The 137475-nt window shown below is 51.2% G+C and overlaps 6 protein-coding genes across 22 annotated transcripts; 5 read left to right on the forward strand and 1 right to left on the reverse strand.

Annotated features, from left to right (window-relative positions):
- The first annotated feature begins 7947 nt into the window (after positions 1-7947).
- On the forward strand, positions 7948-11740 carry PSMG3 (proteasome assembly chaperone 3). 8 transcript variants are annotated; one of them, XM_037386382.1, is made up of 3 exons: positions 7948-8039; positions 8908-9125; positions 11192-11740. In XM_037386382.1, the coding sequence occupies exons 1-3, from the start codon at positions 7988-7990 to the stop codon at positions 11342-11344; spliced, it is 423 nt and encodes a 140-aa protein (XP_037242279.1). In that variant the 5' UTR covers positions 7948-7987; the 3' UTR covers positions 11345-11740. The 8 variants fall into 8 exon arrangements, with proteins under 8 accessions (XP_037242279.1, XP_037242276.1, XP_037242280.1 ...); XM_037386379.1 differs by lacking the exon at positions 7948-8039 and adding an exon at positions 8234-8292; XM_037386383.1 differs by lacking the exon at positions 7948-8039 and adding an exon at positions 8399-8443.
- A 1896-nt stretch (positions 11741-13636) lies between these two features.
- TMEM184A (transmembrane protein 184A) lies at positions 13637-29286 on the forward strand. The gene is made up of 9 exons (XM_037383478.1): positions 13637-13700; positions 16686-16910; positions 17607-17772; positions 18705-18795; positions 18887-18962; positions 19583-19674; positions 20074-20243; positions 20343-20540; positions 20984-29286. The coding sequence occupies exons 2-9, from the start codon at positions 16686-16688 to the stop codon at positions 21232-21234; spliced, it is 1269 nt and encodes a 422-aa protein (XP_037239375.1). The 5' UTR covers positions 13637-13700; the 3' UTR covers positions 21235-29286.
- On the reverse strand, positions 25690-40090 carry MAFK (MAF bZIP transcription factor K). Of its 3 annotated transcripts, none has more exons than XM_037383479.1 (3): positions 39923-40090; positions 31762-31841; positions 25690-30565 (listed from the first exon to the last, which is right to left on the reverse strand). In XM_037383479.1, exons 2-3 carry the CDS (start codon positions 31795-31797, stop codon positions 30131-30133), a joined length of 471 nt encoding a protein of 156 aa, XP_037239376.1. In that variant the 5' UTR covers positions 31798-31841; positions 39923-40090; the 3' UTR covers positions 25690-30130. The 3 variants fall into 3 exon arrangements, with proteins under 3 accessions (XP_037239376.1, XP_037239377.1, XP_037239378.1); XM_037383480.1 differs by lacking the exon at positions 39923-40090 and adding an exon at positions 32738-32829; XM_037383481.1 differs by lacking the exon at positions 39923-40090 and adding an exon at positions 32619-32638.
- On the forward strand, positions 38121-52884 carry LOC119146185 (lysosomal alpha-glucosidase-like). Of its 4 annotated transcripts, none has more exons than XM_037383476.1 (20): positions 38121-38504; positions 43456-43993; positions 44191-44336; positions 45244-45409; positions 45904-46000; positions 46984-47103; positions 47347-47465; positions 47538-47669; positions 48451-48561; positions 49384-49497; positions 49661-49745; positions 50112-50229; positions 50599-50732; positions 50854-51005; positions 51226-51374; positions 51465-51606; positions 51786-51884; positions 51994-52158; positions 52239-52385; positions 52589-52884. In XM_037383476.1, the coding sequence occupies exons 2-20, from the start codon at positions 43466-43468 to the stop codon at positions 52649-52651; spliced, it is 2787 nt and encodes a 928-aa protein (XP_037239373.1). In that variant the 5' UTR covers positions 38121-38504; positions 43456-43465; the 3' UTR covers positions 52652-52884. The 4 variants fall into 4 exon arrangements, with proteins under 4 accessions (XP_037239373.1, XP_037239372.1, XP_037239371.1 ...); XM_037383475.1 differs by lacking the exon at positions 38121-38504 and adding an exon at positions 42162-42267; XM_037383474.1 differs by lacking the exon at positions 38121-38504 and adding an exon at positions 42193-42271.
- Positions 52885-53374: 490 nt separating this feature from the next.
- Positions 53375-82586, forward strand: INTS1 (integrator complex subunit 1). Of its 3 annotated transcripts, none has more exons than XM_037384725.1 (47): positions 53375-53499; positions 53643-53933; positions 54487-54683; positions 54912-55049; positions 55788-55947; positions 56302-56407; positions 56691-56877; positions 57016-57161; positions 57460-57601; positions 57955-58131; positions 58394-58502; positions 59084-59204; positions 59846-59923; positions 60452-60609; positions 61756-61852; positions 62230-62321; positions 62650-62710; positions 63096-63293; positions 63562-63691; positions 63875-64054; positions 64151-64300; positions 64877-65056; positions 65237-65341; positions 66131-66298; positions 66654-66765; positions 67218-67379; positions 68559-68705; positions 69115-69213; positions 69590-69714; positions 70424-70678; positions 71343-71502; positions 72121-72261; positions 72666-72846; positions 72930-73053; positions 73587-73705; positions 74776-74863; positions 75490-75716; positions 76699-76822; positions 77292-77425; positions 77820-78012; positions 78283-78410; positions 78900-79012; positions 79619-79732; positions 80629-80699; positions 81243-81334; positions 81448-81557; positions 81981-82586. In XM_037384725.1, exons 1-47 carry the CDS (start codon positions 53442-53444, stop codon positions 82094-82096), a joined length of 6564 nt encoding a protein of 2187 aa, XP_037240622.1. In that variant the 5' UTR covers positions 53375-53441; the 3' UTR covers positions 82097-82586. The 3 variants fall into 3 exon arrangements, with proteins under 3 accessions (XP_037240622.1, XP_037240624.1, XP_037240623.1); XM_037384727.1 differs by having other exon boundaries at positions 78900-78967; XM_037384726.1 differs by having other exon boundaries at positions 67221-67379.
- Positions 82587-92206: 9620 nt separating this feature from the next.
- MICALL2 (MICAL like 2) lies at positions 92207-120383 on the forward strand. Of its 3 annotated transcripts, XR_005103881.1 has the most exons (19): positions 92207-92425; positions 98719-98767; positions 102366-102507; positions 104924-105084; positions 105750-105871; positions 106221-106892; positions 107099-107274; positions 108129-108204; positions 108515-108630; positions 109133-109282; positions 112087-112142; positions 112646-112769; positions 113376-113466; positions 113832-113905; positions 114253-114367; positions 115347-115393; positions 115486-115993; positions 116759-116762; positions 120373-120383. XR_005103881.1 is itself a non-coding variant. In XM_037385276.1 (18 exons), the coding sequence occupies exons 1-17, from the start codon at positions 92283-92285 to the stop codon at positions 115581-115583; spliced, it is 2412 nt and encodes an 803-aa protein (XP_037241173.1). In that variant the 5' UTR covers positions 92207-92282; the 3' UTR covers positions 115584-115612; positions 115806-117012. The 3 variants fall into 3 exon arrangements, 2 of the variants coding, with proteins under 2 accessions (XP_037241173.1, XP_037241172.1); XM_037385276.1 differs by lacking the exon at positions 120373-120383 and having other exon boundaries at positions 115486-115612; positions 115806-117012; XM_037385275.1 differs by lacking the exon at positions 120373-120383 and having other exon boundaries at positions 115486-117012.
- The last annotated feature ends 17092 nt before the right edge of the window (positions 120384-137475 follow it).

A 137475-nucleotide genomic window follows, 5' to 3' on the forward strand; every position in this document is an offset into this window, starting at 1 on the left:
GACTTGGCTTCCAAGTCAACAGCAAATAAACCACTGCAAAGAATGCTGAGTTGTAATGCGGGTCCCAGCTGGTTTTGGGAATATTGTTCTGTTGGAAACCGTATTTCATGGTATGTAACTGTGACAGGGTTTTCTGAAGAAGGCAAACATGTGGGAACATTTCTCAGTCCCTGGAAGTCAATGGTTGTTCCTTAGCACAGATTTACAATTTAATTGAAAAATTGAGAGAAGGAGAAGAAATTTTGATTAACGCCGCTCTTGATCATCAAAGCTTTCACTAGGCACCACCTGGTTCTGCCAGCCCAACCCAGAACATGCATTAGAGGGCTGACAGCATAAACATTCAGAGAGGACAATAAAGCAAGAATGAGGCAAATGATGGTCTCACTTGCTCAGCAGTAACTCCATGACATGAGTAGCTATTCCACATTTATGTGGCTGCAGAAGCTCAGCTTGGCCTGGTGCCTTCTCAACACTGAACATTTTTCCTGCCTTCTGATCTTTAGGACCCTTCCCCAACAAGCATCCCTTCAGGCTCCTATTTGTAATGTTTGCGTGATATATCAGGAAACATCTCTAAAAAGAGACATCGGTCTACGGCATGGAATCCTCTCTGGGAAATTATCTGGGAAGTGCTGCAGGCTGTGAAGGGGAGATCTGTTACCACTCAAGAGCTGTCCCATTCAAAAACTGCTGAAGCAAATAGCAAAAATGCTCTGAGTCAACCCCTGAACCAAAGTCCCAGCCAATATCAGGGAGCCCTATTCTGTTAGAAGAGCCTCTTTTCAGGTAAGACTTTCATCCAAGGTTATCCGAACACTTGCAATCAAGTGGCATTTTGTGCTAACATTAATCCTAGTGTCCTGGCCACATTCCAGTTCGAGTAACAATGTTCTGCCAACCTAAATTCCTCCAGAGGTTTCAGCAGGATGCAATTTTCTTCTTCCTTTTTGTCTTCCATTTCTGGGTGGTTAATCCTGGACAGTGTGAAAGACTGACCATGTTCCACCCCAGTGCTAGCAGCATCTCACTGGTGGGGAAAGCGGACCTTGAAGTGAACAGGACCAAAATACTGTGTGAAAACACATTATTAATAATAAGTGGCTTTTAAAACATATTTCTACTTCTCTTTAAAATTCTGGTATCAATTTAAAATGTAGAGCTGGAATACTACTGACATTCCTGAGAAAGATTATTGGCAATCCCAAGCAATCAGAACGGAGAAGTGCATTTTAAATCGCAATCAATACACTTATGACACAAACGAAAGGGAGATGTTATATAAGGATTTTTTTCCACTGGAGAGAGACCTGACAGCCAGTTACGGCACTGAGGAAAGGAAGTCATCCAGATGGACTCTCCGTCACACTAATGAAGCCGTCTCATAACTGTAACAGAGACCTCATGTATCTGCTGTGACACTTAGCAAATCCGGGCATGAATAAATAACCAAAGTCCAATTGAATTAACCTCCAGCTGATCAGCACTACTAAACAAATTATCCTAAACTCTGAACAAGATTAGAAGGACTGGCACAGGCCAGAATCATGTGGCAGGAGTGTTAATTCAGTTTAACAAGTTTAAACCTAATCCCCCAGTGTTCTCTGATCTCAGGGTTTCAGGGCAAACTGGTTCCAAAATGCTCTTGGAAGAGATAGGAAAGGAGGCTGACACGAAGTTAAGAGCAAACACATGAGCTCAGCCTACAGTCACCTAGAGAAACAGCACAAGAATCGCAAGTGCAGAGCAGAGAAGGACTTAGGCAGAGCATGTCTTACAGAGACAAAAGAGATTGCGAAAACGACATTAATTTCCTTATGGAATATTCCAACCTCATTTCCAGGATGAAACCTAAAAAGCTGATAGCACATCTGCTTTTCTTGATTATCATGTTTCTTGTACAGAAACAGGAGATAAGCACCCGTGAAATAAGGGACAATACTTTATTTTCATGCATATTTTCTCCAGTATATGATTGTATTTTTCTCCTAAGAGTACATTTGTACTGTCCATCAAATGCACAACTCAATTATCACAACCTTCAGTTCATTACTTAGAATGGCACTAACAAACAATTCCAATACTTATTTCTTTTTATGTTCATTCATAAAATAATTTATGTGATCAGTTAAAATTAACTTCAAACTTCAGCTTTAACAGGCTCAACATTTTGCAGGTTCTGAAATGTCAAATCTGCTTTCAAGAGAAAATATTTATTCTGTTACTCTCTAGAGAAAGGAGCAGACGTAGTAAACTACAAGTTTTCTGAAATGGAGATAACTAGAATGTGAAGCACTTCTAAATACAAATTCCTGCTGCATATGCACATGCCTCACAAAATCTTTCAAACCACAATATTCCTCATAAATGTATTTCCAATCTTCCGTCACATCGGTAAGTCCTTCAATATGGCTTCCAGTTTCCTAAAATCTCACACCTTTTCAGAGAGAGCAAGTGAATCAGGTCAGTATACATAGATGAAGACTGAGATCTGAGAGCCTGAGAGCCCACTGAAGGGTAGGTATTTTCCTTGTCATGGTATGTCTTTATACAGGTCTGACACTGATTCTTTACAGTGATCTACAGCATAACTAATGTTTTATGTGCTAAACTTCAGCACCAAAGAGGATTTTAATTTTGACTAGATGGCAAAATAATTTAATGTACTACAAAAGAGAAAGTATTCAGACACCAGGCATTTCCACCATTTCTATCTTCAATATCTATAAAGAACTTATAAATCAGATGGGGCCAACCTTCACCTAATATTCAAAAGTAATTCATATTACCCAGAAATCATTTTATTATTGTTCCATTAGCAAGGCACAGAGTTGCCCATTTTGTTCAGAAATGTCTCACTGTTTCCACATATTTAAGTTTTGCAAAATGAATAGCTCCTGTAATTCTGAAATTTCTGCTACATGACCCTCAAAATCGAATCATGACCTGTCTACTGCATACTTTGCTGTTATTTATGCAGTATATAAACAAAAAGTAAATATTTATTCTCATTTTCCACTGTGCGCACTGACTGATATCTCCCAAAGTTAACGGCAGCATTATGAACTGCAAATGATGATACATTGTAAAAGTTGAAACCATTTGGTTAGATGCCTTTCACATTTTCAAATATTCCCAATGCAATTTCATAACTGTCTTGAACATAATGAGACAATGGATTTTTCCTCTTTCAACTGTGTAATAATGAACAACTATTAGAAACACTTTATTATTTCCAGAGTTTGAGGGATCAGTGACCACAGAGAAAATATGCCCTTTTCAACCAAGTTTTTAATTGTTTTCTCACTTGAAAGAGGAGCTAATTTATTACTGGCAGCGCACAAGGCATTTGTCTCATCAAGATATATCATTTTAACTATGGGTGAATTCTAGACAACAACACTATTTAATTTGCTGTCACAATTAAGTGATTAATACAACTGACTATACTGTTAGTATCATACTAATACTCTGTCATTCTCTTGTTGCTTCTACAAGAGCCATGTTGTTATTCTCTGTGCTTTCGCACTTCTTAGGAACAGAGTGGTATGAGTTTTGTTCTTAGAAGCTATGCCACAATTATTTTTACTATCCACTCCACATGCATGCCGTCTTTCACCTGACAGACCACCATGAGCACCTGAAAAGCTCCTACATAAACTATAGTGAGCTTTATGGCAATTACTGCTGTCTTTACTGATCCATGGAAATAATTTTTTCAGCCATTCCAGTATGCAAAGCCTCTGCTGTTCACAGGGTGGATCTGTTGATGGATGATACCATCCACAGGCGCTGTCATGGTCATGATCTATGTAGGTCTGTTATTTGACAAAAGAAAATTATGTAAACAGTACTCAAACTCAATCTTGCTTCATGATGACTCTGTCTGCTCCATACCCCCTGGCTCCTGAGTCCAGTACAGCCAGCTGTTATCTCATGATAAATATCGGGGATAAAATTATCATTAGACAGCACCAGGTTGACTGCATGATGTAATCCTGACTCTTCTAGGTAGCTGGAGCTCTTTTAGCTCTCTTAGGTAGTCTGGAGCTATTCTGGAGATGTATTTCATACATTTCAAGAAGGTCATTTTCATTTCAGTGGTTGTTGAAATAATTTCTGGATATTTTTTGCAAAGAATTGTAGGATCTGCTAGATTTAAAAGTACTGAATCTATGAAAGCTATTGCTGTTCAAGATCAAGCACCCCAGAAACTGTTTTCAACAACATCCTTCTGCAAGTGTGACTCGTCTCACTTTTGCCAGGCTCTGTGATCTCAGCAGTAGCCCCTTCTGAAACTCTCCCCCAGCACCACAGGAGCTCCATCCTTATCCCAGCCTCATGGATCTGAAGTCCTCCTTCCCCAGCCTCCACAGCAGCTCAGAAAAAACAAATGACACAGCATAACAAAGTCCTACAAGGGCTGGAGTACTCCTCTATTTATAGGTTGCTAAATGTGACTAAAACAAAAAACTTGCAAAGAGCTCCAGTCAAATTGCTACCTAGATGCTTCCAGGCCCAGCCAGGGTGTGCTGGCTTACTGCCACGTTTTTAAGTCCTACCCACCCTGCACACTGAGCTCCACAGGAAAATACACTAGTGCTTTATGTGGGCAGTTACTATTTACACAAGCATTAATGAACATTCCCATGTTGTTTCCTTACTAAGTTGCAAATGCAAGAAAACAAAACAATAGCATGACCTGACAGTCTCAGGCACGGAAATACATCCAGCATTTCCATTTCAGATGTGCAGCTGAGTGCAGCTCGCACAGAAAGGGAACAATTTGGGTTTGAGCATTATGTTTACTTTTTCTTAAAAGACTGTGGGTTTTCTGGCTAAATTCTGCGCTGGGGAAAAAAAGAAAAGGTTTAATCAGCAACTAAATAGCTTAGGGTGGTTCTGCAATGCCCGATTGACTGGCTTAGCCTTCCTCTTACTCATACAACAAATGAAATAAGAGACGTCCCATACAGCAAGAGCCATGTGGACAACTTAAGAACAAAGCAAACCTCTTAGACTTGTCTCTCAGAATAAGAAGTGATACTACTCATCATCCTAGGGAGCAAAGAAAAGGGGCCAATGCACAGAACAGCCAGAATCCCCTCACCTTCCTTCAAAATACGAGCACATAAAATGAGAGCCTCAGAGCTTTAACTCTGAGGATGCTGTTCAGCTACCACCTAATCCTGGACTCATGTGAAGTCCTCAGCTGCTCACACTTTAACCTCAGGCTTCCCTGCAAACCTGACATCCCGTTTCTGTCCATGCGCAGAAGCAGTTAGGTTTTGGTCATGCTTGGTAGGTCCATCTCTACGTCAGGCTGAGATCTAGAAGCCAGGAGATAAAACAGCCAACTTCAGCCACAGCAGGCTTAACTCCTGACTGCGGATAGCCAGGTTCAAAGCTGCGTTTCCACTTTGCACCAAGCAGTGACACTTTCCACCAACTCCAGAGAGAGCCAGCCAGGGAGACCAGACTTCTGGGGCTAAAACTCATCTTTGAGAACAGTCCCAGATGTGCCTCTTCACCCGCTTCCCCAAGAGCCTCAATTCAGGAGTTTCCTGAACACAGCCTCTGCCAGACTCTATTTAAATGCAGTGGGAACTGCTTGAAAGCACCAGGAGGTGGATTTCTGCCATCCCTCCTACTCCTTTGACACAACGGCCCCATGGAGAGAGTGCTCACATGACCCCACACCACCTCCATCCCCCCGACCTCGCTGTGGCCGTAATAAGGGGAAGAGAAGCACTCTGATATTGTCTGGCCAGAGGAATGTACTTAAAGGCAGCTCTGCTTCATGTACCTGATTTATAACAAGGGTCAGAATAATTCCCAGCAGCTCCCGCATCAGGGAACAAACTAATTCCTTTCCTCTCTCCTTGGCTGCGCAGCCCAGAGCCCAGCTGCACCTGAGGTTCCAGCTCACAGTCTATATTCTGCATCATAAAAGATACAAGAGAGAAATCTAAACTAGAGAAGTAATAACCTGTAAACTAATAAACCAACCCAGCACTTTGATAGCTAGGCGCTCCCAAGAGCAGGGATTATTAATGGATGTCCTGAAACACTGTGTGTCTAGTTTTCAAGAGAAGTGGGAAATATTTCTGATGCTCTGTGGATCTCACGCATTTGCTCTATAAAATCAGTTCAGATAAATGCAAAGATTATTATAAAAGCAGCCTCCTTCTACACACACTGAGACACTTAAGCAGTTTAAAAAGAAGAGTAGGAAGAAACTGCTCAAATAAATAATAATAAAGGTATAAGGCTGCAATATTATGGGTAGTTTTTCTTGTCAAAGTATGGGGCTGCACAGTCATTGATTTTCTCTGGTAATTGAGATAGTGACATGCATGACTTATGTTTCTTCAGCAGCAAGTGTATGGGAGTGGAAGAAGAGATACTGAAATCCTGCAGAATCTCCAGCCGAGCATCTGATGGCTCTGAACTGCTGTCTGTCTTGATTCTTTATTTCCCTCGGACCGTAAAATGGGGCATATTAATAATCTTTTATGTCGAAAGAGAGTTTATGAAGCTAAATGTAATAATGCTTGCAATGTGATTAGGGATCTTTGAAGGAAAAGTGCTATAGATAACAGGAGTGTAAGTACAGATACATGTCCTTCTCAGCCAGAAAATGCTGGGAAGCAGGTGGCAGGCAGAGAGACCCCTCAGGAAAGGTCCCATTATCAGCCATGGTGTGTACTCTCAAGTCTCCATCAGTCTGCCTCAGTCACACAGACAATAGAAGCCGCCTTCTTAGTTGTTTGTTTATTTTTTCTTACTGTATTTACTTTCAGGGATAAAAATTTAGTGCTTAGTTACCTCCTGCCATCTGCTTCTCGAGTTTGCTATATCCCACCTCAGCTCCATGCCAAAATGAGATATCCAATTGAATGAGACTGTTAAAAGTTAACTCTTCCGTCCCAAATTAATGCAAAACAGTGAAGTATGGTGCCTCCATGTATATCAGAACTAGAGTGGACTTCTCTTTGTCCTCCTGTCATGAAAAATAAAATGGAGGCTGGCAAGGACGGCAGGAAGAGTCCGGTCCTTTGCGTTTCCTTAAGTAAAATTATTCTCTGGAGAAGGCAGAGCAGGAGTAAACTTCTCTGTGTGTCAGGAGGCTTTAGTGACAAGAGCTGCTATTATCTCCATCAAACAGGCACAGCCTCGAGTGATTGTGGTAAGCAAGAAAGAGGAACGTTGTTTTTTCTCAGTGCTGGAAAGCAGGAAAAAAAATATTTGCCAGATTGCAAAGAGTTCCGAAAAGGTATCCAGCCTCTCTGGCTGAATTAACCACAAGAATAACCTGCTTTTCCGTGGACCTCTGCTGCTCTCTAACGGTGCCTTAAAGGATTCTCAGCACAAAGTTTACAGGCTCTTCCTGTAGTCGTTTTGTGAAAACTTTTAATGCAAACCAAAAAAACATTCATGAGGTCCTGAAGAGATGTTATCAGGACAGGTAACCCACAGCTCAGGTAGCTACAGCTGCAGCCACAGCCTGGATATTTTGTGTGGTGGGAATGACAGTAAAGCAGAGCCAACACACAGAAAGGTTTGGAGCGTATTTTAGACACAGTAATTGCAGAAGTCCGGAAGGTAGCAAACCTCCAAGAAACACCAATTTTCAGAGCTTTGTATAAATTGAATGTACAAAATTATTATTCGTGAGTACTACTATTTTGATGAAAAATACTAGCACTGGATTAACTGTATGCAGTTAACAGACACTGAGTTTGCACGTATTGCTCCTGGGACATAAACATTTCTTTTGGCACTCTGTGTCCCCATCTCCTGCTACAGCACCAGCAGCAGCTGCCACGGCTTGCCCAGGCCCCAGGCTTCGCTCCCGAGGCAGCTGGCCCACGCGTGGACCGTTCTGGCATGGAACTGGCCACCGCTTGTCCGCCAGCCCCGAGGCAGGAGGCTGGCCAGCCTGCCGGGCACCGGCCGGGGCAGGGCTGAGGCCAAGGCCTCTCCGATGGACCCAAACCCGCCTGACTTTGATGGGAAGGCTCGCTCGGGGGCTTCGGGTGGGAGCGGTCGCCCCCCATGTCGGAATGAGGGGGAGGAAAATAAAATATCAGAACTGGCAGGGGCTGCCCAAGCGCAGGTTGCCCCGTCCCCCCACAGGCCCTGAGGAGGGGCCCAGGCCGCAGACAGGCCTCCCGCCGGCTGCCAGCGCCGCCGCCCGCACACGGGCACAGCGCGGCCGGGCCGGGCGAAGGGCGCGGTGCGGGGCCGGCGAGGGGCGGGAGATGGCGCCTGGCCGGCCGAGCGCGGCGGGTAATGGCGGCGCGGCGCTGAGGGGAGGGCAGCGGCCGCCCTGCGCCATCTCCCCGCGCCGCGGCCCGGCGCAGGGCGGGGGGAGGCGCCGCTTCCGCCGCGGCGGGGCGGGCCTGGCCGGGGAGCGGCGGCGCGGCGGGGCCCGGCGCGGGTAGGGGCGCCGGCGGCCCGTGCTGGGCCTCGGCCCGGGGCTGGTGCCGCCCTCGGGAAGCGCCGGGGCCTGCGGGGCCGGGGGTGGGAAGCGAGGCCCGGGGGTCGCCCCTCGGTGCCGGCCACCGGGAGGGCACGGCGGCCCGGGCGGGGGGCGGCCCGCTCCGCAGGTGCCGTCGCTGTTAAACACGGTTAGCACGGAGCCCTGTAAATGGCAGCTGGTGCTGCGGGGGGTGCAGGCTGGTGCTGCGGGGCGGCTGAATTCCCCCCTCTCCAGTCGGGGGTGTGCGGTGCCGACCCTTGTTCCTGCACAGACATACACCTCCGGATGCTGTTGTGCCCTGAAATTAAGTTAACCCCGGGTATTTGGTGTGGAGAGAAGGATTTGGGCTTTTTATAGCCTGTCACCTCTGTTTGTAACTTTACTTTGTTATTACTGTTGTGTTCTTGCTACTTTATCAGCAGCGATGGAAGCGAGGCCCATCGTGACATCCAAGCAGCGAGAGGAGGTGGTCCACGGGGTCCCGACGGAGGTGGTGTGCACGGCGTTCTCCAACTCCGTCCTCGTGGTGGTCACGCAGTACGGCAAGATGGGGACAATCGTCTACGTGGACCCCAACACGGTCGGTGACAACGTGGGCAGGCCCTCACTTACCACAAAGGTGCTACTGGGCAAGGATGAGGTGAGAGTGGATCTACAGTGCACTGGCAGCAAGGATAAGGGGAAAATATAGTAGGTGGGGGTGTGCAAGTTGCCAGGGAGCTGATGAATCACAGCAGTTAAGCAGTGTTTGTACAGTGGTAAGATTAATTTTAAAATCTCTTCTGAGGAAGAGGGGTTCATCAGAAAAGTATGCGTGCTCATCTGCTCTTTGACTTAACAAAAGTTGAACTAACTGTGAGTGGCTTGGGGATCTGCTGTTTTGTGTCCTACAGGATATGGATCGCTTTGCCATGTTTATGGAAGGTTTGATAAAGTTCATGTTGGTTTAAGAGTTGCAAGATCAAACACAGAGACTTTGATAACCTTTTTTTGGGTTTCTGTTACAGTGAGTTTGTTTTTCTTTTCAAGTTTCTTTTCTCACCCCCATCCCATCTATGCCAGCCCCATAATGGACTTTAGTTGCCCTCTCCCAAGTGTGCCTGCCAGCACCTTCCCTTGATAAAGTTTAATTTGCTTTGTTTCAACAAAATAAGTTTTTTATCAACCATTTCACAGAGCTGGCAAGAAGGCAGAAGAAAAGGTGTTTCACAAAGGGTAAACTAGTCAAGCATTAAAACAAAGTTACAGAGCTACAAGATTATAAGGCTTTCCATCAGGGTTGGAGCTATCAAATATTACTTGCTAACCTTAACTAGAAAATCTCTAGCAACAGAAGTTCCTGATTCTATCTGCAGCTTCCCCTTATGGAGTTCTTGTTCTTCAGCAGTGGCCTTCCTTCTCTGGACAGGAGATGCTTTGCTTTCCCTGGTTGATACCTGCTAAGGCTGACCACATCCACCCCCAGGCTGGTTTTGTGTTTTATTTGGAAATGGGAAGTGCCTTTGTTTACTTTGTTACATAGTATTTTTAAATCATTTTACCAACTCAATCTAAACTTTAAGAAAACGCTTTTACTAGGTTGCTGCCTTCCGGTTTGTCACCGTTAACATCCCTGTTTGGGATGGTGCACATTTCCAAACCTAACTGGTAGCTAAAATCAAGCAAACTCATCCTTCTGATAAATGCATAACTGTGGATGTAAATACAACCTAGATGAGCTGAATGGTTCAAAGCTGCACCAGGGGAGGTTTAGACTGGACATTAGGAAGCATTTCTTTACCAAGAGGGTGGTTAAACACAGGAACAGGCTTCCTAAAGAGATGGTCGATGCCCCAAGCCTGTCTGTTCAAAAGGCGTTTGGACAATGCCCTTAACAACATGTTTTAACTTGTTCAGCCCTGAATTGGTTAGGCAGTTGGACTAGATGGTCATTGTAGGTCCCTTCCAACTGAAATAGCCTGTGCTATTCTATTCTAGTTTATTATTGTTAAAGAAACCTTATTAACAAGATTATATCCCTTTTCTTCACTCCTTCAGCCTCACTACTTATTTCTGGTTTTCATTATTCTATTAAAATTACAAACAACATGTCTTTTACACATGGCGTGCAAAAACTGTGTATACAATACCAGTTTAGGGTGTCTAGGAATTGCAGAAACAACAGGTTTTTTCCAGAGCTTGTCAGCGGAACATACCCTCTTCAGCAACAAGTTTTTAAAAGATTGTTGTACTTGGAGCCTTCTTCAGAAAGCTGGCTATGATTGAAATAGAGGCATTTTAATCCATGGCATTTCATATAATTTGATATTTGGTGACGTAGTTTGGGTGGGAGGATTAGTAGAAGGAAAGATTCTCCCAAGTTTTCCAAACCAGTGCAAAACTCGATACAAGTGCAGCTCCAGTTAAGTTGTTTCAGGGTGGTTTGGGTGGCTGTCACTCATGGATCCAAACTCTTTCCTTTTAAGCTAGTTAAGAAAGTGCTTTCCAAAGTTCCCTGTACCATGGCTTGGCTATGCTGACCAGCCAAACTGCCTGTCTGTTCCCAATCACATTTGAACAGCTCAGCAAGCTGCACGCTCTCTCCAAGTCCAGTACCGACAGGTTCTTGATGTTCTCTGTGTCTTTGCAGGACTCTTCCTCTCCTAACAGCTGTGGAAGGGCTCTCCCAGCTGTAAGAGTGTACATCTATATACCTTTGCTTTTCAGCCCCTCGTTCATGTTTGTGCCAAAAACCTGGTGGCGTTTGTGTCTCAGGAAGCTGGGAACAAACCTGTTCTTCTCGCCATGGCTTTAAAGGACAAGACCATGGAAGGAATACAAGCTCTACGGGAAGTGATCCGAAGTTGCCAAGTGTGGTAAAGTTGTGCCATCTGGATTCAAGGAAATGATCTTGAGTCCATGACTCATCACCACCTATTTGAAAGGACAAGAAATGAAAATGATGGAATGTCTTTGTGTTGCTTTTGGACAAAATGAGGAATTTTGTTAATTTTTCTCTACTGTGTAGAATACTTGAGGGTTTTGTTACTGTGACAGGTTTGCAGTCCATATAGTCAGTGATGAGACAAGAACAACTGTCTCTACATACAAGAGAAGTATTATTTTTATCACATTGGGTGGGATGTGGATTTGGGAAGCAGCATGGCTCTGCGTTTGTGTCCTGAGGAGCGATAGATGCCAAGCTCTGTAGCTACGCTGTACCGCAAAGGGGAACACCCAGTGCAGAGTGAATAAAAGAAACATTGGCTAATCTAATTTTACCTGTTTTCTTTTTTGCTCTCTGAAGATCACTTCAACTGAAATACAAACCCCAGTAACAAATCAACAGTTGTATAGTAGGAAAGATTTTCTTTCTGTTTTTTAAGGAAATAAGTCCTATATCACCGCTTTGTCCTTATGTCAGACCCTTTCCTGATGTAGTCTGAATCTATGGCTTCTACTTGCGCTCTGGTTTTAAAGAGAGGCAGATAATTATGCTCTGCAAATTTCATGAAAGCTGACATCAGGGTGGAAGATGAAAAACCAAAGTAGTGAAAAAAAGACAAAATAACAGCTGGTTATGGATTACATGGTACCAGCACATTGGAGAGGCAGCACATACATAGGTTGGACTACCTGCAACAAGCTGGCACGTCCCTGAAGCACCTGTTGTAGGAGACATGGGGAGAGAAGGGTTTGGGGGGTTACACAGGGGTGTTTCTCCCGAGTTGATGCAATACTTAATAGCCAAACTGTTGCCATTTGCTTGGAAAGCATACTTGGTTTTACCTCTTCTTGTAAAAATACCACCAAGTAGAAATTTTCAGAGAGCAAGCTGTTACGCACCTCTGTCACTTACACACTTGACAGAGCAGAGGCCGGGGCTTGGGCTCGGGGCAGGGAGGACCTGTGCTGCATTAGGACCTGTTGGTACAGCAGAATTGGTACAGAGCCTGTGCCTGCCCCATGTAGATCCAGCTGCTGGGTCATTTCTGGTGCTAAAAAAATCCCCTAAAAGTAGAAAAGCAGAAAATGGATTTCGAAAGGACTCTTTCCTCTGAAGTAAGGGTTATTTACAGTATTTAAGGGATTATGAGAAATGAAACTATTTTTTAAAAGTACATTCAAAACACTGCGGGCTTGCAGCTGCCCTTGACAAGAAATCTCATCTAAAAATAATTTTCCAAACCGTGCTTCCAAGAATCAAAGATTTGCATCTGTCAGAACTCCAAATTTTCCCTCTTTTACATCTTTTACATTTCTTTTTTTTAATTTTTTTATTATTATTATTTTTTGTCTAGAAGGGCCGAGAGGCATGTGGAATTTGTTAACGTCAGTCTTGGTTTGCTAGTAGGGATTCTTTCCTTACACAAAATTCAATGTATTTCCCAAATCCTGCTGCTCTTACGGTGTGCATAGCTCCAGCAACTTGTAGAAACCATACATTAATTAGCAAATTGAATGTAAATTGCATCTTCCTCTGTGGTGATACAGTGGCATACCACCGCTATGTCCTGAAGACCTGAGTTACTACCTAAATTAGGCAATTGTGAGTTAACCACCTTGATGTCCTGGCCCTGTGTGCCATTGGGTCTGTATGGGATAGTGGGTAAAGAAAGGACAGGGAGATCTCTCCGATGTGATGCTGGGAGCCAGGACAGACTTACCCTGCTGCGTTTCCACGGGCAATAAATTAGACCACGAGCAATTGGTCCTTCGACTTTGCTCCTCTCTGCTCTGCAGTAAACTAGGGGAACAGCCTGCCTCAAAGAACAGGCACAAGCCTGCCGCTGCCACCAGCTGCCTGCCTTTTTGTCGTCACTGTCCTCCAGGTAAGGATTAATTCCCATTTGCGAGAAAACCTGCCTTTGCCACCCAGGCAGAGCTCTGGCCCACGGCCGCAGGACAAGTGCCCGGCTGGGGGCAGCGGCATAGGGCTGCGCCCTGGCTTTCCATCTGTGTTTGCTTTTTGGGCGTGGGTGCCAAGCGAGGCAGACTGGAAAGGTGAGTTGGGGAGTTTTTCCGAGGGAGGCAAAGGCCGACCTGCTGCTCCAGCTGCCGGGCCGGGGAGCAGCCAGGGTGAGCGGGGCGCTGGCACGGCCCGCTGCCAGCGGGCGGGCAGGGCTGGGAGGGTGCCCGGAGGAGGAGTCCCCCGCAGGTGCAGGTGGAGGAGGGCACAGGGGATGCGGAGGCAGGTGCACGGCAGCCAGACCCGCTCCCGGAGGAGCCCCGCAGGGTGAGTGGGGCCCTGGGGGGCACACAGCAGCCGGGGGTACCCCCCCACAGAGCAGAGTGGGTCCTGAGCACCCGGGGGAGTTGCTGGAGGGGCAGAGCCTGCTGGAAGAGCCCTGTGTGTGCGTCACCTGCTCCTCCAGACGGGCTTTAAGGAGGGCTTGACGCTGCCCTGACTCAATTTATAGCTATGCGCTGTGTAGGTCCTTCCTCCTGGGTGGCCTGGGGTTGGTATGGAGAGGCTGAGCAGGTACATAATGCCGAGCCCTGGCTTTATCTGCTGAAAGCAATCAGGAGCAAAGGCATGTCTCCGGCACTGGTGGGGCTGAACCTGGATGCGCCCCTGCCCAGGGTGGGGGCCAGCGATCCCTCCCCCCTTACCTAGGCACACAGCCAGCACTGCAGCGGTACTAGTGGGGGCTGCTGGAGCTCACCTTTCCTTTCTGACTGCTCCAGCCCCACGGGGGCTGCCACCGAGGTAGGAATCTGTCCTGGGTGCTCTGGGACACTGGGAGGGATACGAGCTGGGAGTTGAGGCTCTGGCAGCCTGCAGATGGAGGGGAATCCTTGGCAAAGTGAAAAGCCCTGTTTGCAGGTGGCCTGCCTTTAACATAGGTTTCACTGCTCAGTTGATCTGCTTAGTGCTCACTTAGCAGCTCTAATACCCCAGGCAGTGAGCGTAACAGGTAGACACTGCGTGGCAGGTACCTGCAAGGTGTCTGAAAACTGCCAGACTGGATGTGGCAATGGTGCAGTCCTATTGAGGAGCTGAATTTTGCAGCTAATACTGTTCTCCGTGTCTCCTCGCTGCCTTTGTTTTGGAAGCAAATGGCCCTCTAACTGCATTGAATTGCCCGGCTACCTTGCACAGCCGGGATCTAATTACCTCTGGAGCTGGGAGCCCTGTCTCCGAGTGGCACCGAGCCTTTTGTTTTTAATGACTTGCTCCGCCGTGTTCAGAGTGTGACAATGTGGGGGAGCCTGCCAGGACCAGCTGCTGGTGCCACCGTGCTTGTACTGCAATGGCTGGGAAAGCTAATGGGAGTTGGGATGTCTTGGGCCAAGCATCTGTGGCACAGCACTGCGTTGAAAACAGAATAAATGGGTCTAGTGATGAGCACAGCTCGCTGCCATGTCCTGGGAAGCGAGCTGGATCACGTCCTTCCCTATTGTGAAGCTCTGGCAGAGGGAAAGTCTGGCCAAATGCAGCCTTATGGCCCCAACCAGCAGCAGGGCAGCCCCTAAAAAGACTGAGGAGTTATGGGGAATGGGGGACAGCCAGGCTTTCACCTCCCTCCCTGTGCCACAAGCTATCTCCGTCCTCCTGTTAATGTTTACAAGGCAGGTCTGGTGGTGGTGTGGTCTATCCAAAGACCAGATCCCTCCCCGGCTCTCCCTGGGATCCTTTCTCCTGCTGGCTGGGGCAGGGCCGTGGGATGGTCACAGGGAGGAAAAACCCAGCTCCGCTGCCTCTGTAACACTATCAGCCCATTTCTCCAGCCATCTCCAGCTCCACTTCCCCACTCACAGGTGCAGGTACGCTGGGGTGAGCTCCTGGGACCTGGCCAGCACGCTGCTGCCCTGGGCATCTCCGCTTACAGGCGGCTCCTGCCAGGCGGAGGGGGGGAGGAAAGTATTTTTAGGTCTGTTGATCTGACACCAGCTGAGTTTCCTCTCCTGTGAGGTTGGGGTTCAGCAAGAGGGCAGGAGAGGAAGCAGCAGGGCGAGCTCTTGCTTTGGTTTGTTTTCTGTGTTTAGTTGGACTGAGGTCATTCCCTACCACTCTTATCTGCGGCAGATATTTTCTTGCCTCTCACCAGTTCATTGCTTACAGTTTTACCCCCAGGCGATAGTTACCCAGCAGCTAACATCTTTGTTTATTAACAGTGCACAAAGAAGCATCTATATTGTTAGAGCTCTGCTCACAGGTTGTTGGGGTTTCTTTTAAACCGCTATTGTTATACTTGGGGGGAAAAAGCAGTTTTCCATAGATTAGCAGAAAGAGAGGCCAAACATAGCTGTTTATGCATCTGTTGGCCTTGAGATATGAAGCTGCCCCATAAATAAGAACATAATATGGTTGGTCCTTGCTGTCTGGAGCCACAGGGTACACGGTGTTCATATGCCCTGGCCACCCTCTGCGCTGGGAATGCTCAGTGCCTTGAGGCAAATAGCCTTGGGGAAGACAGACCTGCCAGGGAGATGCTGGAGCACTACAGCATCCTCAAAGGGAAGCAACTCTGCCTTCGACATGGCAGGCTGGCTCCCTTGTGGTTAATTTGGGTGCAGGAGGGACCGCTAGCTGCCCTTCAGGTCTTGGGGTTGGTATTGCTGGCTTACCAAGACCCCTCCGATCCCAAAATGGATGAGGCCGGCCAAAATGCCGAACATCTGGCTTCCCGAGCAGCCTTGGGCTTTGCCCCAGCAGGCGATGCATGACAAAAGGAGCCAAATCTGGGAGGAACCACAGGGATCCCAGTGTTTTCTGGGCTCCCAAGGAGGACCCTGCATTGTCCTGATGGCTCCTTGATAAGGGACTCATTATCATGGGTGAAGGATGTGTTTAACACTTAGGTCTGTGGGTCCTGATGGAAAAGGGTCCTGAGCCACAAGTGTGGACTCACAGGGGCACAAATGTAGGCAGGTCTTTCCCTGGCAAACAGGATAGTGATCCCTGAGAAATCAAGGAGCAAGGCTGGGAAGGAGAAGTGTTTTGGGGGACACAGGGACTGCATACAGCTCCTCGGAGAAAAGAGGGTCTGCTCTTGAAGGATGTTTGCATTTTCCTGCTGGCAAAAGCAAACCCAACCATAGTGAATAGGCTGGTTTGGGTGAGGGACACCCTGGGAAAACCCTGGGGAGGAGATAAACCTCACAGGAGGTTTGTCTACACTGTGTGGGCTGTGAAATCCGCTGGGACCTTCCCCTTTACCAGCTTACCTTGGTCCTGCCTTCCTGCACCACTCCCCTTGTCTCTCCCTGCCTGCAGATGAGTAATGTCACACGTGCCTTGCCCTCTCATGAGTCGCCCGGCACCCAAGGGTCCAGCACAGTGGATGGGCAGGCCTCAGCACCCTCATCCCCAGCCCCTGCCCTGCTCACGGCTGCGCACAACGATTCCCAGCATGACCAGCAGCTTTTTCTGACCACAACGGCGGCACAGGTCATCTCTGGCATCTTTGTGTGGTCAGCACTCATCATCACCTTCCACCAGGTATGGGCTGGAGCGCAGGCAGGGCTCAGTGCTGGGGTTCACGCAAAGACAAAATGATTGATTGGCCCCAGGTTCACCGCAAATCACTCAGCTCTGGATAAATATTTCCTCCTGTTGCTGCCCAGAGGCGATATCTTCATGTCGGGAGCCTGGTGCTGGCAGTTCGGGATGGTGGACTTTGCCCACTCGCTCCCCAGGTGGCTGCCAGAGCTGGGAGAGGCTGCAGGGCATCGGCAGTGCCCAGAGGCAACACCCAGCGGGGTTTCTCGTCTGGCACCCCCAGGGTCTGTGTCTTTGGGGTGCACACCACCAGCTGCTTTGAAACATACTGCCAGTGGGCATGGTTTTGGGTGCTGAGTGGATCCCTGCTGCTGAAGGCAGCTCTGGGGCGAGCTGGTACCTCTGAGCACTGGGACAGGGCTGCACGAGAGCTGGCATGGAGGAGGGCATGCTCCTCACACAGCCCTGGGGAAGGGTCCTAATTTCCACGTTTTTGTGGAACTGGGGACTGGGATGGAGCCTGTTTCACGTGTCTGTTCACAACCATGGGCCTCTGGTGGAAAGCTGGAAGTGCTCTCACCCCCGGGAGGAGGGCTGAGATGGGACGAGCCTCCCGCCGCCCTGTGGGCTGGGGGTACCTCCCGTTCCCCTCCTGACCAGTGATAGCTACAGCTCTGCAGACTGGGCACTTTGCAGATCTACACACACCTGAGGAATTACACTGTCCCCAAGGAGCAGCGCTACATCATCCGCATCCTCTTCATCGTGCCCGTCTATGCCTTTGACTCCTGGCTCAGCCTCCTCCTCCTCGGAAGCCACCAGTACTACGTCTACTTCGACTCGGTGCGCGACTGCTATGAAGGTGAGTGCAGCCTCTCCTTGGCAGGGAGGCTGATGGCAAAGCAGGGCTCTCATCTCACTGGCCTGCCTCTGGAGCATCCTGGATTGCGCAGAGTGGCAAATCTCCATCTCTTTCACTTCTCACTCTCCCTCTGTGCAGAGGTTTTCCCCTTCTTTCTCCATCAGCAGCAGGGAGGGGATAAACCCATGGGCAGACACGAGCTGGTGCCTTTCTGATGCCTGCCTGCAGCTTTAGAGGGACCCCAGCATCATGCTCCTGAGGAAAAAGGTTTTCTGGCTGCCTTTGGGGTGGAAATGCAGCTTCTCTAAAGCAGAAGGTAGACATACCTAAGAAATGGGAGAGCTGAAGTGTTTTGAGGTGCAGGGGAAGCTCATCAGAGTTGAGGCTGCTCTTCCACCTTGTTGCTCTCCCCCTGGGGAACGGAGGGGTGTGAGCATGTGTATTACTTCAGGTCTGGAGTATAGGAAAAATAAGTGATGGGAATGTCCAAGAAAACTGTTGAGGATCTGCTCCTTGCTGGCCATCAGCCGCTTGTGCTGCCCCTTAGCAATTCTGAGGTCCTTCCACACAGATGCTGCTGGCCATTGCACTCCTGCCTGGGCTTTTTTGGGGGTGTGGGGGCCAGCTCCACAAGTGCTGCTGGGACATCCAAGTGCTGCCACATGCATGTATGGACTCTGTGCGTATGGAGGAGCTGCTGCGTCTGCAACAAACCCTGTGCACATGGTGCGGTGCTTCTGACTCCGCTTGGAAGTCAGGTGGATTTGACCTGCTGCTCCCCTCACGGGGCTCCCAACCCACCAGTGTACCAAATCCTGATGTGGTGCTGGGGTGGATGAGAGAACATGTGAGCAGGAAGGAGTGTGAAATGTAACAACCCTCTCCTGGATCTCTATCAGCCCTGCTGATTGTGTCTGCCCTTGCCTTGCCAGCTTTTGTGATTTACAGCTTCTTGAGCCTGTGCTTTGAGTACCTTGGAGGGGAGAGCACCATCATGACAGAGATCCGAGGGAAGCCCATTGCGTAAGTCCCAGCATCCCACGAGTTCCTCAGCCCTCCACCCGCTTTCCCCATCCAGCAGCCCTCACAACATCTCCTCGGCTTCTGCTTCCAGGTCCAGCTGCTTTTATGGGACCTGCTGCCTTCAGGGTATGTCCTACTCCATCGGGTTCCTGCGCTTCTGCAAGCAGGTGGGTACCCGCCGGGGTGCACCAGCTCCGCTCCCCTCCAATACGGGCTCTCTGGGTGGCAGGTCCCTTCCCTGCTGCCCTGCCGAGAAGGCTCTGCTTCGTCGCTCTCCCAAGATGCTCTTTTTGGGTTTGTTTTTTCCTCCGAGGGAGGCAGCTCACCCAGCTCGCCGGCACCTGGCCAGCAGCAGGGCGCCAGGCTCGCTGTCCTTGCCTCTGACTCACTGCTGAGTCAGGGTCTCCTCCCACTGCAGAGCTGAGATTGCCATCTCTGTCCAGCCCCAGGTTAGCCTGGACGGCTCTCAGCTCTCCAGGGCTGCACTGTGGGCTGAATCTGGCACTGCTCTGTCCCCAGGCCACCCAGTCCCCCCCCTCCAAGGGGCTACGCTGCTTTTCAGGAGCTGCCTTGCAGGAGCCCTGCTCCCCTCCCGTCTGCAGACCCTGAGCTGGTTCCTATCTCATCCTGCAGCATTCTCCACTCCCGTCACGGAGAACTGCTCTGTCCTCTGTCTCTGTCCTAGGAGCAGAGAGGGCTCATGCAGCAGGGCTGGGGCTGGCAGGCGCTGCGGGGGTCGGTGGGTACCCCTGCTGCCCAGGGTACCCCGTGTTTCTCCCCTGTGCAGGCCACGCTGCAGTTCTGCGTCGTGAAACCCCTCATGGCAGTCATCACCATCGTCCTGCAGGCGTTTGGGAAGTACCACGACGGGGACTTCAAGTGAGGATGCTGGGTCACGTTGGGGAGGGTGAAGGGGACAGGACAGGTCCCTGCTCCATCACAAGGGACAGGGTGTCCTGCCAGCCCCCCGCCCCAGGGAGCTGCACCACGGGTAGTGAGGGCACAGAGAGCCCAAAGCACCAGGGAATGGAGACTCACTGGCCCCCAATAAGAAAGAGATGAAACTCCTGTGAGCCATAAGGTCCCACCAACAGAGAAAAGCTGAGAGTGGCCCCCTGCTCCCCCATTTCTCCCTGCCTCTCCTTCCCCTCCTGAGCTGTGCTCTCCCCCACGACAAAGCTATGCACTTCTCCCCTCCCCATTTCATCCTTCTTTACTTCCTGTTGCACTTGCTTCGCTTCCCACAGCCCAGGGCAGCAGCTCTCTCTCTTCCCACAGTGTCCGAAGCGGCTACCTCTACATCACCATAATCTACAACTTCTCCGTCAGCCTGGCACTTTATGCCCTCTTCCTCTTCTACTTCGCCACCATGGACCTGCTGCGCCCATTTAAACCAGTCCTCAAGTTCATCACCATCAAGGCAGTCATCTTCCTCTCCTTCTGGCAAGGTGGGTCCCACCACAGATGCCCAGTGCTCCTCCTCCCACAGCCCCACCTGACCCAGGGATGCAGGACCAGAGCTGATCCCTCTCCCTTCCTCTGCACAGGGACACTGCTGGCAATCCTGGAGAAATGTGGGGTGATCCCTGAAGTTCAGATCATTGATGGGAAGGAGGTGGGAGCTGGGACAGTGGCTGCTGGCTACCAGAACTTCATCATCTGCATCGAGATGCTCTTTGCATCCATTGCCCTGCGCTACGCATTCACTTGCCAGGTGTACAGAGAGAAGAAAGAAAACTCAGCAGGTAACTTTTCCTCTCCTCTTCCTTCCTTCATCGGTGACTGAGGAAAGAGGAGACTCACACACACACACACCCCCTTATAGCATTACCAATGGGATGCTAAAAACCACCAGAGGAATTTCCTTCCCCAGTGCTCTGTGAGTTCCTTCTGCCTTTTCCCTCATGATACCCACAAGCCATAGCGAGTGGATAGGAAGAGGGACTTCTGTGTGGATGGGCAGAATTAGGGCATTTTGGTATTACAGCACATGCTGCTGGAGACAATCCATCCTCTTTGAAACAGAGCTGGGGTTGCCTTCCTTCTCCTAGGAACTCGTCACTGCAAGCTGACGTGTCCCACAATGAGCCCCTGATCTTGAATTTCTAAGGAAAAGTGTCACTCCAGTCTCAGAGTGCTTGGGTTCATGTCTGTCTGATGTCCCATCACCCTCCCACTCCTTTTTCAGCAAACCTTGCCCCGATGCAGAGCATCTCAAGCGGGCTGAAGGAGACCATAAGCCCCCAGGACATCGTGCAGGATGCGATCCACAACTTCTCGCCCACATACCAGCAGTACATCCAGCAGTCAATGCAGGAGGCAGAGCACAAAGCACCAGGGGAGAATGGGCATGTAGCCTCCAAGACACATGGACCGAGCAGCAGAAAGAGCAAAAACATTGAGAAGAGAGTGCTGATCCCGTCTGATGAGGAGCTGTAGGAGACACTGGAGAGGACAGTGACACTGGAGAGGTTTAAACCCATGCAAATGGGATGTGTCTCAAGGCTGAGATAACCTGGTCTAATCAGAGTATGAAGAAGCCAGGAACTCTACCCAATAAGCCAGTTCCTTGAAGGGAAGATGCAATAACCCAGGGAAAGGTTAAAACAAACAGTGCCAGCTTCTGCTGTCCCATCTCTACTGGTGTTAAGGATGGGGCTGTCTTTGCTTCTGCAACTAAGCAGCCCTGCGTTGCTGCCCAATGCTTGTGTCTCTGTGCCAGCCCCATGCCCACGCTGGGGGATGCCAGGCAGGGAGGGGGGGGCAGGCTGCAGGACAGACCAGCCACCCTCACCCTCCTCTTACCTCCAAGCAGTGCTGAGGCCTGAGAGGAATGCTTTTCTCAGCACAGTTCTGCTCTAGTTTCTCCTGATTTGAGTAAAAATTGATCTCCAAGGGCCCCGTGGAGAAAACCGGCCCAGGAAGGTGACTTCACTTCACCTCAAAACCCGGTAACGGTTGAAAGACGTCATTCTTTATTTTTACATCTTTTCCCCCTCTCCTTCTCCCAGAAAAGCCTACTGAGTTGCGCAGAAGACCTTTACCAGGGAGGAAGAGAAGTCATCCTCTTCTCCTTCCAGATGGAGATGCAGCTGCCTGCATAACTCCCCCGGGGATCTGCGGTGGGACCTTGCTCCGGACTAATGCGGGGTCTTGCAGCTGCATTTCTGAGAGCTGCCTGTGACAGAAGTGCTTGTTTATGTCTAAACCAGCTTATCTCAGAATGGATCAGAAGTTAAAAGGGATTCCAGCTTCCTTATCAGAGTCTTTATTAGGGAACCAGACTGTGACTGCTGGTGGTAGGAATGCGCTTACTGGGAACTGTGTGTTCCTCCTAACCCTTCACTATTTACCGTCCCTGGGCTTTGCCCAACCTGTGGGAAGACAGGCAGGAGCTGTGCCCAGCTGGGTGATGGTGGTGGGGATAGGGACGCTGGGGGATGCTGTTGCTCAGAGCAGGACTGCTGGTGCGGGAAGACAGGGCATGGGAGGATTCTCCCCATATCAGCGATGGACAGTGCACATCCTTCTGTTAAACTTCCTCTCTTCCTCCTCCCCAGTTTTTAGTCCAATTTCTATTCCCTTGTTAATCAGAAGATCCCTGGGAACTTACTTTGGCACCGGCTGGGCTGTCGTTTGAGGGTGGAAGCTGGGTAGTGGAAGGACGAGGGCAAGTCTGCAACCTCAGATTTGCAGTCATTTGGCAAACCAACCAATGAATAAGGCTTAGAGCTGTTTTACACACAACTCCTAGCGTCTTGGGTTTTTTCCTCTGCTCTTAAGCTGCAAAATGTAAATCACAACGTGAAATTATTTTATTTATGAGGGTTTTTTCTAATAAACAGCAGTTTCTACCAGGGAGTGAGCAAGTGTTTTCACTTAGCTCAGCAAGCAGAGTCCACGATCTGCCTGTTCCTGCTCTAATGCTGATGCTCTTAAGCTCAACGTCCTCTCTGCCCCTCAGTGCTGGCCCAGCAGAAATACCTGCACACGCAGCATCCTGCACATTTTGGCATTCCACAGGATTTGTGCTCATCTTTTTCCCTTCACAAAGAGTGTGCGTGTCCCCCGCTTCCTCTCCTTGCGCTGCACCTCTTCCAACCCTTGCCTGGGCTGTGGATGCAGCAGTTCAGAGCTGCTGGATCTGCTGTAGCCAAACAAAACCCAGACTCCAGCACCACCAAGACAACCTCTATTTATTATTATTGGAGAAGTCTTACTGTGCTGGAAGCCCGGACTCCACACGAGCAGCCTATAGCTAAGCCAGTCTTGCAAGTCCCTCTGCTCCAAAGCACCACTGCTTATACCTGTTCAGCCGGCGAGACCGCTGCCACTTCTCCTGCGATGAGATCCATAAACAAGAGCCATATGCTCCATGCATCCAGGCATCCATCCAGGGTCTTGCGCATCCTGGGAGCAAGACTGTCCTGCCCACAAAGCGCAGCCTCAGTGCTCAGGGACGAGGCTGCTTGGCTTTGTAACGCAGCCAGCACCGAAGCGGGGACATCTCTGAGCTGAACATCTTGGTCTTCTCCAACCCTCGGGGAAAGGGCCGGCCACAGCTGCAGGAACAGAGGCTGCTCCGGCTCCCGGGGTGAGGACAGACTGCAAAGGTGGTGATGGCACATCTGCTGGCGAGCTCGCAGCCACTGAGATAAAGACTTGCACAAGAACACAGCAAGAAACATAGTTGTACTTCACTGCACAAATGATCGACTCTGGTGCATAATGGGCTGCATTCATTGCTCTTGCCAGCAGGTGCAATTCCCACTGCAGACAGTAACATTTGCCTATTTATGTCAAGCCCTGATTACTGTATTATATGTAAAACAGGTTCTTCTTGCAAGCAAAACAAGGGGGGTGGGGGGTGGGGGGAATCAGCTGTGACTCATCCAAGTCAACAGCATGATACCAGCCTGAAGGAGCCGTGCTGGGCTGGACACCAGCTGGCTGCTGCACTGTGCAACAGCAGGCAACACTCCTCTCTCCAGCAGGCGCGAGCTTGGCCTCCCGGTCGTCCTTTTTCTTGGAGAAAGGAGAGAGGCAAGAGCTTACGGCTCAGGCTGGGCGCTGTCACGGCCCTCAGGCCGTCACACTGTCAAAACACTTCCACAGGGGACAGAAACACCAACGGTGTCGTAGGCTGAATGAATTCCCCCGCAGACACGGTCCTGTGCTCCTCTGCTAACACATCTCCTCCACCTCTTCAGTAAGGACGCAGGGAATGCTGGCGATGAGCACACGGGTGACCTACACAGGAGCCCGGCTGTGCCTGGAGCCACGCCAGCAGGCAGCTTGGGAGGAACAGGCTTCTCTCGCTGCCAGCAGCAGGCTCTGGTGGTCGGCAGATTTGTTTTCCAGTTGTCGCTCGTCCTCAGGCTTTCCCCAAGGACGAGACGGGGCTGTATCGATCCTCCCGGTGCTTTTTGGGCTGGTGTCGGGCATGCATCCTGGTGGGGCATGCTCTGCCATCGCACCCACCAGAGCTAGCGCCGACCGCGCTTCCCACCAGCGGAGGGGAAGGAAGGTGGCCGCCAGTGCCGCAGCGGAGCCAGTGCTCTCACACATGGCTGCTTGCCTCACAACACCCAGTCGGAAGCAGAGAGGCTTTTTTTTGGGTGCTAGCCACCCACCAGCCAGCCCCTGGGTCCAGCTGCTGAGAGGCAGCAGGCTGCCAGACCTGCATCGGAGAGCAGGATCCATGCTTTTGGAGGCCTGTTGGCAAAGATGTTTCTCCCCCCAGTTCCAGGACCTTCTCCTCCCATAACCATGGTGAAGGTTGTTGCCTCTCACTGCTGCACCTCCACCAGGCCCATTCCCAACACTTTTTTTCCTCCTGAACTAACCCTCCTCCATCCTTCTAATAGACATGGCTGGGCTGGCCCACCTCCCTCTCTCCTGGTTGCCGACCCTCCAGGCAGGAGCTGAAGCAGCTGATGATTTTCTTGCTCAGCACAGTGACTGCAATTGCCCCCCAGGCTTCACCCACATCCCGGCTCAGCCAAGCCTGCCTGACCCCACCTCTGTGCCTAATGACCATCCATTACCTGCTGACACACAAAGCCTTCTCAGCCCTGCTTCTCTCCACTTTGCTCTACCTCTAATTCCGACCTCGGCCAATGCACCCATCTGTCTCCAACCTCTTGCCTCAACCCAGCACATGCCAAGTGTTTTCCTCCTCCTGCTGTCCCCTGAAGAAAATCCACCACTTCGAATAGGGGATTAAAGCTATCACAGCCCCTAGGAGCTCACAGGCACAAGGTACCAGGCTCTTTAAAGCCCAAACAGGTAAAAACAGAAAGATGAAATATGGATGCAAGGGGTCAAAGCAGTTGATTCACAAGCAGTCGCATAGGAAACCAGTGAAGGGACATTGCACAACCCAAAGGAGGAGAAGGGAGCATCTTCTCCAGCACTGTGACCTGTCTCACAGCACAGGGTCTCCAAGCCATGAGTGGCCTTGCACAGCCACCTCTCACCATCATGACTGCAACAGCCTTGCGCTACCATAAATACCCACCGACTATATGCAAAGGCACAGCCTGTGTTAGAACAGATAGAGGTGGTCCAAGCGTGGGATCTACCAGACAAGCAGCTTGGACAAGAGCTACCCCTTAAGCATGTTCCAAACACGCCAAGGAAGCTCCACAGCAAGGCTGGGAGATGGGCGAGCTGGCTGTGCCGGGCTGGGTCAGATGCTTGCAAAAGCCCGACAGCAGTCACACTCACCCTAGTCCAGCCTGCCTCCCAAAAAACACATGGCCTGGCCCCAGTGCCACAGCTGGCTGCACGCTGCACCAGGGACAGGCGGGCAAAAAGCCCCCCCCCAAGGAACACACTCCACCGAAAAATCAATTCAAGCTCCAAAACGCTGACCATAGACCAGGGCAAGTCTGAAACCAGAAAATGCTTTATTGGAAAGGTACAAAAAAACCAGTCACTGCAGCTAAATTTACAGCAATAAATTACGTTGTGGCTGTCAAGAGAAAGTAATGGACACATACACAGGGCTATTCGCCTTACAAACAGGAATCCACATTGCTTGGTATATCAATAATTTATTTTATAATAAAAAAGCAGCACAAAAATAAATATTGAAATGAAATTACTGAGTAACCACAGAGGATAGAATGAGCTGGTGATAAAAAACAACTTAAAACAGAAGACTCCTATCATTAAAAAAAATGAAAGCAAGTATCCACCATCTACGGAAACACCCCAGCAGACTGAAATACAGACGAAGGAAAACAAATCCACATTACAAAAGTTTTTTTTGTTTTTGTTTTGTTTCTTTTTTTTTTTAAATAAAAACAATCATGACAATGAAGTTTAAATGATTCGAGAGAGAAAAAAAAATGCCACCTTCTCCTCCTCCCCGGGGTCCGAGCCGTCCAGTGGCCTGACCGCCATGGCGCCTGGCCCTGCCACAGCTCGCCTCCGCATCAGCTCGCCCGTCCCATCCCTCCCCAGCCGTGTCACCCAGGTCTCTAAGAGTGCGCTTTGCGGTCTCCTCCAGACGGTAGAGTTGGGCAAGAGCAGAGACGCTGACTTGCTTCAAAGGGATCTGGAGCTGCCCTGGAGGGAAAGGTTCCCCACTCCCCATAGAGAGCACAGCAAACACGTCTACACCAACACAGATGTCCCTCCCGGTCCCTGCCCAACGCTTTCGTCTTCTCCTGTCTCCCGCCCAGCCCTCGGTTCTGTCACACTGCAGATGGGGAGCAACCAAAGAAAGGCCAGGCCCAGAGGAGAGGACCCCAGCACCCAAATCCAGAGCCCCCGCTCCTCAGCGGGGCAGGGGAGGGGGGGGGGACACACAAATTAAGAGGGGCAGAGAAGGGAGCCCCGGCATCCAAACTACTGCAGCAAAGAGACAAGCGAGAGGTACGGCTGCAGGGGAGCGCTGCCCGAGCCGCTCAGGGGACACCCAGCCCCCCATGCGGTGCTCGCCCTGGGTGTCAGGCTTGCAAGTGCAGGACGGAGAGAAAAAACAGAAGAAAAAAAAAAAAGAAAAACAAAACAAAACAAAAAAACCCAACAGAAACAAACTGAACCCCAGAGGAATGCAATGTGACAACCCCAAGCTGGAGGGCCCTCCAGGGTGGAGAAGCTGGGTCTCCAACGCGGTCAACAGCTTTCAGGTCATTCCTCCCTCCACGTTACCTTGCAATTCTGATCCCTCTGTGGAAGTTTAGCCAGGACATTTCATTCCCCTCCAGGTCACCACCCAGGGAGCCCTGGACTGGCAATTTCTTTTAATAAAGATTTACAGTATCAAACTTGGAAAAAAAATTATTTTTTTTTACGAAAAATCTGTACGATAAAATGTATATAATTATATATTTATATATATATTTCTCTCTCTTTAAATATTTCCACGTGGTCCTTATGGATATCCAATATGGATTACCTACCATGGCTATGGTATCAACAGCTTTAACAACACCCAGGCCTCTTGTTCATTATCGAGTGACCAGAGATTTAAGTGCCTACCAGCACTAAACTAGCAATCACTTGGACAAGCCTTTGGCACCCTTCCAAGAACTGGAAAAAAAGAAATACTTGGCTGCAAGGGAAGTGCCACGTAAAGATATGTTTCTCAACTCATTCCAACAGCAAGAAGACCCCACGGAACAAAGTTCGACCTCCGTTCCCCTCGGTGAGACTGGTCTGATTTCCCCGGCAGGGGGTCAAGGGCAGCCAGAGGGTGTTCCTATCTAGCCAGGAATGTTATGGAGCTCTGGAGCTGTTTTAAAGACTGGAAGCATTTGGGCATTTTCAAGTCAACTGGCCTTTTTCATTAAAGTTTTCATTTAAAGCCCCAACAGTGCCAGGAGTCTCCATTTTGCCTGTTTTCAGAGGCACCTGTAAGGTCTGGGAAAGTTTCCAATGTCTGTGAGCTGGAGAACATGAGAGGACCAGGAAATGACAGTAACATCTTTCTCTTCCTCAGCTTCTGCTGTGGGAGTCAATAACTGGTACTGATACACAGGACATTGATCTGCCTGTTCGGAGATAGGGAGGGAGTGGAGGAGAAATGAGGTAACGCTAAGTGTCATCCAAACTCTACGTGTTGGAAAATCACTCGAAGGAAACTCCCTGTTCCCCTCCATAACACGTGGATCTGGCAGGGGTAACGAGCCTTCAGGAAGCGTTTCACTTACACCCTTTCTGGCTCAGTAAGGTCAAGGATGTCGATGTTGAGGACTGAACGAGAACCAAGTCTGAGGTTTCTCTTTTCATTAACCTATTTCACAACGGACCCTCCTGGGAAATCCAGAGACTCCGATGACAAGGTGAAAAAAAAAAGAAAACGCAAGCTAACAACTTCTTCCAAAGACAAGTAGGGCTTCACTAAATTTCAACAAACTTACTGCCATTCAAGGCAAGACCATGCCTCAAACAACAAATTATACTGGGTGTCAGATGCCAGTTCACTGTCCCCTTTGCAACAACAGCGGCACTTGATTATTCTCTTTCAGCCCAAAACACTCGTGAATTCTCTGTGATCCTTCTTTTCTGTTCTGGAGCCCAAATCCTCTAAGCTCTTCTCCTCATCTTAAACTTCAGCAATCTCATTCTCTTCTCACCTGTGTGACAACAGGCATCGTCCATTCCACAAGTCTCTGATCTGCCCTGCAAAACTCACAGTCCCTTTTCTTTCCTACTTCAAAGAAAAAAAAAAAAACAAAAACAACAACAAAACACACAAACACCAACATAGCTAGTTTGTTGTTTTTTTTTTTACAGTGACCTGGAAACATTCGTCTTTTCAGCGCTGCTGCGCAACAGCAGAATCTCTCCCTTCGGCTTCCCACCTCCTGCCCATTGTCAAGCCAGAAATCCCTCTCCCAAACCATTGCTCAGAGCCACACGAACAACTTCTTGACCCCAATTCTTCCATCCCCTACACGCACCCCCCGATTTTCCATCCTGCCCTCCGTGCACCTCTTGGGATAATTCACCCATTCGCCAGAGAAAGCGTCAAGTTTCAGGGTTACATTCACACAGGTTGTCTGAACACTGAGGGTTGTTCACTGTACTCTTTGGATCCCAACTCCAGCACCTGACACGCTACGGAGAGGAAAAGACTCTTCCAGCTCCCATCCAACCTCCCCACAGCCCTTCTGGTCATCAAAGACTGGTGAGCCCAGCTCTCCAGCTAGGATGCTCATTGCTAACCTACCAACACTTTTAGCAAAGAGGAAGCTCTGCAACTTCTCTCCTCCTGTCTGAACGCTATTGCCCTCTAGTTACACTTCAGTGCTTTAAAAACATCTTTCTGAAATACTCTGCACAAACCCCTTCCCGTAGTGCTGATGCCAGCAGAACTGTCCCACCTTCTCACAGCCAGTTCTGCCTCCACCTGGTAATACTTGCAGCATTTTTCCTCCTAGTCTCCCCTTCTCCTCCCCGTCACACAGCTCTTCACAGCATTTACTGTGCCTCCTTCCCTTAAGCTTCAGGGAATCCAGAAAAAAAAAAAAAAAAGCAGCTGCTACTTCAAGACTGCGGATCATTTGGAAGAAATAAAACTGCATAAATATACCCAATTCACAGGCACACCTTAGGGAAGGAGCTATTGGGAAACTTGGGCTTGGAGTAAAGGAGGCTGCAATGTAGTTTTTACAGGCCACACAGGTAATGGGGCATATTAAAATATGTAAAATATATATTTTTCCATATTTTAACAGCATGGATTGAAAACAAAAGGCTATTCCTAATGGGTGTGGTCAGACCCAACCATTAGTCTCCATTGTCCTCCCGCTCCCATCCACTCATAGCAGGATGAAATCTAATCCAAAAAGCCTATATCCCTGCCCTCGTAATATCAGACGGAAGTGGGGAAGGTAGGGGAGACCTTTCTTACAGGGAGTAGGATGCCTCTAAAGGAAACTCTTTTTTTCCATACATTCATCTCACGTGATGATTTCTACGGTCCATCTGCTTCCTGGCTCTTGAGCATCATTCACAAAGACTCCGGAGGCTCCTCAGGTATCTTCTCCCAGGTGGAAAGCTGCCCACGGCTGAGAGGGGTTTGGGGAGGCAGGGGAAAGGTGGAAGCAGATCTTGCAATTTGTACTGCAGATAGAGCTCAAATCCTGGACACGAGAGGTTGATGGAGCCACCGAGTCCAGACAGAAGCAGCCAGTGAAGTTCCCTTTGTAGGTTTGGGGTCGGGGTTTTTTTCTTTTCTTTTTTTTCCTATTTTTTGCACTTTTGGAAGAGAATTGTTAAAATGCCAATTCTTGACATGACCAAGGACTCCGGAACAATGCATAAGAGCCTCTTCCCCTCCCCTCTGAAAGGCTGCTAGTTCCCCCCACCGAGGGCACTAGGACGCTGCTGAAAACGGCACAGAACTGGATGAGATTTCGGCTGATTTCACAATGGTGATGACACTGGTGGTGGCAACTTTGGTGGGGGTAATAGGCCCTCGCGCCACAGTACGAGCAAAGGTCTGGAGTGCTTCGTACTTGGAGCGCAAGGCATCCAGCTCTAGCTTCATGCTGCTGTTTTCTCTGGCCAGCTTCTCCACCTCTTGTTGCAGCTCAACCCGCTGCCTCTCCAGCTCCTCTTTCTGAGTCACGCGCTTGATGCGGCAGCTGGCAGCGTAGCCCCGGTTCTTCAGCGTGCGCCTCCGCTGCTTCAGACGGATGACCTCCTCTTTGGTGAGACCCCTCAGGTGCTGGTTCAGCTCCCGTACGGACATTGACACGAGTTCATCATCACTCAGCACTGGGGCATTCTCTCCTGACTCCTCCTTTACCTGCAAATACCAACAGCACAGGGGTAGCAGCAACCCTACGTGAACAGATGTTCTGGACAGTGAAAAAAGACAGGCCACCCCTCGGCAATGCGACACCCCTACCTGGGAAACAACCCCAAAGCACTGTAGAGACCACACACTCCGCTAAAACATCTGGGTAAAACATGGCAGAGATCTGAGCACTGCTGTCGTCCAGGTTTGGGTAAGCCTCTTAAGTCAGAGAAAGCAGTGAACCTTACACATGTGAACTGAACAGTATGATTTTTCAGGAGATAAATGTAAAGCAGACTGAAGCCCTTTGTGTTTTCCTTTGTCAGGACCTGGAATTCATACTGAACGCTAAAGACGACACCTTTTCCCAGCACTACACCAGGACACCAGTGCAGCATCTCAAAAGCTGAACAGCCACTTGTTTAATTCAGCATTTTGTGGCTTTTCATTGAAGGCTGCTCATCCAAGTAGCCAGCAAAACCGACCCTGCTTGGCTTCAAGGACCACAGCTTGATTTGGTTTCGCTGGTGCACAGGCCAGACTCTGAAGTTACGTGAGAGACACCGAGGCTTTGTGCCTTTTTTCTCAAGCAGATTTGCTGCCACAATTATTTCCAGAACTATAGAACCATTTAGGTTGTAAAAGACCTTTAAGATCATTGAGTCCAGAACCTTTAAGGTATCATCCTTTATGTCTCTTCAAAGACTGCAGGACATCTGGAACAAGGAGCTAAGAGACTGGAAAGAAACCGTGACAACGCACACACAACAGCCCGTGTGTAGACCACCACCAAGCTGGCAGGTCCCAGACATTTACCATCTCATGGATGTGAGGGACACCAGCTGAACGCATCCTTTCGCCAGTGCCCCCCAGTCCCTGAGAGCAGAAGTACTTCACTGACAGGCCTGGGAGCACTGGTTTCAGGATGCTGCCGATACCTACTGTAGCCAAAAGTCTCTTGGATAGCAACTGGGATACGCCAGCCTCCAAGCCATCCCAGAGACTTCAGACTTCTTTCTGGGTACTGCCAGTATTCTACTATCCTAACCTTTCCTGTAGGCAGTGCGACATTGCATCGGCACCCACATGTTAAGAGTCTCTCAGAGTGAGAAAGAAAAGTCACGTATGACCAATGTCGCACGGAGCATGGTTCTGCCAGAGCCTCCCCTGCCACCCAGCACCGCCCGCTCAGCCTCCTTCCCTACCTTTAATGCCTTGTTCGGTTTGGGATTAGTCGTCATAACCTGAGCACAGTCTTCCGGACAAAACTGCTCAGAAATTGCAACTGAAAAACAAAACAAGATTTTCAGGTTACAGTAATCTCAGAGATGAAGGTAGGAAGAAGATACCCAACACAGTCCGAACCCCCCAACTCAACCACTGTTAAAGCAAACCACCACACCGCTGTTCAAAGCAGCAGGATGGATTCACAGATCAGTCCACCCCATTCAGACGGAAGAAAGAGAATCAGTCTTGACAAGCGCCTTGCTTTTCCAGGCTGAAGACCTATTTTGCTATGAACTACACTAAGCCCCAGCAGGGAAGGCAGGGCAGGGAGGGGGAAAAGGACACCAGCAGCAGTTGCACAGCCACCACGCGGCACCCCGCGACGTGCCACCAGCGCCCGCTCACCTCCCTCCAAAGGAATCCCAGACGCTCCAAATGGCCTATTAGGGACGGAATTAAGACTTACCTCCGCTCATAAAAGGCACTGAAAAGCCACAAGACAACAACTCCCTTCATTCTTATTTTGATTATTATTAACCCGGCTCGCAACTGAATCAGCAGCCCAGAAGGAAGCTGCCTGGTTCGTAACCTGCTTTCAGCGCTGTCCCCACCCAAAGGAGACGCTACTGGAAAACCCAAACGGCAGAAACAAAAGCCCCCTGATAACAACGCGAGGCAAGGAGTTTGCCTCTCCCAGCACACCCAGACTGTTGCTTCCCCATCCTCTCGGCCCCCCGGCTGCGAGAGCCGACCCGCCTGGTATTTCTAGTGACGTGGAGGCATGTCCACCGACAGAGAGACCATCCCCTGCCGAGGCACTGCCCTTCACTCTTACCTTAGCTGGCGACTACACCCCCTCGATCAGCGCCTTGCAGAAAATCCACCTGCCCGCACCTCCACCCAAAACCTTCACCCGGCGGTGACGGCAGCACGGGCGGTCTGTCAGGTACCTACCACTAGAGAGGCGACCGCAGCCGTGCCACCATCACAGCCTCTCCCTATCGCTCCCCCAGCGGGGAGGGCGCGAGGCGCCGGTCCCCCCCCGACGCGCGGCGGCGGGCGGCTTCGAGGGCTGCACGCCCAGTGGCACCGCAGAGCGCGCAGCCTGTCTGGCGGGAGTCCTCTCCCTCTCCGCCCCCCTCCCCTTCCCCAGCCCAGCCCATACCCTCCCCATTTCCACGTCTGCATCGTGTCACACATCCTAATCATTCATGAAAAATCCAGCCAAAGCATCCCAAGCATGATTCCCTTCTGATAGTTGCCATGGTGACCTTGGGAAAGTAGCCAACCCAGAGACAGTCGCCATGGAAACAGAGAAGCCCAAAAGCAATAATGACTTCAGGTCATGTCTGTGCAAAGACATCACGAGGTCGTCGGAGAGTAAACAAACTCATTCATATCTGCAAACAGGGGGTGGCGGGATGCGGGGCAGGGAGTGGGGGGCACAAAGGTGGGTGGGGGGACCCCTGGGAGCCGTGTGGGTGAAGGTGCTGGCTCAGCCCATGCTGCTGTCACTTGAATTTTATCAGTCGAGACACCTCATCATCACACGACTTACGTAAAAAAAAAAAAAAATCATCAAGACGAAGAGTGGAGGGGGGCAGAAAAAAAATAATCCCCTAAGTGCAAAGCTGCAAGATACTATCCTAGATATTAGGGAGTGTATATAGGCGCCTCCTCTATTTTTAAGCCTGAGACAGCACAGCTCTCCATGTCTGGAGGAGGAACAAGGACAGCCGCACAGCACACAAGCCAAGATGCTCTGTGATGAATGGACCACTTACAGCAACTGGTGTGCGCTGCGTTTTCCAGAGCATCACTGAGTCCTTCCCTCCTCTCCTCCAGCACCACACCCCACCCTGGGCACACCTCCAGCAGCCCCCACTGCAGCGGGGCAGCAGGAGCCAGCTGGGCACAGGGCAGGGCAGCGGGTCCCAGCCCCTGACAGCCACCTCCGAGCAACTGGATGTGCCTGACCCGTGGCTGCTGCCGTGCCACGCGTGTTGCACGAGGGCTGACCGCAGGCAGGCTCTCCCTTGAGCGCAGCCACCGCCGTGCCACACGTGTTGCACGAGGGCTGACTGCAGGCAGGCTCTCCCTCAAGCACAGCCACCGCCGTGCCACACGTGTTGCACAAGGGCTGACCCCAGGCAGACGTGTTGCACGAGGGCTGACCGCAGGCAGGCTCTCCCTTGAGCGCAGGTGCTGCCGTGCCACATGTGTTGCACGAGGGCTGACTGCAGGCAGGCTCTCCCTTGAGCGCAGCCACCGCCGTGCCACACGTGTTGCACGAGGGCTGACCCCAGGCAGGCTCTCCCTCCAATGAGGGCCTCTCCAGACCCCAGCGCTGCCCTTGGGCCGTCCATCGCTTCCCCTCCGCCACCCACCCCTACCTCCAGGCCGGAGGCTCAGACGTAGGCGCTAGCACGGAGGAGGAAGGAAAAAGCTCCCGGTCTCGGCCAAGCGGTCCCGGAGTTCAGGAGAGCAGAGGCGCTGCCAGTGCGTAAAGGAAAGGGCCGGCAGCCCCCTCCCTGCCGCGGCACCGCGCCGCGGGCGCGCAGGCAGTTGGTGCCATAGTTATGCAGTGAGTCACCAGCTGTTTACAGAGTTTGAGCGCTCGCATTCCCACAGCATCAGAAACTCTTCCTTCCCTCGGCATCCCCCCTCCCGCCGCCCCCGGCCCTACAAGGCGAGGGGCACGCTGCGCCGAGCCGCGCCAGCGAGAGAACCGGAAAAGGAAAGTCAAAAAGACGGGGGAGGCAGACGGCAGGCCCGGCACACCCACCCCTGACACAAAAAGCCTTTTGATCCTCACTCAGCCCGGCTTCAAAGTGCTTTCTACGCCAGCCGATGGAAAAACTGAAGCAGGCCACTTGGCCGCGCCGAGTTGGAAAGAAACGTAAAATATCGTGGCCAACACGAGGCGAGGGGTGAGGGTGCCTCTGCCAGGGGGGCAGTGCCCGAGCGATGCTGCGGCCCCACGTGAGGAAACCCCTTCTGATCACCTGTCGCTCCATGTTGCCGAGAAACATCGCCTTACCCTCTGCATCCCTCGCCAGACGGCGCAGCCGCTCTCCTGCCCAGCACGGGGCCCCGTGCCGCACACCTGCCTCCCCCCGCACACCCGAACACCCTGGATGATGGGCCGGCACCCCCCCGAGACGATGGGCTGGCATCCCTTGGATTGCACTAGGAGCCACATGCCAGAGCCACTGCTGGCACAGATGAGCAAGGAGATTCAGGGCTCTGTCAGGAATCGTGATGCCAGGCCCTCTCCACACAAGGGTGGGAGATCAGGATCTGCCCCGACCCCATGGGCAGGATTTGGCAGCACAACTAGAAACGCTCAAATGGGCTCAAGCCACGCGCTAGACACTAGTGCCAGGGCAAGCCTTATCTCTGCACTAGGTGAACCCACAGGTGTGGTTCAGGCTTTGCTCGAAACCAATACAACAACACCAGCAACCCTCACCAGCAGTCCTCCAGGGCCTCAGGTTCCATCTCCTCACCTACAAAATCCTTCCCATCAGGACCATTTGGGACTATTCAGCTACCAACAAAAAGCAACTAAAATCAGCACGGCATCTCCCACAGTTAGAAGGCAAAATCCCACAAGAAAACGCTAAACCATCCTGCAAACACATCACATCCAGCAGCATTCCCTAAACATGCTGCCCACGGGTCTTCTGGGACCCTGTCTGCGATTTGATTATTAGAACCCTTTTAGTCTTTACCCTATTCCTGCCCTTCTTTTCTTAATTGAGTTTGCTGCATCACAACTAAAATTAGGAACTCAGCTTCTTGGAACAAGGACCGCATTACATCTCTATTCTGTAAGCAGTACAACACACTTTGAACGCTACGTAAATAAAGCGGAGAGTAGTAATACACCAACTGTAAGGGGCAAAGGCTTTTCCAGTGCAGCTCTGCGCTTGTATTTAAAGCAAGTGTTTTGACTGTGGGTTACATAAAGAGCCCTTGTAATTCTGCAATAAAGTTACCCATTGACAGCCTTGCCAACGCCCTCTTGCCTTGCTCAGACGACTTCCATGCCTCTTGCAGCATCCTCCCAAAAACCTAGACATCTCCAGCTGACATCCCAAGACTGACGGTCTCAGCTTAGACCATCTAGAGATCCCCAACTCCTTTGCTTGGAAAGGGGAAGACAGCAGAAAGCCCAACTCATGCAGAGATAGGACAGAGCTTTCCACACAAGGCTTGCAATTAGGAGAGAAAACATGCCAGAATTAGGTTTCAGACTTTCCACGCTACAGGGCTTTCAAAGCGCGTTACGCATTAAGGAATTACTATAAAGTCACTGCCGACACCCAACAACTGCGGATGAACTCAAATTTTATAACTCTTTCTACACTGAAAGACAACCCCAGCCAGAACACGAGTGCCTGGCAGACAGCCCCGCTGGTGTTTAGCTTCCATCCTCAGACACGTACAGCAAACTGAAAACATGCAACCCTCACCTTCAGCCAGGCCAGCGACGACTTCCAGTGGGCAGAAAAACAGCGTAAGGTTCAAGCAGCGATAGGGATCTCTGCCATCGCGCCTCAATTCAGCACCAGCAGTTACGCAGAGAATACTCTACTCATTCCCAAATGCAGCGATTTAATTCCCAGGCAGCTGTTTTAGTTACATTTCTCATTTATCCTTAAGTTATTCCCAGCTCCAGAGCGCTAGCCAAACGGATATGCCTACCCAGGATAACATCTGAGCTGACAGGTGAAGGGAACTTACAGACGCTTAAACCTTTGTCGCTGTGCCTCTGCCACTCAGAGGCACGACACGGGTTTCCAGCACATCGCAGCATGGTAGGCAGAGCACCATCCCTCTCCCCATCCTTCAAAAAGCCATTCTCCTGCGCTGACAATCTTCACACATCCTGTAAGGCAGACTGACGCTTGTCACTCATTTGTAATGAGAGCGGGGAGGGACGGGCTGATGGTGTGAATCAGAGAGTAGAAGCATATGCGAGGCAATATACTTGACATGAAGAGAGAGAAGACACAAGGAGGGGGTGAGTCACTGTTTACTGTTCTAGAGGAGCTCCACACAGCCCTCGCCCAGCTGGCCAGCTTTCCATTTCCCTTATGGATCGGAACCAGCATCCAGCAGCAAAGAGGAGAGATTCAGGAACCTTCAGAGCACATCTGAGAGCTGCCAGGACACGGCTCTCTGAGGCGCTCTCTGGGGAAGCCTGGACAGGGATCAGACAGTCTTCAGTGGTTTGGTAAACAACCTAGTCAGATGCTGCAGGGAGCCTGTGGTTAGGGAGCAGAGGATACGGAGTACCAGGAGGGTACGCTTGTGTGTCACCTCAGAAGTTCACAGAGGAGGTGGCTGAAGGGGAAAGATACGTGGCAGCCGGCCCCGCTACCAACAAAGAGACAGCACTTCCTCCATCATGCGCTGATAAAACATAGTGACAGAGCATCACCAGAATTACACCTCAGCATCCCTAGCCTGGAGACGCATCTCCACGAGACAGCCAAGCTGAGCCACCGAGCAACAAATAAATTGCTCGGACGCACAGCCGGATTCTGGGGCAGAGCTGGGATTGGGATTCCTTGCTGCTCCTGACCCCACATGCCAGCCATCGAGTTGGACGTCTTCACCGACTGCTAATAACAGAACATCACAGCATCGCTATTCAGGGCCCTGCAATATTGCAGAGCAGCAGGATTTGCTACGCAAGCTGGCCCTCCGCTCAGGAGCTTAGTGGCAGGGTAATCGCTCTCGTTACTGGCTCTTCCCGCTCACTTCTTGTGTTGATGGTCACACAGCACTGCATCGCTTGTGCTTCGTTCGTGCTTGGAAGACTCTCTGCCCGAGTTTGAAGATAGCCTGAAACAATAGCTCAGACAGAAGTGGAAACCGCCTGTTCATCTCTACAGGGTGCTGAGCCTGAAACTTCCTGATAATTGAAAGTGCTAGCACTGCTCAAGTACTTCACAGCTGGATGTTTACAAAAATGATCAGCGAGCAAGCTTATCCCACAAACCCCGACCGCCGTGGGGGCCAGCGCTCCCAGCTGTCCTTTCTTTGCTTCCCAAACATCTCACACAGAGATTTTTAATACCAAGGTCTGCAGCGCATTCCACACCGTTAATCATCTTCCAATGTCGATGGAAATAAAGAGCGTACCAGGCTGATCTGTATTTTTCCCTTCCAGGAGGCACACAGCGGTACCGAACTCCTTGCCACAACAGATTGCCCAGACAGGCGACGGTGCAGGAATGACATAAAACATGACAAAGCACGCTATGCTTGACAGGCGAGCAAAAAAAAAAATTAAATAAATAAATAAAAACTAACAAAATTTCTGCCTCTGGTTCAGAAACACTTGGTGAAGCAGAGCATGAGCCTGGCGTAATACAACCAGGCATATTTCCCGCGACGCAGGTACCAAGCCCTGACAAGCTCAGGGCCTGCAGGAGCGGGCAGGGTGTCCGGCCGGCCGAAGTCACCGCGTGCCCCGATGGTGTGGCAATCACCCCGCCACCAGCAGGCCACCGGCCGGCACCTCCGGCGGGCAGGAGCAGTGTTCCCGCTGCCATTGGGCAAGCGTGGCGTCCATCACCTCTAGGAAGTGACTGCACGAGGAAGGCTTCTCCACAAGCAGCACCGCGTCCGCACAGAAGGCACGGGGGGGAACCGCGAGGCACGCGTGCCCCGTTCAGCAGCGAGGGGAAAAACCGAAAGTCACAAGGTAAATTAGGTAAATTCATTTGCTGCTAAACCCCTGACAGCAGCGCGGCAGGAGGTGCCAGGCGAGGGGCTGCGCTCCTCCACAGACACGGCTTCGTGGAGACCGGGAACGCAAGGAAAAGGCGCCCGGGGGACGCCTGCCTCATGGGGGCTCCCCCCGCAGTCCCCGGGCTCCGCGGTGAGGGAGGGGGCAGCCGGGCGAAAGTGAAAACGGAGGCCTTTCCCTTTTCTGTAACAACTTTGCCCAAAGGGGGCTCGTTCCTAATTGGAGCCCTCGTGGCCTGCTTTCCGCAGAAGCTGTGAAACAAACCCCCGCGGCGCGGCCACGAGGGAGGCAGCGGGCCGGCAGCCCGAGGGGGAGAGGGAGCCCTTCCTCCCGCCGACAGACCCGACACCGGGAGAGCCCCGACGCTCGGGCACCCCGCTCCCACCCCGGATATCCCCCCAGCGCCACAGTCCCCGGGAGCCAGGCAGCACCCCCTCCCCCGGGGGAAACCGCGCAGCGCCCCGCTCGAAGCGCTGCCCCCCCCCCCCCGGCTCCGGGACCGGCCCGAACACACCACGCCCCGCTCCTATTCCGCCCCGCCGTGCCCGGGACAGATAACCACCGCTGCAGCCGCAGCCCCGGCCCGACCGACGGGCAGCGCGGAGCCCGGCCGGCGCTTCCCCCGGCGGCTGCGCCCGCCCGATAACCCAGGGCGGGGAGCGGCTCCCCCGGGCCGCTGCTGCCACGCCGCCCGGCACCGGCTGCGCCCCGGCTCCCTCCGTTACTACAAAAGCGGCTATTTTTAGACCGCGGAGCGCGCGGCGTCACAACAGGTTTCCTCGCATGTATTTTCAGAGCCATTCAAAGGCGGCGGCAGGCTGCGCGCTCGTCCGCGGGGGGGACAATCACAATAACCACGGGAGACGGGGCAGCACCGCCCAGGCGCGGCCCCGCCGGCCTCCCCGAGGGGACCCCACGGCCCCCGCCAGCCCCATCCCGCGGGCGACTGAGCCGCGTTGGCCCCGCGCTGGGGCTTGAGGCGGCGGGAAGGGGTGACCGCAGGGCCCGCCGAGCCCCCGCCCCGCCGCGGCTCCCCGGCGCTTTGGGGGCGGCTGGGCCGAGGGGCCGCGCTGCCCCGACACCTCCCCCGCCGCCGCCCCGCCGGGGCCCACGTGCGAGCAGCCCGGCCCGGCCCGGTGCGAGGGGCGGCGGCACCACGTGCCCGGCGCGGTGGTGACTCAGCACTTTTACCTCCGCCGCCCCGCCCGACCGGACCCGACCGGACCGAGCCGAGCCCAGCCGGGCCGCACCAGGCCACCGCCCCCCCTCCCGCCATTCGGCGGGAACGCGCGGCTACTTCCCCACCCCCACCCCCCCCAGCCCAACCAACCCCCCCCCCGCCCCCGCCCCACCGCGCCCGGGCGGCTCCTCACCTGCGTGCCGGCGGGAGCGCGCGCGCGCGCCCGGGGCGGGGGCGGCGGCGGGGGGGGGGGGCGGCGGCGGCGGGGGGCGGCGGGGGCGGCGGCGGGGGCGCTGCGCGGCTCCCTCCCTCCCTGCCAGCGAGTCCCGCGGACAACAACAAGCGCGGGGCGGCCCCCTCCCCCCCGCCGCGCCGCCGACCAACCAGCGCCCCCGCCGCTTCCGGCATGGCGCGTCACGCCGCGCGTCACCGCCCGGCCCCGCCCCCGCCGCGCCGCGTCACCCCCCAGCCACGCCCGCGCGGTTCATTCATGGGGAAGGGCGCGGGGACGGGGCGGGGCCGGCACGTAGCGCCCCCCCCGGCGGGGTGTGCAGCGCGGACCAGGGCCCGGGCCCCCCGGAGCGCTCCCGGGGAGCGGGTCGCGGCGCGGCCGTGGGGCTTTGCACGCTGGCGCGCCGTTGGGTTTGCAGCGGGACGGGGCGCCGGGAGGCTGTCGGGGGTCAGTTTGGTCCCAGGGCTCCGTGAGGGGCCTCAGGCAGGGCTTGCCCTCCGCCGCCGGCGGCCACCGGGACCAGCCATCGCCCGGCACCCCTGGGGGCTGCCCCAGGGCCGGATCCTGAACCCTGACCTCGCGCTTTCCTCCTGCAACTGTGAGAGCTGCTAACGCTGCGCCCTGACCTCGTGGTGCACGTAGCGTTTCAGACCTGGGAGCACCCAACAATGATGCAGATGCATGAAAAAACCATCATGACACTTGTGGCTGCCCAAACCCAGCTGCCTCCATCAAAGCTGGGCTCCCTCTGATCTTTTTTGTGTTCGTAACTATACTAGAAAGTCTGTGTTGGCCCCCTGCAACTCGGACTTTCCAGCCTCGGGCCCAAAGACCCTCGCTGATGCATATCTAAGGGCCGTAGCTGAGGCTTTGAGTCAGGTCCTGGCTATTGCTGCTCCCTTTGGGCAACACAAGGTGCAAAGCATGGGGACCCCCATGACTGGTGCAGCCCTGCGGGCCCTGGCTGAAGCGGGCGTTGGGCAGATGCACCTCCCTGCTGGTAGGAACCCCTGTTTTTTATTGGAATTGGGCTAATGAGGTTGGGCAAAGCTCCCAGATGGTGGCATGAAGCTGCGGCCCAGTGTGACTGCAGCAGCGCCAGCCTTCGCCTCTCGGGAGCTGTGGGCTCTGGCTGCAAACCTGCTGCAGGCACTGGGACAGGCTGAGCTCAGGGCTGGAGGGCAGATTTCAGCCATCCCTGTGGTCCCCGTTGATGTCTCTGAGGTTTGTCTCCAGGTCTCCTTTACATCCTGGGTGGCTCAGAGAGCCAAGACAAGCAAGGAGAGGGGTGCTGGTGGTGGGAGCCTTGGGGCCACCGGTGTCTCCAGCATGGCCACCGGCCCCCGTGCCCTTTCCAGGTGGTAATAACCAGAACTGTCCTGCATCATCCAGGGTTTTCCCTGAGACATCCACGAGACAGTGAGGTATTTTCCCCTGTCTTTGCAACAACACGCGTTTGCCAGATTGCATACAGCATGGTGGGGTGGGTGGGTCAGTCATGTCACCTGAAATTCTGCTTCTGGCTGTATCGTGCTGTTCACAACAGCTCTTACTTTTTGTTTTCATTCCCCGGGGAAAGCAACTCCGCTCCAAAGGTCTGTTGTCCTTTGCTGCTGACCTTTAGACTGCAGTGGCCTTCGACAGTAAACAATGAGCAGCTCTCCCAAGTCCCTCAAGATTGGGGAAGCCTGGCCAGGGAGTGTGCAATTATATGCACTCGTTAACCAGATGAACAGGAGTGCATTGGATAAAGGACCTCTGGTGAAAACCTGGATGGAAAAAAGGGGCTTCATTTTGGGAAGTGTGGGGTTTTGTGGGTCTAGCCCACCCACCATGTGCTCAGAACACATCTGGCATCACCATTCCCCAAAGCCACGGTGCAGGATTCAGCACAGGCAGCTTTGTCACGCTGCTTTAGGTACAGTGCTCTCACCCTAAAAGCAGAGTAGAAGCATTAATACTCCAGGCTTTGAGACCCTGTGTGCATCCAGGCTGGGGAACATCTGAAAGATAATCTCCCGTATTCTCCACCTTTGAACAGCATTGAGCATAGATACATATATTTAAAAAAAAAATACATAAAGACAAAGCACACAAACCAGAGGAGCGAGTGGCTGGGAAGTTGCCGGAGAGGCGTGTGTGCAGGCGCTGCTACTAGAGAGGAGCGGTAGGAGCCGGGCGCCTTGTAGGGTGTTTACGGTGGAGCAGGCAGAGCTGCAGCAGCTGGGAGCCCTGCCTGCCTGCTGCCTGCTGCCCGCCTGCCTGCTGCCCGCTGCCCGCAGCCACAATGTCAAGAGGAGACACGTGTATGTAAGCACCTGGCATGGCCGGAGCGGGGCCCAGGCAGGCCGGGCAGGGGGGTCCTGGGGCACTGTGCCTCCCCATGCTGGGCTGGGGACCCCCCGGCTGCAGGCACTGGCTGTCCCCCCAGTGAATGCTACTGCATCACAGGGCGGCCTGGCATGAGCATGAGTGTATGGGCTGGTGGCATGCCGAGGTCCCTGGGGTTTGCATGCTGGGTGCGACGGTGCTCACCGGCAATGGTGGGTGGGTGCTGGCACCCCGAAGGCACCCACGCGTGGGTGAGTGAGCGGCGATTGCATAAGGCTGAGGTGCTGTGTGGGGCAGGCGCTGCGCCCAGGGTGGCTTCGGAGCCAGGCCCTGGCAGTTTGAGCCGTTTTGGTGCCGGAGCTGGGGAGGGGCTGCCGGGGAATAAAATCTGCTTTTGGAGGAGAGACGTTTTGCTGAGCTTTTGCAGATTGCAGGGCGGAGATGGGTGGGGTCCAGGTGCCTATGGTTTGGGCAGGAGATGGAAAGAAGAAAGTTGTGTCTCTTATTTAAGGTGTTGAGATCGCTCCCTGGGCTCAGCAGGAATGTGGGGGTCTTCTTTCCTTCCAGTTCAGGAGGTGTTTGCCTGAGAGTTTGTGAAAATCAGATTTTATCAGTGGGAAGCAAAGACTGATGGTGCATTCCCTGCCATCCCTCATCCAGCTCTCCCCAGGGCTAAAACCTCTGACTCAGGGCTTTGGGCGACAGCAGAGGATGCTCAGTACCTGGGAGCCGCAACTCCCAGCACTACGGCTCTGTTCCCGTGGGCAGAGGGAGCTCGGTTTTGCCTGCAGCTTCCAGAAATGCTGCAGCCTGTAAATTCAGACCAGGGAAAAACTCACCGAGGGGCCACTTTGGCACCCCCCAAGAGCAGGTGGGGTTCAGGCAGGTGGCACTTTGTCCCTTGGGGCTGGCGGAGAGTCCTGTGGCAGCACCTCCCCGCACTCCAGCAGGGTTAGGACCACCCGCCCCTGGCAAAGCCACCCTTTGCTGAGTTTGCCACATGCACCTTAGCTGAGGGCACCGACATCGAGGTGCTGGGTGCCAAGGGGGGCAGGCTCTGTCTGCACTGTGGGCGTCGGGAATGGGGAAGCCGTCCTTGAGGCTTGGGTGAGCTCCTCCTCTCTGGCTCCTTCACACTTGCCTCCATCTCTCCCTCACTCCAGTGCCAGGACAATGAAGTCGTACCAGAAGCTGACGACAACAGTGCCGCAGCCAGCAGCATGTCGGGTGGAGGAGGAAGGGGCTGCCTCAACACCCACCGGCCGTGGGAAGCTGGCCCCGTGGTGGGTGGGCAGCGGGCTGCTGGTGGCTGCTGTGCTGCTGAGCACCATCACGGTCTGGGTGCTACGGCAAGTATCAGGGGGCTGGCCCAGACCCACACTGCCCCCCAAATGTCTCCTGGTGCCTGAAAACCACCGCTTTGACTGCTACCCGGAGCGGCATGTCGTGGTGACCCAGGAGCTCTGCGAAAGCCGGGGGTGCTGCTTCATGGAGACCCCGCCGCCGGCAGGGGGCAAGCGGGGAGTGCCCTGGTGCTTCTACCCCCCTGACTTCCCCAGCTACACCCTGGAGAGCCTCAACCAGACAGCGCTGGGCATGGTGGGGTTGCTGGTGCGGAGGGAGAAGGCTTATTACCCCCAGGACATCAGGATGCTGAGGCTGGACGTGGAGTTTCAGACAGACACGCGGCTGCACATCAAGGTGAGCTTCACGCTGGCTGCCCTTCAGAGCTTGGGACTGCGCTTCTGCACCCTCCATCCCATAGGTGACCGTCCCCTGCTCAGACCAAGTCTGGAAGCTGCTGTGCTCCAGGCATGGTTGTATGTGGTCAAGAGCATCTCCAACCCTTTGCCCTCTTTCTTTGCTGGTCTTTAAAGTGCATTTTCTCCCTTTTGCAGATAACTGATGCGACCAATCCACGGTATGAGGTTCCCCTAGAGGTTCCCCAGACGATGAAGAGGGCAGAAAACCCCATCTACAGTCTGGATTTCTCCTGGGACCCCTTTGGGGTGCTGCTGCGGCGCAAGGCGACAGGGACAGTGCTGTAAGAACCCACCTCCTCTGCATCCCACAGCAGGTGGGGGGAAGTTCATCCCACCCTAGGCAGGCTCCAGCACGCTTCCTGGAGGTTTTTCCTAGGAAAAACCACACTGCAGGATCTCCAGCCAATAATTACTCTTCATCTTTCCAGTGCTTGCTGTGGTCATGTCAGGGCTGGGTGGGATCTGGGGAGCATCTCTCCAAAAACCTCCCAGTACCCTAATTCCTCTCCGGTCCAAAAACAGACAAGCATTGTGCAGGTCCCCAGCACATCACCAATAAGCCACCTGGTGGCTTGGGGAAAGGGCCACTGAAGGGTTGTGGCTTTGCGTGTCTCGCCTGCTTTTGGATTTCCCTGGCTGTCCAAGCTATAGGGACACCCACATCTCCAGGCTTTTTGTGGAAAAGGACTGCGGGTGGCTTTGCTGTGCTGCTCTCAGTTGCCTCCATGGCTTTGCCCACACTAAGCTGTTGGTGAGCACCAACAGCTCGCTGAGGCATGGCCAGGGTGTTCTGGGATCCTGTCCTTTCCTCCCCCTTCCCTTTTGCTGGTGCCCGTTTTCTGTCCTTTACTTGGGAGCTGCTTATCAGCGACAACAGGCTGAGAAACCCCACCACCATATTGCCTTGGTGGTTAATAATAACCTGGATGGAAACTTCTGGTGTCAAAAGAAAGGCTGTGCCGTGCTGGGTCAGGCTTGTTTGGGCTCAGGCTGTGCCTCACATCCAGCCAGACTCAAATTTGCTGTCTGGGCCACGACGTTGGGGCTGGATGTGGGGTGGGGCATACGCTGCTGTGCTGGCCCTGGGGATGTTTTAAGAGGGAAGGGGTCAATTGTTGATTGGCAAATGGATCCCAATAGATCCCAACATCCCCTCTTGACCTCTCTCCCTTGGTATCACCCTGACAGGCTCAACACCACCGTGGCCCCCTTGATCTTTGCTAACCAGTTTCTCCAGATATCCACATCGCTCCCGTCCAAGTTCCTCTATGGGCTGGGGGAGCACCGTGGCACCTTCCTGCACAGCCTGGACTGGAACACCCTCACACTGTGGGCCCGTGACGTCGCTCCCACGGTACCATCTCCCCCCTCCCCGTGGGGGTGCAGGGGGCGAGGACCGGGGTGCATGGGACAAGCCCTGGGAAAACATGGCAAGGGGGTGGGCGGCAGCACTGGGAGAGGCAGGGGGTGGTCAAGGCTAATGGGCAGGTATGTGCTGGGAGGATTTCAGAGCAATTGCAAAAGGCTTTTGGCACTCTGAGGGCCCTGAGTGTTTTCTGCTCCACCCTGTCACTAGTGCAACAGGTTGTGGCAAGGCAGGAGGTTTCCCCCTTGCCCAGCCCAGCTCTGGAGCAGCCCCTGAGCTGTGAGGAAGAAGCAGCCTCCCATGGCATTCAGCACCAGCTCCAAAACCATCCTCATCCCTCACCTTGTCCTCCACAAGGGGTGACAGATGCATGGTTGGGTGGTGGCAGCAGATGCACAGAGTTGTTTTTTTGCCCCCAGTGATGTGGGGCTCTCCCACTTTGCCTGGGGGCTGCTCTGTCACCCGGCACATCCTCTTTGCAGGAATCGTTCAACCTGTACGGTGCTCATCCCTTCTACCTGCTGATGGAGGAGGGCGGAGATGCTCACGGGGTTTTCCTCCTCAACAGCAATGCAATAGGTAGGTGTCCCAGGGGACCCCAGGCCAGTTTGTCCTGGAGGAGGACCCGGCAGGAGGGGATGGATGGGAGCTGCGGGAGCGGCCAGATCAGGAACTTGGGGTGAGAGGAAGCCGTAAAAGGGAAAGATGTGGTTTGATGGCTCCGTTATTGAGCATAGCCATCTGTTTCCTGGCTACGGCAAGGCTCTTTAGCAACTGCTGAGCAGTTTAACCACACGCCCAGCTGCTGAGTTGCCTTCATAAAAGCAAGTCCCTTGCGTGCGGGTCTCTGCCCATTCCCCCTCGACCCGAAACGCCCTTGCCCCCAGGGCCAGTGGCGTGGCACGGCTGGGGCACAGCTGGGGATGCCGTCTGCCACCCATGCTCTTCCCAGCTGTGTTGCGCCAGCTGCAGCTGTGGGATCTGGCCGTGTGTGCCAGCTGAACACGCAGCAGCTCCCATGGGCTCCTGCCGTGTTGGGGACGGCACCGGCGACCACCCGTCCCTCCCAGCAGCCACCGCTTGCAGCCAGCTGGGACAATGCTGCACGTGGCAGGACTCCCGGAGCTCCAGCTGCGCTCGGCTTTATTGCAGCCATGCTCCAAGGAGGAGCTCGTGGGAGATGCAACCACCTGAGCTGAAGCTTGAGGGCTCAATCGTCTGAAAAGCCCTTCCCAGGAAAGCCCACATGCTCACTTGTACAAGTAGCTCTTGATTCACTCAGGAGGGGATTTTGGGGAAGGACGTGAAGGGGAGTCCTGCATGTGCTTGGTCTTTACATGGAAGCTGGGAGAATGGCGCAGCTTTGGGCTTAAAGAGCAAATTTTTAAGATAGAGAGCTCTCTCCCCACACAAGCCAGTGATGTCCCAGTCATATGATTTCTTAGTTCCCCTGCCAGAAGCTGAGCATTGCCTGTGGTGCTGCCTGGTCCCCCACGTGGGGGTCCAGGTCTGGGGGGTGCTCCCCGATGGTCACTGTCTTTTTCTATCCCCCCACCTGCAAGAGGTGGCCCTGCAGCCTGCTCCGGGCCTGACCTGGAGGACCATTGGGGGGGTCCTGGATTTTTACATCTTCCTGGGGCCTGATCCCAACATGGTCATCCAGCAGTACCAGCAGGTGATAGGTAAGTGCCCGCACCCCAGCATGGCCATCCATCTTCTCCATGCCCTTATCCCTGTCTCACCCCAGCTTCACCACTGTCCCCAGCCCTCCCAGCTGGAGAGGGGTCAGCAGTCCCTAGCCATCCCCTCCCCAGCCCACCCAGCACATCAGGTGTCAGCCTTTCGCCACCCTCCCCTTCCCATCCTTTTGAGATGCTGCTGTCATCTCGGGTCACCCTATCTGTGCTCCCACTCTCCCGCTGCAGGTTTCCCAGCCATGCCACCCCTCTGGGCACTCAGCTTCCACCTCTGCCGCTGGGGCTATGGATCCAGCAATGAGACCTGGGAGATTGTAAGAGCCATGAGGAACTACCGGATCCCCCAGGTAACCACTCGGACCTGTGGAGTGGGGGGGTGTCCAAGATCTGTTACCCACCCCTGAGCCTCTGTCCCACAGGATGTGCAGTGGAATGACATCGATTACATGGATGGGTACCGGGACTTTACCTTCGATCCCCAGAAATTTGCCTCCCTCCCCTCGCTGGTAGAAGACCTCCACAAACATGGGCAGCGCTACGTTATGATCTTGGTACTCCCCCTCCTTTCCCCCTGTGCTGTCTTTGCTGCAGAGCTGGGATGTAAGACGGAAACATAAGGGATGCTCCTGGACCTAGCCAATCATCCCTGGTCCTGGGGATTTGTATCCAGGGCTGTGCCTCAGTGCTGGGCGGGCAGCTGTAAACTGCCACTGGAAATCCCCCTAATGCAGGGACCACAGAGACATGGGCTAGGTTCTGGTGCTGTGTTCCTGTCTGCTGTGGGAGTACAAGGATGCGCCTGTCCCCTGTGGGTGAAAGAACTGGAGGAACTGTGGGTCAGGCTGTTTAACTCGTGGGTCCTCAGCTTGGGTGCCCTCAAAACCCCACGAGTGCTGGATTCTCGTGACCCAGCTGTGATCTCCCTTCTTCCCTCCACAAGGAAAGGGGGTGTGGGTTCTGCTTGCTGTGGGTGGTGGGGATGAGGGGGTGCTGGAGAGGGAAAGATCGAGCTCCCTCCCCATTGAACTCCCTGCTGTAGCCCAAGCCCGTCTGTGACCTGATGTTTCTTGCATAAGTGCAAGATTGCTTTTATTTGTCCCCCACCTCCCCAAAACACCCTAACGGGTCCTGGGTACTTGCAGAAGTGGCATTTCAGAAAACATGCCTGGAAGTGTTGAAGCAAGTTTCTGTTCCCCATGGGGAAAACAGCCACCGTGTGTGGGCTCTGGCTGACCCTGTCTGGGTTGTCCTCTTCTCTGAATCACACTGGCTGGCCAGGGGGAAGGGGCCACGGTCTGCCAGGAACAGTGCTAACCTCTGCTCCGTCCCCAGGATCCCGGCATCAGCAGCACCAACCCTCACGGCTCCTACTGGCCTTTTGACGAAGGCTTGAGACGGGGCTTGTTCCTCAACACCACCCAAGGGCAGCCACTCATCGGGCAGGTGAGGAGCTCCAGGGGAAATCCCAGCCCCGCGGGTCGTGCCATCGCAGGGTTGGGATTTCATCCCTCGCGCTGGAGGGAAAGCCAAGTGGCCGAAGGACCTCTCCGGGATGATTGCTAGAGCCTGGCTCAGCCCTCGGCCTCGCGTGTCACCTCCTGGTGTCTCCACCGGCCCCGGGAGCCAGCCCCTGCCCCAGCAGAGGAGCCCGTGGAAGTCATATGAGCTTTACAGAGTTGGCAGCGCTGCCCAAGCCTGGTCATCTGATTTCTCTCCCTTCCCGTTCCTGGGGCGAGGCGAGGCTGTCTGCAACGGACACGCGCCTCTGGATCTGCTCCGCAGTGCTCCCCTTCCAGCGTGTCCCCCCCCACCACCATTTGCTCCCACCAGCTCTCCTTCGCTGTCTGTGAGGAGGAGGCTTTTAATGTAGCCTGAAAACATGGAGAAAAATGAATCAGCTAAAATTCCTGAAGTGAGGCAAAGCGTGGAGAAATCACAGCTCTTTCCTGACGTGCCCTGGGCTAGGTGGTATCAGGGCTTGTGCAAGCAGAGGCAGAGCAGCCACTCCATCAGCTGCCACTGCCCACCCAGCCAGGTGGGAGTCCCCAGCATCCCGATGCTCCCGGACACCATGGAGGCAGGAGGGATGCTGTACATGCAGCATCCAGGACTGGAAGCGGTCGGCCTGGGTTTACTTTCTGGTTTATTGCTTGTTGCACCCCTGGCCCTCCAGCATGCTCACACCCCTGTGGCACCCTGTTCCCCATGGGGGTCCCCCACAGATCACCCGCTTGCTGAACCCCTGGTTTTGTGGTGTCCCCGCAGGTCTGGCCCGGCTTCACTGCCTTTGCAGACTTCTCCAACCCAGACACGCACCAGTGGTGGCTGGAGAACCTGCAGCACTTCCATGCCCACGTGCCCTTTGATGGGCTCTGGATCGTAAGTCCCTCCTTGCCCCCGGCTCACTCCCTGCCAGCAGCTCGGCTTATGCTGGTGTGTGTCCTGGCAGGACCATCTCTCCCTCAAATACTGCTTTTCCAGGTCTATCCACTGATCCCCCAAACCTCCCCCTTGAAGTTGCTTTACAATTTTCTCTGCTTAGGACATGAATGAGCCGTCCAACTTCATGGATGGGTCTGAAGACGGCTGCCCCCCAGGAGAGCTGGACAGCCCACCCTACACACCGGGTAAGGAGGGAGATGAAATACAAGGCTGTGCTGGTAGGTACCATGTGCTTTGAGATCGCTGGCAACCAAGTGTGATGGGGGAAACCCATTTTTAAGAGACAGCGTGTCTCCATTTTACACCCTGAATGCCTCCATCCCTACTTAGGTGTGCTGCTGTCCATGCCCAAGCCTTGTACGCTTGTCGGGGCTATGTCAGAGTGCAGGATGGGACCTTCTGCATGAGCTTTTGCTGCTGTGTTGGCAGCAATGGCTGGCTCCTGTGTGTGGGAGGGCTGACCCAGAGCCAGCAAGCATCTGGGTGGGGGTCTACATCCCCTGCACACACACACCCCCCCATGTGCCAACGGGGGCTCTCCTTCCTGGCAGCCGTGCTGGGTGATTCCCTCTCTGCAAAGACGGTGTGTGCCTCAGCGAAGCAGAAAGCCTCAGTGCACTACAACCTCCACAACCTCTACGGGCTGATGGAAGCCAAAGCCACAGCAAGGTACCCAAGCATCCTGCTTCCTGCTGGCCTGGGGATGGGATGGGACAAAATCCTGCTGCTGCTCAGGGCTGTGTAGAGAAAGGACGGGAATTTGAGTGCCCGACCTGAAGGAGAGATGCCCTGGCTGCTCACAACCTCTGGGATGGGAATAACGTGGAAGAGGAGGGGGGAGCTGACACCGCTGTGGGAGGGATGGGGGGGTGAGGCCGGTCCCAGTGCTGAGCCTTTGCTGTACCGCTTGGGCTGACCCTCCGGCCCCACAGGGCTGCCATGGGGCTGGACCTCTCCCTCCATCCTTGTGAGATAAGGTGTGAACTCCTGGGGGGCTGCTCTCACCTCCTGCCCCCAGCTCTCCCCATTGTTTTCCAGTGCTCTGATCCAGATCCGGGGGAAGCGCCCCTTTGTCATCTCCCGCTCCACCTTCCCCAGCCAGGGCCAGTACTCGGGGCACTGGCTGGGTGACAACCGGAGCCAGTGGAAGGACATGTATTACTCCATCCCAGGTGGGTGGCACAGGCTGCCCGCAGACACCCCTGCCACCAGCACCCCCAGTTCCATCGAGCTTTCTGCTTGTTTGGAGACACGTCCAAACTCCTGTGCCCTGCTGACCGTCCCTGCCCTCAGGGATGCTGAGCTTCAGCCTCTTCGGCATCCCGCTGGTTGGGGCGGACATCTGCGGCTTCTCCGGCAGCACCTCGGAGGAGCTGTGCACCCGCTGGATGCAGCTCGGTGCCTTCTACCCCTTCGCTCGCAACCACAACACCCAGAACGAGCAGGTCGAGGGCAGCGTGCCCAGTGGGAAGCATCCCAGCGGTGGGATGCGGGATATAGGCTGTGGGATGTGGGATATCGGATGGGGGAAGCAGGATGGGGGATGGCGGGATTGAGGATGTGGAATGTGGGATGAGGGAAGCGGGATGCAGGAGGTCAGGGGCAGTGGGGATGCCTGGTGGGGTTGGGGATGGGGTGCCTGCTGACTCCCCACATTGCCCCCAGGCCCAGGACCCAACAGCATTCAGCCCCGCAGCAAGGACGGCCATGAAGGATGTGCTGCTGACCCGCTACTCCCTCCTGCCCTTCCTCTACACTCTTTTCCACCGTGCCCACCTGCAAGGGGACACTGTCGCCCGGCCCTTGTTCTTTGAGTAAGAGCATCCCCGCTGGGAGCTGGGGAGATGCTTAGGCTGGATGACAGAGAAGTGGCTGATCCGAGCGGCGTCTCCATCCCACCACAGGTTCCCCCAGGATGTGGCCACCTTGGGACTGGACAGGCAGTTCCTGTGGGGCCAGAGCCTGCTGGTGACGCCAGTGCTGGAGCCCGGGGTGGACTCGGTCACAGGCTACTTCCCCCGAGGCGTATGGTACGACTTCTACACGGTGAGGAGCACTGTGGCGCTCAGCCGGGTTCTGACGGTCCCTGCTTGGGTGGGAAGCCACGGCTGAGCCCAGCAAGCCCCGGTGGAGGAAGGGGTGGGGGTGGCTGCTCCCCAGACCCATGCCCGGGCTACCTGCCATGCCCCCACCCCCCTCACGCCCATGTCTCGCCACCTGCCCAGGGCTCCTCGGTGAACAGCAGCGGGGAGACACTGAAGATGTCAGCCCCCCTGGAACACCTCAACCTGCATGTCCGGGAGGGTGCCATCCTGCCCACCCAGGTGAGCACCCTCCCGTCACCTCCCCAGGGGCCATCCCCCAGCACCTCAGCCTCTGGACCCCCATCCTGGCTGCTTGCAACCCTACAGCACCAGTGTCTTTGAACCCCAGAAACCAGGGACCACCAGTGAGGTGACCCGAGGGAACCCCATGCGCCTCATCGTGGCTTTGTCCTCGAGTGCCACCGCCTGGGGGGACCTCTTCTGGGATGATGGCGAGAGCCTGGACACCTTCGAGCAGGGCAGCTACTCCTACCTGGTGTTTAATGTCACGCAGGTGGGACATGGTGGGGAGGGCAGGGCTGGAGTGTCCTGTGGCACCTGGCCACCTTGTGCTCATGGCGTCACCTCCTGCAGAACATCTTCACCTCCACCGTCCTCCATGCCAGCACTGAGGCTACTGAGGTCACCATTGGCACACTGAGCATCTTTGGGGTGCGGCAGCCACCCAGCAAGGTCCTCCTGAATGGCCAGGAGAGGCCCTTCTCCTACCTGGACAACGAGGTACAGCCCCGTCTTGGGGTGCCTGGACCTGGCGGTCCCCATCCTGGGGGTCTCCACCCCTCTTTCCCCAGCCCTAAGGATCACAGGGCTGGTGGCCAATGCGGTGGGTAAGGGACACTGGGGTTGAGGGGGGCAGGGGAAGGGATGCTTCACACGCCCCCCACTGAGGCCATACTCCCAACATGTCTCCTCTCTTCCCCCAGGTTCTCACCGTGACCGACCTCGGCCTCAGCCTCAGCCGGGGCTTCTCCCTGCGGTGGCTGTGATGGGCTGCGGGCCCCCCCGCCACGCTGAGACCAGCTGCCCGGGAGAGGCTCGGGGCTCCCCCCACAGAGGGGAGGGCATCGGCGCTGTCACCTGGGGCTGTCACCTGCCACTGCGCAGCCCCCCTCCAGCACGGCTGGGGACCGGGAGGGGGCTGGCCCCACGGGTGCCCCCCGGGTGGGCGGTACGGGCGGAGGTGTGGGGGCCGCTGCAATAAAGGCACATGGAGAGCTTGTCCTGGGAGCATGCCATGGGGCTGGGGGGGCGGGGGCAGCCAGCTGCGGCGGGGCCCCCCTGGTTTTCGTCCCTGAGCTCAGTCCTCCCGATTCCATCCCCCCAGTCCCAGCTGCTCACCCCACCCCAGCCCCCCTCAGCTCCAGCCCCCCACCCCTCCCCTTCCCGCTCGGATCCCCGATCCCCCACCAGCAGTGCCAACCAGTCCCAGCCTCCGTCCCCCGCCCCGGTCGCGGTCCCTTTCCGCCCCCAGCCTCCCCCGGGAGCCCCGCAGCCCCCGCCCTACCCGCACCCTTATCTCCCCCTTCCCCCGACCCGGAGGTGCAGTCACACCGCCAGCCCGCTGGGGGGCGCCACTGCCCGCAACCGCCCTGCTGCCACTAGGCGGCGCTGTCCGGCGGGGTGGGAGGGGCCGCCCGGCGGCGGGAGGGCGCGCGCCCTTTGCCGTCACTTCGGGGGCGGGGCGCGGCGAGGGACTTCCGCTTCCGGGTGGCGGCGGCACGTCGTCGTAGGCGGCGGCGGCGGCGGCGGCCGTGGCGGTCTGTGCTCGGCGGCACCATGAACCGGCCGAAGGCGGCCGCCGTGCGGCGGCCCAGCGCCGTGCCCAAGCCCTCCGGTGAGTCCTGGCGGGCTGCGGCCGCCTTGCCCGTGGAGGGGGACCGGGGCTGGGGCTGGGCGGGAGGGGACCTCCGCTGGCCGCGGACGGGCCGGTGCTGTCACGTCTGCCCCCGGTCACGTCTGCCCCGTGTCTCCTTGCAGCGCACCCGCCGCCCGGAGACTTCATCGCGCTGGGCTCCAAGGGGCAGAGCGGCGAGGGCAAAGCCGCCGTCACCCTGCTGAAGCCCGCGCCCCCCGGGCTGCCCTCCGAGCGCAAGCGGGACGCGGCCGCCGCCCTGGCGGGTCCGGCGGGGCTCACCGGCTTGACCAAGCGCCCCAAGCTCTCCTCCACGCCCCCCCTCAGCGCCCTGGGCCGCCTGGCAGAGGCGGCCGTGGCTGAGAAACGAGCCATTTCGCCCTCCATCAAGGAGCCGTCTGTCATCCCTATCGAAGGTGAGGCCTCCCGGTGCTTCTGCCCTGACCGGCGGGCGAGGACACAAACTTCAGTTTACCTTTTCTAGAGCTTCGGCCCAGGAGCCGGTCCTGAGGCACGCACCCACGTGCTGTCCTTAAGGTTTCCTGTGCTGGGCGTAGGGCTGAAGTCAGTTGTCTCCTCTGCAGTTGGTGTTGGGTTGTGTTTGTCCTGTTTGATAGCTGTTTAATAGCAGCATCTGAAAGACCCCCTGCGGAAGTCTTTTGAGTCTGAATTGTGGTATTTTATTCGTATATTTCTTGAACAGATCTGAACGCTGCTTGCTTTTTGAATTGTCGTTCTGTTTTCTGGTGTTTGATACGTTTGCAGAGAAGCAAGCTGAATAACAATCAAGGGGCATTGTCAGGTGTGAAACAGAGCTTTTGATAGCAGCTGGGTAGGGAAAAGCCATTGCAGGGGTTAAGGGTGAGCTGGTCCATGCCTTGCTTTCCTGGTGACTGGCCCTGCCAGCATCCTGGGGCAGGTTGTTTTGCATGAGGGTAAATACTGATGCCTGTGTGTTGATGATTGCAGTTGTCCCCACGGTGCTGCTGGATGAAATTGAGGCAGCAGAGGCAGAAGGCAATGATGACCGTATTGAGGGGGTGCTGTGTGGCGCTGTGAAGCAGCTGAAAATGAACAGAGCCAAACCTGATACCACACTCTACCTGAGCCTCATGTACCTGGCAAAAATCAAACCAAACATATTTGCCACTGAAGGGGTTATCGAGGTGAGTGCTGTGCTGCGTTGGGACTACTGGGCTTACTGATGTATCATTGCTGCCAGCTTGCGAGCATAGCTGCAGTTTCTCTTAGGGCAGAGCATAAGTCACATATCTTTGTAAATACTGTACCTCTGTGGCAAGCTACTGCAGTTCGTGTTTCTTTTTCTAAAGCTTTTCTGTATGCTTTCTTGCTAGATGGCTTGCTTATTTTATTTTTTGTGGATGATATTGCAGGCATTGTGCAGCCTACTCCGAAGAGACGCCTCCATCAATTTCAAAGCCAAAGGGAATAGCCTCGTGTCTGTCTTGGCCTGCAACCTTCTCATGGCGGCTTACGAAGAGGATGAAAATTGGCCAGAGATATTTGTCAAGGTTGTTGAACTAAGGGTGCTCGTGCTGGACTGAGGCAGTGGTGGGCAGACTGGGTAAAACCAGCCAGGGGTGGGAAAAATGCATTTTGGGGTAGGATAGCAGCACAGGATTTATTCCCGCTTTCGGTGAAGGGGGGTATCCAGCAGCCTGTTGCCAAGCGTGGGGAATGCAGCTGGGGGAGGCAGAAGCTGGAGATAGGGCGCATGCTGTATTCACCAGGGAGAAAATCAGAAATTTTTTTAAGGAAAATCTCCACTGGTTGTTGAAAAGTTGCGGCCTCCTTTGCCTTTTGTTGCCTTATCTCTGCTCTTTTCCAAGATGCCTTTGACAATCTGTATTGATACAACTGTTCCAGAAAGTTCTTACTTTCCAGTTTGCCCGTAGGGATTAAAAGAGCCCATTAATTAAAAAAGGCTGATCTTTTAAAAGACCAGCTTCCATATTTTGGTGGTAGACGTTGTAAAATGTTTGCTAAAGCTAAATCAGCTTTGTTGCTTGAAAGGGTCGGTGCCCAGTAGAGCCTAGGATGCAATGGTGTGTTTGGTTGTTTTTCTTCTCTTACGTGACTTGCCTGCAGTCATCTGATGTGTTTTTCATCTGTGCAATGGTTATGCTAGTTTCCTACTTTGCAGCTATATATTGAAAACAAATAAAACCTGGGGAAGCTCACAAATACTGCTTTGATTAATCAGTTAAAAAAAAAAAAGGCTTGAGCGTGGTTTGTGTTCTCTTGTGCAGGTTTACATTGAGGATTCCCTTGGGGAGCGCATCTGGGTGGACAGCCCTCACTGCAAGACATTTGTGGATAACATCCAAACAGCTTTTAACACAAAGATGCCTCCTAAGAGCATGCTCTTGCATGGAGAAGTTGGACGTAGCGGAGGTGACCTTAGTGCTGGTAAGGAGATGTTTGGGAAGCAGGAACAAAGGGGTAGGGAGAGGATGGAGCCTGCTGAGCTTATTCACTGGTGAGAATAGTTACTGGGTGGAGTCACGTAGTCGAGACTTTGAGTTCAGGTATTGCTTTTCATCTGGGGATCTTTAATTTCTAGGGGACGTTTGAGGGCAGGCAGTGAAAGAGGCTTGGAGAATGTGCCTGTATGTGATACAGTGTGAGGAAGCAACTAGTTGTGACTTCCTGCAGTGTTGCTGAGGGGGATCATTGAAAGAAGCTGAATGTGTAAGTGTGTGAGTGGGAGAACTCTAGAAAGGAGCTGTCTGATGAAGCATGCTGTGTGCTGCTTTCTCTTAGGGAGTAGCCCACACCCTTCCATGACAGAGGAGGAAGACAGCCAGAGCGAGCTGCTGATTGCAGAGGAGAAGATGAGCCCGGAGCAGGCGGGCCAGCTCATGCCCAGGTACAGTGCCTCTTCCTCTCCTGATGTAGCCATGTGGCAAATCTGCGTGCTCACCTGCTCCTGTAGTGCTGTGGCAGGGAGCTCCCTCTCTGCACTAGCTGTCCAGTGGCACTTGCTAGAGAATGTTGAGCACCAGATCAAACTGGTTCCAGGAGAAAAGAGTAGATTTTGTGTGTTTGTAATGTGTACCACAAATAAGAAATGTTGCTGATCTCTGGACACAGCGAAGTGTGACCATGCTGGCTTGTGTGAAAGTGAGTAAAATGCAGTTTGTGTGGCCCAGGTATGAAGACCTTGCAGAGAGTGTGGAGGAATATGTCCTAGACATGCTGCGGGACCAGCTCAACCGGCGCCAGCCAATGGACAATGTCTCCAGGAACCTCCTTCGACTGCTGACGGCAACCTGTGGCTACAAGGAGGTGCGGCAGATGGCTGTGCAGAGGCTAGAGATGTGGTTGCAGAATCCAAAGGTAAGGATAGAAGCTACTGGAGCACAACCCTTCTGGACCTGATCTGGAATCCAGCTGGGAGGGCTGTGTGCTGTACACCAGTTAAGTTTCTGATCTGTGATGGCAAGTGGCTGTAGCCTTTGTGCTCTTCCACTGCAGCTCACCAAGCCAGCTCAGGACTTGCTGATGTCAGTCTGCATGAACTGCAACACCCACAGCTCAGAGGACATGGAAGTTATCTCCAACCTGATCAAAATTCGTCTCAAGCCAAAAGTCCTTCTCAACCACTACATGCTGTGTGTCAGGTGAGTGAATGACCAGGGCCGTGAGGGGAAGAGAAGGAAGATGTGCCTAGGGCTTTGGTGCTCTCAGTATCTCTGCATAGTGGTTTTAAATACCAGCTTGGACCATGGAGCGTTCTGTGTGACACTTAAATGAATTAACTGGCCTGGAAGTCTTTCAGTAATCCTTTGATCTCACTGGACATACGTGGTGCTCCATCCTCTTCGCTTTTGTGTGCTAAATACTTTAAAGAGAAATCAAAACAGTGAGTCCAGCTGCCATGAAAAGTCAACTCTTGACACCTCTGGTCTTCCCTTGCAGGGAGCTACTGAATGCGCACAGGGATAACTTGGGCACCACAATTAAGTTTGTGATTTTCAATGAATTATCAAATGCAAGAAATCCCAACAACATGCAGATCCTGTATACTGTGCTTCAGCATAGCTCCGAGCAAGCTCCGAAGGTAGGTGTTAGTGTCTTGTATGACTGACAGTGATCCCAGAACCCGACCTGAGAGAGTAGTTCAATTAAGGCTCAAATGAAATCTTTTCAGACAACTGTGTGATCTGTATCACACTCTTTTGAAATTACATGATTGCACTTCTTAGAAAATGCCCATGCACATTTATTCTTAACTTCCACATTCTGGGTGACCAACCTTGTGGGAATGAAGTTTCATGAGACAATTGTTACTATAGCCCCCTGGAGGCCTGAAAGACGGGTATACCACCGGCACTGTTTCCCTGTGTCTTTTCATTTTGTGGGTGCAGATACACTACAATGCACTGAAAGTTTTCTCTTTCTGTCTGGCCTCAGTACCTAGCAATGGTGTTCCAGGATCTTTTGACTACTAAGGACGATTACCTGCGGGCTTCACGGGCTCTGCTGCGAGAGATCATCAAACAGACAAAACATGAGATCAACTTCCAGGCCTTCTGTCTGGGTCTCATGCAGGAGCGGAAGGAGGCCCAGTATGCAGAAATGGAGTTTAAGGTACTACTTGCTTTGACTTTTGTGCTGCTGGATGTACCAGTGGTGTACTGGGTTCTTCTATGTCTGTTTTTTCATTCTTTCTTTTGCTCTTTATCTGAGTGCATGAGTATTGGTGTGTCTCATCTCATAGCAGTGCTCCCATATCCGATTTCCAAACATCCATGATCATCATTTTTGATGATGAAATACTTTTAATACTTTTCCAGAAGGCAGCTTTGGGTATTGCTGATTCAACTAACTTTTTTTAGTTTTTTGTTTTAAGGAGCGGTTTGTCATCCACATAACTGATTTGCTAGCTGTCTCCATGATGCTTGGCATTACAGCCCAGGTGAAGGAGGCTGGAATTGCTTGGGACAAAGGAGAGAAGAAGAGTAAGTGGAACAACCTAGGTTCCCTCTGAAGATGGGCAGATCGGTAGATATCTCCCCTTGGGGCTGGGGCAAACATTGCAGCTAGGGTTGGGAAGGTCTATAAGCCTCCAGTCTGAATAGAGACATGGGGGTGCTTGCTATCATCCTGAGACTGACAGAGCTGGGAGACATGGCATTTGCATGGCTGGGTGCCTCTTGTATCTATGGAAGCAGTGGATGAGAGGCTGGGGAAAGGAACTGTGTGTGTGTGGGGGGTGGGGCTGAAGCATGGAGGGGCAGCTGTAAGAATTTCCAAGTACCTAATGCTGAGAAGACAGGCCTTTGGGGTGGCACTGAAGTGACTGCCCAGGTGTTTTCTTCTCACAGTGCTAATTTGTCCATGCTGCACCATGGGGTTTTTGCATCAAAGCAAAGTATGTGTGCTGTCAGTGCCGGGATGCTCAGGGCTGTCCAGTATACCTCTCCCCAGTTCACTGTTGATGTTTCACAGTCCTGTCTGCTCTTGAAACAGCCCCCTCCCCTGCTTGGCTCCTGATGGGCCTCTTGATACATGTGTAGTTTGTAACCTGACTGTTTTTCAGACCTGGAAGTGCTGCGCTCTTTCCAGAACCAAATTGCTGCTATCCAACGTGATGCTGTCTGGTGGCTTCATACAGTTGTTCCATCTATCAGCAAGCTGGCTCCAAAGGACTATGTGCACTGGTAAGAGAGTCAGCCTGGTAACCTGCTGAGCACAGCCAGTCCCTTTCCCAACAGCGTATGATGTATTGATGAACATGTATGCCAGCATTTGGTTAGATTTCTCTCCCCTTATCAGACAAGGAGCATTTAGCAAGGTTCAGGCTGGGACAGCCTCCTTCTCAGGAATTGCTGCAGGTGCATCCTCTTACCAGAAATATATGATAATGGAAAATACTTCTGTCTGTAGTATTTGGGCCCACCCAACAGGGAATTTCCAGTTACCTGGTCAAGCATGATCCCTGTGGACCCCTTGTTCTTTTGCCTGATGTCCTTTTTCAGGCTGTATGGTTGAGGGCTCCATGGATAGCGCTGTCTTCTCTCAGGTGGTATCCTAATATCTGGTACAAGGTGTTACTAAGGCAGGTCAAGCCAGAATTAATAGCAAGCGAGATATGTTACTGAAAGAATAGAAGCCCAATGCCCATACTGCATAGTCCTCTCTGTTATGGTTCATGTTGTTACTTTTGCCGGACTAGCTTAGCTGAGGAGGCTCCTTCATGTGTAGGATGGGAGGCATTAGCAGGAGTTTGGGGAGACTGGATTGTTGAATGCGTTCTTAAGCTTCACACAGATGGTGTTTACTGTCCTCTGCACCTCTACAGCCTCCACAAGGTGCTCTTCACAGAACAGCCAGAGACCTACTACAAATGGGACAACTGGCCCCCTGAGAGTGACCGCAAGTGAGTATGTACCCCATCCATAGCTGGATACAGGCGTGGAGCTGCTGAGGAATGGAGCTGGAGGCAGAGGAATGGGTGTTTTCTGGTGTTCCTTATGTAGCTCTGTGTTGGAAAGGCTTGGAACTGTGCTTAGATTTTCTTCATCTGTTACATTGCCTTAAAATCAAGGGATGGTGCTCCATTTTCTATCTGTTCTTCCTTCATTCCTGTTCCCTGTGCCAAGCTGTTCTTACAATTACAGCACCAAGATACAGAAGGGCAGCCCTGCAGTGTGTGGTTTACTGGGGTAACACTAGGGAGCTCAGACTCAAGCAGGCTGAATTGCAGAGGTACAAGGCAATGAGAGCAATATTCCATAAAACAATTTCTTTCAGGTAGTTGCATTTGCAGCTGGAGAACAGGGAAGGGGTTGTAAATGAAGCTTTAATTTATCTTCTGCTCAGATGAATTGTGTGGTCTAGAGAGGGTTTCAGGAACCCCCGTGCCCCTGTCAAAAGAAGTGCGATTGATATCTCATGTCTCATGCAGCTTCTTCCTTCGCCTCTGCTCTGAGGTGCCCATCCTTGAAGACACACTGATGCGTATCCTTGTGATCGGTTTGTCGCGGGACCTTCCTCTTGGCCCCGCGGATGCCATGGAGCTCGCTGACCACTTGGTGAAGCGTGCTGCGGCTGTGCAAGCAGATGGTAAGACTGCACGAAGCTCCAGCCAGCAAGTGGTTCTTTCTGTCGACGTGTCTTATTGCAACCCAGGGCTGAGGTGGCTGCTACCATGTACTAAAGAGCCTTTCCATCACTTAAAAGCATGTTTTAGTCGTGATGGCTAAGCATTTGGCTCAAAGCCAGACACGTATTGCTGTTGCTTTCTCACTAGAGAAGCTTCTTATTTTCCCATACTGTTTCTCCCTGTTACTAATTTTCTGTCATGGAGTGTTTGGAAAATTATTGGTTGTGTTGAGGATGAATAACCACCCGAAGTTTTGAGTTAGCATTTTAAAATTCAATACTGTAAAATAGACATTTTTCGGCCATGCAAAAATGAAAGGGTTGGAAGTTAAAAGTAATTAACCCATATGTTGTATGCTCCTCCCAATTCCATTACTCAAACACTGTTACAGAATAGCAGTTACAAAAGCAGCCTTAACTCTTAGCCTTTTTATGAATTCATTCAGCATTTGTCCAAATTCCTGCATCCTTGGAGAGTATGTCCATTCAACTGAGCTACATGTGTTTATATCAGAGTGGAAGGGTTGTCAAAGTTCCATTCTAAATCATCTTAGGTGCTCTTAATGCTGACTGGTTAATAGCAAAGTCTAATCCAGATCTGGTCAGTGCAAGTGGAAAGAGTTAAACTTTGCTGTTGAACGTCCTGTGAAACTGTGTCCAGCCTCTCTGTATAGCATTTTAAATGTACCATTTCAAATACTGGAAGACTCAGAGTGAAGTCAGTGAGTCTGAAAACTTGCAACAAAGTTGAAATGCATTTTTAGTTCCCCTGAGCAGATACACTCCTTCAGGTAAGCCGTGAATCTGAATTCTGATAGACTGGTATTGTATTGGATGCATTTGGGAAAAAAAATGCCCTTAAGAATTTAAACCAAATTGCAGCTGCAGAGCTTGATATCCTTAAGTATTGACTTACAGCTTTTTTTAAGTGTTGCTGCTTTGAGAGTGTTGTTGGGTTTTTGGTTCCTGTAATATCATGAAAAGAAGCCCACAATAACGTAGTTGTTTGAAGTAAAATTTTTCTTACAGTGTGATGCTTTTCTTGAAGGACTTTCAGCCAGGTAGACAGGTCAATAACTTGCTTAGTCTTTTCTTCTCCTTCTCTAGATGTCGAGGTCCTGAGGGTAGAAAGAATCCAGTTGATCGATGCAGTCTTAAATCTGTGCACTTACCACCATCCAGAGAATATCCAGCTACCCCCAGGGTAAGCTTATCACATAGACAATCTTCCTGTGATCTAGCTCATTTTCACCTTCTGACTAACAACCCTGGCTCACAGATTTTAAGATGCTTTTCTCTATTACGACTTGTCATAACAACATCATAAGGAAACCTTTCCCATGTCATGTTCAGGCAGGAATTTCTCTAGAGCAGTTAAGACCTGAGTCATGGAATGGACTTTCCTTTGCAAGCACTCTGGCCTTCTAGAACTTTTCAGCTGAACCCTGCTGTCCCTTCTCAGAGAGGACTTTGTTGCATTTTCTGAAAACTACTGAGCTGGTGTGGCTGAATCTAAACAGTGTGTGGTTAAGGAGAAAAGCAGTCTTGAGATGGGCTTATATCTTTTGATGGTTTTTGCAGGTACCAGCCTCCAAATCTAGCTATTTCTACCCTCTACTGGAAAGCCTGGCCTCTCCTGCTTGTCGTGGCTGCATTCAATCCTGAAAACATTGGTGAGTGTGGACATTTCTCAGGACACTAGTTCTGCTGCAAAAATTGGCCAAGGTGCTTTCTGCTGAAGTCTGGTTGCCCATACTCAAGGCATGTCCTGGGTTGGTGAGATAACCGCAGTTAATTGACTGCGTATTCCCTGTGTGTGCAAAAATACACAGTGTGGGAGCTTGGGCCAACGTGTGGCTGGAATCACATTGTCTGTGCTCTTAAGTGTGGTGAGCTGTTCCAAAATGAGTTTGTTGTGTCTCCCCACTTCGGAGTGTGTTAGAATTTCTATAATACCCTCACTTTTTTCCCTGTGTTCCTGATTGCCCTTCTTTGCTGCAGGTCTGGCTGCATGGGAGGAGTACCCCTCTCTGAAGATGCTCATGGAAATGGTCATGACCAAGTTAGTATGTTTAAATCCCTATATAAATCAAATAGACCACTGTAAACATGTATTTCTGAATGAAATCTGTGCCACCTGGCTCCTTCCTTTTCAGTGGGCCTGGTGTGAAATAAGCTGGCTGGCAACATCACTGCAGTTTGAGTGGGAAAGGTGCCTTCCCTCAGCAGAAATGTTATAATTGGGAGAATAAAGTTGAGCAAAAGGGAGGGATGACTGATGTGCCTTGCTGAAAAGGTCTTAGTCTGCCTGGCCCTGTTAGGAAGCTGCCTTCATTTTTCTGTGTTGCCTAATGGAGATGAGATCTTGCAGAATTTGACTGTCATTTGTGAGTTTTGAATAGGCCAAGATAAACATTTTCTTTTTTTTTTTTAACTTATTTTCTCAGTAATTATTCCTATCCTCAATGTACCTTGACTGATGAGGAGACACGCACAGAGATGATTAATCGTGAACTTCAAATCTCCCAGAGGGAAAAACAGGAGATTCTTGCATTTGAGGGTCATCTGGCTGCTGCATCCACAAAACAAACAATTACAGAGAGCAGCAGCCTCTTGCTGTCACAGCTGACAAGTCTGGACCCTCAGTAAGTAGCCTTCTGCAGTCTGGTGCCATCATGAAATCCCAGTTAATGCTAGTCAGGGACCCCTACTGCTCATAGGGTGGTTGATGTGGGCAAGAAGAGCACTAAGATTTGGTGGCCCATGGGATAAGTGTCACATTTGGTCCTTGTCCTTGTGTTGCCACCTGCATGTGGCCCTCATGCACTGCTGAACTGACTGGTTCTTATCAACACCAGAGTGAAATAATGTCTTCCCGTGGATAACTTCCTGGTTGGTTTTTTTTTCTGGCAGGGGCCCTCCACGCAGACCTCCACCACATGTCCTGGAGCAGGTGAAAAGCCTGAACCAGTCACTTCGCTTGGGCCACCTCCTGTGTCGCAGTCGTCATCCAGACTTTCTTCTCAATATCATTCAAAGACAGGTGGGCTCCCTTGATGGCTTGGCTGTGTTGTGGTGTGATCTTTTGTCTCTAAAACTTGAGCAGAGTGAGGGTCAAAAGGAAGCTAAGTAAGATGCAGGGGAAGGTGCTTTACTGCTCAGGAGTTAAACGATCAGTGTGCTGCATCTACTGCTGATCCTGCATTGTTACTCTCCTGCTTCCTAGGCCTCATCGCAGTCAATGCCATGGCTGGCAGATCTGGTTCAGTCCAGCGAGGGCTCCTTGGATGTCCTACCTGTGCAGTGCCTTTGTGAGTTCCTGCTTCATGATGCTGCTGATGAGTCAACCTCAGGTGAAGAAGAAGAGGAGGGTGAGAGTAAGGACCAGCGTGCCAAGAAACGCCAGGTGAGTAGCAGTCTCTTGGGGATCACTTCTGTTATCTACTTTCTGTGCGCATCCCAGATTTGATTTCACTGGAAAGGCTGCCGTCTCGGTCCACAGAGACAACAGAAACAAAGGCAGTTGCTTGGACGGTTGCAAGACTTGCTGTTGGGTCCCAAAGCAGATGAACAGACAACCTGCGAGGTGCTTGACTATTTCCTGCGACGCCTGAGTTCCTCCCAGGTGGCCTCGCGGGTCCTGGCCATGAAGGTGAGCAAAATGAAAATCTTCTTGACTAAGGTTTGTCAGAAGCTGAGGGCAGTCTTAGATTCCAATGATTCCCAGAGCCAGCACAGTGAAATTGTTTGGTGTCATCTTTCTTCAGTAACTTGCCTCAGTCTCCAAACCCTGTCAAATGCACTTCTGCTCCCTGCTGCTCTGAATCCACCTTTGTTCTACAGCCAAGTAGTACTTAAGAGGAGCTGGATTTTGCTATGTTTCCTGTGAAGTTCAGGTGTAGACTCAGCAGATCATGTGCTATATGGAGTAATTGGCAGCAGCTGTTCTCTGTGGGGAATGTAAACGAGCGAGTGTCTGGTGTTCTAGAGCATAGACAAGGCAAGCAGAATTGCAGAGACCTCAAAAAAATAATGCTTAGAGAAGACTGAAATGCCAAACAGGGTAGTTGTCAAGCAAATAAATTATATGAGATATGAAACCTGTTGTGTGCTGCATTTGGGTCATTCCATGCTTTTAGAAGCTTGTTTCTGTTACATTCACTAGTATGAAACTAGTGGTCCAGCTGTGGCTTCAAACGCAACAGCTGTGTCCATGTGACTTCTGCAGGGCCTGTCCTTGGTGCTGTCAGAAGGGGGACTGCGTGATGGAGAGGAAAAAGATCACCCCATGGAAGAAGACTCTGGCGATTCTGAACTGCTGCAGGGATATCAGTGGCTGCTGAGAGACCTCCCGAGGCTGCCACTGTTTGACAGTGTTAGAGCAACAACAGCTCTTGCCTTGCAACAGGTGGGTGTTAGTAGGGGTAGGCGACCGGCTTATTCTTTGTGCTACTCGTGCTAAAATGAATCTGAGCAAACTGTGTGTGGGCACGATATCGACATGTTTGTATGCTTGCAGAAGAATTCTTCTTACGCTCGTCCTTGTTTTCGTGAAGTCCAGATTTCTAACAAGGAATCCTCATTCTAGGCCATCCACATGGAGACAGATCCCCAGACCATCAGTGCCTACCTGGTGTACCTCTCCCAGCACGCCCCAGTGGAGGAGCAGGGACAGCACAATGACCTCGCTCTGGTGAGAGACCAGGTTGCCAGGGCAGAGGGATTGCATGGGGGAGACCTGGCATGTCTCAGGACCGTGGTAGGCATGTGACTTGTTGTGCCAGCAGGATGAGTGATTTGGGAGCACATGAATCTGATAATTGCGTGTTTGTGTTTCTGTGTATGTGTTGGAAGGCAACCTGTGTCTGGTTTCATATCATGAAATGATAATCGGAGCAATAACCTCCAGTCCAGTAGTAAGCAGGTGCTAAACCTGCACTCACATGTATCTGGGGAGGTCAGGAACCTTAGCGGTGGGATATTCACTCTCCTATAACCCAGACTGGATTTCTCATTTTTTAAATACTTTTTAAAAAAAGTTTTCGGTGATTTTTTTTTTTAAGCAATGATTATTTTTTTAATTGTTCTATCTCTGGGTACTTATTTTTTTTATTGCTTTTAAGTCTCATGTGCTCTTTCTACCTCCGCAGATCTGTTTAGTTACGTGGAGAAGGTTAAATGATAAGTCAGTAGATTTGTTTCTTCAGAGAAATGCAGATTTTTACTAGGTAAATGCTCACTTTGTAGTGGGAAGCATCAGAATGCAGCTGTGCTACAGCTGGGGACTCTGTAAGGTATCACATGTTGCATGCAAAGCATTGGTGTTTTCCCCATTGTGACAGTTCTACTCTTGACTCTACACATTAATTTCCAGAGTGGTGTTAACTGGGCTGATGATGGAAACTGGAGAAGGTGATGCAATGAAAGAGGAGGACTTGGCTTGTTGTTCAGTTAAGACCTCACAGATCTTTTCCCCTTGCAGGATGTAGCCAGACTCATAGTGGAGCGCTCTACTATTATGTCTCACCTCTTCTCCAAGCTGTCGTACTGTGCTGAATCAGATGCAGTGCTTGTTGCTCTTCTCTCCATCTTTTCTCGCTACATCAAGCGTATGCGCCAGAGTAAGGAGGGCGAGGAGGTGTACAGCTGGGTGAGTGCCTCCCTGATTTTCTTAAGTGGGAAAAAAACCTGGACAAGTTAACAAAAGAGAAGCCCTTTGTGGGTTACTGAGTATATATAAACCACATCTGGTTCAAGCATTCCCTGATCTGAAAACAATTGGATGTTGGCATAATTTCAGAGCCAAGTATATGTGGACATAAAAAGCTTTTTTAACTCTTCCTTGAGTGTCTGTTGTGGCCACTGTTGGAGATATTGGGCTAGGTGGAAATTTGGTCTGACTAAACTTGTCCATTCTCATGTTCTCCTTCCATCTGTATCTCACAAATCTCATTCTCCTTTCTCTCCTGACCTTTGTTCATCCCGTTTTTTCTGCCTTTTTCCAGTCAGAGTCCCAGGATCAGGTGTTCCTTCGTTGGACTAGTGGGGAAACAGCCACTATGCACATCCTTGTGGTTCATGCGATGGTTATTCTCCTGACACTAGGGCCACCTCAAGGTTAGTGAAGTGTGCTCAGATTTATTCAAGGGATCATGGACAATACAGAGAGCCTTTCTTTTGTCTGCCATCTCCTGACAGGTCAGGGTGTTGTTAATCCTTCTGTGCACAGGCTTGTCCCTTGCAGTACTTGTTTGTAGCTGTAGGATCTATCAGAATATTGCTGCACAGAGTGAGGATTTGCAGACTTATTTTTTGCCTTCTGCAGACAGCAGGAAATATTGAAATGATGGTATGTCCCTCCCTGCTAAACAAGGACTTGGAGACTTACTGTGGTGCAAGAGGTGGGCACTCAGATACGTAGTTCACATTTCCACTTGATAGTGTTTATTCCCAAGTTGTTTCTGACTGTTGAACAACAAAGTGTTCTGGTGTATTAATTTGTATAGAGAAGGGCAGGGTGTTCTAGATGTGTATGAACAGTGGGAGATAATTTTGTATCCACTCTTAAGCAGGGGACGGTGATTTTTATACCCTACTGGATATATGGTTCCCAGAGAAAAAGCCCCTTCCTACTGCTTTTCTGGTTGATACCTCGGAGGAGGCTCTGCTGCTCCCTGACTGGCTAAAGCTGCGTATGATCCGCTCTGAGGTCCCGCGTCTTGTGGATGCAGGTGAGCCTGTAAGATGTTTGTCAGTGCTTCAGACCTTCCTGAAAGGAAAGGGAGAGACTTCCCTGCTCCAGCTCTCTGTGTGCCCAGCCGTTCTACTTGGATGCCTTTGGGTGGCGCCGTCAGTCACTATAGACGCTGCAGCTGAGCAGGGAGCCTGGATTTAGAAAGGAGTGTGTCTCTGGATTTTGTGACAGTCGCAGTCTAAACATATGATCAGTTCTTTACTATGTCCCTTAGGGCTGTCAAACATAGACAGAATATGAGCTGGTTCTGGGCAGGGAGTGTTATGGGATGCCCCAGGGTGATTCCTTACTCTGTCACGATGTGTAGTTCATGTACGGTTTGAGAACAAATACAGCCTTGCTAGCCATCAGGCCCCACAGCATTAAGAGCAGAACTTGGTGAAAGCTGAGACTGGAGAGGTCGGTGCCTTTGGACGGGCTCCTTACTGCAGGATGGAAGGCAGTTCCCCCCACTCTGATCCAGGTGCTGCGTCTTGCTGGCTTTCACATGTAGTCACTATTACTTTCAAAGTAGAGCAGTGAGTCTGTATGGATATTGGACTTCCTGTATTTTAAAGGAAGCGGGGGACTCTGAATTGGAGTCCCATCTTCATTACAACAATTCAGATGGAACTAAGCTATGCAGTCACCAGGCAGCAGGCACAGTAGAGCTTCCATGGGGCATGCCGTGCTTGCAGTGTGGAAAGCAATGCCTGAAGGTTGTAAGCTATACCTGTAGTTATTTTTGTCCTTGCACAGCTTGTCGGTGCTGTTTTTCGTCTTGGTATTCAGAGTGTTCATCCCTTTCTTACTAATTAAATGACAGCTGTCTATAGCCAGTGATTGAATTATTCAATAATTCCTGCCTGCAGCTATCAACAGATAGGGTGGAAGTTATTTTTTAATATGAATGATTTGGTTACTGAGGTTTTGATCAAATTAAACAGAAGATCAAATTAGCCAGTGAGTGAATTAACTGGAAGATGCAATAAGGAGGCAATGATTTGCAGAGGAGAGAAAGCATAGTAGGCAGCTGTCGGACTTCTGGCTTTAGGCTCTCTGCAGCCCTGTCATTAGCATGTCACTGTGGTCCAGCCAAAACTACAAAGATCAGGTAATAAAGGTGACCCTCTGTGGGCAATTCAGAAGTCTGAGACTCAGTGTTTGTGTATTTCAGCCCTGCAGGACCTGGAGCCGCAGCAGCTGCTTCTCTTTGTTCAGTCCTTTGGAATCCCAGTGTCCAGCATGAGCAAACTTCTGCAGTACCTGGATCAGGCAGTATCTCACGACCCACAGACGCTGGAGCAGAACATCATGGACAAGAGTAAGAGCTTTATATGAGACTGACTAGGCATCTTGCTCTTCCTTGAACAGTTTTCACAAGTGTCTCCTGTGACTTCTTTGGAAAAATCCAAACTAGTTCAGCAAACCCTGTGCACAGGCTGCTTTGGCAGCCTTTTGCCACTGTGGACACCTCCTTAGAGCTTGTCTGGGTGGCCCTTGGCTGTATTTCCTGACATAGAGAAGGATTTTGTGAATTGGATTGCACAGTCTAAAAAGGTAATTTGGAGGCTACCTTGTAAAAGAAATAAGGCTTAAAAGCAGTGTGCTTATGAAGTCCATAAGAACAGCAAATTCTCTTCACTGTGGGAGCTGTACAAACAGCAACCAGTTCTGTCCTGCTTTGCTAAAGAGGGCAAGATGATGACATATTCATATTTTTTCCTTTTCAGACTACATGGCTCACCTTGTGGAGGTTCAGCATGAGAGAGGAGCAACAGGAGGCCAGACATTCCACTCCCTGCTCACTGCCTCCTTACCAGCCCGCCGAGGTATTGCCTGGGATAGCCTAAGCTTCCAAATCTGAGTCATGTTCCAGACTTCCTTCCTCTGTTGCTGTTGAGAGGAACAGGAAGAGCTGTCTTCAGAGTGGGTTATGTTGCAATGTATCAATAAGCTACAGTTAGACACCAGGCCCTGCTAGAGTTTTTCACTCCTGGAAAAGGGAGAAATTCCAATTTTTTGAGTTTTTTACAATGAGTTGTTCTGAGTGATTTGGAAAAATAGGTCTTGCTCAGCCTCGAGAGAAAAGCTACTGAATTCCTTATTAGTTAGAGACTGTAAAGCTGAAAGTGATCTAGTATGAGGGCTCCAGATGCTAGCTACTGTAATGGTATCTTCCTTTCTTGTCTTTTATTCCTCTCACAGACAGTGCTGAGACTGGAAGGTCAAAATCTAGTCCGGAGAACTCCCAAGGTCAGAACCGGATCCGGGCCTTAAGCCAGGTCCGGGTTCTGGGCCCAGAAGATGATCTGGCAGGCATCTTTCTGCAGGTACTGGTATAACCTCTAGCTGATCAGCTGCTTCCCTGCAGCACCTCCAAAAAATCCATATAAGATACTTGCATCTTCTGACCCCTTCCTCCTACAGTGTTTGCAGGCAATAGGTATGAAAGCTGCACATGCAATGAGACTGTGCCATTGCATCCTGGTGGAATTAATGCTGGAAGGATTTGTAGTTTGTACATGGTTGTAGTTTGAACATGATGTGGCATTTGATCGTGCCTAATACTCGGTGCCTACTAGCGTGTTACTGTCTCTGCACCTTGTTTGTTCTGTGTATAGTGCCTTTTCTCTCAGCAGTGGATGGAGGATTTGTGAAATGCTTGCAGGACCTTGGCAGCAAAGCTGTGTGCAAACAGCATTTGTAGTCTGGCTTGTCTGCTCGCAGAGCCTCCCTCTCAGTTGCCTGCAGAAGGAGCCTGCTGGGAATTCATTGGCTGAGTTGGTTGACTGTATCTAGGTAGTATGGTGATTCCACCACAGTATTGGTGGCGATAGTCATGTTGGGGTTGTGTAGATGCTGCTTATGTTCCTGTACCAGGCACTAAAATACTGAAAAGGCTGTGTCAGATGGTTCCAGTTGTAACCCACAGTCAGTGTAATTGTACAAGGTAAATCAGTCCTCTGCCTCAGGATGTTTATGGTATAGCAGGTTCTTTCATTTCCTCTCATAAACTTATTCCCTCTTGTATCCTACCAGCTTTTCCCACTAAATCCAGACCCACGATGGCAGAATTCAAATCTGCGCCCGCTTGCCCTGGCGTTACAGCAGGCCCTGGGCCAGGAACTGGCTCGCATCCACCAAGGGAACACACAAGTGACGGGGATCACAGCCCGACTTCTCCAGGCGGTAGCTGCACTGATGAACTCGCCACACAGCGGTGCGTTGGTGATGGCAATGCATTGTAACCACTTCATCTCCTGCCCGCTGATGCGCCAGTTGTACCAGTATCAGGTGAGTGGTGTACGGTGAGAATCTCTGTGGCATTTAACAAAGAGCAGTGAGGAGGAAACAGGCTGCAGTGCATCTGCTCTGTTGCGTGCATGCCCTCTACCTGTGTAGTGCTGATCATGACACGGAGAGACTCAGGTTGCCTGGACATGGGCATTTGGGTGCGGGCTGGCCACGTTAGCCTAGCACTGCTGAGGGTTGGGGCTTACATACGGGGTTGGGTGTACCTTACCTCGTCTGGTTACTGTGCAGCACTGTGGATTTGTGGCTGTGGGTCTCTGTTGGTTTTGGTATTTCTAGTCTGCACTTTTTGTAGCGTGGACATGTCTTGCAAGCCAAGGCGTTTGCAGACAACTTGAGAGCTGAAGTTTGTAATTCCTTAAGGTAGCCTTCAGAGCAGGCTGAGATTTATCCGATGAAATATCTCATTCCTTTCATCATGATGAAAGAAGCCACAAAGTTCCCTTAGTTATGCTGGAAGAGGTACTGTGTGTGTGACAGTCTTCTGCCTTGCATTTGTACACTAGAAGCCTTCTAGTGAGCTAGTCCAACAGAGTAGATGTGCTGTATGTTTTGGCAGTATGTGCCACTGGTTGCATCTTTCCTGCTGTCTTTGTTGTATTCTTGGAAGTGTGTGTAAGCAAGTCTCTTTTGCTGCACTCCCCAGCGCTGCATGCCACAAGACACTACGTTCTCTTCGCTCTTCTTCAAAGTTCTCATGCAGATGCTGCAGTGGTTGGAGAACCCTGCAGTGGAAGATGGTCCTCTGCGTGCCCAGCTGAAGGCCTTTGCTGTGCAGTACTCCTCAAGGCACAGGATCAGTGATGGTACGGGCATTGTGCAGCTTATGGGACTCAGAGTAGATGAAGTGGGACAAGAAAGGGACAGAAACAACTGTACCTAGAGCAGAAGGTGTGGTGGGCTGCCTTTTAGAGAGGTATGCTTAGGATAAGCAAAGAGAGGTTGGTACTGTGCTGTATAAACTCCATGAGGATGCAAACAAGTGACTTAACTCTGGGAGTTTGCAGTAGACACCTGGTAGCATCTCAACAAGCACAGCAGATCTTTCACAGAAAACCTTCAGTTGCTCAGGCCAGGAATTCTGTGCTAGCTGCAGTCCTGAAAGACGAGTGTGCAAGAAATGCCTCTGAAACAAGGTCATATTGTGACTTGTAGTGTTGTTTATCATCCACTATCTGTTAGGAGTCCATAACCAAGAGCTTAGGTATGGAAATGGGTTTGTGGTTATGGTTTTCTCTTCCACATCTCTGTAACATGCAGAAGAGCTGTCGAGGAGTTTGGTGGGAGCAAAATGGCAGCAGAATGCAGCATGTTTATATGTTTGAGTAGTTGTGCCCTAGAGCCACGTGGGGCATCTATAGAAGGGAAGCCTGATGTGGGAGCTGGCTTGGCCCTGTGATGCCAGTGCTGTAATTTCTTTGCAGTTCGAGGTGGTTTCTTGCACCTCACAGAAGCTCTGACTTTCCGCCGTGACCCTGACTTGATCAGCTCCACGGTACGTGCCATCATTGCAACCCTGAAATCAGGAGAGAAGTGTAATGTGGAGCCGGAGCTCATCAGCAAAGGTATGGCTGTCCTTCTGCTCTCCTTCCCTCTTGCAGCAGCAGGTTGAACTTCCAGCCCAGCAAGGGAGTGCCTACTGTGCAAGCTGTAGGAAGCTGCCTTCTGCCTGGATCAGAACATGTGAACTGATCTAAACTTGGTCCTATCTTGTTTACCTCCTTCCCCTGCACTGGTATGTGGGTTTATAAATGGTCATCTGGGGCTGGGGTTAAGCTTCTCGGCAAACCATTGGTTTCTGCTAAGAGAAACAGGAGCCTACTATCCCAGCTAAAAATGGCATCTGTCTGCCTTACTGAGCCAGGCTCTCAGGAATGCTGGACTCGTTGCCTTCATGATACTCTTACAAGGTTGCATAGCTTTCACCACATCCTGAAGTTAATGAGTGATGTCTTTCTCCCTCTGCTAGTCCTTCAAGGTCTGATTGAAACTCACTCTCCGTACTTGGAGGAACTCCTGACTGTCCTCTTCTCAGCTACTGTTGAGACCACTGCCAGGTTTCCTGCCATGAAACCAATTGCAGTGGTGAGCTCCTTGTTGCTCCAGGACAGAGAAGAAACACCAGTTAAGAAGGAACTGGACAGCTGCAGGTGAGCCTAGGCAATGATGGGAATTCACTGGTAGGTCTGGGTTCATGACGCCACTGCTGATACTGGCTTTGTTTTCTCCTCAGTACTGAAGCAGCTTGGCTAGGGCCCTCCTCTGGCCTTCTTAATGACTGGCTGGAGATGCTGGACCCAGAGGTGATCAGCAGCTGCCCTGATCTCCAGCAGAAGCTGCTCTTCTCCTGGAACAAAGTAAGAGTGGTTGGGCAGAGGGACTACTGTGTTGAAACCATTTTTCTGGGGTACTGACCTACACCTGGAAACAGGGCAAGGGGGAGTTCTATGTTCTGTCACATGTTGCTATAACCAGTTCCAAAGCAGTACAGGCAGGAGGGAGGTTCTGGTACATCCTTCTCAGTGCAAGGCTTATGTTTCATCTTGCCTTTGTATTTTTTTCACCTGTATTCTTTTCAGAACTTTGAAGTGCATTACAGGCACAACATAGTCCTGTAACAGCCCAGCCAGCTGTGTTTTCAGTGGTATTTTTGCGGACAGATAAATAGCTTGCCTATAAACACTACTAAGCTAAGACTAAAACTGAATTTCACGGCTGATGCCATGTTCTGTTAGGAAGTACTGCAGTTCAAACCTTAAATCCACGCCTTGTCATCTGTGCTGTCTGCCTGCCTGGATTGTCATCCTTCTGTAATATACGTAGTATCTCCTACATCCACCTCGCAGCAAGGATCTGTTTATTACATCTCTTCCTTGGTTGGTCCTTTCAGGCAGGGTCTCAGGTGCCCTCCTTCCGCCCATATCTCTTGGCTCTTCTGACTCACCAGTCCAGCTGGACCACGCTGCACCAGTGCATCAGGCTTCTGCTTTGCAGAAACCGGGAGCAAAGGTGAGTCTTGTTTTTCAGACCTAGCGAGGAGTTTTGAGTTGGGAGACTCGTTGTGTCTGAGAGGGAATAAACAGAAGCCAAGAACAAGAGCTGCTGTGTTCCATGGTTTGTCTGCCAGGAGGTGTAACCCAGCCAAAAACAGGCTTTGTGAGAAGGATGCTGATTTCAGTCATGCTGATTTGTGTACCTTGATATAAATATTACCTGCTGTTTGATTGAAGCAGCTCATAAAGATTTGGCTGTGTTTTAAAAAGGAAGTTATAATCATTGGGTGATCCATCTAGCATTGCCCTTGTTAATAATCTTTATGAATGTGGGATTTACAAGATGGCTTGGATAGCGAACTGACAGCAGTCTCTGTACCTGGGCAGGCTCTGCTGGATCTTTCTGCTGTACTAAACTCCATTACTAGTCTTGCTGTGACCCCCTTCCTGGCATCAGGCTCCCAGTTCTGATCTCTGGAGCAGCCCTAGCTCTCAGCTTCTGCACATTGCTCTCAAATACTGAAGTGCTGCTGTAGTAGTATCTTGCTTAAACTTGTTAGGCTTATGGACCAGGAAACGCTGGTCACACCTAACAGTAGTAATTCAGGACATGACTAAACTAGCAATATTTTAAAGCTGGTAGTATTTCACTTTACTTATTATTATTACTACGCATCTCTTGCAGACTAACATTTAATGAATTCCTGCAGTCCAGGATAACAGCCAGGGTGGGGTGTTTAGTACTCAGGGACAGTAAATTCACTGGCTTGATGGACCAGTTGTTCGTGTTGATGACCAACTTCTGGCCTTGTGGTGCAAGACTATGTGTAGCTGCCACATGCTTGCTGAATGCCATTTGTTCAGTTCCATACCCTGTGCTGTGCTTATTGCAACAAATATTTAGTCATAATCTGGGAACAGAACCAAACCCCTTCTCGGGACTTAATGGATCCTATTTTTACATTTGCAGATGTTTCTTTCTTCACAGTACTCATGATGTTTAGAGACACTACCATGCATTTGTGTGCTGCCTGAGGGCTTTGTTGAGTCTTAATTGCAAATCTGTCTTCCTTTGTCTTCTGACAGGTTTGACCCAACTGCATCCTTGGATTTTTTGTGGGCCTGTATTCACATTCCTCGGATCTGGCAGGGAAGGGACCAAAGAACTCCTCAGGTAATTGTTCAGTTCTTCCAAGATTCCTGTCTGGATGGAGTGAGAGGCAATGCTTTCATGATGCCTGATTTTTCCCATGGCCAAGAGGTGGCTGGAGTAATACAAGTGCAGCATGCCAAATTTGCTGCCTGTACCTCAGCTGGTTACTTAGTTGCTCTGCTATGTTACGTATCACAGTAGCAGCGTTGAGTCCAAAAAGCTGATACGAACAGACTTACGTTTGCCAACTAGGCATTTCCTCTGCAGCAATTGCCACAATATCTGTTACGCATCTAGGCAGAAGGCTACAGTGGTGAGCAAGCTAAAACACAGTGTGGGATAATTCTGATTTTATAAAGAAGATGGGGTTGCACCTCTTCTCCACAAAATAATTTCTTTGGTTTGGAGACTGAATTATGGTTTCTGACCCATCAGCCATGCCAGGTGGAAGTAAATGAGTTCAGAAGTAAAAAAGGGATAAAGAGATTTCATGTGGGGCTGTGGTGCATGCTTTCAGATTCCTAGATATGGGGCAGTTGTTTAGTTCTAAGAGATGTTCCATTCCAGTCAGGGAAAGCATGACTATAAGGAATTAAGGATGTAGGGATTTGGTGTGGATTCGTTTTGGGTGTTTTCTTGCATTGCAGAAGCGCCGTGAGGAATTCGTGCTCCACCTAAAGGCATCAGAATTAATCAGCATGGTGGAACTGATCCTGGCCGAAGCAGAAACCAGATACCAGAACACTGAGGAGGCCTCCTGCACACTCATCCAGTCTCGACTGCCTTTGTTGCTCAGTTGTTCTCATGGGGACCTTGAGAGCATCAAAAAAGTAACGGAGTATCTGACCAGCTGCATCCAGCAGTGGGGAAGCAGGTGGGGTTGCAAATGGGGAGCACTGTCTACTGTAATTGTGGTTACTGGGGCACGGGCAGGCAGGTAATGATGAGACTTGCCAGCATGTCTTCATTAAGAATGTTGTGTTCCAGAGCCCCTATGAAAAGTGCTGTCCTCCCAGAAGTTTGGGGGAATAGTAAGTCCTTTGAAGTGGTACTTGGACCAGGAAGGTGGCTTTAAAAGTGAAGTTTAAGGGCCCTCTTGCTTTTAGGACTTAGAATGAAATGCTTGCCATGCATTAATTTATTTTTTTTTTCTCTCAGGCAGTGGTTATTTTTAGTTACTAGTTCCTCACATGGGACTTCTTGTCTACTCATCCCTTGAATCACTCTGCTCATAATGCATCCTGGTTCTGACCATTACGGTAACTCTCAAAGCTGAATGGAGACCAGATCGTTTCCTAACAGCGATGTTAGCACTGTGGGAAGAACAGGAAGATGATGTATTTGTGGCAATGAAACAAACTGACCTAATTCTAACCGCACTTACGGCGGTGTTAGAAAAGATACTGAGTAATCTCAGTTGCTATTGCGTTGTACTGCCTGCCAGTACAGACTATGCCAGGGATCTATAGCAGGCAGGTGTGCAGAGAACAGGCTGGCTAGTCTCGGTAGTTGTGCTTCTGACTACTCTTCCAGTTGGGATGGGAACGACCACAAGTACCATGTGTGGGAACTCTTCACTGGACATGCCAGCGGAACTTTCTTGTCCTGTGCCCCTTTGTAACTGCAGATTTCTAACTCCAAATGGCTTGATGATGGATCCCCATAGACTGTGAATTATATGAGTGGTTCAAAAGAAGCAAAGTCTGAGAAAAACACTAATTGGGATTGGCGGTGGCTGCTTTAACATGGTCTGTTTGCCATATGCAGGACTGCTGTTGCAAATCTGATGGGTCTGGGATGTTTCCTAGTTGAACTAATGTAGGAACCAGTGGCTGACCTTTGCCTTTTTCCTTCAGCTCTGTGGGAAAATGCTGCCAGGACCTTCTGCTTCAGTTATACCTGCAACTACCTGAGCTCCTTGTGCCTATGCCTGAGATGCTTCTCACCAGTGAAGGAGCCAGAGACAGTAGCACTTGCAAGGTAGAGTTGGAGGCATAGGAAGGCCTCCTTCCCATTGTGTCTCCAAAGTGAATGCTACCTTGATGCCCAATCTAAAAGGAGAGGACTGGCAAAAGCTTCCTAGGTCACTTTGGTTTCTTTACCTAGCTCTTCTGTTGCCCCTTCCTTGCCTGCAGTCTTCAGAGAGTTCAGGTGTAGTTTATTTTGCAGTATCCTTCTGTAAAATAGTGTAAGCTCCACAAGCTTGTGTGCCAAAGGCTTCTGTGAAGCACAAGCGTGCAGGCATCTGATCCTATTTTGATGTCTGTGGGGACTGTGGACTTCAGATCCTGTGCCAGCTGGAATGTTGCATCTGCTTGCAGATTCTACCTGAAAATCATTTGTTAACCCACTCTATAGCTGGAAAGTAATTGGGAAACACTGCTGAAGAGCCAGGGGGCTTGATTGTGCTTTAAATTTCTTAACTGTTTACTCATTACTTTTCTTGTAGCTTGATGCCCTGGTTCACAGATTCATTAACCTCCTCGCAGACACCAGTGACTCCAAATCATCAGAAAGCCGTGTGTGGGATGCCAATATGGCCTGCAGGAAGCTAGCTGTGGCTCATCCCATCCTACTTCTTAGGTACCACTCTCCCCTTTAACCCTCTGCACATCTGGAGTTCATCAAAAAGCATTCACCCTTGTCCCAGAAGGGGAACAAACTGGCATCAATCACGATGATTGTGACGGAATCCACGTTTATGTACAAAAGTCAAGAGAAAAGGCAGCAAAGTCGTATCTCTTATAATGAGGCAGCACCTCTTTTGGCTCCATGTCTGTCTGGCAACAGTCCTCTTGGAACTGGAGACTAGAGAACAGAACATAGGGAAAATGGGGCTTGCTGATTCTATGGCTACAGATCCCAGAACCCTGGGAAGAGGATAAGGAATGCTTCCTTCTAGGAACTGAGTTGTAACAATATATAACTCTGCCTAGAAAGAAGCTAGATCTGGATTTTCTTCTGTTCGGTGTTTCAGGCACTTGCCAATGATTGCAGCACTGCTGCACGGCCGTGTTCACCTCAATTTCCAGGAGTTCAGGCAGCAGAACCACTTGACCTTCTTCATCCACGTCCTGGGGATCCTGGAGCTGCTCCAGCCGCAGGTCTTCCAGAGCGAGCACCAGGTGGCACTCTGGGACTGTCTCCTGTCCTTCATCCGGCTGCTGCTGGTAGGAAAGTCCCCGCTCCCCCTCCCTGCGTGGGCTGCCAGCCACTAGAGGGAGAAGCTCATGTAAGACAGGGCCAGCCCAGCTCTCTCCCATTTGAAGGGAAAACCTTCATATACCTAAGAACAGAAAAGCGTATCGAGTACCTTGGAGAACTTAAAGAGGAGGCAGGAGATCAAGAAGCTACTCCCTGGTACCTAGAGATGCAGGATGGGCAGTGCATCACTGCTTTTTTTTTTTTTTTTAACTCTTATTTTCTCGATCCTTTCTCAGAACTACAGAAAATCCTCGCGGCACCTGGCTGCCTTCATCAGCAAATTTGTCCAGTTTATCCATAAGTACATCACGTGCAATGCCCAGGCAGCTGTCTCCTTCTTGCAGAAGCACTCGGATCCACTCCAGTAAGCTTCCTTACTCTTGTTAGCCGTAGCTCATGGAGAGCTTGCACAGTCAGGCTGCCATGAGCTAATCAGAAATCAGTATGAATATGTGACAAAATAATAGCTATTAATATGGCACTTTTTCACCCTTAGCTCCCTTAAGTCTCTGTTGAGATGAGCAGCGTATCCTTTATTATAGGTGAAAACTTAACCTAAGGAAGTGAGATCATTATTTCAATTCGCATGATGGCCTAAACATTCTGTTGAGGCATTGTAGTATCCTGCAGCCATTTCCAGAGGGCCAGCAGGAGGCTCAGCTTTTCCCTGAGCGGTGGCTGCAGGGTCCCACCTGCAGATATGGGGAAAATGCATTTCAGTTCCAGTTATGATGAAAGCGAATCCTGTTTCTGCTTCTGAGAAGCTATATGGTTTAGTGTACATATACATGCTGTTATTTGTCCTCATATCCTTATTGCTACTGAAAGCTAAACATGCCATTTCTTCCCCCAGTGACCTGTCATCAGATAACAGTGACCTAGCAATGCTGAAGTCCCTCCTGGCTGGGCTGAGTCTACCTAGTAAGAGCGGTATCTTGGACAGGGGCCCTGATGAAGAGAAGGGTGGTGAGTCCAGTGTGGGGGAAGTTATTCCAGCTGGTGAACCTGCAGTATGTTTTGGAGCACACATGCTTTTATCAGCTGTATGCTGTGCTCATTCTTCTTGTAACATCCCAGTGAAAGGGTATTTAGAGTGGAGAATGGCACTTGTATGCTCAGCAGTTTGGAACCAGTATCTGGGATGGGTTAATTTGTTTTCCTGTCAGCGGTATCACTACTGGAGCAGAAGAACAGCTCTTAACAAGGGCAAGTTTCATTGTTGTGGATTTTCCCTTCCTCAGCCACACTTAAGAATTTGACCTGTCAGGAGACCCTAAGGGTACATCCACTTCTCCACTGTTTACAACTTGCATGGGAAAATTATTCGGTATTAAAACAGCTCAGGAAGGTTCCTTCTCTTCACATCAGCTGAGGTGGTACCAGAAGGTGCAGTGAGGCTAGAGATGTTGAGGGCCAGGAATTGTATTGCAGTGTTGCTGGTCAGCTTGTGATACACCACTACACTGGTGGGGATACTGGGTCTGTCTCCCTGTTAAAATTACAGAGACTGTCAGGAGTGACCTGTTCTCTCTCTTTCTCTTCCCCCCTTCTCTCCCCCTGCCATCCCCCAAGATGAAGCAGCAGCTGGCTCTTTCCCCCTTGTCAGCGTGTCTCTCTTCACTCCTCTCACGCCAGCTGAAATGGCCCCGTATATGAAGAGGCTCTCCAGAGGCCAAACCGTTGAGGGTAAGTGAGGACCTGCAGAGCTGTACAAAGATGCAAGGCAAATGCAGTCACACGCCAGCCCTGTTACTTCTGTCAGCTACATGCTACTTTCCAGTTTCAGTCTTGTGTTTGGAAGTCTCAGCCAGTTAGGATGTGGTTTTGTTTTGAACTTGTCCATAACCTATGGTTCTGTGACAGAGGCTTCCTGTGACGTTGTTATCACTTAGCTCAGTGTTGCTGCAGTTGCCTCTGCTTTGAGGCTCTTCAGGGATCTTGTAAGCGCTCTGGAAGATAGTGTGAGTAATTCGAGGAGTGCTGCAGTTCAGCTGAGCCAGGTCTGGAGTGCTGATAGGAATGCCATTTTTTTAATGATCTAAAAATTCCAAACTGATGGGAAGCAGGATTCTGTTAGAAAACCCCAAATGGCCTTCATGGAAGAAAATAATGTTAACCTGGCATAACAACATGCCGCTTCTCCAAAGGTCTGAAATCATAGCTGTCCAGCGTTCAGATCTAAGTGCTGTTGGGGTGACAGTTTTCCTCCCACAGTAGAAATAGGGGGAAGAAATCCTGCCTCGACACAAAAAGCCTCTTTTAAAAACAGTGAAGATCTTTCACATACAGAAGAATTCTGTGAAGTGTTCTGGAATTGAAACCTCCCAGCCCACCCCACTCCTTCCCCTTCCTATGGCATGACAGTGCTGGTGACCTCTGCCCGGGCAGGTTGGGATGTACTGATCTGGCATGTGGCCTACCTGTTCTCATCCTTTTTGAAGAACTGTCTTTATTACGCTAGCTCTGTGTGCAGGTGGGAAAACTTGGCTGCTTGGGAGACTGGATTTTAAAGGAAAAAGAAAAAGATCCTTTGCTGGATCAATGAATTTCAGTCATCTCTTTCAACCTGTGTCTTCCACCAGACATCCTGGAGGTGCTGACAGACATTGATGAGATGTCCAGACGGAGGCCAGAAATTCTCTCCTTTTTTGCTGTGAGTATTAGTGTCTCAAACTGGCACTGGAAGGAAAAGATTCTTTTCACCAGAGTCTGTTTTGCACAGCCAGCTTAAGCGCTACCCTTCCTCTGCTTTTTGGGTGGATGTTGCAGCATCATAGGAGAAATCTGTCTTCAGCTAGGCCTTCTGACAGCAGGCAGCATTTATTTCCCTGCAGTCTTCTTTCCATTGTGTACTGCGTCTGCCAGCATCCATTTTAACTTTTCTTTACGTCAGAGGAAGAATGAATGCTCTGTGCTCTTCCTAGCATTGGGGCAATAAGAGAGCAGAACAGCTCTGTTGAAAACAGTGGAGCCTAGGGAAAACTCAGCTGTCCCACATGGAAAAAGATTACAGAAGGGTGCTTTAAAGTATTCAAAAACAGGATAATCCTTCTTACAGAGAAGGATTTCCTGGCTCAGCCAGTACCTGCTGGATGTGTGTTGGGCTGAATTGGTGCTGGAGGGGTAGTAATGCAAGTCTGAGGAGCCTGTGCTCCCTGGATGGCCGTGTGATCTTAATTTGTGCATCTCCTTTCAGACAAGCCTACAGAAGCTGATGAGTTCATCAGAGGAGTCCTGCCGAAACCTGGCCTTTAGCCTGGCTTTACGCTCCATTCAAAACAACCCCAGGTGAGGACCACTGGAACTTAGGCTATCCCAAGTCACTGATGGGCACTGTCTGCCCATCTTGCACACCTGTTGATGGTGATCTGGAGTGTACTTACACTATGTTTTACTCCCAGCATTGCTGCAGACTTCCTTCCCACCTTCATGTACTGCCTTGGCAGCCGAGACTTTGAGGTGGTGCAGACAGCACTGAGGAACCTACCTGAATACACCCTCCTTTGCCAAGGTAAGTTGATACCTGCCACCTCTGGTGCATGCTTGGCCTCACAAGGGTCTTGTGGGCACCTGTGCTGTGAACAGCCTCCCTGGGAAGTTGCCAAGGGTCAGTGTTGCCTAGACCAAGCCATCGAACACGCAGGTGATCTATATCAATAGCAGCTTTGGGCTGAGCATTGCCAGAGAGATTTGACATAGAAACAAGGGAGGCTTCCCTGAAGTAGATTTGCTCCCTTATGATTTTCTCAGAGTTGTGATCCCTCGCATGATCATATACCTACGGAGCTATTAGAGGGTGGATTGTGCCATGTTCTTACGGAAGGAAAGAATTTCTTGCACAGCTGCAAACATGCACCCCGGTGTTCGTTGGATTGCCTTTGCTTGCATGTCGGAGCTCTCGGATCAGTCCTTCTGCTGTCTTTCCCTTTCACAGAGCACGCAGCAGTGTTACTGCACAGGGCCTTCCTGGTGGGGATGTACGGCCAGATCGACACCAGCTCTCAGATTTCAGAGGCCTTGAAGGTTCTGCACATGGAGGCTACGATATGAACGTGTGGTTCTGGGAGCTCCGCTTCCAGAGGAATTAATTTAGCTGGACTCAGCAGCTGCATTGAAGCCCTGTAAGAAGACACTGTATTTCACCCCATGTGCTGGAGGATCAAAGAGGTGATGTGGCAAGTCAGACAGTGCTGGAAGAGGAGAGTGTGCTGACTGAAGATCAGAAGGGGGCAAGGATCAATCTCTCTGGCTAAGATACCATTACTGTGGGAGAAGAACCTCCTGAATGTTGTGCCAAACAGGGACCATGTCCTTCATGGGATCTTGGGGCAGTGGCTGTTGGTTTGTTTGTGGTTTTTTTTGTCTCCAAGAAGGCAGCACTGCTGGGAGATCGGAAGGAAGCACTGGGCCGTGCACTTGAAGTCTCTGCACTCTGTGTTGGAGGGAACATGCAGATTTGTGCAGGGAGAAGAGACCACTTAGTTTTCTGGGGGTCTTTGTTTTTTTTCTTTTTTAATTAAAATTCTCTTTGTTTCCATTGTGCCTTTCTTGGTTCTGTGCTGTCCTGGGTGTAGCTTGACATCCCTCTTTTCCTGTTCTCCAGCCTCTTGTTATTCCACACAAAGCATCTCTGGAAGACCTGTCTCCATGGCCAAATGCCAACACAGCTATCTTGGCCTTTTACAGGATAAGTAGGAGATGGAGGAGGTTTAGAAGGGTCAGTGGGTTATCGTAGATAAGTTTGGTCAGCAGCAGCTGCTGACAGGACAGCTTTCAAGAGTTTACTTAGAAAACTTTTCTTTAAAAACAAGTAAACAAACTTCTTTGTATATCTGCAAACATCCCAGCAGCTGGCCACTGTCACAGTGGAGTCTTCGAACAAGCAGCTGGGTTTCCTCTTTGGGATCTGCCAGTTCCTCCCTGTGACTTTTCTGACCACTGTTCTCTGGTCACTGTCTGCTGATAGGGATGATGGCCTATTTGCCGTCATTTGAGGACACAAAAAGAGGAGTCTTCCTTCCCTCTGCTCCAGAGAAGTAAGTGCTGCATATGCTCCTTCTCCAGTCTTGCTTAATTCTAGTCACTAGTTTGCTTTCACATCGTTTGTCTTTATTCCTGTGGCACTCCACTTGCTAGTAGAGAATCTTTGTAATATTCTAAGGATGAAGATCCTAGAGGAATTTTATAGATAGCTGTAAATAAGTCTGTATCTCCTTGCTGGTGGTGGGGACAGTTGTGACCTCACGGGTGGCTGGGTGGAGAAATATTGTCCATCCTTTCAAACAAGGGGTACCACAGCTGAGCACTTTGGCTAATGCGTCAAAATATGAATGAATGTCCAGCTGGCTTTGCAGAGAAATAGAGAAGAAAAGGGAGAGATCTGAACCTCCCATCAACTGTAAGTAGCCTTGCCTTTAAATAAAGAGATTAGAGTCATCACTTTAAAAAGCAACATGCTTTTTTCCTCAGCAGCATCTGCTTCACATCCAGAGCCACTACTGTGGCAATTAGCTACATATAAATTATGTGGAGGAACAGCTGAAGAAGATCAAGTCAGGGAAATGGTTTTCCTGAGGGGCTCAGTGACAGTAGGATTAACGCCTGTCTAAAGGGTTCCCAGTGAGATTACTGGCTCCACTTACCTTAGTCCATTATCACAGACATCATTAAGGTACTGCTCAGTTTGTCAGAGCAGCGAGGTAGTTCTTTTGGTGCTGCTGTAGGCCTAGAGCAGCTGGGAACTCGTGGGACTGGCTGGAAGAGGGCTTTTCACAGGGCTTTGAGCCAAGGAGCAAGGAAAATCTTTTCAAGACTGTTACCACGCAAAGAGAGCCAGTCAAAGAAGTAGTGGTGCTTTCGTGAATGTCTTCCCTGCAGGTGAGGCTTTCCAGAAATCCTGTTCCAGGGCTGCAACTAAAAATGTTTACAGGCAAAAACAAATTGTGTGGTTAGCCCTAAATTCTGTCTGTTTGGCAATGCCCGCTGTGAGCAGACCAGCTCCAGGATGCCTGGTTTGGAGGAGCATGCTTGGATGTTGGCAGAACTACTTAATGACCCCTCAGATGAGGGCAGCCAGGCTTTCCAGAGCAGTGTGAAAAGAGATGTGTCTGAGACGGTGGAAGGAGCATTTCTTTACCAGCAGTAGCAGAAATCATCTTTTGGGAGATGGGGAAACAAACTCAGAGGGAGGGAATGTGGGTGGGAGTTACTTTGCAGAGCTGGGCCTTCCCATAGATCTCCCAATACAAAAGGCATCATGATTTGTTGATCTCCTTTTTGCTCTATTGAAGGTTCCCACGATGCGTTCGCTTTGCTGCCACCCTCTGCTTGGACCCAGTGGAGCTGCGCAGGTTGCCCTGGTTTGAAGCATGTCACTGAAACCAGATCAGAGCTGAGAGCAGGGCTGTCAAGGGGTGCCTGGCTGTGCAGAGACAGCTCAGGGCAGAAGCCTGTCCCTCCTGTCTGGGAAGGCAACCATGACAGCTCTAAAACGGTTAGTGACGGCGTTACTGATGCTCTGACATTCGCCCGCCTTTTAATCAGCACTCTGTAACTTTCATCTCCGCCTGGCTGAGCACCTTCTCCCATCCCTGCTGAGCTGACAGTGTTATCCTTCACAGGTCTGCTGGGCTCCTCCTGGGGACTGGGGCAGTCTTCTCTCTCTTAAAGAAGACCTGGTGCCTTGCTCAGAAGAGAAGTGGCGAGGAGGTTTGCAGGGTCGTTCCTTGCCAAGCCCATGGGGCCCCCATGACTCACCCAGTACAAATCCCTGCTCCCCTCTGAGTTCCAGACAACACTGCAGAATCCCTGCTTAGACACTTACTTCTCTACCATGATCTGCTGTAGTCAAGAGCTTCCTAGGAGCGCTGGGGCTGGTGTCTGAAGCAGTCCGTGTGGGGCTGGGGAACGCGCTGAACACTGGTTCGTGGGGAGTTTTTTGTCTTCCTGGATGCACTGGGAATCCCATGCCAGCTCTAGGGGAGGTATGATGGGGAACGGAAAACTGGCTGCAGCTTGTTGGGCACCCTGTGGCTGCACCCAGCTCATGACAGGGCTGGCACCAACCCCTGTGCATCAGCTGGCCCTGCTTTGGTGCCTGCATGGCTGGCGCTGGGCAGAGGTGGCAGAGAGTTGGGGCAATCCTGGAGCAGCTGAGGGGCTGCAGGGCGCTTTCCCTAAGCACTGGCTGGTAAGGTTGGGGCGGGAACACCTGAATCCAGGCTGGGAAGAGGCGCAAGGGTGGAGATGGTGGCATTGCGCAGGCAGGCTGCAGCAAGAGAGCCAAGGCTTGGGCGGAGGGGAACGTGACACCTCCTTGCCCAGGTTGCAATGGCATTCATGTCAGGTCCTCTCTAAAGCCCAGCTGCTTCCCCTCAGAGGTTACCAGATCCCACCTCCATACCCTGAAAGCATCAGGAGATCATAAATCCTTGCAAACCCCAGGCATCTTTTGTGATAGTTTCCTACTGCAAATTATTTCTCTTTGCTGCAAAGATCAAATATTTTTATGACCCAGATGTGGCAGCCTCGCGAGGGAGATGGACAGGTCTGGAATGTCCAGCATGCATGTGATGGACCTTCACAGCCTTGGCCAGGCACAAGCAGGCATCTCTAACCTGGCCATACTATGTTCCTGCCAGTCCCAGTGCAGCTGGGAGCATGGCCCCTTGCATGTGTCAAAGCTGCAGAGCAGGGTTGTGCATCCCAGGAACCATAGAAGATGTCCCGGAGCACCATGTGAGTTTGGCCATGAGCAGGACCGTGACTCACCAGGGAGGTGCCTACATGCTCCTGACTTAGTGGCAGCTGCCTCTGGGGCATGCTTGACACTGGGGAGCTGGAAGAGTCCCAGCGCTGAACTCGGAGGCAAATCTGCCCGACCTGCTACGTCAGCAGCGGAAACAGGGAGAGGTATACAGGTAACACCAACAAATGGGATTTCATGGCTAAAGGCACTGATGTTTTGCCAGCTGTTAGAAAAAAGGAAGGGCAGAGAAAGAGAAGCCTTGCTTTGCAAGGAGCGGCATGCAGGAAATCTTGTGCAAAAAGAGAGGAAAACTCCATCTCCATTACTTATTGTCTGCGTGTAAATGTGGGCCATGGAGTCTATCCCGGGACTGCTCCCTGGGGCTCTGCCATCCTCTTCCTCCAGTCAACCTCATCTGTGACCTCCGTCAGTGACAAATGCAATCCTGGCCCTGCCTGCCCTCAATTAACTTCCTTCTGGCCATACCACAGTTTAGGATAGTATGATTCACACTTCAGGAGTTGATCGCTAAAAGCTAAAAATGGTAAGACTTTTGTTAGCTTTGGGAGTTTCAAAGCCAGCCCTACACCAGCTAAGTAGCCTGGCTTCTGTCGGGCTGGCATTTGCCTAAGATGGACTGATTTTTAAATCTGTGTTGCCTCTCCATACATTGAGATAATTTGGCCCTAAAGCAGCAGAATATAGAGCTTGCATTTTCCCTTCCTTTTAAATTCAAGAGACCTTTATAATAATATATCTGCCTGTCCTGTGTAGCTGGTGGTGTCTTGCCTTTGGCGTTACCGTGTTTGCGCATGAACAGCATCTCTTAACACAAGAAGATACTGGGTAAAACCCCTGTCAAGACCCCCAGCAGCAATTAAAAAATTCATTAAGCTACAATAGGCCAGTCATTGCTGGGTAATTATTAAGCTGTAAGAATTGCTAATTGTCTTATTAGCATTAAACAATTATGCAAATAATGGAAAACATACCATAAGGCTAATAAAATTACCTTTTTTTTTAACTAATAATGAGATTTAAAGTGATGCTTATGGTTTTACTGGGAACATCTTTGGAGAGGAGCGAGACCTCTATGGGCACTCAGCACAGGGTGAGCAGGACATCTTGAACCACATCTCCCATGAGTTGTCTTTCAGAGCTCGTAGTGCCCCTGCATCAGGCTCTCCCCCAGTTCTGCACCCACCCAGACAGCAACACAGGGACACGCAGGTGCTGATGACTTTGGAGGACCACGCAGTGGTGACACTGCTAAGCCTGGACCGGAGACAGAGTTTGAACTTTGTGCTATCGTAGACTTCCTATGGGCATCCCTGTTCTTCCCCCAAAAAAGCACGTGGTGCTTCAGGTTTGGTCTGTGTGAAAACAAGGCAGTTTGTAGTTTTTCACATCAATTCAGTTCAGAAGTGGAAAGTTCTAGCCTTTAAAGTTAAGCTGTGTCAAGGATTTTATTACTGTCAAGTTAGCAACCTGAGGTAAGAGCCAGTCTGTCTTCCAAGTGAGGTTCCAGCTGGATTTCCAAGGTCAGCAAAAAGCTGAATGATGAGCAAGTGCCTTTGTGTTCCTGTGAAACGAGAACAAGACCTTGTTTACCCCCACCCCCGGGAAAAGACTACTTCACTTATTCATATTCACAGCGAGCTTGGAAGAGGCAAAGTGCTGCTTTGCTTCAGCATGTTAACATTGTTAATCACTAACAAATATTATCAGTTTTCTAGGCTTTAAACTCTGCTCTGCTGATAAGACGCAGCATTTCAAAGCAGCCAAGCCAGCTCCTGCTCCAGGGTGGGTCCTGCTCCCATAGAGATGGGGGTCACCTCACCCAATCTCGTTATCCAAATGGGATTGATCAGCAAAAAACACCTTCACTTTCACTATCTGATAAGAATGGTGAAGTTTGCAGCTCCTGGAGGACTGGGGGGAGCATTCCGCCATGGCACTACAAAGATCAGGGGTCACCACTGCCTGTTTCAGTTTCCTTGCAAGAGGAGGGGAGGTCACCTTCTGAAACAAACACCATCCCCAGTCCCCTTGGAAAGCTGTTTTTAGCTCCCTGAGATTCTCTGGTGACCCACCACGCAGCTGTTCATAGCCTTTTCATTCTTCTTTCTCACCTGGTGTGTAGGACACGGCATGTGAGCTGTCTCTCATCCTTGTCTGGAAATAACTTTCTGTCATCAACCTCTAGCCTGTCCCGCACCTCACTGTTTTGGGGGACAGGAAAGCCAGCAGGTCATCTTCCTGGCAGGCAGGAGGGAACATGAGAAAGGCTTTTTTTTTCTTTTGGTGACAGGACACACTTTGCTCTGATGCTCAGCGGTTTTGATCCTTTGAGGTTTTAGGATAATGGAATCACCATTTATGAGCTTCTCAGAAGCATGTGTCGTGGAGAGATGTACCAAAATGCCTCTTTCTGTAACTTGACGTTTCACTTTCATCATCTTTCAGTGGAAACTCGTGTTCAGACTTGAGTTTTGTAATGTTTTTTTTTTTTTCTGCTGATTTGCAGGTCAAACTAGCCAGACTCCAAGCAGAGGCGGGTTTTGTGTGGAAGCATTTCTGTGTGAGTAGCTGTGAAATTGTTGGGGCTTTCTTTTCCCTGGCTTGGGCCTTTCTGTCTCTGTGGAGTCAGCCTGGCTGCCTTCTGGGAAGAGAGAGCTGATGAGGCATGTTACTGATGAGACACATACTTTTTCCTTCTTGTTTTGAATCCCTCATTTTAATACAAGCCATTGGCACAGGAATGTATGAGAGCTCTTGGCTACAACACACACTTCCTATTGTTGGGAGTGAACAGCCCTGCGTACAGCCTGCAGCAAAATTATGAAGTAGCTCAATTTGACCAGCTAATTTCCCACAATAGTTAAAAGATGTGATTTTTCCATGGTGTTACACTCTTAGGAAAAAAACTTGTATCACTCGGTTCTCAGCTTCGTGAAGCCCCACGTTGTTTGATATAAGGAATCAACTCTTCCCGCCCCTGCCTCAAATCCACAAGCTAACAAACATTAGTTGTTTTTCTTTGGGCTTTAGGGTGGTCCTAGTTGTATATTTAATTTTTTTCTCTACTACCAGTGAACTCCAGGCTGCTGTATACAGGAACCAGTATAAATTTAAGAGGTAATGGCAAAGAGTGATCCTCACCAGTCATAGCAGCCCTCAGGAAGCACTCAGCATTTCTCTGTTGCAGTTTGGTATCTAGGAAGAGAACTGAAAAGGACTGTGGAAAAGAAAGAAAAGAGTAATCCGTAAGTAGAGAAGAATAAATCAGTTCATGTCTGCGGACTGCTGCTCTCCACAAAGCCTCCAAATGGGCCTCAGGAAGGGATCTGGAGGGAGCAGGCACTGCACTCTCAGGACACGCTCTGCTCCATGAGCTGGCAGTGCATCACAGGTGGGAAGTTTCACACAGCAGCACTGGGAAAAGCTCAGTGATTGTGGGCAAGGTCCAAAAACTAGGATGAGGACATATAAGGTTCCTCCAAGGAAAAGACGTGGAAGGGAAAAACACAATCCAGAGTAAGGATTTGTAAGCATCATCCCATGAGGAATGCTGTGGAAGAACAGCGGTTGTGGGTAATAGCTAGGCAGCTGCACAGGCAGCTCTGCTCCCTTCCTGCCCCGCTCCTCTGCTAGTAGTGCTTGTTAGTTTACCTGTTGGTGCATTAGAGACTCACCATAGCTACAAACTCCTGCAGAGCTCTCCTTAATCACTAAGAACACTGCACAAGTCACTGATGCCTGTATTTTGAAAAGCCATTATTGGCCCAGTAGTAATACTATTACTGCATTAGCTAACTCCTTCAGCGATGTCATTTTAATCACCTTAGCGTATAATGTGGACCTGATTCTTCTGGTGTACCAAGGGCTGTACCTCCAACCTAACCCTTGGGATGCGTAGCTTGGAGCCAGCAATTAACAGTTTCTTCTTCTGGCATCTGCAAGCCTGGATGCCTTTCTGATAGGACCATCTCAGTCAAACACAGATGACCAGGCTCAGTGCAGGGAGGGACGAGGTAAAATGTAGTGGCTTGTGATACACAGAAAATCACAGCTGCTCTCCGAGTCCAGCCTAGCTTTCCGCTCCATGGGTCTGTGTCCCCTGCCACCCAGCCCAAGCTGCCCCTTCCCAAAGCACGAGGTAATGAGAAGGGACTAACTGCATCAACTCATTAAGCTGGGTTTGTTAGAAGACAGATTGTCATGTTAAACAAATACATTTTTAAAAAACTAAATATCATTCCCTGGGCTGTGCCCCATCTGGGCCATTAAATCTGAAAGGGGTAACTACAGCTGTGTCAAAGCTGAGCTCAGAAGCTGATTTGCACCATTTGTACTACTAGCAATTGGCAACAACTCAATTTTCAAACATCATTTTCTTCTTGTCATTTCCCAGTGCTGCTCTATGTAGATTGTGAGCACGGCAGGGGGATGCACGCTGCTGAACAAAACAGTCTTTGGGACTTAGAAAAAGAAAGCCCACAAATGCATTTCCTAAACCCATGACATCCTCTTTATTTCTCACCAAGCCCTAAGCTACCTGATGACAGAGGACAGGAAAGGCTGTCTATTGTTATCCAGCTGGTTCTTTGTAAATCATGCAAATTTTATCCTTCTAATGAAAAGGTGGTGTGGAAATGAAGCAGGACAGCTCAGCTTTCAGGCCTCCGCATGTTAAGTTTCCAACTTGCAAGAAAGCAAGCACCTTTTTCCGGGGAGGGGGAAAACAACCAACAACTCTTGAGTTAATCCAGTGTTTCTTTTGATTGGTCCCTTGGTAGCCTGATTAATTTTGAGTGCAGATGTTTACGCTTTCCTTCACAAGAATACACCCAGCATTCAGGAGAAGGCTCACTGTGCCGTATTTCCTCCTTCCCCCACCGTTCTTGTTACAGTTGTGCAGCAACATATGCTAAGGCCTTATTACAAGGGATTCCTATAAATGGCATAAAGGATTAATAATGTATTTATAACACAACTTTGTTTTAGTATAAAGTGATCTATAAATTTGTAATAAATGTTTTATAATGTTTTTGTAGCCTGTTATAAATGATAAATGGGAGACTATAGATGCCACATCAAATATTCATGCTGCATTGTGTGCATTATTATGCCGTTACTGTTCAGGAAACCATTAATAATAAAGTGAATGGAGATGTAAAAGTTGCTGACATGCCCAGCAAGCCATTTATAATGAAATGTATAATCCTTACCATAAAGTAAATACATTGGCCAGTGATTGTTGATGAAAGGGAAACACACTGAATTATTTGCGAGGTATTTATATATTAATGTATATTATCCATATCATGTCATAGAAATGCCATTAATATATTATATGTATTATTAATTATTTTTACGTAATTTATAGGCAGCTCTTAAAGTGTTACCTTTTCTCTTCTGCCGTTTTCTCAGCTGCACGAGATCTGGTGAGTTATTTTATGTGCTGCAGGGCAGCCACAATGAACTGGCAATCACGGTGCGGCTCGAGGCAGGGCTGAGCCTTCCCTGGCCACCAGCCATGATCCTGCTCCTTCCCCGGCCACGGCCCCCCTCGCTCCTTCGGTGACTACTGCCCTGCCTCCTGCCATGGCCATGGCCTCCCTCACTCCTCCTGCGGCCACGGCCCCCTCGCTCCTTCCCTGGCCACAATCCCACTCCTTCCCCGGCCACGGCCCCCCTCGCTCCTTCCCTGACTACTGCCCTGCCTCCTGCCATGGCCTCCCTCGCTCCTTCCCGGGCCACGATGTCGCTCCTTCCGTGGCCACAGACCCCCTCACTCTTTCCCTTGCCACGATCCTGTTCCTTCTGTGGCCACGGTCCCCCTCGCTCCTTCCCAGACTACTGCCCTGCCTCCTCCCCTGGCCACGGCTTCCCTCGCTCCTGCCCTGGCCACCTTCCTGCCTCCTTCCCCAGCCCCTGCCCCCTCGCTCCAGGCAGGGCCCTGGCCCCGCCGCCCCCTGCCCTCCCTGCCCCGCCGCAGGCCCTTTGCTCCGTCCCCGGGCAGCCATGCTCTGTCCTCCCGCCACCTCCTCACGCCTCCCCTGCGCGGCTGCCCGTTCCCGCAGCAAACTCCATGTTTTTGCGTGTCTGCACAGGACGCGTCCCGGGCCCCGAGCCCAACCCCGGGACCCCCTGCCGCCTCGGCCCCTGCGGAGCCGCCGCCGCCCCCCGGCCCCACACGCCGCCGCTCGTGTCCCAGGCGCGCCCGTTTGCCGCCACTGCCGCCTCGCACCCCCCCGCCCCGGCGCTGCCGTTGCCCCCTCACAGCCCCCATTGCCCCCCTACACGCCCCCGCCAGGCTCGGCCCCGGGCGAGGCGGAGCGAGGCCCTGCGGGGCCGCCGCCGCCCGCCCCCCGCCCGCCCCTCCGCCCGCCCCGCTGCCCGCCGCGGCCGCCACACACCGGCAGCCTGCGGCGGGGCCGGGCTGGGCCGGGCGCCTCCTGCCCTGCCGGGCCGGCCCGCGGGGCCATGGCGGCCATCCAGAACCTGCAGCTGTGGTGCAAGCAGCAGTGCGAGGGCTACCGCGGTGTCAGCATCACCAACATGACCACCTCCTTCCGCGACGGCCTCGCCTTCTGCGCCATCCTCCACCGGCACCGGCCCGACCTCATGTGAGTACCCTCGCCGGGCGTCGAGGCCGGGGCAGGGGGCTGCGGGCCCGCTGGGCCTGGGACCCCCTCGCTGGGCTGCGGGCAGCCCGCCGTGCCCCTGCAGACCCCGGCCCCCAGGCCCCTGCCTTGCCTTGAGCACCCCCAGCAGATGCCCAGCTCCCCCCTGCTCCTCCTCGCTCACAGCATCTCCCGGTGCTGTGGGCCGGCAGCTGGCACCAGGAGCAGTGCCAGCACCCATGCTGGAAATCTCCAAGCAACACACTCTTGCTGCCGGCCAGCCTTTTTCCCCCCTATATTTTTCCTTTTTTCCCTCTGTGGCTGAATTATCGATGTTTTAAATGCGCCCTTTCCATTGCAAAACAAGCTCAGACACTGGTTTCCTTCTTTGCTGTCGGTGTTTGCTTAGGCTAGGCTCTCCTCGGTAGGCGAGGGCTATTTAAACAAAATATAATAGAAGGGCAGGGCCTGGCAGCCGCTGGATTCCTGCACATCTCTGGTTTTTCCCATCTAGAGCTCTGTCTGTGGGAGGCAAAGCACTTTCCACCCCTTGCTGGCACCCTCTGGGTTTTGACTTGTCCCTGCCCAAACGTTGACATCTGGGAAGGTGAATTCCCACAGGGGGACGTAGATCTGCTTCCCAGGTGGTGGGGTTTTTTATTTCTGGTCTCTTTGGACTTTGGAGAGGGGGGTGTTGATGGGGGGAGGTCAAGGGAAGGGAGCAGCACAAAGATTGCCTAGGAGCACTGGTTTAAGCGTTAGGTCTCTCCCAGCCAGGTGTGTCCAGCTGGTAGAGGACCACACTGGGTTATCTGTACTGCAGTTTTCCTCCTGTTCCTTGAATTCTGCCTTTTTCCTCATGTTCCCGGGAGAGCCTGCTGCTTGGGTTCATGTGCAGAGATCTCTTTTTATAGGTATCTCGCTCCTGGTGGAAACTAAGGAGAAGATCTTCTCTTGCCCTCTATTCTCTGTTGTTCTGAAACTTGGAAGAGGCAGAAGCAGGCTTGGGCAGCTTCTTGGGCAGCGGGAAGTTAGTGCAGGAGCTTCAGGCACGCTTTCTCTGTAGTCCCCAGTGCTTGGGTAGTCACCATGGTGTTGCTGTCTACGGCTTCCTGACATGCTGTTATCTCCATGTGACTCCAGATATTTCCTTTCCTTCCTTTTATTCACAGTCCCAAAGACACAAAAAGTAGGGCTGAAAGGCTGACGTGTCCAAAAAGTGCTCGTGGAGGGATTGTAACTGCTTCCTGGCCATCTGCAACTGGGATGAGTGTACACAGGGGCTTTGCCACTGGAGAGCTGGAATAATTCTGTTGACCAGTTTAGTGGGTTGTTTATAATCCTTGAACTGTGCATTGAGGGTTGTGGATAGACGTATTTTAAATAAATTCTCCTGTGCTGAAGAGGGAAGGTGTTCCTTGTGGTATCTCTCTGTTCCCATTCATTTTCTTTTACGATGGAAATTCTGACTGACTTTATTCAGAACCTTACAGAAGCTCTTTCTGACTTGGACCAGCTCAGCAAAGACTGCCTGAAGGTTAAAGTAAGAGAAGCTTTTATCAGCGACCTCCTTCAAGAGTGTCAGTGGTGTAATGCAGGAAAGTACCTGGTGCATCCTTGGCTGGGCAAAGTCCTCCTGGAAGGAAATTACACTTTCAAGTGGTTGGTGGCTAGGGCTGCTGAGTGTCATGTGTCGGATCCTGGTGCTGGATACTTTTCAGATTCTTCATCAATCTGTAAAAACTTCTCTGAGTGTCGGGAATGCTAGAGCCACTGGCAGAGAAATGTGGCTGGGTGCACTGGTGGTTGTGACTCCTGCTTCCCAGGGGCTTGAAGTGCTTTATCCTGAGCTCCTCCCCTTGCTTCGAGCAAAGATCCTAGTTGAAGATTAAAAGCATCATACTGAAAATAAAACTAAAAAAGGATAATTGGTGTTCAGAGTGCTTAGTGTGTTTGCAGCAGCTCTGCTATATCAATCACTTGCAGAACACGGTTCAGTCACGGCATCGGAGTTTTGCAACAGTGTGTTTTCCATCTTGGTTTACACAAATGACATTCTTGGGCTGAGGAGTGCAGGGGCTTTCTCTTTGCAGGAGCCTGAGAAATTCCCAGGAAAACCTCAAGCAATTACAAAACATGGTCATAATCACAGGCTTCTCTTACGGGGTATGTGGCTCAGAGGACAGGCTGGTGGGAGTCTCTTTCCCCTTCCTGCTTTCTTGCTGGAAAACGTAAGGAAAATATGGTAACTTCTATCAAACTTGGCTGTTGTTGATTTGTATGTTATCAGCGAACAGGGCAGGCTGTGTAAAATTAGAAATGCATTTCCCACTCACTTCCCACTCACCCAAGGATGTTTTGGGGGAGTGGAGACGCATGCTGAATTACCATGGAAATTCATTTCGTTTTTGTCCCAGCTGAAGAGTGGTTCTTAGCCAGCCCCAGCCCAGCACGCACGCTGTGTCAGGCAGGTCCCAGCCCATTTTCTGGGATGATTGCGGCGGGGCCCTGAGGCTCCTCTCATCAGAGGGACGTGAAGTGAAGCCTCACAGCAGCGTGGTGGGTGGTGGGAGGCTGAGGTCAGCGGCTGCTGTGTGTGATGGTGAAGGCTGTGCAAGCTCCGACCACAGTTTTAGTGGCCTTGGCTTGATAAGTGAGTTAGAAAAAGCAGGGGAACTGTGCACGCTCGCTCAGATATTGATGCCAGATGTCGAGGAAAGGTTTTGATTAAGCTCCTTCTCTTCGTCCAGGATCTTGCTCTTTCCCAGACTGCAAGCTGGTGTTCAGCTCGGTGTTCTGGGAATTGACTGGTTGTGAAATCCCCCTTAGCAGCTGAGCACTAGCAGGCGCCCATTCCTCCAGCAGCATTTCCTGAGGTGCTGTCAGCTCAGCGCTGCAGGATGAGGCCAACAGTCACCAATACAGACAGGGAGGGCCTTGGGCATGCTGAAGATGGGTTGCCCACAGTCTTCATCTCCTTAGTAAAAGGCTGGGATGAAGCAGAGCTGCTGTTTGCTTGGCCTCTGTGGGGCTGTGGTTTGTGTGACAGGCGTGAGGGGAGGATGGTTCTAGGGTCAAGGAGTCTTATCTGTTGTTAGTCACCCCCAGCATGCAGCGTGCCAGCAAGACCAGAGCAGGGGGAGCAGGCATTGCTGAGAGGAGGATGAGTGCATGGGGGACATCTTCCGCCTGGGATTCCCAGCCCTGATCCCCCTTCCCCAGGTTGTTTGCAACTCCAAAAAGAACACAGCTGAAAAGTCCTGCTCCCAGCAGAGCGTGCTGATTTAAACCCTCTCTGTTCAAGGACTGTGAGCTGGTAAAGGCTGCATCAGGCTTTTTCAGCAATCTTTTTGGCTGCATATCTTATTGTCTATAGAGAAAATAGTACCAAAGTGCTGAGAAGCAGAAGCCTGTTTGGTACTTCATGGCTCTTGATCTTTCCTGCTCAGTCTGCTCCAAGGTCAAGTTTCCAACCAAGTTAGTACTTGTAGCAGTAGCAGAGATTCCTCCTGTGGAAGTACGTGTGCTTACAAAGGACTGTGGCATGCTTTGCGAGCGCTGGGTCTGTGCAGCTGGAGCAGTGGGTGGTCACGGAGATTTGTGGACATGAGAAATGCTTGGCCCCTTTTAGCTAAAATGATTTTTTTGGGAGCTAAAAACTTCACTTCCATTCCTGTACTAGTGAACTCCACTCTGATTTGTTTCCAACACTGGAGGCCCTCTCTTGGGTCAGATTTATATTTCTCACCTCTTCCAATTAATTCAGTTGCCTGTGTTTTCTCAGCGGAGAACTCCTACTTCTCCGTTTGTATTAGTGTTGCTTTCTTAGGATTACATTGGTCCAGAGAGCTTTGATACTCCAAGATAGGAGATGCACCAGCAAGATCAATTTCCAAAAGAAATATATGTAAGCAGTTCATCTGACTAGCCAGGGATGGAGTGATGCTGAGAGGGCAGGAGGCTCTCAAAAGCGCCAAGAAACCTGGCTGTTTGCTCACTGCTTCGGGGAACAGAAGGGGATTTCAGACATTCATCATCAAGAGATCTGGGTTTCTAGGTGTCTGTTACGTGCCACGCAGTGTGAAGCGGCACGCGTGCTGCCACAGCAAACAGCGTTCAGCACGGCTGAAGGCCACTGACTGACCGTGAATAAGTAACTCCAGTATGATATGTCTTACATGCCAGCATACGGGAAGCTGGAGCTCCCCTTTGCTCTTGCAGGTGTATTCCTGCGTTTCCCTGCTACAGAGACTATTTGGGAGCAGAAGCAGGAGTGAGGCAGAGTGCTGCAATCACATCCTTCAGCTGGCGCTTAAAAAAAGCTGATTTTCTTGCCTGACGCAAGCCAGAATGATTGTATCTATTGTTTCACTGAAACTTTTTTGGCATGTGACTATTTTTGTTGCTCTTTTTAATCCATTGTCTCAGGGAAGGGAAGGGAAGTCTCTGGGCAGGAGCACTGCTTGAAGAAAAACCTCAGCAAGTCCCTTTGATTTTGCACAGGAGAGAGTATATGATTTAGAGGTGGGATGTGCCTCTTCTTTACATGCTTCCTGGGGGAGTTTGACCTTTGGGTCTTACCTGCTGTTTGTTCTCTCCTTATCCCACACAGCAATACCGGATGTGGGAAGCAGGGAGGAGGCATGGTCTGTGGCATGATGGACAAACCTGTATGAAGCCCCCGCTCTTGTTCATAATGTGATGCTCCGCGTTTTGTACTAAGTAGATAAAGAACCTGGCTTGCTCCTTGCTTTTACAAGTCATGGAAAAAGTTCCCTGGCTGCGATACAGATCATGTGTTTCTCTCATGAATAGGTCACTGTAAGCCAGCTTTGCCCTGGCTTTCACAGCGTTATCCCAGCTCCTCTTGGAGGTGAGGAACTGGCTAGCAAGGGTAGGCCCATAGTGGTTATGAAGGTACTATGTACAAAAATGCGGTTAGTGCTGTAGCCTTTTCTGTTCATCAGTGAGAATTCCCTCTCTGATATCAGTCTTGCACTTAGCTTTATGCCAGCAGGTACAAGGATTGTAAAGTGAAACTGGGTTATCGGAAAGGAATTGAGCCTGCCTGCTTGCCTGTTGGGAGGGCAGGGCTGCCAGCCAACAGTCAGTTTTGTATTCCCAGTTTAGCAACTGGCAGTCACTTTAAAACAAAACTGACAGTGACCGTTTCCTAAATGAGGGACATGCTCTGCTGCGGGTGAGGAAGCATGCTGTGCTGCAGCTCTACTTTCAACAGCACGAACTCCCCCTCCCCCCTGCTTTCTTGTGCTTTCTTGCCTGTCCCGCCAGGTCCCGGTTTCTGAGTTCCCAGCACGGTGCAGGGAGAGGTGGCATCTGGGTTGGACCAGAGAGAGGGGCAAGAGCAAATCTGGGAAGAGGGAGGACAGCAGAAAGGAAGAAGGATTGTTGACTTTGGCTTGTAACTGCAAACAGCAGTTGTCTCTTCCTTTTCAGTTATTGGTTCTGATTACAAATCAAAAGTCACAGCCCCAGGGAAAGAATAAGGTTTCCACAGGCAACTTCGGTGTTACCAGCCGCAGTATTGTGTTGTGGGCAGAGGTATTTCCCAGGCAGATTCCTGGTGGTGGTTTTATGGAGCTCTGCCAGAGGAGAAAAGAGGATTTGAAACCAGAACTTGTGTGCTGGTGGAACTAGCAGCTTTTGAGATCAGGGGATATGGGTGTGCTGGAGGAGTGTGCGATACATGCGGCATCTGAGGGATCCACACCTCCTTGGGGCTGAGGCCTGTCTTTGTGGAGACAACTTGCAAGATGGGAAAAGAGCATGGATGTGACTTTGGAAAGTACTTCCAGGGAGAGAGTGTTGCAAATCTGGCTGGCAGGCATCAGTGTGTCTTTTTGAGGTGGGAGAGGAACAAGGCTTTTTAGGGGGGGAAAAACCCTGCCCCATGAGTTAGAGGTTGCTCTTGGCAGTCTCAGCAAACCCCATGAATCTGCACGGGATATCTTCGCATCAGCACGTCCTGTCCATGGGAGGTTGTGGGAGTCAGCACTGCAAGGGTAGATGTGCCAAAAATGTGTTGTGCTGGCTGTGGGCAGATGTCTGTGCCTGCTGAGTCTCCTGCATGTCTTTGTCCTGGGAGGAACAGCAGGTCTGTGACTGGGATGGGATCTGCCACGCTGCTCCCTCCAGAGCATCTCTGAGAAGGCAGGGTGGGAGGAGGTGCTCTGTCTCCCCAACTGCTGAGGCTCAGAGAGGTTGAAGAAGCTGGAAGTGAAGCAGCTTGCTCTACATCTCCAACCTGAGATTTTTCTCTTCTTTCTGTATTTCAGAAACTTCAACTCCCTCAGTAAAGAAAATGTGTATGAGAACAACAAGTTGGTAAGTGACTATTAATGTTTTACTTTTGGTCTAGTTTGTGAGTTGGCACCTTCCTTATGTGGTTTAGCAGCAGAAACCCTGCAGATGCAGTGTGCTGAGTGTCATATTCAAATCCTTTGCCTTATTTTGCATGTATCCGACTTTCCGATTTGAATGGCAATATCCAGGCTTGCTGGCTGCTTTAAAGCACCCTCAGGCTGTTCACGCTTCTTTGCTGGCCACACAGTGGTGCCTGTGTCCAACGTGTCCTGTGGCAGCAGGAATTTGGACAGAGATGCTGGAGGTCAAAACATGGACATGGACATGTTGAGTATGTGATGCTCCCAAGGGATGGAGCAGGAGCTGAGAGATAGCTGGTGTGGGAGGGGAAGTGCAGGGAGTCTCCCCCTACTTCTGCTTGTTCCAGGTGCAGGGGTGAAGGCTGCTGGAAGGTGGAAACATCCTAAAATCTCATCCTGTCTGGACACTTCACTCCAAGATGAGATTTGGGTTTCTCTTGTTCTCTCTGTGAAGAAAGTAGAAATTGCGCAGGTCAACCCCTTCCTGCACTGGATTCAAGCATGGGCTTAGTGCTTCAAGGAAGGATTTTTTTCCTCCGTCTCCCTCACAAAGAGATTTAAACGCTTCTCTTCCCCTTGGCATCACTCCACACAGCTTCATGGCTGCTTGGCAGGAGCTCGGGATGTGAACGAACCACAGCAGCTTACTCTTGTCTGGCTGGAGGAATAACATCCTCTGATGCAGTGAGCCATCTGAGGTGGTCCTTGCCTCCAGCAGAGCTAAACTTGCCCCCGCTTCAGCCCTGGCCATGTTCACAGTGCCTGCAATGGACCCCCCTCTCCCCATGCTGGGGCTGCAACATGTGCGCAGTTATTCACACTCTCTGGGGTTCAGCCCTGCATGTTCCTCTCCTCTAGGTGAGATTCAGACCAACCATTTTTGCCCTTGAGGTTTGGCGTTTGGCAGGCATCGGGGCCTCTTCGCCACGGACAGTTGTCCTGGCCAGAGCGCTGTGTAGCCCTGAGTGTGGCTCCTTCCCCAGCGGGCTGGTGGTGTCTGCTCTGCTGGCAGCTTTGCTTGTCTCTGGGAAATGAGCTGTATGAGCTGCCTCCGCTGCTTTTATTAATGAAAAGCTCCTTTGTGTGTCTCATAAAAAGGGTTGCTCCCCTCCTTTGTCACAGCCTGTCTTTGCTTCATCCCCCCACCTTCTTAGTTTCTTTTATGTCTGTTATTTTGCTCTCTTCCTTATTCCACCTGCTGTAGGCTGCATTGTCTGTGTCACCCTCTCACTGCCAGTGTCCTGCTGCCTTGGCTCTGCCGTGCGTGGGGTCAACCCCTCCAGCTCCCCGTGGGCTCTTGGGCTGGCTTCCCCCCTTTGGGCTGCTCTCCATCCTGGCTCCTACACTTTCTTGCTCTGGCTGCCCTTGGGATACGAGTGGGTCTGATATCTCCCAGCACTGTTCCTCTGCTATGGTTCAGACCCTCCTTGATACCTCACCATTCAATAACTTATTTTCAGCGGCTGTATTACTCAACTAAAAAAAAAATACTTGTTTGAGCTGCAATTTGCTATATAAGGTCTTCTACCAAGGAAGAATGTGTCACTTCTCAAGTGCCAAAAAAAATAACCCCAAACCCTAGAAAAAAATTGGTTGGTGGCATTTTTTTTTGCTAAAGATTTCAAAAATACAAAAAGAGGAGAAAGGTTTCTACAGGCCTGGGATCCAGTTCTTACAGTGCTGATTGATGGTGTCACAGTGTAACAGATACAGCGGTGGCCTGTGTCAGAGGAAAGCTGTGCCTGGCTGGCTCAGATAGCCTCGAGCATATCACTTTGCCTCCTCTATGCAAAATGGGAGCAGCGGCATTTACCTCCTTTGTACAGCACTTGGAGCAGCACTGATGAAAAATGTCACGCAGAAATAACATGTTGCTTCTTTAAAGGCCAACCTGGGCACACAGGTAGAGGAGAAGGGCAAGTGGGCCATGTTAGATGGTGATCTTGTTGGATCTCCAGGCAAGCACAGCTCCCAGGAACAGAAGGGTGCTGTAGGCACAGGGGATGCTGCATCCTAATGCTGCTGTCTGCATTGGCCACCTGGTTCTGGCCAAACCAGCGGTGTGCATAGAGCATCCTCCTCTGTGGGTCCAGGCAGCCCCTCACGCTTGTTCTGTGCCTGGTGCAGTGGTCTCACCCTGGCAGGAGGTGGCATGACCTGTGTTCCTGCTAGACTGCACACCAAGAATGTCCAGCAAAAAAACACTGGTCAGACCAGTTGTGGAGCCAGTGCAATGGGGAACACTCCAAAGAATATATTAAGCACCAGGTTACGAGACAAGCGAGTGCCAGGCTGGGCTGGCAGCTGGCTGACACAGCCAGAAGTAACTGGCTGAAAGCGTTTTTAATGTCAGCTCAGTTACATTTTTACTGGGGTACCCAGTGGAAAAAAATGGTAATTATCTTGCTGAAAAATAGTGGTTGTTTGTTTCTTCTAAGCAGGAATGGTTGGCTTGTACACCAACACTGTTGTATGTCTGTGCCAAAGGTCAGATGCGGAGAGTTTTATAATGTTAAGTCTTTCTTTAACCCTTTCACTGTGGGCTTCAGCAGTAGCCTTCCTTGTGCCTCTGGTCCTGCAAGTACCGTTTTCTTTTGCTGTGTTGGCATTTCAAAGGGAATGTTCCAAAGGGGGAGGGAAAGGGTTTTTTCCTATAAGCCAGGAAGGAAGAGGGCTGGAGAAGTCCTCGGTAAAAGCCCTACACCGAGTTGAGCAAGGGCAAAGTTGCTTTATGGATGTTGCAGGGTTTTTTGTCCTCTAGTAAAGGCTCTTGTTCAAAGGCAAAAGAAAATAGCTTGTCCCTCCCTTACCTGACTTTGATCTTGCAGTTTCAAAGCAGAGGGCACCACAGCGGGGAGTATTTGCCCCAAATACATGTTAGGCATCATGGAAATGGTTAAGCTGGAAGGGGAGCTAGGTATCAGGAATTCTTCTGCGTCATTCCCCTCTTCCCCCTCTCTAGTCTGGGAGAGAGAGCTCCCTCCTGCAGTCCAAGATTTCCCCTTTTTCAGATGGGGAAGAGCAGGCAGTAGCAGGCAGGAAGCTTTAATATTTGCACAGCACTCGGAGATAGAAAGCTGCCTGCAAGCGCCCACCAGCACACCATTGATCAGGGAGTGCTCCAGGTTGGGCTGGAAGCCTGGAAACAAGTCTGCCAGCCTGGACTGACACATCCCCTTCTGCCAGGCCTCGTTCTGCAGCTGTGCAGCTCCAGATAGAGGCAGGCTCGAGGAAGAGCAGGGGAAGCCCAGGTGAGTTCTGTGCAGTGAGCTATGGCCAGCTTGCCAGGCCAGATTTTGGGCTCCCTGCCTGAATTTCTCAATGCAGTGGCTGGAAGCCATGAGTCCGTTGGTTCCTGTAACGGCCGTACGATGTAGGAGCTAAACTGGTGCAGCTGTTGCCCAGTAGAGTTATTATTCAAGTGGGGCTGTTTGCAGTGGAGTTTCTTACTTCTGATGAAGAACAGTTCTGCTGCCTGGGCTGGACAAGACACCCCCCACCCCCACCCCAGTTGTGGTTTTTTTTCCTTCCTTCTCTAGGCATTTCGAGTGGCAGAGGAGGAGCTGGGGATCCCAGCCTTGCTGGATGCAGAGGATATGGTTGCTCTGAGGGTACCAGACAGGTTGAGCATCCTCACCTATGTTTCCCAGTATTATAACTACTTCCATGGACGGTCTCCTAGTAAGTACCGTATTTCTTGGAGGGGTGGGAAGGATGGGGGCTTAATTTTGTGCTGTCCCTTGCCTCCTAACAAGCTTTGAAAAACAAAATAGACTGCACAGAGGCCTTTTGATACCAGAACTGTTTCAGTGGGGGATCTAAACTCTTTACACATCTGCCTACAGTAGCACCAGTGCTTTTGGAAGGCCACAGGGCTGTGCTTTCTCTTTAAAACTAGTGCCTTAAAATTTAAAATACAATCTAAATTTTCTTACGCTGCAGCCAGACAGGAGCACTGAAGGTTCCTCTCCATAGTCCCCACCTCAACTTTTCGTTCTCAAGCACCTACATCCCTGCTTCAGTCTTTGCCACACCGGAGGGCTGGTAAGAACACAGAGTCTAATAAGGCTGAGCTTGTCCATGAGGCTGTGCCAGTGGAGCAGCATTGATGGTAGGGCTTGTCCAGCACAGCAGTACTGATACAAGGAAGCAAAAGAAAATGACCCCTCTTAACTGGCGTAATACTTACAGCAATGCTTTCAAACATAAAACAGGCCACGGAGCTGCCAAGGCATTATATTCATGTACTGGAGAGTTTATCTGGGCTCACAGGAGCATTATTGTAGACTTGGTTTATATTTGGCTTTAAGCTCATACAAAATGAAATAATACCATAAACCGATTTCACAGGTTCCTCTGGAGGAAACTTTAGAAAGTGGGACATGGATGCCTTAACTGGTTAAGGTGAATCTAGATGGAGAAGACAGATATGAATTAAAGATGTCCTACACCTTGGAAAGAAAGCACAATTCACTCTGAGAGCTGTCTTTATAATGTCTAAACTCTTCCCTGTTCTCCGCCTCTTTACACATTTAAGCATGCTTTTTCTCTCCCTCCACAACCTCTTCCCTCCCCCTTCTTCATCTTTTATTTCTTGTTTTACAGCCATTCTGATTGAAGTCAAATTCCATCATGTTTATGCCAAGTGGTGGGAATCTGGGTCAGTTTGGGGTCTTTACCCCTTCCCCCCTCCAGCATCTTGCCTACCATGTCATCAAGCACAGCACATTTTTATACTCTCCAGTGTCCCACAACATGTTCTAGTTGCACTCCTGTTGCTGAGGGGTGAATATGCGTGTCTGAAAACGAGCCCAGCCAGTAATGTGCCCTCTGACACCAAGCAGACTCCTAATACCATAGTTATGTCCTCCAAATGGGCTCCAGCAGGACACAGGAGGCCAGAGAGGGTGAGCCCCCAATATTTTATTGAGGTCATGCATGTACAGAAGAATAGAGCTGAAGCCACCCGTCTTTGTGCTGGGCTTTGGGAATTCAATAAACGGCACAAGTGGGAAGTGAGGGGGCAGCCTGAGTCTAGAACATTTGCTGGGGTGGCTGTCACCAGGCCACTGGTCACAGCAGTGAAAGAGCCCTGGGTGTTTATTTGGATAGCTAGCTTTCTTAGGAGAAGGCTGCTGGGAACTGGGCTTTCTCTCTGTATTTACTGAGAAGGGTATAATTTCTTTTCAGACGGGTGGTCATATAATTGGTTGCTCTTAAAGTGAAGCTGTGGCTCAAATATCCCACGAGGAACACAGAGACATCTCATTCAGAGTAGGAAGTGGTGCAAAAATAACACCCCTGTGAGACGGATGAGGGGTCTTTGTAAAAACTGTTGCATGAAGCGTTATTTCCTAGGGAAGTCTCCTTGCACTTCCAGCGCATGGGGCATCATTCCTTGCTCAACTGAAGTGTGTTGGACATTCTCTTTTCTCTGCTTGTTACGAATTTAGAAGGTTGTCTTTTGTCTGCAAAAAAAGAGGACTGGGCATTTGCAGTCTTCTCGTGGCAAATCTTGGTTTCCACATCAGCACCACCATGGCACCTCCAAGTCCTTGCCGTTGTACAGTTACCCTTTTTAGCGGTCATTTCTGCATTTGACCAGCCTGTTTACTCTGTGAGAGTCCCAGCTGGGATGTGGAGTGGATACCCACAGCAGGGAAGGTTCAGGGTGTGTGGGAGGTCTGGAGCAGAGCAACCTGAACAAAGCAAACTTCAGCTGTAATACCTGACAGTGGTGCCTGTTTCAGTGGCGATCGCTTCCAGCCAAACTGTGGGCCAGGTAAAAACCCAAGGTCTTGTTCACACCACTGATGGATGGTGGTTTGTGTTTTTCCACCTTTTCATTCACCCCCATGGAATTCCCTGAGAAGAAAAAAATCAGCAGTTTCAGCTGAATGTTGGTAAAAGTCACTTGTTCCTCTTGCTCCTCAATGCGTTACAGAACTGCTTGTGAAGGAAGCCTGTGTTTCCTTGTGTGCTTTGCATGTTATCCATCAGGTACCTCTGGGTCTTCTGGTCTTCTTATGCTGTGAATTACTCCTAAGCCCATGGCTTTTCCTTATGTTCCCTTAAAATCTTTCCTTCTTTCTTCCAGTTGGAGGCATGGCTGGAATCAAGCGTCCTTCCTGTGAACCTCAGGAGCAGCCTCTTGGGAAGAAAGCTGTTTCAGAGCCTCCTAAGCCGGTGCCACCCAAACTGCCCCCTGCCCACCTACCAGCCAGAGCTAAGCCAAAAGAAGCCTCCCCAGTCACCCCAGTAAGAAATGTGTTTTGGGGTGTTCTTCATGCCTTAAACCTGTTGAGTGAGCTAGAGTATTAGGCTAGTTCAAGGCTAGTGGTGGTAAGGACTTAATCTCTAAATTTTCTGCTCACCATGGGGGATTTAATCCAGAGGTCTGGCTACTGCACATATTCAGGTGCAAGTCATTGGAAAGACATTAGGCAGCTGGGACTTACCTAGTGGTGAACAGGACATGGGTGTCTTAGGACTTACGCTGTTCCTAGATCTTGGGGATGGAGATTTTGAGCAGAATGTATTGGTTTTGCTAGAAAACATTAATTAAATTCCTGGAAACAGTTTGAAAGCAGAGTAGGGATGGAAACAGCATGGAAGAAGGGAAGCTTCTCTCAAAAGGGTAAGGCCCTTTTTCCAGCTAATTCAAATCAGAAGCCTTTGCGCTTCAGTTTCCCACAGGTAGACAAAACACCCTGGTCCTCTGGATTTGTGGGAACTCTTCCTCTGTCCTCCCAAGGGCTGTTCCAGTCTGTATGAACAAGGGGTTAGCAGGAGCAGGGATTTTGGGTATCATGTCTGTGTCCTAGCCAAGCGGCTGTGCATGCCGAACGCTCGCCCACCTGGGAGATCCGTAGCTGTACGCAGGGCCACGCTGCTGCCTGCTCACCCACTGCTTCTCCCCGCAGAAAGGTGTCCTGGCAGAGAGCGGGAATATCCCTAGCAGCAGCTGCGGGATCTGCGGGAACCATGTGCACCTGGTGCAGCGCTACTTGGTCGATGGGAAGCTCTATCACAGAAACTGCTTCAGGTATGGCTCTTCTGAGGGGGGGCGCAGGCCTGTGGGTCACAGAGAGGCAGCCTGGCTCCTTTGGGGCTGGAGGGAGAGGGTGGAAGCAACCTGGGCCTGCTCTTGACCTGTGCATAGGGGAAACTCTTTGCACAGGTCTGTTTTCATCCACAGCTTTCCTACTTCAGGCTGTGCTGTCCGCAGCTCCTGTTTTGGTGCCTGAGGAATGTGCGCGTGGCATCTGTTCACTGCCAGTCTTGTACCTTCACCCTCCCTGTGCTGGCAGTGGAATTGTGCCTGCACTCTCAGCTGTGTGTCAATGGCCTCCCAGTGCTATGGAGGATGTTTTCTGAGACTTTTGTATCCACAGGTGCAGGCAATGTTGGAACGTGCTTCTTCCTGGAAGCTACAAAGCTGGGCCTGAGCCCGGTACGTTCATCTGTACTAGCCACCAGCAGCCAGGCAGTGTCCAGATCTCTGGTCTCTGCAGCACCAGGAACAAACCTGAGAGTACCCCAGCCCCTACTGCTGCCAGGGCGTTCCAGAAAGCAGCAGAACCCAAGAAACCAGAGCAGGTGTTGAAGAAACCCAGCCAGGAAGGCCTTGCTAATTCAACCAAGCCATCTGTTTCATCTTCTGGAAGCTCTGGCTTCAAAAGTGTCAATACTCCGTGGTCCTCTTCAGCTGTAAATAAATCAGATGACTGCAAAGGTACCCCATTGGGGAATAAAACAGATCACCGTGAAGGTTCCCCGTCAGGACCTCTTTGGACAACCTGCACAACAAAAACACAGCAAGCCCGAGAAAACTTTTTTCGGTCGTTGGAGTCCTCCAGCAATAAAACCTCTGACACTAAAAACCAAGTCCCTTCTTCTCATGGCCCTGGTAAAACTGCCCCTGCCAGAACCACTGTTGAGGTTAGTGCAGTGAATGCTGAGAAGGATCAGGCACGTAACCATATTATACAGGCTCTGGCTGGATCAAACACCTCTCCAAACAGACCAGGAGGGCTCAGTTCCATAGGCTCCTCAGCATCCAGCAGGTGAGGACTATTTCTCTTTCCCTTTTTACTCCCAAGAAGATCCTTGGGATAACTTGGAGAAGTCCCAGTTCATCCCTTTTGCCTGATTGCTTTTGTGGCTGAAATTTAAAGACAGGCAGAGGAACTCGTCCAGGTCTTTGGAACAGAGGCTGATAAAATGGTCTGTTCTTTTCAAACAGACTAACTAGGTTGTTCCTTTTTTGCAGTGGCAAGTTTTCTCCCAGCAGTTCTCAGTGGCAGAGCCCAGCTCCAAAAGCACAGTCCAGCAAAACAGACTACACAGCACCAAATCAGGAAAAGATTACAGACCCTCTGCCCAAGAGCCAGGCTGCCAGGAAACCTGTTGACTCTGTGCACAAGCCAGAGTCAAAAGGCATCAAAGGTGAGGATGACTGATTCACATACAGCTCTGCCTGGACACAGCATGCCAGCTTTATGCCTTTCTCTTGGACCAGTACAATGAATGTGTCAGTGACTCCTATACTTTCTGTCTGTACCGCCACATAAGGGTTTTCTGAGTTCTGGGGCTCAACACACCTCCATCTGTCCCTGTGCAGTTGCTTCCTCTAGCATGGTGAGTTTTTCTTCTCTGAGGATCTCCAGGTATTTGAAGTTATACTGTCATCAAACACTGGGATTGTGGTGGATTTCAGAGGCTTAGGTAGACTTTCCCAGATGGGAGACCTTGCCAGAACTTCAGGATGATTTTGTGATTGCAGTTGGGGCTTACCCAACCTCCTGGTCTGTTTTGAACAGAGCTTCCACCATGGTGGCTAAGCAGTAAGCAAAGGGATGATGTTCTGAGGGTACTCTGTGTCTCAGCCACTTCCAGATGGCCTTTTCTTGGGTCAGAAGCAGTATCTATCTGCAGTTTGCGATTTTTTTTTTCGTCTCTCCCCCTTCCTGCCCCATCCTTTGGTCTCTGAGATCTTAGCTGTTCGTGTTACATTGTTGTTGAAAGTGCCTGTTCATTTACAGTGCAGCTGTGTTTCTGTAGCTGCATAGATTTTAAAGCATTTTAACTGAAAGGGACAAAAATGCCACCAAGGTTATTTACTACCTATTGTATGTGAATCTGTCCACGTTAAACGTGTTGAACTGGTGCTGGTTTTCTGCAATAACATCATAGTATCTGCCCCAGTGCATGGCTTATCTCCTAAGACCCTCCTGAGACTCAAATCTGGCTTGTTGCTCTTTATTGGATCTGATCTTTTCTTGCTATGTTCCTTTCTTTAGGAAGCATGAATGTTGGTGAAGACAAGTCTGAGAGCCCAGCAGACTGGAGATCTCTGTTGAAGCCTGTAACCAGCAAGTGAGTGTCTTGGAGCCAAGGGGTCTCCTTAACAAATGAATGGGGATGACTATGCTTGCACCCGTGTTTGTTGCTGCAGGTCTGTGTGCACATAGGAGGGTAAAGCTCCTGTGTTTTAATGCTTCTGTTTTCAGAATTTTGATGGAAAAGGCAAAGGCTTTCATTTCCGGGGAGGGAAAGTGTATTTCAAATTGCTGAACTCTGATTAGAAAGATGTGACCATCCCATATGGAGATCCAGCCCAGGATGTCCAGAACTGTTCCGTTCTGCAAGAAGGGTGGTTTCCTACCTTTGTCTTTCTTCTTTGCAGAGACCAAAGTGGCTCTAAGAAACCTACTGATAACTCCCAGGTGGGAACAGGGAGCCCAGCACACAAGGAGACAAAGCCAAGCCCATTAGTTGTCCCATCAGCAAAGCAGGACTCTGGTATGAAGGATATAAGTTTTGCCTTCATTTTGCTAGTCAGGCAGGGGACAGGCGTTAGTGCTGCAAGGCACATGTAAGGAGCATGTTGGAGGAGGTTGTGCCTCACTTTCAGGGATTTTTGCTCTCTGCACCTGCTTTGGCCCTGTGGTGCCTGTATTTGGAGAGCCATCCTTCCCCAAGGAGAGGGACTCGGTCCTCACAGGGTGCCCTTCTTCTGCAAGACACTAGCAAGATTTTGCTTATGCTCTCTTGCATAAATGTGTAACGGTGAGAAACTTGTTCTTCTCCTTCACCCTTCTTTCCTGCTCTGGCTTTGTAATCAGTGGTTTCTCCCTGTTTCAAGTGAGGGCTTGTGCCCCTTGCTGTCATCAAGGGAAGAGAACTAGGACTAGAAATGAAAGTGGTTAGTGGTGAATGCCAGAGATGCTGGGCAGTGAAGGGATTTTTATGAGATGAGGGTTGAAATTTCTTAGACAAAACCTGTCTGTGCTTCTTAACCCAGCTTCATCTGGTGGAGTCATGAAAAAGAAGTTGATGCCCAGTTCAGATCTTATCAGGAGCTGTCAGAATTCAAAGCAAGTCTCTGAAGACCCTGGAGGCTCTGCCAAGAAGGAAGAAGAGGGCAACCAGCTGAAGAAAAGCACTACCACATGTAAGGTCTCTTCTGCCTGCTCAAAGGCCCTCTCCTCTCTGCACTGTCAGGGAACAGCCTGAGTGGTCAGTATGGGAGATGTGTCCCCAAGTTTTCTGTGGCTAAGCCTGTGGCTGTTGTCATGGGGGAGGGGGGGGAAACTGTTATTAATTCTTATTAGCCAGGTTGGAGGAACCAGCCAGGCCAGAGAATTCAGTGGGAAGGGAAGAAGTTAAAATTAGGATTTGTTAAGGTCACTGCCCTGTCATTCCTTAAACTCAAAGCTATGAAGAGGACCATCTCCTAATTTCGGGAACTGGGATCTAGATGATGTCTCTGTTCCTCCCTAGCTGAGTGGCTTTGGGAAATAAAAGGAATGCAGAGAAGTGTCAGCCAGAGACTCCAGCTGGCGGGACTCATGGTAGCAGCAGCCAAGGCTGCTTCTTCTTGGACTTTCAAAGATGTCCTGATCAGTTCTGACTAGTTTGTCCCTACCCTTAATCCAATTTCTTACTCCTGTATGTTCAACCACAGCTTTACTGTGTACTTCTCCTTTGCCCAGTTGTCCTTGGTCCTACGTAACCCACCACAACACAGATGAAATTTCCTGGAACTGATCTGATGTTTGTTGCTGTCCTGTTTGCTCAGCTTGTTTGTTCTCCCCTTGCCTTACCCCATCTAGATCTGTCTTATCTGCTTGGACTGGAAGATCCTCACAGCAGGGCTCAGCTGTTTGTCTTGGAGCAAGCAGCATGGGTCTTGACGGCTCGGTAGCCTCACGCTTTAGTACTTGTTAGCTGACTCCAGCGCTGTCCTTAGCCTGCACCTCTGACAGCTACAGAGCATTCAAACCTCAGTTGTGCTGTCCATTTGAGAAGTTTAGCCTGCCTCCACTGCCATCATTTTTGCAAAACTTTCCATCTCCTTTTTCCTCAGTCTCAGCCGCAAGGTTCAGTATTCTATCTTTCCCAGAAAGCAAGCTGATAAGAGAGGCCAGCCGGGTTTACATCCTTCTTTCTAAAGCTTGATGACTGCTGTGGGGGAGTGCCCACTGTGGGAACCTTTCCCAGCAGCCTCCTTCCATTTTTCATATGTGTGCCAGTCTGCCATCCGAAAGGCTGTTCTCTCGCTGCTGTCACTTGGCTGTGGATTAAGGACAGACTTGTTGCTCCTCTGTATAGGTCTTTACCTCAGCACTCAGATGCCGTGAACAGTCAGCTACCATTCCTGCCTGCAATCTTCTGTGTTGTGTGGGGCTGTGGATGGTGAGCATTTCTGTAGATCATTCATATTTTTTTTTGGCCTAGGTAGTGTTTTCTGTTGAGAAACGAGGCTCCAGCATTTTCTTGCCAGCTGTCCTACTTCCAGTTTGCAGGCAAGCAGCCAACCCATCCTGTGCCTGTCAAGACAGAACTTGAGGCTATCAGGGGATATCAGACCCTGGCCTGGTCAGGAGAGTCGTTTTACTAGCTGTTCCCCTCCAGTGACCTTTGTCTTCTCATGACCAGTGGTGCAGCTTTCTGCCTTGGTTAGAGGTGCTGCAGGGATCACCTGGGAGGTGCCTGCAGATGCAGGGCTGAGCTGGGAGAGGGAGGTGTTGCTCTGGCAGTAGCAAACTGCTCATGGCAGGTCAGGTCCCTCTTGGAGGAAACTTTAAGAGAAGTGCGAGTCCTAGGTAATGTACAGGGCAGCAAACCAGCAGCATCCACAGGGAAGAGTACCCTGACAGAGGCCAGCAGTGCAGGGACAGCACAGCTGATTGATACATCCAGCATCTTCTTCTCTGGCACTCATCCTGGAAAATGCAATAGAGCAGGGCTGGGCAGTTGGAGAGCTGTCCTTGAGCTCTTCCTCAAGTCAGGACCAACGAGCTGTCCTTGAGCTCTTCCTCAAGTCAGGACCAACTACCAGAAACTCTCATGAGGCTCCCCTAGGCTCTCTGTCCTGTCTTTCTCCTTGTGTGTGCTGAGCCTGCACCGCTGCTGCCTTTCTTACAGCCATGCTCTTTTGAAATTAGAGTTTTCCTTCCTTATCACATCATCCACGTACGCCTCTGTTCTCTCTCTGTGGTAATTATCCAGCCCAGCCCCTCGGGTATCCAAATACCTCACACTCTTCTGTAGTTATCCTTGCAGCACAGTTGGGCAGAGGAAGCTGAGGCACAGTGGAACAAATACACATTGCTTAAGAATTGATTTTAATAGGTGTCCAGGGCCTAAATAGTGCTGTGTAGCAGGGCCTAAGGGACTTCTCACCTAGGAAGTGTTTTGTGGAAGGAATTGAACCTTAGTTTCTTGAGACCTATATGAAGGTCCCCTAGACCATCTTTGTTTCATCAGTATTTACTGATACTTCTTTGTACAAGCACACTAGAGGGGCATTTTTAAGTATATCTTGATGTTTCCTGTGACAGTAGCCCAGTATTTCTGTTCTGTCGTTTGGAAGCTTAAGAAGGGGTGGCTTTTGCCTCAATAAATATCTTTGGGTTTTAGCAAAATAATGAATGAACATTCATTCTTGGGTGCAAGGTCCAAAGTCACATCTGAGTTAGGTGACTGCCTGTGTCCTGGGGGTGAAAGCAGCACCCTGTGACTGGAAGGAACTGAGTGTCCAGCCACAAGGAGTAAACCGGGCTGTGCCGCTCCCTGAGGACACATCCCTCACCATAGTCAGGCATGCTGATGCATGAATGTCCTCGGTGCCCTCTGTTGCGTGGCAGGGACCTGTTGTGTTCTGTGGTGGTGCAGGCATTGTCCCACACCACAAAATTATTTTAAGTTTGTTGTGGCATTTTGATTGTTCATTTTTTTTCCCCTCCCTTCTAGTTAAACCCTCTGTTCCAAAAAGCATCCAGAGCCCTGAAGCAGTGTCCCCAACCAAGGTATGGCTGGAAACCAGGTGTAAGGGGAAGAGGCTGGGGTTGTTGGGTGTCCTGCTGGAGTGCTTGCCCATATATATCTTGGTTTGTTTTATTGAGAGGTTTTATTTGAATTCCCAGTAAAAGGGTGAAAGGCTCTGGGACATAGACAAGGTGGAGAGACTGCCAGTTATCTCCCATGTAGGGGGACAATAGAAGCTGGAATAAGACAGAGCCCAACAAAATTCTAGTAGACATTGCATTCCCCAACAAAGGAGGGAGAATGTCTGTGGATTGACAAGTGTGGGTGATGTTATCACTCACAGTGAACGCATCACAGTGCTGTAATGTCGCAGTGGCCACTGCTGTGCTGTGAGCAGCCAGCTCTGCTCTGCTGCTGACTTGGCCCTTCCAGGACATGGCTCTGCAGTTGGGCTCCTTGTGTCATTTCCCATCTCTGGGGCTGTCACCTCAGCAGGCAGTCTGAAGGCACTGAACTTGATTTGGTCCTACATTTGTTTTCCTAGCTGCACCCGGACTACCTCCCTGAGGAGAAAATCCAGGAGAAGGTGTGTGACATCGAGAAGCAGCTGGATGAGCTGGAATTGAAAGGAGTGGATCTGGAGAAGCAGCTGCGTGGTTGTGAAGGAGGTAAAGGAGACCAGGGGCCACCTCTGTTACAATGGGGAGGTGTGAGCCTCATGCTGCCCCTGGGCATTCTTAGCTCCATTTGCAGGAGCTCACGCTCCATGTGAGACACCAGGTTGTCAAAGATACCTGGTATAGCAAGATAAAGCCCTATGAATTTTGAACCCTCTCTGGCTGTTTCCTAATCTATTGTTTGAGCAAGGTCTTATGTTTATTTGGCTGAGGATCAGGGAGTTCTGGGAGTGGAAGGCTGCTATTGATCTGGCTTCTGGATCCCAAGCCAGACTGGGCATCGTGGCTGGCTCCAATTTCACAGGGCTTTGTGGGCTCGTGCAGAATGGCAGAGTTGAGCTGGCCACATGGAAGATGAGCTGGGTGCCCTGTAGCAGAGTATCTGTGAGCAGCTTCTTTGAATCTGCAGGGAGTGATCTGCATCCTTTCCTCTGTACCGAGGAGTACCGAAGATGAGCTGTTTTCACCTGAGGTTGCCTGTGGCTCAATGTGCGGCTTAGTTATCCTAGGCTGTCCCTCAGGTGCCTGTGTGTTTGAGCCAGGGAGTCTGAACTGATGCAGCTTCTGAGGGAACCTTGCCCTTTGTCTCCTTTGCAGATGAGTCTGAGGATGCCCTCATGGTGGAATGGTTCAAACTGATCCATGAGAAACAGCTGCTGCTCAGACAGGAGTCGGAGCTGATGTACAAGTAAGTACAACCAGAAAGTCACCCATCTGCTTGTGCACTTCACCTGTGAGCAGTAAGCAGTGAAGGAGAGGGAGTGGCAACCCAAAAAAATAATGTGCCAGCTGGTGGGACGAGGAGGGCTTGAGGATATCTCTGGGAGAACTGCCAGCATCCTGAGGTATTAGCTGATGGGCCTTTGGGCACTGATGAACTTGTGGGGAGGGAAACTTCACAAATGTGATGGAGGAAGATTTCCACTGACCCACCAGCCCCTGCCCAGGTGGTGTGGTAGGTGATGTGGAGCTGAGGCTTTGGCATGATATGAGAAGGATCTGGCCCTGGGGCATGGAGGGGCAGTAAGTTGTCACTTCTGTGGTTCCTTCCAGGATGAAACAGCAGAAGCTGGAGGAGCAGCAGTGGAACATTGAGGTGGAGCTGCGACACCTCATGAGCAAGCCAGGTAAGGACCAGCTGCACTGAGAGTCCTGGTGGCCCCAGGCTGTGTGGAGCCCTCCACTTTACGTGCCAGCACTGGGATGTCCTTCAGATCTGAATGACACTGCTAGGGATTGCAGTTTCACTGCGGGGTGTCTGGGGACTGCGCTGTCAAGCTGTATGGTGGAGACTCCCTCTAACGTCCAACTCACATGTGCTTTCTGAGGGGATGATGTAAGATGTGCTCCCGAGTGTGAGGATATTAAAATTTGGGCCTGTGAGAGGGACTTGCTGGTGCAGGGTGGAGGCAGGAGCCACGGTGGGGAGGTACTTGCCTGTAGCGGTGAGATGGGCTTCCCTTGTCTTGTGCAGAGGAACTGAAGACACCCAGGGAGAAGGAACGAGAGAAGGAGCTGTTGGAATCATACCTAAACACAGTCAATGATCGGAATAATATTGTGGAGTGCCTGGATGAGGACAGACTCAGGTGAGGGCCCTTAGATGGTGGGAGATGAGCCAACACCAGGGATTATTTCCCTTGTACTTCCTCCACAGACCAGGCTATAGGGGTGGATGAATGGCTGTCATCCATACTTCTGCTCCACGAGAGGTGGGTGATGACCTGTCACCAACCATCTTGTCCTAAATACTGCTGCCATTGCTTCCTTGGCAGCTGTTAAAAGCTGAGATCAGGACTGCAGGCATGTTCAGGGCTTCTCCCAAGCTAATGCTGCTCTGAGGACAAGGGCTGTGAAAATGTCAAAGGCAGAGGAAGAGAGGGAGAGGCTGGAGGTAGGCAGGATGGAGGCAGTCTGGGAGCTGCAAGAGGACTCTGGGAACATGAAGCCAGGAATGTGTGTGTCTGCTGCAGCAAGTGAAAGAGCAATTCTAGTTGAGAGTTGGATGCTCTCCAAGTTCAAAGGAAGACTGCTGCGTCCAGTAGCTGGATTTGTGCCTCCTGTTGCTGGGAGCAGCCTCCATTTCTTGACCTCAGAGCACTGATGCCAGCTGAGGATTCCAGTAACGCCCAGGCTTTGGGCTCTGGCCTTGCCCAGACCCAAGGACGTAGCAGTGTGTTTGTCCCTGATTTCCATGAGCACCTCCACAGCCCCTCAGGCTACTGGTGTCTTCAACCTTTATTCATCTCCTCGGGTCTGGTGTGGCCTCACAACCTATTGTGGATGATTCATAGGCCAGCTGGGGGTAGGACCTCCCTGCTGCAGCGCTGTACTGCCACGGTCTGGAAATCCCCACACAGGCCCTTGCTTTCAAGGGAGCCAGATGCCATTTGCTAATCTCTTGGGCTCCTCTAACTTTTGGTTTTCCCCACACCCTTCTCAGAGTGTGCTATGGAGGCTGGTCATTTCTGACTGGGGCAATAACAGCAGTCTTTGCCTGGGTTTGGTATCTACCACCTTGTCATGAAAGACGGCACAGTTTTTTAATGCCATGCTGTTCTGTTACAGAGAGCAAGAGGAGGACCAGATGTTGGCAGACATGATCCAGAGGTTGGGTAAGGGCCCTTTCTACTCTTACGGAGCAGCACTGGGTGGCTCTGGGGCTGGCGGGTCTCAACCTGCTCTGTGTCTTCTCCCTCTTCTGCAGATGGATCTCTTGAGAGCCAGGAGCCAGAGAAGAAGAAGAACAAGTTCCACTTGCCCAAAATACGGAAGCAGAAAAATAAGAGTAAAGCTCAGGAGTGATGTTCCTTTGCCCAGCAGGGCCATCACAGGTATGTTCCTTCCTCGCTCTGCTTTCCTGGAGTCGTGCAGGACTGTGATGATGCTCCTCTGCTCCCTGACATGGAGGCTGCATATTTGCAGACCAAAGGGACAGTGTGAATCCCTTCTGGCCCTGGTTTGGGGGCCAAGGATACCTTTCCCAGAAGATGGACTTTTAAGACTTTTTTCCTTATTTTGGTATAGCTCGGAGCCGGCTTCAGCCTTCTTGGCAGCTCAGGAGGGCAGAGCTCAATTTGCCCGTCCACTGCTTGGGTTATTACAGTCCTGAATGCAGAAGCATGGCACTGCACGTCACACTTGTCACACTTGTGTCAGCCAGGGCTGCACCAAGGACGCTACGCTGGTCTGTGAAAGGGCCATTCTCCCTCCCTGTGCTTGCTGTGGCTCTTTGGCCAGGATCAGTGATGCGGTGGGGGAGAGGGTACTGTGGGGAAGAGAGATGGACGGAATCCCCCTTATTATGCCAGTGCAAAAGGGAGCTGCAGGCCCCACAGCTGGAGGGGGGCAGAGAGCAGAGTCACCTCTGTATCAGTGGGGTAGACTCAGCGTGGTTTCAGCAATAGTGCTGTTTCCAGACCTCCTTTGGGGAGCTGCTGTAGGCTGGTTTCTCAAAGCCATGAGGGGTTGCTCCCTGCTTCATTCCCTCTACGGGGGAGATTTGTAGCTTCCTTATTTCTCTGACTGCACGGTGAAGCAGGGTTTTCATTGTCTATGGCCTATCCTGCTGAAAATGAACAGAAGTCTTCTTTTAACAACCTGGTGCTAACTGGGAGCAGAAGGGAATTAATGGGTTTGCCTCACCCGTGAGTCTTCTGCATGAGACCAATATTTCAGTTCCTGAGGCTCTGTCCCTGGGTAGCCAGCAACCTCAAGGAATGCTGCCATTCATCTTGGTGAGACCAGAAGAGCACGAGCAGGTCCTGGGCTGTGGCAGTGAGTCTTCCTACTCTTCCCTCAGTCCAGTGACTGCAGCCAGACACCTGCCCTGTGTGGCAGCATCCTCTCTTCGCAGTCAGCCTGAGGAGCAGGGATGGAGACAGGCAGGGGAAGATCAGATCAGTTCATGATGCCTCTAGCTCTGGTGTGTGTGGACTTCCCTTCTCCTTCCAAGCCAGGTACTTTGAGGTTTCTCTAAGTCCTGTTCTGCAGCAGGGCCTGGGATTCTGCACGGCGGAGGCGTGCACGCTGTGCCCGATGGCAAAGCGGAGGCGATGCGTCCCTTACCCACGAGGTGGCAGCGGGGGTCTCTGTCCCAGGCAGCCTGCAGGGTGTGCTGGGTGGGGTACCGAGGGGGTTCCTGGTGCCCACGGTCTGTGCCATGTGTGTCCGTGTGGTGGGATACCCTGTACCTGCATATGCTTTTGTCCAATAAAGAACCGCTGGAGCAAGTCTCAAGAGTCCCAGTGCGAGTTTGGATGTGGGTCACCGGGTGTGGGCTGCCCAGGGCACTGCGAGCGCTCACGGTGTGAGAGGCAGTGGAGTACCTGTGATGGAGAGGCTCCCCTGCCTGGAGCTTGCTGCAGACCAGCTGTAGGTCCTGGGAGGGCAGCAGCGCCAAGGGGTTTTTCAGTGATTTCATTTACATGTAAACTCCCCCCGCTCTCAGGTAAGTGCATTTTTCCCGTTGCTGCTTTAGCACTACACAGTCTCCAAGCCTTGTGGGATCCCAGCCTAGCCATCAGTCGGGGGGAGAAGACGAGAGGCAGGGCTTGTTCTGCCACAGTTGTGCTGTGGCATTGGTGAGCCAAGTGGCTGGACCATGGTTCCATCAGGTAAAACACTGATGGAAGCGCTGTCACCGCACTCTTTGCTCCATGTTGGCCTGTGCTTGCCTGGAGGGGAAGACAGGCTGGTTTGGGGGGACATGCTGACCACAGGGGCTGGTGTGCTGTGCCTTGCCCTCCTGGTCTGCTTCTCGGGAAACTCTTTCTTTCCTGGGGCTGTGTGTAAACCTGAGGGGAAGGAGGAGGGCCTCTCTGCCAGACCTGAGCATTAGCAGCCTTGGAATTAAACCTGTCTGTGTAGGCTGCCAGCTGAGAGGGAGGGAGCTGAAAGCACCTCTGCTGAAGGAGAGAAATACCCTTCCTCATGAGTGGGTCCCCCTCCTCCAGCTCTCCCAGACTGTCATTATTGCTGGGCTTTCATCTTTTCAGGCTCAGATTCTCCAACCTCAAGAAGTTTAGTCTGGATTGGGGGGGGGGGGGGGGGCGCAGCATCATCCAGACTCATCCAATCCTTCCTTCTGCAGCGCAGTTCAACCTTCACCCATCTTGAAGGCAGGCAGGACATGGGGTCTACGCAGGAATGTGATCACAGACTTAACCAGCAGTCCCTGGTGCCCTGCAGGGGCAATGAGTGCATGGTTTGACCTGCTGTAGGGTTTGCTTTTGTGAGAAAGCCAGCTGCTCCAGAGGGCAGGCACTCCTTACGCCTGCTGGCTGTGTGCTTACCTGCCTCCAGGAACAGCTTTTGAAGGGAAAACTGCTGCTTCTCTCTCTGGAGGCTGTTGGAGATGGTAACCCTGGTCTAGGGGATAGCAGGCTCACCTGGAAATGCTGCGTGGGTTTCAAAGGTTTGAGTGGTCTCTAGACAGAGAAATACTGAGAACAGGAGTGGCGACAGGGCTCCAGCCCTCCTTGCCACGCCGCTGGGAACAGGAGATTATGGGCTGGTGTGAAGCTGAATTCAAGACTGACCTGAGTTATTTCTACACCAGAGGTGAGCAGAGGAATAGTGGAGTAGTGATCCAAGCGCATCCTGCCCAGAGACCCAGGCTCTTGCCTGTACTGATGGAGTGCTGTCTGGTCTGGTCGTGGCCAGGGTCTGCTGCTGCCAAGCCCTGCAGAGCCTGCTGCAGCTCCACAGCTCCTGCACCCCAGGCAGCTGCTGGCTGTGAACGTCAGGACAACCCAGCTTGTTCCTCCTTCCTCTACCTCGAATGCGGGACTCAAAGGATTTGCATTTCCACCACCCTCCTAATCCAAGGCTTGAAAAGAGCCCTAGATGAACTAAGCCGTTGACTAAGGTGGAGAAAGGGAATGGCTTTTTCCAGCTGGCTGCGTTGAGCTGAGCTGATTCCCCCCGCCTGACCCCTGTTTACTCTCCCAGCACAAGCAGCTTTGCTCACCCTGTGGAAGTGCTCCAGGAGGCAAAGCAGGAGGATTTGGCCTTGAGGCTGAGCAGAGGGAGGTGTTGGGAAACCAGCTCTCGCTGCCTCTCCATAGCAGTCACCCCTGAGTAATTAGGCAGTCTAGGCACCCTCCTGTAACCAAACAGGAATCAAATTCCTCTCCATTCTCCATGGGAAAGGGCCATTTGTGCTCTGCTCCGGCCCCACCAGCCACCGAGCCCCGAGGTCAGGCTAGCAGGAGGTTGACTGATACATTGCTGTGTGCATGTGGGTGTCTGCATTTTGGTGATGACCGAGAGCTTAATTGCTCTTCTAGGTCAGCTGCTCCACTTCCAAAATGGTTTCAAGGGGGCTGAGCTTCCTGCTCATTTCCTGATGGCCTCCTCATTCATGGCTTCTCCAGCTCCTGGATACCCGGAGCGCTGCGGCTGCTTTCTTTGTAGCTGAAGGGGAGAATGGGGGGGGCTGTATGGGGCCTGGGGGCTGCACCCGCGAGCCTCTGCTGTTTAGGAGGCTCTTGGGGGTCCTTCTGCAGGGCTGAGGTGACGGGGAGGCTGCTGTCTGCTCCAGCACTTCAAGACTTGCAAATGAAGCTGTGATTAGGCAGTGTGTGTGTGTATGTCTCTCTCTTCTGCCGTTTTCTTTAATTACAATCTCAGAGGTAATTTCTGACGCATCATTAACAGTTCTGAGTAAACAAGGGGAATTCTCCAAATTATTCGCCATGAGCACAAAGGGAAATTGGCTTTCATCGTCTCCCTCATCACCCAAGGAAGAAGCTGTTCTGCAGTAGGCGTGGGGAGAAAGGGAACTTTGTGGCTGCCCTCAGATGCCTCAAGTCAACTTGAGACGGAGCAGCAACACTTCCAGTTTATCCAGCTGAGAGGCCAGCTCTGCCTACAGCTTTTTGTCCCTGCTCCTGAGCTGGGGCTCGTCACGTTTGCAACTGCAAATGCAAAGTGCTTCTTGCCTACAAGAGCCTTGGGTGCTGCTTTTGAATGTTCACCTCCGGTTTCCAGCTGGATGAATCGGTACCCGAGCTGCTCAGGAGACGGGACAGACCAAAAGCTTCCTCAGGGAAGGTGACCCTGGTCCTTGGCTGTTGGGGTGAAGGGTGATGCCAAGGCCAGCGTGGGCTTGGGAAGGGAAGGAAGGAGCACTGATATGGAGGGACTTGGGACTGGGAAACTAGATTTGGTCTGAAGCAAGGACTCTGAGGGATGCTGGTGTGCCCTGTGAGAGCAGCAAATATGCCTGGCAGCTGGAGTGGGAGGAGGTGTCTGGAGAGGACCTCTTTGCTGGGAGTCCATGGGAAGGCATTCCAGCCTAGTGCAGGGCTCGAGGGAAAGTGGCTTCATTAGATGGGTGACACATGGAGCTGAGGTGAGGCAGTTGCACCCACTGGAGCATCCCCACGGTGCTAACAGCCCCTTCACCCACGCTCCGGCATGGTGGCAAAGCGTCTGCAGCAGCAACCAAGGGAGCGAAGGTTATTTATATTCATGTTGCAGCTCTGCCAACCATGACTTTGTTATCTGCCATGCATGAATATTATTTGAATACAGAGTTTGTCGTGACTATTCTTCCGCGTGAAACGAGGGATTTGCTGTGGGATGGGAGCCCTCCCTCTGGCTGTCAGTCAGGAGGGGTTTCCTTTTCCTGTCTCGTTGGAAGCCGCATCCCCAGCAAGGTGAGACAGTGGACACTTTTTCTCTTGTTAATATCCATGTCTAATCTCCTCTCAGAGGGGCCCTTTGTCCTAGACTGTAGCCAAGATGAGTAATTCAGGGATAGATGAGACGCTATAATTGGTTTGTGACAAATTAAAACATTTTTCCTTCGGAGCTGAGAGCAGGACTGTGGTCTGGAGCTGTCAAGCGTCACAGGGGAGGGTGATTTTCGGAGTAAGCGCATTGCAAATTGGCTCCAGATATGCCTTGGAGTCTGAAATTAAACTCCAGCTGGTGACTCTTCTCAGTTGGGGTTTTATTTTAGCAGGGGACAAAGGGAACATGTGCAGGGAGGGACAGCCTGATCGATAAAGGGAATGTGACTTTTTTTGCATCATGCAATGAGCTGGGGACTGGAGTGAGCCCCAGTGGGGATGCTGGGGAGCACCCAGAGGTATGGCAGGAGTAAGAAGACCAAGAGCTGGAGCCCACCATTGCTTGCCTTTCCTCCATGCTGCTCTCCATGGTTCCTCCATCACATCCCAGCGAGGAACGACCGCTACAGAAAGTTGCAGCTCAACCATCTCTTCCCTTGGTCGCAAGTGGGTGCCAGGGACAGAACCTCCTCAGGAGCTGCAGGCTGGTCCTTGCCTGGTAATACTTACTCTCCTGGGCTAAGGAGAGTCCCTCACTTCCACCTGGAGAGCAGAAGACCAGCTAAAAATCAGTAACACAGAGGTGATCAGGACAGACAGTTTGATGAAGTACTTGGTTTGGCCCCAAGGCGGTTTTGAGCTGGATTTGGGCAAAGGGATGGAGGTGGGAGGAAAATGTCTTCCTGATACAACTGCTTAGCATTGCTTAATGGAGAGTGCTATGGCGGCAGCATCTCCGCCTTGCGATGGAGATAGATGGAGAATGGAGTGCGTGAACCTCAGGCTGGGGAAAGGTGTGGGGCTGAAAAGGGGCTTCAAAAGAGGCAAGAGGAGTCACCGTGGGGCTGGTTTGTGTGTAAAAGGCGGTGAAGAAGTAAGCTCTGAGATGGGAAGAGCGGACAAAGTCCAGAGGACAGGGGTGTTGGGCCTGGGCCTTGCCAGACTGGTGAGGTGGAGATCACAGGCGGGTTCAATATGGGAATTTGTCAGATGAGTGGAAGTGAGGTCTTGAATTGTCTGCCTCAAGATTTTCTATCTGATACCAAAGCAAAAGGAGGCCCAGGGAAGGGGTGCCATGAGTTTTCTGGGGGGGCTGTATCTCAAGGAGAAGGAGACGGTCTGGAAGAGTATCAAAACAGAGAAAGTAAAGAAGCAAAGAGAAGCAAAGGCTGTCAGCGAGGTGGGGAGTTCAGACCTAGAGTGTCTGGGGAGGAGATCTGGGCATCTCCTAGACACAGCTAGTCTAACTAGCAGGCCACAGTGGCTGGGTGATGGTGATGGGGACTTGGAGGACTTGGAAGGAAAGATCACAGGATCTAGTTGAGCAATGCAAAGTGCAGAGATGCAGCAAATCCTGAAAGGCAGGATCAGATGGTGAGCTGTGACTGGTGTCACTGGCATTAAGATGTTAGCTAATCCGGTTTAAGGGGATAAGCCCCAAAAAAACTGTGGAGACCTAAATTGGAGCTTGTCAGTCTCCTGTGGAAAGCAGAAGTGTGGAGGAGGAGGATTTGCTGAAAAAGCCCCTGGATGGTTGGTCAGAGACAGGGCGGCTGGTGGAGGGCTGGGAAGGTGAAGGGTCAGGAGGTATCGGGGAGGAAGGAGTAACAGGAGTCGCCGAAAGCTGCATGGGGTAGAGAAACCACTCACTGTGGCAGGGAGAGCATGGGACAGCCTGTGCAGGGAGCCAGGGCAGAAGGTTGTCTAGGGCATATGGGGGGGGAATGGATGGGAGAAATCATGGAAACCCTGCTTAAACAGAGATGGGACTTAGTGCAGGGACAGCTGTGCTGTATTTCAGAGGTCACACGCGATTTTACTGTCTTTTCTTACCATAAGTGTGATGTTGTTGCAACAGAATAGCAAAAGGATAGATCAAATTCAGTTGTCTTGCTGATGAGGATAAAATAAATGCTTGGCTGCATACTTGTTATCAATGTTGCTTGGATATTTTTCAGAAAAGAGACAGGAGGCATTGGGAGTTTAACTGTAACTGGAAATGACAAGGTTTGGAAGGAATCACCGGTCTAGTGTCAGTCCATATGTAACTTCCCTTGTTACAGTTTGTCCCGGAGCCGCCTGGGCTGCACAATCTCTCTCTTAATAGCCGACCTATAGCCCGTGCTGTTGGTGAAACTGGTAAGGTAGCAGCAAATCTACAGAAACCCAGTGGTTATAGTCTGGGAAGCTTATATGATGCATATCAAAGCCAGTATGTGAATTGCATAAGTGTGATGTAGGTCTGGCACTAAAGTGATAAGAGTCATATCAAGGGAATAACTTAATTAACTGGTCTTGATCAAAGAACTATATGAATTCAATAGCCCAGTTTTCAGCACTAAATGATGAAGTTTAGAAAAACTGTACTTGACGCAATTATCAATTTTCCTGTCCGAGGAGCTTTGAAGTGGCATTAAGAAGGGACAGTCTGTTGTTCCATTTAGGACAACTTTCTCCCTCCCTCCAGTGATCAGGAGGCAGAGGGGCTCCCTCTCCTTTTCAAGTGCTCATTTGAAATGGTCTGAAGCATAATAAACACTGGATGCCAAGGGGAATGGTATCTCAGCTTTCACAAGTTAATTGTTTCAGATGGTGTAAATCAGGAACAAAGAGCTGTCCTTTCTCTGCCAGCCAGAAAAAAATTCTTAATTTCCCTTTAGCTTTAATTTTGCTCAGGATTTTGGAGGGAAAGGGGTCCCATTTAACTTCCAATGGTCCTGGACCTTTTGGTCCCTCTGGCATGTTCCAGCTGCATGCTGTTCAATCAAGGTGCCAGGTATGAAAGCCAGGATGGAGTTAGGCTGTAGAAAGGCTTCTGGAAGTCTTTAAAATACCAAATGCCATGTGTGTTTATCCAGTCTGGATGTGTCTATACATACCACAGTGTTGGTATCTATCCCACAAGTTGGGCTGGGGTGCAGGATGACTTTCTGGGCCAAAGGGAGAGGGAAGCAACCTCTTTTAAAAATATTTTTTAAAAACGAGAAATCAAATGCTGAACCATCACGAAGAATACCAGTGAAAGGCCTGTTCTGCAGAGGGGCAGGGTTTTACTGGCCTTTCTGAGCAAAATGTGGCCTGTGTATTTGGTCCGGGACTAAAAATGGTGTCACGGATAGTCGGTGAGGATCTGGCTGATGAAATCCACCCCGTTATGGAAGCTGAGGTTTAACCTTCTGCACAACTTCACAGCTATTTTAAGGGGCAGTGGGCAGCCCTGCACTGCGCCCTGCACCACTGTATGTGCCCTCCGCTTGCTGCTGGATTCTCTCCCCTCCTTCGTGTCCAGCTGGCACCCTGTAGACTCACCTTGCTGGGTAGGTAGGGTCAGGGAAGGAGGTGGTTCCTTTCTCCAGTTACCTTGGCTGATCTCAACCAGGTTTTCCAGAGAGGCAGGCCAATGTGTTTGGATATGCCTCTTGGAAAAGGATGGCTAAACCTCGTTCATCCATCAGTGACAGTGCTGGGAGAAAAGCCCCACTGCTTCCGGCTGCTGCTACCTGTGAACAGACTTCCCCACTCTTCTCCACCCCCGGGGCACTGTGTCCTTTCCACTGGTGAGTACCTCATTCCCAAGGCAGGGAGAACTGGGGATGTTTCAGGTCTGCCAGGTACGGTGTGAGGCTGCTGTGAAAAGCTGAGAAGTCTCAGAAAAGCCCTCGGGAAGTCAAGGATTAATTCAATTTCCTTACAGCTCCAGGACTTCCCGCTGCAGAAAGCAGATGGACTTTGGTTTTGCTCTCTGAAATGAGGTGGTTCCTCCTCCCTGGGCAGGAGGAGGGAATGATTTCCAAGGGCAGTAAGCCCAAGGTCCGCTCGCTTGGGTCTTCCCCAGAATAGGGCTGAGTGATGAAGGTGGGATGACTTGCTCTCCTAGCCACACCGCTGGTTTTCCTCCAGGAGATGGAAGGAAGCTGGGTGCTGGTAGCTGGGAGGCGAAGCTGCAGCTGGCCACGCCGGCTCTGAACAGTGAGGGCAATTAGAGATCAGAAGAGCTGGGGTGGCTTCGTCACATTTCCCTGCTGCTGTTCTGGAGGTGATAATATAATTCATATCAGAAGAGTTAGTGGGCTGAAAATGAATTGGAGAAATCAATCCAGAGGGTATAAATGAATTAGCATGTAAATGAGGACACTTGCTCTACATAGTTTAATATTGCCTGCAGCTGTAAATAATTCCAGGGATGGAATCAAAAGCCGCAAACAACTTCATTTTTGTACTCCTCCCCCGTCCGGGAGCACCTGCAGCTACGACCGACCCACCCTTGCAGTATCATCGCGTTGCAAGGGAATTAAAGGCTATGAGATGTATATACTCTTCACTCCCCCCTGCCCCCGATTGGCCATTATTTACAAGGCTGCTGCTCCTGGTTCCACGCACCAAGTGGCTGTTTGTGCACGCACGCAGCAGTGCGTGCACGGCGAGGGGGTGACATCTCGTGCAGCGCATCGCAGGCCACCCCGGCCACCCCATGGTGGGTTGACATGTGTGTGAAATAGCAATTTCTCACCAAGACCTGCGGCATGAAAGGCCTTGATTGGGGTGGAAGACTTACCCCTCCTGGGGTGCCTAAGGATGCGAGAGGTGGGTGCTTGGAGCTATCTGGAGAGGCAGCATTTCCAGGAGAGGTGGAAAACTGCACTAGAAGTGCTGTGGGACCGAGTGCTGTGTACGGTCTGGAAAACTGTAAGATGTGCAGAGATGGGTCATTACGGTGGGGGAGGTGTCGGGAAGGTCCTTTATGAGAGGTGACTAAACAAGCACAGCTTATTTAGCCTAACAAAATGAAGGCTGAGAGGAGCTGTGATTGCACAGGCAGATAAACACAAGGGAAGGAGAGGAGCTAGTTAAGCTAAAGGCCAGTGTTGATACCAGAACATGCAGATACAAACTACTCATGAATAAACTTCAGAGGGAAATGAGATGGAAGTGTCTTAAGTGCCAAAGCAGAGACTATGGACGAGCACTGGAGAGTCCACACAACCAGGCTGCTCTCGCACTGGCGTTTGACTGTAAAATAGGATTATAGGAGCAGGTCCCTCAAGATCACGCAACTGTGTTTTGTGATCTGGGAAGTCCTGCCTGTTGCCAAAAGCCCCTTTAATATTCTGGCAGGGGAAGGTTGCAGATCTGAGGAGGGCATATGTCTCGTTGAATGACTCCAAGAGTGGTTGTTGAGAGCTTTTGGAGTGGTGCTGATGACAGGAGGTTAAAGATGATCCTCAACAGTCTTTTATCAGTGCTTCCCTCTTGTTTTTGACACTGACGGATCACTGAGTTCCCTCTTTCATCAGGTTGGAGTTTCAGGTTCTGTACTAACTAGATCTCCCAGGTGGACTGGAAACACTGATTAAGATGGATAGAGTGAAAGCAAGTCCATTAAATTGTTAATAAAGAATATTACACACATACCTTAATCTGCAGCTAGCCTGACACTTTATAAAAGTACATTAGGATATAATCCAATTGAAGCCACAATATCGAGAACATCTTATCTCATCACAAATTGAAATTATATCATATTCCTCATTTCTTAAACTAAAAAGCTAAAACCTTTTAGTTTGCTCTCATATGCTTGTGTAAAACTTAATCAGTGGTTTTAACAACATTATTTTTCAATATGGGCCATTTCTGCTCTCATTTATTTACAAGAGAGAACTTCCTGGTAGGAGAAGTGATTCAATTTGCAGGAGGATACATCAAGCACTTAAGGATTTTGTAGGGATTGATTGATTATTTATCATGTTATCTTGCCTGGAGACGTCTGATATGCCTGTGCTTTTGCTATCTCTCATTCCACCTAATGCTCTTCCTTTGCGTCTCGCTCCCCTCCAGTGCTAAGGGCGCTCTTCCTGCGTGCGCGTGCCTGCACGGGTGTGTTGGAGGAAAAGGGGGTCAGGGAAGGCAAGGCTGAGGCTGTCTCTGTTGGGATGAAGACGCTGGACTGGGCAGATATGAGAGATTCATTTCACTGGAAGATAGCTCAGAGGTAAGAGAGGTTAAAGGGTGGTTTGCAATTCTGCTGGATTTTAACCGCAGGCTGCTGTGCTGCTCAGCCATAGGTCTTCAAGTGCATCAAACACGTCCTTCCGCACAGAGGAGGGAGCTGGGGCACAGAGAAGCTGTGTGGTTTGCTGGAAGTCCCCCCAGGAGCAGAAAACAGCCCTGAAGGGCTGTCAGCCCTGGCTGGTAGCTAGTCACCTTGGGCCACACTTTCTAGGGCAGCTGTAAACACCTTCCAGTTGCCTAGCGAAGCACTGGGTGATGTCTGGGTGCCTCTGTGGGACAACGTGTCCTGCTCAGCCGGGCTGTCCCAGTCATGCACTGTCAGTGGCTTGCCCAGGGCTCCTTGCAAAGCCACCGTTGTCCCTACACTTGTGATGAATCTAGTGACCCAAGAAGGCTGGGCTTGGGGTGCAGAGGGGAAGGGGCCACCTCTTCATGCTTAAAGGAAACCGCTGTCACAGCAGTCTCGCAGGTTGGGGGGTGCTAATTGTCGTCTGCTGCCTTGCTATGGCAGGAGGGTTCATTAGTAATGGCACGTCCTCCTCGGAGGTGTTGGAGCTGAGGCTAAAGGGGAGACACTCAAGTTCTCCATTTGAGGGGGGGGGGGGGGTGTCCCTGCAGGAGCCCTGTAAGAGAGCTGTGGCTTGAGCTTCGTCCTGAACGGTGGCTGCTCTGTGGTGCCGGGCATGAGTGGGTGAAGGAGGGGTGCTGCCCACGGGGGCTGTTGGCCTCACATCCCTGGTGGAGCTTTGGGGCACTGGATATAGCAAGACAGAAAACTTTTTTGATTTTAAGTAAGCAAATAATGATAGCAGGAACTCCAACCAAACCCTCAACTGTTTGGACCACAGTTGTCTTTCTGGCAGGGGGATGCACTGGGAACAAGGACATTCGAGGTTTATTCTTTTCACTGCTGTAGATTTTGGCAAATTGCTCTCCCTGCCATAGTTTTCTCTGAGCAGTTTGAGATCAGCTGGGTTTATTCTTTTATGAGTATTGGAGTGCAGGAGCTGCTCTCTTCTGGTGAAAATAAATACAGAAATCCTGAAGCACGACTCCAAAGAGAGACAAGCCTGTGAAAAAGTACCATGCTGGAAAGAGCGTACGTTTGGTTTGTCTTATTTTTCTTTTGCTTCTGGGCTTTTAGGGTTCCTGTTGTAGGGATTGCACCAAGATGACAGACTAGAGAGGTCTGACAAATGGAAACACAATCCCCTGACTCCAGGAGCTCAGACTTAAATATCAACAAATACCTCAGGATGCACTTGTGAGTGCTGATGGAGCAGCTGACTCTGCGAGCGTGGAGGTGAACAACTCCAGAGCCCCGCAGAGCCCCGCAGTCCCGATTTGCTGAACCCAGTGGAATAAATTCCTGTATAAGATGATCCATGTGCATGGGCCCTCGCAGGATCAGGGCCAACGTTTGCAAAGTGCTGTGAGATGCTTGGATGAAAGGGACTACAGAAGCGCAAAGTATTACTTTTTCATGATTACTGCAATTGCTATCCTTGGGGCTGTCCAAATGTTGTTGTTCCAAGTGAAAATATAAAACCCTTTTGGCACGTTTCTTTTTTGCGTTGTGATAAATAGAAATGCAGGAGGGGAAAAAAAAATATCTCCTAACAGTGAGAGAAGGAAAGCAGTCCCTGTGCAATTTGTTACACATCTCATATGTCTCTGACTGCTAGCTGTAGAGATATTTAGAGGGAGTATTTAGCCAACCCAGTGCACAGCCTCTGGAGTACTGGCTTCTGCTTTGGTCCATGCTTGGTTGAACCTTTACAGCAGCTTTATGTTTTTTTGACACAGCATTTCAGGAGAGGTTTTGATTCTGGAAGATGCCAACTGCGCCAAGTAGGGCTAAGATGATTAATCAAATTATTTGAAAGGGTGTTCGCCAGAACTGGGAAGTGACCAGTCTCCATCCTAATCTCTGGATTGAGATGTCAAGCCGGCCTCCAGCTCAGAACACTGAGCTCGTCAGGAGGCAGAGGGTGGAAAGAAATCTCCAGCAGCGAACAGCCTGGCAGGGCTGCCTGTGGTGGGAAGGGAAGCTGGCCGTCAGGGGCTGTGGGGTGGTGCTGCTAGGGGGGGCTGGGTGAGGCTGGGGGGGGGTGTTGCACATCAGGCAGGCCAGATGAAGCTTCTCCAGCTGCTGCAGAGCAAGAAGAAGATGATGGTTGTGCCTCAAGCTGCCTTCCTCCCACTGGGCTGTGGGGAGGAGGGGTATGGCCAGGATGTGCTGCACTCCTGCAGCTCTTGGCTGGCTGTAGGTTATGGGCTCCTCTGCTCCCACTCTGATTTTAGGTCTTTGCTGAGCAGGATGGAGGAATGTGTGGCCTGGCATGGAAGAGACACAGGCACGAAGCAGTTTTGAACTTGGTGCCAGTGTCAGGTGCTTAGAGGAGCTGGGGCTTTGACTGAGGTCTTGCAGGGAATGGCTGAGGGTGGATGGCATGGGGCCACACTGACCAGGTGGCAGAGGGCTCTGTGTGGGATGAGCAAGGTGGTGGGGAGCAGGGACTCTGCTTCGACGATGTGCTTTTCTCTTCAGGGACCAGACGGGTTCATCACAGTAAGTGTTTGGATTTACTCATAGTTAAAGATGAAGCCAGAGCACCCAAGAAGGAGAAGGCACATGCTGTAGCAGCACAGCGTAGGGCAGCTGGGGCTGGGTTGGATGCTGTGGGGTTAAAAGGGAAGCCTTTTAACACATGGGGAAGAGTGACCCTCTGCTGTTCTCCTTCCCCACCTGCCCTGGGGCTTGTAGGCAGATGGGCTTTCCCCTGAGCCAGGGTGAGCACTTGGCACTGCTGCATAGGGAACTGCAGGTCTCAACTCTGCTGTGTGGCTGGCAGGGTGGCTAGTGTCTCTGCTTCTGCACGAGCCCCAGAGCATGCTGGTATCCCTCTGCAGCATGAGATGACAACACCTGGGGCATTTCATGGACCAATGACCTGAGCATCCTCACCTGAGCATCCTCACTACCTGCCCTCCCCGGCATGCTCGATGCTGCCTTCCTATCCACCACTCCGTTCCTCCTCAGCAAACACCTCTCACCATCTCGCCACTTCTCTTCCAGCACCAACGTGGGGGGCACTTGCCCTCGGCCGGAGCAGCGCCAGGGCCGTGGTTTGCAGGGGCCCCGTTCGCCATCTGCGCGGTGCGGTGCCGGCGGCCGCTGGCTCCCAGCCAGGCCATGGCGGGTCCAGCCGCTGGCAGCCCTCAGCCGCTTCACCGGGCACCCAGAGCCCGGTGCCCGTGGCACCACGGTCATGTGCGGCCATCAGCTGATGGGGAGGATGACTCAGCCAGCAGCTGTCGGGCCCCTAAAATAATGACAAAAACAATTAGCAGTCCAAGCAGTAGCCTCTCCTTAATTATCTCCTCCGAGTTTAATTAACTAGCTAAATTATCAGCAGTAATGTAGGCATTAATTATGTCAAATTACAGTGTAAAAATCACAAAGTGTGGAAAATGTCAATTCAGCTGTGCTCACCTGCCGGGCTGAGACAGCGCCGGTGACAGAGGCTCAGCCTGGCACAGGGGAAGGGACTGCTCCCCATCCCCGGGGGATCAGGACCCCGCCATGGCAGCCTCGGTGGGGCCGGGGGGACGCCGATGCCGGCAGGAGCCGGTGGCAGGGTGTCGGTTAGGGGCTGCTGGGGGCCACCTGTATGGGTGCACGAGCAGGGAGGCGGGAGCATTTTGGCTCTGGCAGAGGGAGGGGAAGGAGTGTGGCTCCCCAAACCAGATGGCTTGGATGCTGAATTATTAAATTATGAATATTAATACAAATCAGACACGGAAGAGGTAATAATTTTGCTGCCCTACAGAAATAATTAACATAATTTTGATAAATTACATGATAAGAGAATCTCAAAATTGAGGTAGATTTATCTTAATTAATATCTTGGACTTGCTCCGAAAGGTAAATTGTTCCATTGGGGACCGGGGAAGGGTGAAGAAGGGGCCCCTGTATCCCAGAGCTGGACCCTTCTTGGGGTTAGCACGTGGGGGGCAAATGGGGCAGCCTCCCTAGACTGCACCCCAGCCCTGGCTCAGCCACACAGCGGGGAGCGATGTTGGGGTTATTCCCCCACACACAGGGACACCAAATGACTTATTTCAGGTTGCGTGGGTTGGTCAGAGAGCGGAGGTTTGAGCTGGCATCTCCAAACTCCCATATACCCAGTGCCACCCCCCACTGGGCTCTGGCAGGGGCTTCACCGTGTCTCCGTGCAGGCAGGGCTGGGCGTGCGCCGAGGCCCAAGCCCGTGGGATAAATGGCTTCACCAGAAACTGCTGCCCAAGTGCCCCTTGACTTCACGTCGGGTGCCTCTGTACATCGTGACACGTGTGCCTGTTGGTTCCATCCATCTGTGTCATGGCACACGAGGGGCTTAGGGGCTTCTTGCTTTTGCAACTCATGCAGTAACTTGGGTGTCTTTCCTCATCCGTTTCTAGCCCAGGGCTGGGTGTGTAAAACATCACATGCTCCCTATGCTTGCACAAGCATGGTTTGTAATGGTTCTGGTGTATCCTTAACACCTCCACCCACGCCCTGGAGGGGAGCACGCTGCAGGGGCATGCAGATGTTCCCTCCTGGGGCCTGCGGAGCCATGTCCATGCTGCACATCTCTGACAGCACCACTCCAAGGGACTGGGGCAGGGCTGCATACCAGGCAGGTGGAGACACACCGGGCACGTACAGTGTGTTTGTTTTCTGCAGGTGAACCACCAAGAGTTGTGAGTGGCTGAACCAAAGTCAGTGGGGACATCCCAGGGTGGGAGTTAACCTGGAAGCGAAGGGGATGTTCAGTTATCGAGTGATTTGCTTCACCATCCATCATCGTGGTGTTGGGCTGCTTTGCCACTGCCCCACATTGTTTTCCTTCAGCTCGTGTGACTCCAAAGAAGCCCGTGTCCCTCTCCAAGTGTGCGTGCGATGAAGGCAGTGCCCTTCCCCTTTGCTGTGCCACAATTATTGCCGGGCTTTTTGTCTTGGTGCTGCTGCTGGTCATCAGCACAGCCTGCAAAGGTGAAAAAAAAAAGAAAGGGAGTATAGATGGGGTGTGGAGATTGTTTTATATTGCATAAAATTTTTCACTCGTATCCCAGAGTCAGCCCGGGGAGCATAACCTTACATCTTGAGCAGAGGTGCAGCATGGTGCAGAGCAGACTCAGAAGCAGTGGACAGCCCCAGGCAAAGGCAATGCATATGCTGGTAAGGATATGTGTATGGAGATATCGACAGCTTGTGGCATCAAAACTGCAACTCAAATTAAAGGGCTAATTGTAAAATTAAAAGAAACTATGCTTTACTATGACATACTTGCAGTACCAGTTCAAGCAATCTAGGAGAAGACGCTATCTGCGCAGTAATGGTGTCCATTTGAACGTCCGGAGTGGTAGCTCCACTGCAGTTATGTCAGTAGCCTGGTTATGTTTCAAGTATGTGTCTGCCGAAAAGCATATAGCTCGGTTACTTGATGTATTTCTGACATGGGTGAGCGGGAGGAGTGTGAAGAGCAGCCAGGAGAGGCTGTTCTCAGAGGAGGCTTCAGCCTTGGTCTCGAGCTTGAGAGGTTTTTAGATTCACAACCATGCGTTTGCCAGCTTAATTGGCAAAAGCTTTAATTTTTCAGAAGGGTTAGAAATCTTGTTGATCTGCTCCCACTGGCAGGATTTAAAGTCTCAAACACTTTCCTTTTTCAAAGAGCTGTACAAATGTTAACTAATACAGCCCCAGTTAAGCATAATCTGCAGATGGGGAAACAGAGTCACATGCTGCACAAGTCCCTTAGCCTGGACAGGGGTGTTGCTGAGTCCCCATCCTGTGCTTGTTTCATCCAGAAAGTGCTGTCATCTCTTCCAAGACTTCCCTGCTCCACCTGATCCCCCAGCCTTGCTACTGTAAAACCAACCTGTGTTTCATGGGTTTTTGCTGGGCAGAAAATAAAGAGAATAAAATCCCAAAGCCACTGACTGACGTGATGCCAAGGCACAGGCCGGAAGCAGAGACTTGTCGTGACGTGGCAGCATTGGTGCATCCTGGTATGATAGGAGATGGTGCCCAGGATAATAAGGGATATTCCTGGGTCATACAAGGAGCAGGAGGAACCAGTATCATCAGTATCATTCATGGGAAATACACGACAGGAGAGCCTTTGCCTTACTGGGAGCTTTTCCATGCGACCAAGTGCTGCAGCCACAGGTTATGTGTTTTTGAGGACAGCCAGTGCTGTTATGAAGCATGCAGGCCAGCACCACGGCCACCCTGACACCCCTTCTGCTCCCCACCCAGCTCGCAGGGTGGCAGAAGAAGAGAGGTTTACCTGGGGGTTCCTTCTTGCGTGGACCCCATCCGACTGACCGTCCCTGCAGCTGGAGCTGTCGGCAGCCCCAGCAGCCAAGAGGGATGCGAAGCCATGTGTCTGGACGGTGCTGGAAATCCTGTTCAAACAAGGGCACCCCGCTGAGGGGCACTGAATGTGGCTCCGTGCCACCCGCCACCTCGGCTGGGTCCTGCCGACCCTTGTCCAGGTTCAATGGCCACCCAGCACCCACCGCAGCTGGCTGAGCATCCCCTCCTCACACGCATACTGATGGGTGCCCAGCTCCCGCGGCAGGGCAGCTGCACCTTGGGGCTTGTATCTACACACATCCAGCTATTTTCCTTGCAACAGCAAGTTAGAGCCTGGGCTCTGCTGTTGCAGGAATACCCCGTCTGCACCATGCCACGCAGCCCCAGCAGCGTTTTTTGGCCAGCAAGCCTCACGCTGTGCTTAGATATATGCATGCACACATGCACAGGCGGATGGAGGGGCACCAACACCCGCTGCATCCAACAATTCAATTTGAGTCCAGCCTTAACCCCTTCACTGCTGCAGGAGGTGTATCCTGGGGCTCGGTCCCGTCAGGAGGAGGGAGGACACGCTGCCAGTGGTGCTTTGATGGAGCTGTCGAGATGGGAGGGATGTAGCTGGCCCCGAGGGGACCAAATTGGTCAGTTGTGTCTGAGGTAGGGGGTGGAGAAAGAAAACTGAAGCCCAGTGTAATGTAGGGCACAAAGGAGGGATTTTGGGAGGTCTGGGTGGAAGGAAGGTTGGATGGAGAGTGGGGCTGGCCAGTCCCCTCGCTTCAGGCAGCAAACCCTGTAGGAGGGGGTGCAGAAGGGGAGGAAACTGAGGCAGGGAATAGGTGGACACACACAGAGGGGACAGTTGATGAGCCCTGCTTCTGCAGAGCAGGGACAGAGTGTGGGGGTGAAGGGCATCTGTATGGAGGGAGGAAGCCAGGCTGGGACAGCAGGAGAGCGCAGGAGCTGCCTCTACACCTGCACACACATGGATGTGAGCGAAATGTTCCCACCTGGGAGAGCACATCCATGATGTGCTGGAAACCTGGAAAGCTGGTGGAAACCTCACCCTTACCCTCCCCTCGCAGCCTCCCCTCTGCTGGGGCTAAAGGTGGGAACACCAGCTCTGCTTCTGCCTTTTGCGCTTGCTATTTCCACTTTGTTTCAGGTTTCTCCTCTGTTGGGACTTTGGGCCTTCCTGTTCCCCAGTAATTACATAATTACTTCACAACATGCTGCAGGAATAGTCGAGGAGACGGCTACAGCTAGCACAACAATGGTGACAAGTAAAACATTAATTTCTGGAGTTCTTTTAATTAATTCATCAGGAATCGTGCTGTGCGGGATGATTACGTTAAAGTGTTTAATTACAAATTTATATGTAATGATGCACTTTAATTACTTTGGACTGGTACAATATTATTGGGCCCTTTTCCCAAGATTCCTGGCACTGGGTTTGGGCTGCACATAAGCAGTGCCATGGATGCTTGTGCCTCTAAATTATTTACATGGCATGGGAGAAATCCGGTCCTGATTGATGAGAGCAAATTCCCCCCTTAGCTGAATGGGAGCGAGGGCCATGGGGAATCCGGAGAAGGAAGGTCAGCATGGCATGTGTGTATCAGGCAGAACATCAGGGCATTTTTTGTTGGAAGAATCGAGGTTAATCTGGTGGAAACTGAAGTGATAGAGCGCCAGGCGCGATAAATATTTATCAAAGGGACTGGTGTCAGGATTCCGGTTCATCGACACAGATATGTCCCGGATGGATCTCACGAAGCAGCATGAGATGCTGCTGCAAACAGCCCTCGCCAAGCACGTAGAGTGGTTTTCTCCAGCTCCACTCCTTTTGCTTGTCCCCCTTTCCTTTGTCTTGCCTGTCTTTGTGTGCACGTGTGTGAGTGTATGCACGCTCATTTTCTTTCCCTTTAGGCTCCCATTCTCCCCTCGTCCCATCTCTATTTGCCTCCGTGCATGGGGAGCATCTGTCATTCTTCTTGCTCCTTTGTCAGTGTCCTCCCAGGCTAGACGGACCCCAGGGGGGCAGCCACACTGTTATAAAGGCCTGTGAGCTGAAGAGCTTCAAGTTAGGTTTAAGGTCAGCCTGTCTTGAAGCTGCTCTACATGCAAAATGATCAGTTATGTAGTGCAGAATCTGTGCGTGTTTGTGTATCTATCTGTCTATCTGTGCTGCACAGAGCAATCTGCAGGGCAGGTACTGCCTCGCTGTCGTGGGTTCACAGCCTCTGGTGCACAAGGATCTCGCAAAACCTGTTTTGTTTTGCTTGAGTTTGGAGAACAGGATCTGGCAAGGAAGAAATCAGACAACTTCCTCTTCAAGAGCAAGGAAAAGAGAAACCAGCATCAGATTTGTTACCCTGATGGATCCCGGTGGATGCACCAGTGAGGTTTGGTGTAGTGTCGCTGACATTTGTCTTGCAGTGGGTTTGTGTCAGTATAACTGTGACCAGAATGTGCTGGCAAGTAGCAGCAAATGGACCCTGTGAAATGCTCTGCTCCACTGCAGCCAGGACTTTGCATGCTTATTTCTTGTGCAGTTGCACAGATGATGCACTGCTTTGTCTAGGGCTGCAGGGTCCCGAGGTCCAAGCAGTTTAGTTGTGTTCCTTGGCTTTGAACACACAGAAAAAGTCACTCGCAGAAGCTGATGTCATACCATTTCTGTGTGAGGGTGCAGGTTGCTTTTATGGGTGAGTTGGTTTCTGGTGGATCTGGCTAGGAAGAAATAGGAGTTTTCCCGGGAGACAGCAGAAGTGCCGGGGCAGAGACAGGTGACAGCCCTCATGGCCAGCACCCGTTGCCTGCTCTCCAGAGCACCGGAGATCAGCGGCTGCTTTGCTGCAGTTGAATTGAGCTTCAGACCTCTACGGTGGGCACTGCAGCCATCTCATCTCCACACAGACAGACAGATTGAGCTTCAGAGCTTCGCCTTGAAGCTGGGCCCCGGCAGCTTCAGTGACTTCACCTCCTGGGGTGTCAGCAGTGGCAGACTGTGTTGACTTTGCCTTCATTAATTCTCAGACCAAGTCTTTATGGAATTGTAGCTATTTTTTTTCATCTCCTCATCTAGTCTTCTCTCTCCTGCCTCTTCCCACCTTCCCTTGATCCTTCTTGAGCTGCTTTGCCATGTCAAAGCTGTATTTCATGACAGCAGTCCTATAAAGGTCTCCCTTACTGGGTAAGCCATAGGTGAGCCCAGGTTTGGATGGGTAATTCTGGGGAGATGCCATGGGGGAAGAAGGTTGGCACATGGACCAGGAGCATCCAACAGCAAGCAGAACAGGGGAGATAACAGAGGGGAACAGAGCCCCTGTCTGCTCAGCTCTAGACCCAGAACATCTCTTTGCCTGCAGAAATGGAGTAAAACCAGATCTTTTGTTAATCTCTGGGTGGCTGCTGCCTGGAGGCATGTAGCTCAGATGATGTCCAGTGAAAGCCTCGGGAATATTAGTTGCAATTTGGTCTATGGCCATGGAAAGCTTCATGAGGAAAGACCAACACAGCTCCTACAGGGCTTAGATGGGCAGGAGAGCTCATTGCCAGGGTGACTGGGCATGAAACTAAATGGAGAAGGGTATGGGCCTACTGGGTCCCATCTGAAGCACTTGGTGTTCATCTGCTGGATGATCAGATCATCAATATGTGCAAAAATGGTGGCAAAACAGGGGGCTGTAAGGAGCTGGTTCCCCATATGAGAGCTCACAAGCCAACACTGTCCATGCTTGTGCTGTTGGCTGGGTGCAGCTCCTGGGGATGTTTGTTACCTTCTGAAAGGTGTCAGGGCTGTTACAAGAGGCGATGTAGCTCTTTTGCCACTAGCAGGGATGGCAGAGGGGTTTGGACACCCTCCTGGCAGAGCAGGCAGCGCCTGGTCTGGCTGACACAGACCTGCAGCACAGGAAGGCTGTGGCAGCCCTGGTGGATCATTTCCTAGTATTCCAGATTTGCATCCAAGCCTTCCTTTGAGCTCCTGGCAGTCACCACTCACTGAAGATGGAAAGGAGCATGATGACCGTATACTCCAGTAAGACATAATGCAGGGCACGTGGGATAAACCCTTGCAGTGCACCATGCCTACCCCTGGCAAGCAGGCTAACAACTGCTGAGCGAGAGAGGTCCTGCTGAAGTGAGGCCATTCACATGGGCTTCACGTGGGCTTCACATGGGTAAGCAAGCTGGAAAGAGTCCCACCGGGAGCCAAAATATGCATCGCCCTGCTGACTCACAACAGCTGCTGCTCCTGATGATGTTATAGCTGAGGTGAGGGGAGAAATCCCCTTTTTTTCCATGGGAAGACAGGGTGGTTGCAAGCCCAGCTCATACTAGAAAGTTTTGCCCTCTGCATACCCCCTTGCGTGGTGGCCAGGCTTTGCAGAGGCTGTCCCAGCAGGTGGAAATGGTCCCTCGCTGCATGCAGAGGGGAGCGAAGCACTTCTCCCCCACAGGCTCCCCGTGCTCCTTTGCAAATGTGCTCACAAGATAAAGCTGCATTGTGGCAGGGAGCAGGGAG

This window comes from Falco rusticolus, chromosome 4 (assembly GCF_015220075.1).
Source record: "Falco rusticolus isolate bFalRus1 chromosome 4, bFalRus1.pri, whole genome shotgun sequence".
Classification (NCBI taxonomy): domain Eukaryota; kingdom Metazoa; phylum Chordata; class Aves; order Falconiformes; family Falconidae; genus Falco; species Falco rusticolus.

Bases quoted from the DNA above. Each gene is read 5' to 3' on its own strand.
- PSMG3 (XM_037386380.1), top strand. From the start codon at position 8,654: ATGGCAGCTGGTGCTGCGGGGGGTGCAGGCTGGTGCTGCGGGGCGGCT. The intron at 8,805-8,904 runs GTATTTGGTGTG...CTACTTTATCAG, and splicing joins TGAAATTAAGTTAACCCCGG to CAGCGATGGAAGCGAGGCCC. The intron at 9,126-11,191 runs GTGAGAGTGGAT...TTTGCTTTTCAG, and splicing joins TGCTACTGGGCAAGGATGAG to CCCCTCGTTCATGTTTGTGC.
- INTS1 (XM_037384725.1), top strand. From the start codon at position 53,442: ATGAACCGGCCGAAGGCGGCCGCCGTGCGGCGGCCCAGCGCCGTGCCC. The intron at 68,706-69,114 runs GTAAGAGCTTTA...TTTCCTTTTCAG, and splicing joins GCAGAACATCATGGACAAGA to ACTACATGGCTCACCTTGTG. The intron at 81,558-81,980 runs GTAAGTTGATAC...TCCCTTTCACAG, and splicing joins ATACACCCTCCTTTGCCAAG to AGCACGCAGCAGTGTTACTG.
- MAFK (XM_037383479.1), bottom strand. From the start codon at position 31,797: ATGACGACTAATCCCAAACCGAACAAGGCATTAAAG. The intron at 30,566-31,761 runs GTAGGGAAGGAG...TGGTATTTGCAG, and splicing joins AACCGAACAAGGCATTAAAG to GTAAAGGAGGAGTCAGGAGA.
- LOC119146185 (XM_037383474.1), top strand. From the start codon at position 42,249: ATGTCAAGAGGAGACACGTGTAT. The intron at 48,562-49,383 runs GTGAGGAGCTCC...GTGTCCCCGCAG, and splicing joins GGCAGCCACTCATCGGGCAG to GTCTGGCCCGGCTTCACTGC. The intron at 52,386-52,588 runs GTACAGCCCCGT...CTCTTCCCCCAG, and splicing joins TCTCCTACCTGGACAACGAG to GTTCTCACCGTGACCGACCT.
- TMEM184A (XM_037383478.1), top strand. From the start codon at position 16,686: ATGAGTAATGTCACACGTGCCTTGCCCTCTCATGAGTCGCCCGGCACC. The intron at 19,675-20,073 runs GTGAGGATGCTG...CTCTTCCCACAG, and splicing joins TACCACGACGGGGACTTCAA to TGTCCGAAGCGGCTACCTCT. The intron at 20,244-20,342 runs GTGGGTCCCACC...TCCTCTGCACAG, and splicing joins CTTCCTCTCCTTCTGGCAAG to GGACACTGCTGGCAATCCTG.
- MICALL2 (XM_037385275.1), top strand. From the start codon at position 92,283: ATGGCGGCCATCCAGAACCTGCAGCTGTGGTGCAAGCAGCAGTGCGAG. The intron at 105,085-105,749 runs GTAAGAAATGTG...TTCTCCCCGCAG, and splicing joins AAGCCTCCCCAGTCACCCCA to AAAGGTGTCCTGGCAGAGAG. The intron at 108,205-108,514 runs GTGAGTGTCTTG...TCTTCTTTGCAG, and splicing joins TTGAAGCCTGTAACCAGCAA to AGACCAAAGTGGCTCTAAGA.